This window comes from Anolis carolinensis, chromosome 4, assembly GCF_035594765.1.
Source record: "Anolis carolinensis isolate JA03-04 chromosome 4, rAnoCar3.1.pri, whole genome shotgun sequence".
NCBI lineage: Eukaryota > Metazoa > Chordata > Lepidosauria > Squamata > Dactyloidae > Anolis > Anolis carolinensis.
The window spans coordinates 212,854,645-212,983,567 of record NC_085844.1 but is presented as its reverse complement, the minus strand read 5'-3'; the positions used below and the strand labels follow the sequence as shown (position 1 = coordinate 212,983,567).

At 41.2% G+C, this 128,923-nt stretch overlaps 1 protein-coding gene across 3 annotated transcripts; it reads left to right on the top strand.

The window, feature by feature from the left end:
• The first annotated feature begins 23,077 nt into the window (after positions 1-23,077).
• Positions 23,078-109,626, top strand: LOC100567853 (adenosine receptor A1). 3 transcript variants are annotated; one of them, XM_062978739.1, is made up of 4 exons: positions 24,950-25,317; positions 31,197-31,381; positions 34,006-34,386; positions 108,674-109,626. In XM_062978739.1, the coding sequence occupies exons 3-4, from the start codon at positions 34,046-34,048 to the stop codon at positions 109,302-109,304; spliced, it is 972 nt and encodes a 323-aa protein (XP_062834809.1). In that variant the 5' UTR covers positions 24,950-25,317; positions 31,197-31,381; positions 34,006-34,045; the 3' UTR covers positions 109,305-109,626. The 3 variants fall into 3 exon arrangements, with proteins under 3 accessions (XP_003220627.2, XP_062834809.1, XP_062834808.1); XM_003220579.3 differs by lacking the exons at positions 24,950-25,317; positions 31,197-31,381 and adding an exon at positions 23,078-23,161; XM_062978738.1 differs by lacking the exon at positions 31,197-31,381 and having other exon boundaries at positions 24,953-25,317.
• Positions 109,627-128,923: the final 19,297 nt, after the last annotated feature.

Genomic DNA, 128,923 nt, shown 5'->3' with positions numbered 1-128,923 from the left:
GAGCACATAGTGTTCATCTGCCAGCAGACATGACGTAGCCTGTCTTTGCGACCTATTTTTATAGTCATAAGTACTCCTGTCCTAAAATGAGTGTTTCTGTGTGTTGCTCTTACTGCCTCTGAAAATAATAGTGCAAAGCCTAGTTCACCATTAGTACTCACAAACTCTGGTTGTTCTATGATTTGTCACAAGAGGGCAGCAGCAGCCTACAGAAATAATCTGAATGAATAATACTGGCCAACTCTCATTTTGGTGCCTCCAATGTTAGCACTGTTTCGGGGTATATTTGACCTGCTGATTCCAAAAATGGCACTAGCTTTCCTATTAGCTCAAACTTTTGAGATACAGAACATAATGCCATCTACCAGTCTTCATCTGCTCACCAATAGAAGATCATGACAAACATATCTAAGAAACTTGAGCTGATGCAGTCTATCCAATAGGCATGGGCGAATTCCTTGGGATTGTCATAAATCGGAATAAAATAGGATCTATTCCGATTTTCGAACGGGGTTCCAACACGCTGATGCGCTTTGGAATTAACCCTCAATCGGATATATGAGAAAGCGTTTTTGAAGCAACCAAACTTGTTTGCAGGAAGGAGCAGCCTAGCCTGGGCTTGCCTCCCTGCCCAATCGGTGTGGACGTTCATGTAAGGGGAGGGGTTTGGACGTCTTCCTTTAAAAGCGTCTGCTGCATGCCACGAGGCTCATTCTGGCTTGGAAGTTGAAGCGAGGAGGGTGGTTGTTTGTTTGTTTGGCTTCCTCAAAGCACTGCAAGTCCCATCATTCCATGGGGGAGGCAGAGAGGATCTTTTAAAAAAGCAAATTTAAAAAGCTGTAATAATTCCCTAAATTTTTTGTGGATAAGTGAAACATTATGAATTTTATTATGAGTTTCAGCCACAAAAACAAAGTTCCTGGAGTAGAACAATGACTTTCAAAGTAAAGGCAACCCAATGAAACAGGAAATAACACTTTCAAACCAGGAACAGATTTCCTTATTCTGAGGCTGATGGGCATCTTTCGGGAGTAGTTTGATGGTGTGCTATGATTTCTGTTCCTGGTTTATAAATGTCATTTCCTAATTGGTTCTGTCACAAAAACATGGAAAAACTGCAAAACCTTTTTCTTTGCGCAAGGGACATCGTCCCATAGATAGCACATTATGGTTTGCTGAGTTTTCTGTCCACCAATTTAGCAGTTTCAGCCACAAAAACAAAGTTTCTGAAGTAGAACAATGGCTTTCAAAGTAAAGGCAACCCAGTGAAACAGGAAATAAGACTTTCAAACCAGGAACAGATTTCTGTAATAATTTAAAATGTTCTTTAATAAAAGCTATGAAATTTCTCCAAAAATCAGAGGATAAGGGAAATGTTCTGAAATTTGGTGAGCTACCAGTGGTAAATATGTTCTTCCACTGTAGCAAGTTTGTAGTTTTGATTGTTCTGTGTTTGACCTGGATTCATCATCTTACTGATAGCTCAGAAATGAGGATGGGGGAATCCCCTAAATCCCCCCCCCCCAGTGCTGTTTTTCGCTATTGTACATGCATGTCCACCATTAACGAATTAATTATGAATATTCAGAAGTTTTGGAAAGTTTCAATTTTTCTGCTTCAAAATTCGGAAATAACTTTAGAAACGAAGCACCAGAGCCCCCTACTTTTGAAGAGAGTTTAGAACCATTTTTCCTGGATCTCACATGCCTACTATTCAATGTAAATTTCTGAATCAACACCCCAAAGAACCTCAGGAACAAGCCATGATAGTTTTTGGTTGGGCTGTGTGATGGTTTGCCTACATTCAGTTCTTGTAGGCTAGATCTAGAGACTACTCACTCAAACGTTTTGCTGCTTGATAGCTGTCACATCACCATATTGACACTGAAAGTTCAGTGTTAGCATCTTAAGAGGAAAGGGATATAGTCTGAAGAAAGAATACTTGCTTAGTGGGTGAGCCATGTCATATATAGTAGATTTGCCCAGTTCCAGAGCACCAGATTAAGACTCTCAAGGTGTTATCTCTTCATCAAGATCTCCTGTCACAGAGATCATTCCTAGGGAAAGCAGTTTGGGAGGAGGAGAAAATCTCTAACTTTTTTCTAAATGCAAAATAGCTTTAAAATTTCCATCTCCAGCCATTCCCAATTGGGAGCATCTCGGTGTGTGTTTGGTATTTGTGTTTGTTCTGTACGTGTGTAATATTGATGCAGTAAAAGGAAAGAGACTTGGGAGGTCTAGATAATGGATCCCATTGTTAATTTTGGCACAAAGCAGGGAATGGGAAGCCAGTGGAAATGAACCATGTACTTTCTTAATGGACAGCCCCAGGGAGCCGTAGTGCAAGGCCTGGAAATAAACACTGCAAGAGCTGGTGGTAAGCCATGTGGAATGTGAGACCCAGCAGGAATAGTGGCAACTGTTGTGGGTGATAGGCACATTTTGCTCCCTTCCCAGCTCCCCGTCTCATGTTTTTTCTTGGCTCAGTAGTTATATTACTTGGTTAATAATTACTTGGATGATCATGATTTAATCAGAGTAACAAATTCCACCTTAAATTACAGTTTTACGTAATGTGTTCAAATTGTCATTCCTGAACATTGTTGATGCATATAGTTGCAAAACACACTTAAACCTTCTCTTGTAATTTCATGATTCTTCTCTACTATTGGAATGTTTAATCCTGTTAATGGTTCATATATCTTTTTTGGGAGAAAATCAGAATTATAAGCTCTTAAAGGTATATACGTTTTGAGACACCATGTATATACACACACACACACACACACACACACACACACACAGTCGGGTATTGCTATCAGAGTCCTCGTGGACAACAAGTTAAACATGAGCCAACAATGTGATGCGGCAGCTAAAAAAGCCAACGGGATTTTGGCCTGCATCAATAGGGGAATAGCGTCTAGAGCCAGGGAAGTCATGCTCCCCCTCTATTCTGCCTTGGTCAGACCACACCTGGAATACTGTGTCCAATTTTGGGCACTGCAATTGAAGGGAGATGTTGACAAGCTGGAAAGCGTCCAGAGGAGGGCGACTAAAATGATCAAGGGTCTGGAGAACAAGCCCTATGAGGAGCGGCTTAAAGAACTGGGCATGTTTAGCCTGCAGAAGAGAAGGCTGAGAGGAGACATGATAGCCATGTACAAATATGTGAGGGGAAGTCATAGGGAGGAGGGGGCAAGCTTGTGTTCTGCTGCCCTGCAGACTAGGACGCAGAACAATGGCTTCAAACTACAGGAAAGGAGATTCCACCTGAACATCAGGAAGAACTTCCTCACTGTGAGAGCTGTTCGGCAGTGGAACTCTCTTCCCCGGACTGTGGTGGAAGCTCCTTCTTTGGAGGCTTTTAAGCAGAGGCTGGATGGCCATATGTCGGGGATGCTTTGAATGCAATTTCCTGCTTCTTGGCAAGGGGTTGGATTGGATGGCCCATGAGGTCTCTTCCAACTCTACTATTCTATGATTGTAGTTGAAGTTTAGTCCCAGGTTATGCCCATAAGGGATGCTGAAGTCCTCTTTTGCAGTGGACTTCAATACAGTGGCATTGTAAATTGGTGTCCCTCATATAAAACAGCAAAATCAAGGCTTGCCTTTTGAATTTTGAAAAAATATTTCCAAACTATGGAGAGTTGAATATGTAGATGCAATATCTTTGGATATGGAGGGCAGACTGTGTCCTGTAAAATTGGTTCAGATGGATTTGGTATCTTTTGAAAACAAATTTCACACAGTCAGACAGATATAGACATCTATCTAATACTTGGCATTAAGTTACACAGTCTGAGGTAACATTGCTTTGTTTTTTCAAAAATTGGTAGACACAAGTAGGGGTTACTCTACCAAGACATGCTAGTAAGATCTCTTGGTACCATTTCATTATCCAGGCGGTGGCCACTAGGGGGCACTAAAGAGAGAAGAATAGCCCATTTTATGGGGATGAAGGGTGGGTTGAAGGAAGAAACCATTTCCCCCTGTTTTCTTCTTATCCCCCCCATCCCCGTTGTTTTGAAATGGGGAGTGGGGAAGGGGAATAACCACCAAAAAGGGGGGAAATGGTTTTCCTCCTTCAACTCCCCCACATAAAATTGACTATCCTTCTCTCTCTAGCACCCCCTAGTAGCCTCTGCCCAGATAATGGAACAGTACCAATCTCATGTTGCATTTCGTTCTTTTCTGTTCCCTATCTTTCCTGATTCCAAGGATCCTACTGTTGCAATTACTCCTCTATTTACGTCCTGCACAGATGGGGTCCAGGAAACTGCAATCCCCACCTTCCAGATTATTTGCTGCAGACTCCCCAGGATCTTTCTGCCCAGTGCCCCTGTCATAATTGGTCACTTCTGATCCATTTGGTTAATTGCTTCTTGGAAGAAACTGCTGATGGAGGCAGACATTTTTGGCAAGGAAAAATATCTCTTGAGGTGTTTTAAATTGTGCTGGGAAATTTGTATTCACTTTGTTCCAGGAAATTTTATTTGACTCCTCTTTATCCCCACGTCTACAGAAGGTGAGGATTTAACTAAAATAGAAAAGTTTCCATTTGCGTCTCCCTTGCTCCATATCAAACGTCATCCTACTCTTTCTAGTAGGACAAAACTTCTTAGTTGCCTTATTTAATTCACAAAGTTTCCTAAATATTGCGTCAGGCCAATTTGAAGCTCCTAGAAATTTGTATTTAGGATCAGGTTCCTAGAGAGAAAGGGTAGCTTTAATAAATGTGAGATAGCTTCTACAGAAGTTTTGCCTTGGTCTAGTACAGTGGTTCTCAACCTGTGGGTCCCCAGGTGTTTTGGCTTACAACTCCCAGAAATCCCAGTCATTTTACTATGGGCTAGAAAATTTGAGAAAGGATTAATTTCTTGATTATATGAGCCTGACGTGTGTTCTGTGACTTGATGTATAGTTTATTGGTGAGGCTGTGTCTGAAGTATAGACTCCTGCTTTGCTCTGGTGGCACACTGTGCTAGCCTGGATTATGATAGATTTACCCGGGGCAGATGATATGAAGCCACTATTTGCCACTGCAGTGGTGAATCCACTCTGGCCTTTAGGTACTAAATGTATTTGAAAAATGGGTTCAGCATCTTTGATTGCTTACTTGAAATTCAGATTAAAACCCAGAAGAGATGTGCTGTCCTACTGGCATTGAAGCCAAAAGGGATGGGAGCTTCATATCTCTGAGAGCCTACCTTTTTTTAAAGTCAGAATTCCACCACTTATTGAAATGGATTACCTGCACAATGAAGTTTAGCTGAGCTCTCAGGGCAAAATTTATAAGATACCTTCTACATTTTTGCCTTGTGATAAGTATATTTTGTCTCCTATGTGAGTCCTTCTTCATATGACTGAACTGTGACATGAGCGTTGCTGTTGTTGTCAAGTTTTATCTGATGCATGTTTTTTTTTCAGAAGAAAGCTCTACATGTGTTCCCCTGTAATTGAGCATACAAGTTTGCAGCATTTTCAAAAACAATGTTTCCCTGCCTCTCTTTCTTCCAGTACATATAGGGTATACTTTCAATAAAGCTAAAGCTCCCACAGAACCTCATTTGCTTGTGTGCAGAAAATGGGAGTCAGAACATGATGAAGACACCAGGACTTCAAGGTCAAATCACTTCCCACCTCCTGTCTCCTCTTTCTTATCTTTTGTAACAGTTTGATCAATAAAAACATCTGCAAATCTCAAGGGCACATAGACATTTCAGCACCAACATGCTTGGCCTTACTCTTGAGCTTTTCTTATACCCCCACTCCTTTCCTTTTGTAAGCCTTAGAGCTGTTGCATGTTTTCATTTTTTCCTGACTAATAGCAGCCTTAAAGTGAACCTATCATGGGGTTCTCTTTGCATGATTGTTCAAGCCAACTTTGCCAACGATTTCCCCAAATTCTGAAAACGTGTGCCTTGCTTTAAGCTACCCACTGGATTTATACAGTTGTATAAGGATCTGAACCATTGTTTTTCAGAGTCATAGTTCAACACAGATCAGTACACCATGCTTAGATTCCAGGAAAGTTTAGTAAGTTTTGTCTGGTAACTTCCTGAAGTTTGGGAGACATGTTTTGAAATGTATCGTGTGCTCTGGCTGAGCAGTCAAACAAATGGTCTGTTTTATCAGAATACATGAGGACCAAAGTAAAGTTTCTATGGCAACATTATGTCCATTTGTGCAGTGTGTAATTTATCCTGGGGCTGTAAAGAAACAGGTGTACAATTATATGTGTGTTTATGTGAGTTGCAGTAGCCTGTTGAGGCCAGATCTGACTTATGGAGACACTTAATAGAATATGGAGAGAGGGGGGGAATTTAAATTCTCCAGTCCACATGAGTATAACTTCACTCTGAAGTATCAGTTCTGAGTATCCTCCAGAAATACTGCTCGTTGTTAGAGAAGCAGGAGTTCTGGAGTGCGGCATCATGCCCATGCCCCCTTTTCAGCACATCCTGGTTCCCTTTCCAAAAAGATGAAACCCACTCTTTCTTCTCTAAACTTGAAAGACCTTGCCAGCTCCATTCAAGCAGTACTAGTTCTAAACAAAACCGTCTTTGACGAGTCCCCAGAAAAAGCAGTTTGGCTTCCACCACATAGCTGCTACTTCTCACGTCTCCCCAAATAATCCCACCAGTCAATATTTCATTCCCTTTGGGTATACTGTCAAGTGTGCATTGAATCTAGGGCAATTCCCCACCCCTGACCCCACCCTTAATTGTCCTCCAAATAACAATATTTTTTTATGTTTTACCTGTCTTTCTTCACAGCTCGAGGTGGGACACAGCATAGTTAAAACACATCATCATAACAAAATCAATAAAATGCATATGTTAAGACATATTTCTGTAAAATACACAGAACATTTTAAAAGTTATAGTTAAAATTCACTGGGAAAGCCTGCCAGAAGGGATAGGTTTTCAGTTGTCCCTTAAATTCTGACAGCTGATTTAATCTCTCAGTTCTCCAGAGAATGTCTATATAAAATGCTGTCCCTGTGCATCCCTGCGTCCAAAAAATGCAGCATTTGAAACAGGAGGCATAAGTCTTACTACCCAATAATGTTATTACAGCATCTGTCTAGCTGGCAATGGTTATCAGATTGGTTAGGTTAAATTATCTCAGTGGCCATTCTGACCTTGGAAATTTTGACTGGAGAGTACTTTGAGAGAATTTCAATGTGTGTCCCAGTATGTAGCTTTCCTTCTATGTTTTTCAAAGAAGAATTGGACATAAGAGATTTCTCTATGCTCTTTTTTGATCAAATTCTCTTCCACCTTTCTAGATTTATTGAACCCTAGAAAGCCAGCAAGGTATGGATCCCTAAGTACTTTCATGTCCTATTGACATATAACCACATTAAGTATAGTTATTTTTCTTCAGAAAAATAGCCCTGTATTCAGTAAGTTTACAAAATTGTGCAGAGTTAGTTTTCCCAAGATGACTTTTCAATTCCTTTCTGACAAAATCAGGAATTCAACCCAGGGCTCGCCAGTCATAATCCGACACTGTACACACCATTTCATATTGGTGCTTTCCTGTGTCTTATGCCCAGATATATACTGGAGTATTTTAAGCTGAACATTTTTTGCATGAAAAAGTATTTCCTGGTACCCTTATACATCTTTCCTGATTGTATACAAAGCCATGAATTGCCACTGAAAAGATTCATAATCCATACTTTCCCTCCCACCCTAAATTCTGTCTTTTTTCAGGCTTACATCTAGAGAGTTTTCAGACCATCTACTGCATCTAAACCTCCAAGTTACCAGCTGACAGTTTTGCCTTTTGGCATTATTCGGTGTGTTTACGCACTTGCAGGGAAGGGGCGGAGGGATATGCCCTGAAGTTGTCTTACTGAGGGAATTGATCTGATTTATTCTATAAATTGCAACATGCTGCTGCTATGGATGGAAATTTTTGGCCTTCTCCTACCCTGCACCAAACATTAAATTGTTATAAATGGTATTAGGATCTACTCTTGGAATTATTCCCAGGTGGATAAAAAAGAATCATGTGAACTCTTTCCAGTGATGACTGAGATTAAGAAAAGACTCTGTTAGTGGAGGCATTTCAGTGAATTAAAAGCAGAAGCATGCTTCTATATAAATTGATTTTGGGCATGGGTAAAATGCTGACTTCTACAGGAATATTGTTCCTGTCAAATACACTCATCTTGTTCAGGACTTTGGAGGTCACTTTTGAAGGATTGTGGGGGATGGGTAATGAGGAGAAAAGAAGGAATTGTTTTGCTGCAGGCAAATCAAACAAAGAGAACCTGCTTCCAACCGGAATGAATTACTGATTATGGAAAGGGCAAGGGGACTGATTGTGCCAAGGACAGCACTCAGAGCAAGGCCCTGCGGCTTCCGAGAGAGAAACTCACCTGTTTTGAACAAATCTGACAGATATTTCTGCCTGTATAACTAAGAGCACTGAGAACATTTATTTAACTAATTTATTTTATTTTATCTATATCCCATCCACTAGAGGATTTCAAGATAACACAAAAAATAGTAAACAATATAAAACTGTTTACCAGTTTAATGATCTTGATCATCCTTTGCACAATATTTTCTATAACATTGTCAATATCAGTGCTGCCTGACTGTTTAACAAAGCCATCTTAGCCTTTTGATTTTCCCTGTAGACGCTGATATTTGACTTACTGACGTCAGAATTTCTGTCGTTGAAATAGAATTGCCATCTTTTCCTTGGCAGAAAGAAATGAAACAAGGGGAGTACCTACATCTGTTCAATTTTTGCAGCTCAGGCAGCTGTGAAATATCTTGGCATTCTCTATCCATTCATATCCCTCTGCTGCCTTTTAGCATTTGTGATGCAGCCTCTATTGTGTGAATGCATTTCCCCCATTATGAATTTCAACTGGATATGTATAAGAAGAGCAAAAAAAAAGTACAATAGAATCATGTATAAATTTGCTGCTGTTATACCGAGAATTAAGATAGCATCATTGCTAATCCTTTATCCTTTCCTCATGGAACAGCAACAGCCATAATCAGTATTCAAGGTGATGCATTATTTTTGAATTCATAATAGCTCTGCTGCAATGGAATACTCTTGGCTCAAAGACCCATTCATATGCCTTCCTTGTTGCACTTTGTTTTTGTTCAGCACCATGTAGATTTCACATCAATCATTGCAATTATTTTTTTCTAAATGATAAACAGCATCCAACAAAATACCTATTACACCAGCCTACTCCACATTTTAATTAAGTGTTTCAATCATAGTCTGAAATATTTAATTAAGATGATTCAATCATGGGGCATTTCCAGGCAGAAGCATTAATGTTTTGCATGCACATGTGTGGAAGGTCGGCTTCCTTCTCTACTAGTATCAATTGTCTTCATACCAGTCATTCCTTCTGGAGTTTAAGATACAGAACTTTTCCTCTTAAGGTATGCTTGCAATTCATATGAGTCACAGTTTTGAAAGTTACAGTGTTGGACTACAAATCTCTGAATTTAGTGACTGAGTGATTCTGGGACTTGGAGGTAAAAAGACAAACTTTCCATACTCTGGTGTGGGTGAATTTATATCCCGTGATCAGTCTTTGGGCTGCTGCATTACTGTTTTTATCTAACTTGACACAAATCCATATGTTATGACATCATTTATTGTGAGCTGTTGAAAAATTTACTTCCATTCTCATGGACTACATGGCTGAGAAGAAATAATATATTCAAGTTCAGCTTTCCATAGATGTGATGAATGAGATTTGTCCTGGGAATTGACTGCAAATTTGAATGCCCTTTCAATTGTGCTGCATAACCAGCTTCATCTGCAGCCACCGATGGCACACTGCATCAGCCTGAGCTGTTGGGAATAGAGACAGAGAGAATCTGTCCGCTTTGAATGCACACAATGTCAACAACAGCTCTGAGCAGGCAGAATGCAAAATGCAAACGGTTTGGATTAGACAACTGGAAAAGGGTGTGTGTGTGTCACAATTCGCCAAAGAAGCAGTTCTCATTGCCCCTTCCCCATATATATTCCTGACTGCAGGTAAAGATCCGGAGAAGTCAACTGAGTTCATTTTATAATATGATGAACTCATCTGCCTTTGGACAAATGACCCTATACCTGAAATCACTGAAATTTGCAAATCTCAAATTATAGAATTGTAGAATTCAAAGGTTAAAAGGGAAAGGTTTTCCCCTGATGTTAAGTCCAATGACCAACTCTGGGGGTTAGTGCTCATCTCCATTTCTAAGCCAAAGAGCCGGCGTTGTCCGTAGACACCTCCAAGGTCCTTGATAGGTATCTCCAACAAAGGAGAGTCTTCTACCTTCTAGCATATTTCTTTGAGCTACTACTAACCACCAGGAAGGTCTTACTAAGCTTTAGTTGTAATCCAGTGTTTGTAATTTGAATCTAATGGTTTGGTTCCTATCTTCTGCAGCAACTGAAAACAAGCCCGCTCTATCTTCTGTGTGACAGCACTTCAAATATGTAAAGACTGGTGCCATTTCATCTCTCAGTCTTCTCAGCTTTCTCAAGTGTTCTCATCCTTTACCATGTTCCTGCTTGTCAGTATCCTTTTTAGGTTGGAAATGCAACAACACTTTGCACTGAAGAGTGAAGATGCCTCGCAGTGGGCAGTAGACATAGGGTTAGATAGTTTTAGTGACCTGAAGTGTCTCACTCTCTGTCAACATATCTTGACCTTTCTGTGATATAGATTGATACTCTTAGGGATATTTCTCCACCTCTTCTCCTTCCCATGAGTCCTTTCCTGACCTTCTAAGATGTAGTTAGCTTGGATTACCTCTTTGACTAACTTTTCGATTCTGGATTGGAGTTTCTAGCATAAAATTTAGCTTCCTTTCTCCAGGCTAGTGCCATATTTGCTCCTTGAATCAAGAACTCTGATTACTTAACAAGTGAATGCACTCTAACATTTTTGAAGTATAGCACCTAAAACACAGTACTGGACCTGTCAGAATACAGTAGTATTGTTATTTTCTTTTATCTTGACACTATACTTCTATGAATTAGTTTAACCATAGTACAGTGTTCATTCGATGTATTACATTCCCTAGGTAACTTTTGTAGATACTGCCGTCAGGCTAGGTAACACCCATATTTGTACATTTGATTTATCTTGCCTAAATGTGGAACCTTATATTCTCCTTAGCTAAAACTCATTTTGTTAGTTTTATCCCAGTTCTTCAGTTTGTTGAAGTCATCCTGAATGCAGATTCCATTGCATTAACTTCCTATTTGAATTTCGTGTCATGTGCCCATTTGATGAGCATCTCCTGTATCCTTTGCTCATTTATAAAGATGTTGTACAAAACTGGACTGAACTTTACAACACTCTACTTGTCTTTGCTGTCAAAATGACAAGGAGGCATCAACCAGCTACAGAACTGCCTCAAAACAGTATTGCCTTGTCACACTTTACCAGCTTGTCTACAAAAATATCATGAGAAATTTGCTGAAAGACATGTCAAAATCAAGAGACACTCCATCTGCAGCATTCTCGAATTTACCAAGCTTGTAACTTTCTCTGTAAAATGCCTATAGTAAGGAAGAAAAGCACACAAATGTGTTATACAGTAAAACTTATGTTACAGGTGCGGACGGATACATCTATCTATATCAGTGGTTCTCAACCTGTGCGTCCCCAGATGTTTTGGACTTCAACTCCCAGAAATCCTAACAGCTGGAAAACTAGTTGGGATTTCTGGGAGTTGTAGGCCAAAGACCTAGGGACCCACAGAATTGAGAACCATTGACCTATATGTTGGAGAACCCAGAAAATTCTTGGAGATGCCACCTCTCTAGGAGTTTTCTCAGTCCTCCAGGGCATCACTATGGAAACTTCTGGAAGAAGTAAGTCATTTCAATAGGGTTCACCATTATCCACATTTTCTTATTTCCATGGTAAAATCAGGAACATATCTCTCATGGATATTGTATTGATCAAAAATAATATTGAAAATGGATTGTGTTAGGAAAATTACTTGCAAAATTGCATAAGGAGAGATGCGCACAATTTTTTAAAATTACTGAAGTTTAGGTCAGTCGGATGTTAAAACTGGAAGAAAAGGAACAAAAACTGCAACTGATCGTTTCACTGATTCCTAATATTGGGACATTCTCCTGTTAGAAGATCTCCTCATCTTTTCTCCTGAGAGTCAGTTCCTGAGTGGTTCTGTCCCTTTGATGTACATCAGCCTCCTCTATGGAGATTATAGAAAAGTATTGGGAATAAACACTATTGAAGGGCATAACACAACTTCAGAAGTACCAGGGAATCGAAAGGAATATGGATTAGATAATTTGGCCAACCTTTCTACCACAAAAAGCCCACTCACATAGGCCTTCTTCACACTACAATGAGACCTCTGTATATACGTACTTATAGCACATTATTTAGTTGATAAGTCATCTTTCTATGCAATTCTGGGATTGTAGTTCCACAAAGTATTTATAATGCTTGGTCATGGAACAAGTGTTTTGCCAACCTACAAATCATGTGTAATCAAAATGTCATAAATATATAATGTGAAAGAGACTTTTGAAGGGCAGCGCTGCATAAGACTGGCACTCTTAGAAATTCCATAGAAGTTTTTTATATTTCAGGGTGGGAAGTGTATTCTGATTCAAATTGTAGGAAAAAATATACATTCCACTTAAATATTAGGAAGAACATTATTGTGTTAAGAGCTGCCCAGCTCTTAATTATAATGCCTTGGAGGGTGGGGCAGTTTGAATGGCCATCTCTTGGGAGTGTTTTCACTGAATTTTCCTGCATGGGGTTTCCTTCAACTCTATGATTCTATACACAAAGGGTTTTTTTTTAAGATGAGAGAATTAGATTCTTTAGGTGTACAAAATGCCTTCACAGACTTTGGAGGCTCGCTTTCTTCAGAAATCCCTCCAGGACTATAAAGAAATTGAGACTGTTTAATTCCAATCTGTGGTTAACTCGGTTGAAACCTATAGGAAATCCTCCCATAACTGAGGAGGCTTGTATATCTACTTGTTTGTTTTGACATACTTAGATAAATGATATTTTGTTGTTAATCCTATATGATTTCAGAGGACATGGTTATGTTTTAGATAACGTGAAATGTATATGGTGCTCTAATATACATATTGTGTATAACTCGCATATTGGACCATTATTGTTTACCACATTCTGATACAGTGCTAGTATGTTTTCCTGCAAAATCAATGATCAGGCTTGACCAAGATTTAGAGTGGGAAAATTGCTCTAATTTTTTTTGCTTTTTGAGAACATCAACGAAGTTACAGTAATTTCCTCATTCATTATTTGCAAAAGTACCCCAATTCATTCAGCTTGGAGATTTATTTCTGATACCACCATATCTTTTCTCGCCAGTGACCTAATCCCCATCATGCACACCACTGACAATATAAGATTGCTTTTCCAGGATACCTATATTTTAAAGAATTATCTTTTAAAGCAATAAGTTTGATTCTAATGATGCAGTTCTACCCGTATCTACTTGGAAATATGTTCCATAATGGAACTTTCTCCCAGATATTTGTGTACAGATTGAAGTCTTTGTACATGTGAGAACATTCAAGGAAAGTTTCCCCTCCTCTCTTCCCAAATTCTCTCCCTCCCCCAAACTCTCCAGAGGGTTGGAAAGTGTGTGTGTATTGGGAGGGGGGGGTGTATGTGAAAGAAATGGGAGAATTGGCTCATATTTGGAGAACTCCACACAATTTTAGCCATTCTCCTTTCCCCCAGCAGCTTGAGATCTAAGTTCATGTGACCTTGAAAGGATTTCTGTATAAAAATATTTGTTAATAGCTGTGGCCTTTATATTCCCTACTGAGGTACTGGTCTTTAATCAACTCAAAACAAACCTTTCAACTAGAAAGTCCGCTCTTTGCTTTTCCATTGTTTTTATATTTTTCTGCTCAATGGGCAGAATTTTCTTCATCTGTTGTCTCTTTCAGAGATCTCTTTTCACAAGACCATACTTTTGTATTTTTTTTGTACACACTTCAAAAAAAAATTTTTTTAAAGAAATTGTATACTTTTTAAGGTACCGAATTTTATCTGGTTCTTTATCCATTTTGAACTGACTTTTTACGTGGTTTTATATATAGTGTGCTATACATTCTGACTGTTTGGGATAGTTTATATTTTATGTATGTTTCATCTTCTTGATATATATTGTGTGTCTTTGACATTCTGTATATCTAGTTTTTATATTCGTTATAGATATTGAATTTATTTCATTATTACATCTTATTGTTAATGTTTTGAGTTTATGTAACTGTTACATTTTATGTATTTAAGATTAAGACCCATCTCTTTTCTTTTTAGTTGCTTTTCTAAAGATGTCATTTTTCCAAGCTATACAATGTGCAGCTTTTTTGCACCCAGTGTTTCAAATGTATACATTTTGTATGCTCATGAGATACACCTTTATTTGTTTATTTGGTTATTTACTTATACCAACTTTTCCCTAAACCATGGGAATCAAAGTGGCTAAGGTGAATGAAAAGAGATGCAGATAAAAGCTCATACAAAGATGTAAGCAGTAATATAAAAAGGTATTGTTACAATACAATGAAACAATCTGTAGAATTGGAACAATTTGATATGCATCCAATAAGAACACAAAAGATACAAATAAATCAATCAGCAATCCGTGCTGTCAGGTCTCCAAAGGTTGTTCGAACAGAAAGGTTTTCAGCTGCCAAATGGAAAGACAACAAGGGGGAAGCTGCCTTCTTAAGGTAAAGGTAAAGGTAAAGGTTTCCCCTGACGTTAAGTCCAGTCATGTCTGACTCTGGGGGTTGGTGCTCATCTCCATTTCTAAGCCGAAGAGCTGGCGTTGTCCATAGACACCTCCAAGGTCATGTGGCCGGCATGACTGCATGGAGCGCCTTCTTAAGAGAAGGGATTTAAGAGCAGCCATGAAAAGGCCCTGTCCGTTATTCCTACAAAACATACCTGGGAAGGTGGTGGCCTCAAGCTTTCCCCAAAGACCTTACAGCCCAGGCAGCCTCATGCAAGAACTGATGGGCCTTTAGCTGTCTGGGGGCCCTTCCACACAGCCCTATATTCCATAATATCAAGGCAGAAAATCCCACATTATCTGCTTTGAACTTGAATATATGGCAGTGTGGACTCAGATAACCCAGTTCAAAGCAGATATTGTGAGATTTTCGGCCTTGATATTATGGAATATGTGGAAGGGCCCTGGGATTCTAGGCATTCAGGGTCATAACCAGTACTTTGAATTATCTCCAAAGCAAACTGGTAATCAATTGAGTGTTGTAAAAAAAAGATAGGCTGTTAGGAATTGTGTGAGTTGAAGTCCAAAACACCTGGAGGGCCGAAGTTTCTGCTACAGAAAAATTAATCCATCAGATCCATTTTCCCTCAATGGGAAAGCAAGACACACTCTGTATATGTAGTAAGGAAAAGATATCTTTTATTATACAAATTAGACCTAGAACATAAAAGCACAAGTAAAAGTCTGAATCTGAATGCAAAAAGATCTAAACCAGAACTGGACTGAAGTAAGATATAGACACTGGATCCAGGAAAGCAAAATGGATTATATATCTGCTGTGATCTTCTAAACTCTGAAGTGAAGGAAGGAAAACAAGGACCAATGATCATTTGTGCAATAATATGGAAACAAAATTATCTCTCTCTCTTTCTCTTGCAATTGTACTGAACACTATTTCATGTGAGTCATAAATGCTAATAAAATAGTGCGTATCATTTGTTCCAGCTGCTGATTTAAGTTCTGTCAGACTCACTCATTCTTCAACATTCATCCAGTCATTCATCGTCATCATTATTTTCTGACCTTTCCAACCAGCAAAGAACTCCCTGGTGTAGAATGCTGCGCCATTGGATTCTAATGCACTTATGAAAATACCACATGGACATGTGTGATATTATGGTCTCAATCTTATCGTTAGTAAATAGATCCTTTATTAGATCAATTGAATAAATGGAAGTTACACAAATGTCAATCTACCAATGTTTTATTGATTCAGTGGGTCTACTTTTGCTAGGTTATTGTATCTGCAGTCAAGGCAGGGCAGATGTTACACCGATTGATATAGTGTAGCCACATTGCCTTTTCAAGTGCAACCAATTATTTAGACGATTCCCTAAAATGGTTGCACATGTATTAATCCAAATTAACAAACCAATTCTAGTACTTCTCTCATAGAGCAGGTCTTTTGTAAAGATAATGTTTCTAAATTACCCTTTCAAGAGCAAGTATATTGGTATTATATTGGTATATTGTTATTGGTATTATAACAAAGATTATATTGTTGCTAAGTAAACCCAATTTCCACTCCAGCTACTGTGAGAATTACAGCTAAATGTATTTATAATATCAACTCTTTCCTCAAAGGAGGATATAAAGCTAAAACAGGTAGAGCTACAATTCCACATACAGAAGTTAGGATATAGAGAAGTTAAAATGTAATTAAATTCTTAATATAATCAGAAGCAGTTTAAAAACACAATGACAAAAAACAGCACTAACAGCAGCAAATAGAGATAATAGAGTGTTTACTTACTGTAATTACACCTCTGAAATGTTTGTGTGTGTGTGTGTGTATATATATATATATATATGCCATATTATTAAACAGAAATATAATCTGACCCATTTGAATACATGTACCACCAACCTTGTTGTATACGTCATTGAGTGTAAATGCAAAAGATATTGTGGGATACACATCAAGACCCCTTAAAAGATATATAGAGGATCATTTGTCTAATATGAAGAATGGAAGAATGGGGGCACCATTAGTAAGTCATTTTGTAGAATTTCAATACCCTGCCACTGACATTAAGTTCTGGGTGCCAGAAAAAGTGGCAAATTGCAACAAAAAAAACTTTGCTGAGAAAGGAAGCAGATTGGATCTTGAAATTAAAATCTTTGGCACCAGAAGTTTTTAATGAAAACCCGGATTACCCTCCCTGAATATAATAAGAACATCCTGCTTTATAAACGGTGTAACTTTCCCTTCTATTACATCAGATGTCCTTGAAAGTTTTTTCACCATGATCTCTACATCCTCCCTCCTCCGTTTTCTGACCATCTGCTGAAATGTATAAATAAATAAAAGTTGTAAGCCTTGTTCCCTTTTTTAATAGTATAAAAGGCCAGTATGTTAAGTGAGAAGTTGTGGCTGTTGTTAGATTGAACAGTATGTATACCGTATATACTTGAGTATAAACCGAGTGCTTCAGCTCCTTTTAAGGGCTGAAAAAGCCCCCCTTGGCTTATACTAGAGTGAGGGTCCTGGTCGGCTTATACTCAAGTATATACAGTAATCAGAGTTGGACCGTATTATCTTAAATTACAGTTTTATGTAGACAATAACATTTAACCTACTGGTGCTTCAATTAATGTAATTTTATTGGTATCTATCTTATTTTTATTTTTGAAATTTACCAGTAGCTGCTGCATTTCTCACCCTCATCTTATACTTGAATTAACAAGTTTTCCCAGTTTTTTGTAGTAAAATTAGGTGCCTTGGCTTATATTCGGGTCGGCTTATACTCGAGTATATACAGTAATTTTGTTCCTATTTAATAGAATTAAGATGAACCAGTAGGATTTTATATGTATGTAACTAGAAATATGTGTTGTCCTTTCCTAAACTTGAATTTAAATTGATTATTGTATTTTAATGTGGCCCCTAAGACAGCTAATCAATAATATAAGGGATGAAATGAGTTGGACTTTTTATAAAACAAAATGATGACAAAAACACTAAAATACATTCATCAATTAGCACTTGTAGTTTTATTTTTTCCTTTGCTTTAGAATTCTAAAGACCACTCCCATTGGGTGGGATCAATCCAGTTAAAGTGGAATAATAGTGTTATAATTCTGTAGTGTGAATGGGCCCATATAGTAGCCAAATTGCAATCCACTAGCTATCTCAGGCTCCAAGGCTGTTTTTGTTGGGTTCAACACTTCATTAATTTGCCAAATATTGCATTGTTTCCCTAAAGTATCCCGCTTGTCCTCTATTAGGCACAAAGAACAATGACTCTTCTTGCCAATTTTTACGTCCAGTAGGGGATTTAAAAAACAAACAAACAAAAAAAAACCCTGGATGTAAACTAGAGATTTTCTTGCATGCTTAGAGTAAACCCAGAAATCGAGGTGTTGCAAGTCCTTCAAAGTCTCATGAAGGACCAGTGCAAATCCCTTCCTTCCCAAATCCTGGCAGTTGCCTAAGCCTGCAGCACAACACTGGCATCTGTACAAAAATTCAAAGACCCTCAGTTCAAACTTTGATATTTGGACACATTCATTCTCCTAACCCATTCACAGTCATGCATTTTTCTGGTATGGTGACAAGAATGAAAGATGACTTGGATTTTGTAGCATGCGTAGCTTTTTCCTATCTGCAATTTCCATACAGAAACACATTATGCAAGAAGGGGTATACTGCACTACTTCTTACATGAATCTCAGAATAGCAAGCAGTTTTCAGACTCCTCCTAGTATTGATGGAATGTTTAAGATTAATCTTGACATGATCTGATTTTTAACATTTCTCCACTGCTGTCATCTGGTTATGATAATGAACATTTCATTTCCAATTCCAATTCTGTCCATTATTAAAGTTCATACAACAATAATTTGATGCAATTGGCGTGATGATGACATAGGTCTCAAGACGTCAGTTTAAGATGTTCTTTCTCTGATTTCTTTGGGGTTCTGTTTTTCAATTTTAACAAGCTTCAGCTAGCCTTAAGTGCTGCCATTTCTTACTAAATTGTATTTTCGTGTCTTTCCTACCATAAGCACCATGATCCCATGTATGAGTTGACTTGCTACCTTCTAAAATTTTATTTTGAGGATTTGAGATAGTTAACAATGGCAGTTCACATCACCTCACTCATATGTTAAGGTTGTGAGTTTTTGTATCAGTGGCATTTTGTATGCTACCAAAAGGATATGCCATAGCTATACAGCAGATCATGCAGGGGTAGCTGGCTTGTGGCTTCCATATCAATGATGAATCCATTCTGGGTTTAATGCAAAATGTAAAGGAGAAATCCAAGTGCTGCATCTACGTTGGAGACAGGGTTCATTTTGAGCTTTTCTTCATTATCTTAACCCCTGCTTCACATTTCTCTTGGCATTCTTGCTTATTTTTCTCCAATATGTGCAGTTGTTTTAGTGCCTCTACAAGTTCTTACAAGGTTGAATATCATTATCCATCTTCTTCCATATCCTTCTGGTTACACCACCTGGGGCTGGGAGGGGAAGAATCATCCTTTTTCTACCTCTCCATCTCTGGCTGGAGGTCTTTTTAGCCCAGGTAGGGGCAAACTTCAGCCCTGCAGGTGTTTTGGACTTCAACTCCCACAAGCTGGTAGCCTGTTAGGAATTGTGGGAGTTGAAGTCTAAAACACCTGAAGGGCTGAAGTTTGTCCATGCCTGCTCTAGCCGCTTCTACACTGCTATATAGTCCAGATTATCAAATCAAATAATCTACACTATCTGCTTTGAACTGGATTATGAGTCTACACTGCCATATAATCCAGTTCAGAATGGATAATCTGGATTTTATATGGCAGTCTAGAAGGGGTCTCTGTCTGCCTTGCCTTCAGCTGTGGAGCAAACAAGTCCTGATCCAATGCGTTCTTCTGGGTCCTCAAAAAAAAAGGTAAAGGTTTCCCCTGATGTTAAGTCCAGTTGTGTCCGATTCTGGGGGTTGGTGCTCATCTCCATTTCTAAGCCGAAGAGCCGGCATTGTCCATAGACACCTCCAAGGTCATGTGGCCGGCATGACTGTATGGAGCGCTGTTACCTTCCTGCTGGAGCGGTACCTATTGATCTACTCACATTTGCATGTTTTTGAACTGCTAGGTTGGCAGAAGCTGGGGCTAACAGCGGGAGCTCATTCTGCTTTCCGGATTCGAACCTGTGACCTTTTGGTCTGCAAGTTCAGCAGCTCAACGCTTTAACATGCTGCGCCACTGGAGGCCCCCAAAGATACTGTCAAGAGTCAGACGCCAATTAACAAACAAAACAGAGTTTATTCAGGAGATAGGCCAAAAAGTAAACAAACACAGAAGATAGCTTTAAACACTTAACTATCAGTGTTTAAAAAGCAGTCCAAACAAAAATATATATCAAAAGTATGTTTTAGCAAGCCAACTGGATTATCCACGCAAGTATTTAGATAAAACTAAAAAGATGCTTCAATTCAGCTTCAAAAACAAATTGAGTTGGCTTATAAAAATAGACAAAACAAACAAGGACTTGGAACCTTCCAAAAACCTTCCAAGAGCTACAATTAGTAGCTTAAATCCAGAACAGGAAAATAAAGCCAAGGAAAAACAAACTTAGAGCTGGTGCAAAAGGCACTTTGGGTCCAAGCCCTTACTGTTGCAGCCAGCCGGTGGAATTAAAGAGACAGTTCTCAAAAGAATCACCAAACTGGTCTGAAAACAAATAAACTAGAACTGCAGCAAACTGCTTCTACGATGCAGATAATGCCAGGAGCTCCAAAGGAAAGGCGAAGAGTGATCAGTGATCAGGGTGATCCAGGGTCAGGGCAGGAGACAGCAGCAGGGTCAGGAGGGCAAGCCAGTGGTCAAGAGCCGTGAGTAGTCATCCATCAAAGGGCGAAGACAGAAGCAAGGTCGAGTTACAGTCCAGGGTCCAAAAGGGTGCAGTCATCAAAACCAGGTCCACGAAATGGCACAAAGAGCCAAGGCAACGATGGTAACAGCAGCTAGAAATAGTAATCAGAGTGCAGTCCAGGGAAACCCACACAGTTCCAGCCCTCCATTGCAGAGCAATCCCAGATAACTTACATCAGAAGCAAAGTCCCAGTCCAGTCTTCTTGAATGAACAGAAATCCCAATGGCGCTTCAGCAACACCTTGCCACACGCAAAGTGAAGTGACCAAACATTCCCAATTTATTCCCCTTCCTCTTGGGTGACCAAACACTCACACCCAAACAACAGGTGTCCCAGACCTTACTCAGAATCAGAACTCCACACAGCTAGATCTCGTGGATCAGGCGTGCCTAATTGCTCGTCGGAGTTCCAATCATCCTGCCCACACTCAACCCCATGCACACTTAAAGAACCATCCTCCCTTCTCCAAGCAGCCCAAGTGGGATCTGCTCCTGAAGATACCCCAGGTTCAGTAGTATCCATAGGCCCCAATTCCCCAGACATCTCCGGTGGCTGTGCCCATTCAGTGCCCACTTCCCCAGCCACCACCTGTTCACCAGCATCCATTTCTTCCTCAAACTCCCCATCTGAATCTTCCTCAGAAGATTCCCCATTGAGCTCTCTAATCTGTTTCCTGCGCAACTCCTCCAATGAGCCCTCCTCGTGAGGGTTTTTCCTTCCTCTTCTAATCCCACCACCATCATCCATAATCCCCGAAGGCGCAGTCACAACAGATACTCTCAATAATTTCACATCATCACCACAAATGTAGTCACCTTATGGCTCATCCCTAATATCTTAAGCATATTTATGAACAAGTTTAAAGGTACCAAGCCACAATACAACTCTTTGGAGGGCTGTATGTTTTTACATCCTTCCAGGATGAGAGCTGTCCATTTAGTCCTTCTCTGCAGCCAGCTACCAGTCCACAAGAGGGCCTCTCCTCTTCCTCCGTATTTCACTCTGTCTTTCAGGTTCCCATTTATAAAGGGAACTGTAATAGTGGATTTCCTGCACTAAAAAGAGATTTACATGTGTGCATGTTTTTTTTTGTGGTGTCAGGCTGGATTAGATTATTGATCTTTCAGGTGTTTTTTTGCTCCTATAATTCTGTTGCACAATTTTGATTTTTTTTAAAAAAAGAAAAGAAAGAAATTTAAAACGTTTCTATTTGTCTTTTGAGAAGCAGTATGGGGAAGTTTATAAAATTGAAAATGAAAACTAAATATTTTAAAATGTCCTCAGAAAGCAGTAAAGTCAGCAAATAAAAACCTGCCCAAAAAACAAACTCAACAATTTTCTTGCAAAATGATTAACAGCATGGGTGCTAAGGGGCTGTGCTGACTGGGGGGAGATTTTTGTAGGTGGGCCATCTGAGTTCAAAATGGTCTCATTAGTTGCCAGCCATCACATCTCTAATGGTGAGAGAAGTCATTTACAAAGGTTGACACAATATGGTGATGCAAAAATAGGTGTTCCTCCAAATGCCTTTCCAAGTCCAATTTTCAAACCTAGGCAGACCATTGGGTTGAATCTTGGGATGAGAAAAACACTAACAAATAAAAACATCTTTGCATGTGTGGAAACTGGAAACTCCATTTTCCTAAGAGCATAACAGCCCTTCCACACAGCCATATAATCCAGAATATCAAGGCAGATCATCCACAGTATCTGATTTGAACTGGGTTATTTGAGCCCACACTGCCATATAACCCAGTTCAATGTGGATTTTATACAGCTGTGTGGAAGGGGCCTACATCGACAGCTGACTTGAATACATGTACATACTTCTGAGAAGTTGCTACAGTTGATCATTATACACAGAGACAGGTATAGTCTTCTCTCCACATTCATGGTTTTGACTTTTGCGGATTTGATTAAAAAGTTCTCTCTAGGAATCTTTATGGCCAACTCTTGAGTCATGCTGGAAGGGATTTCTAGAAAATCTCTAAGTCTTCCAGTATGATTCTATGGTCAGCTTTCAGCAAAAGTCAACCATGGAAAACCAAGACGTTCCGAGAGAGGTGTTCCCTCAAGTAAAATTATAGCAGTTACTTTATTCATTGTTTTTTGCTTCCATGGGGGCCTTGTGCCTTCAATCCTAGTGAAGGTGGAAGGCACACACCAAAGGCACCATTCTGGAACAATGTCCAAACAATCCAGAGTCAGTCCTGTTTACCATTTGTATGGGAGGTTGCCAATGTAATGTAGGCTATATTTCAGAGAATGGAACTGGCAAAACCACCTCTGAATTCCCTTTCCTATGAAAACTTTATAACATGAATGGGGTTGACAGGTATCTTGAAGGCCACATATAGGTGGTACACACTTGAGTAGTTGCTGCAGCTGATTCTGATCCACAGATGAGTTAAGGAAAAGTGTTTATTGGGAGCCAATCCCTCCCTTTCAGAAGTTAATGGAAAAACAGTGCAGAGAAGCAGGTGAGCTGGCTTGCTAAGAGGGGATTTCAGCTCTTTGGGAAAGGGGGTGGGGAGAGAATTCCTTTGAGCGAGGTTCCAGTGCCATGCCTGCCCCTAGATTTGCCTTCCGAACTCTCGAATGCCCTCCATTCTATACTGTAGAATGAATGCAGTTTGACACCACTTTAACAGCTATGGCTCAATGCTATGGAATCCTGGGAGCTATAGTTTGATGGAGCTCCAGACCTTTGGGCAGAGGGCTAAAGAGCTTGTAGAATTACAAATCCCTGGATTACATAGCATTGAGCCAGGGCAGTTAAAGTGCTGTCTAATCACATTCATTCTACAGTGAGTAGACGCACCCCAGGCAGGTGAAAAAGGATCTCTGCCATCAGGGGTTAGGGAACAATGAGAGGCAGGAAGCTGGAGATGGTTTAATTTTGAGGCGACTGTGTAGTTTTTAATGTTTTGTAATATTTTTCATGATTAATTATTGAATATTGAATGAGAAGAAAGATTTGTGTGCCTGGTGGCACAGTGTGTTAAAGCGCTGAGCTGCTGAACTTGCGGACCATAAGGTGCCAGGTTCAAATCCCGGGAGCAGAATGAGCGCCCGCTGTTAGCCCCAGCTCCTGTCAACCTAGCAGTTCTAAAACATGCCAATGTGAGTAGATCAATAGGTACCACTCCGGCGGGAAGGTAACGGCGCTCCATGCAGTCATGCCGGCCACATGACCTTGGAGGTGTCTATGGACAACGCCGGCTGTTCAGCTGAGAAATGGAGATGAACAGGACTGGACTTAATGTCAGGGGAAATCTTTACCTTTATATACATAAGTAAAGGTTTTCCCCTGACGTTAAGTCCAGTCATGTCTGACTCTGGGCGTTGGTGCTCATCTCCATTTTTAAGCCGAAGAGCCGGCATTGTCCATAGACACCTCCAAGGTCATGTGGCCGACATGACTGCATGGAGCGCCGGTATTATTTATTTATTTATTTATTTACAGCATTTATATTCCGCCCTTCTCACCCCGAAGGGGACTCAGGGCGGATCACATTACACATACAGTAGAGTCTCACTTATCCAACATAAACGGGCCAGCAGAATGTTGGATAAGTGAATATGTTGGATAATAAGGAGGGATTAAGGAAAAGCCTATTACACATCAAATTAGGTTATGATTTTACAAATTAAGCACCAAAACATCATGTTTAACTACAAATTTGACAGAAAAAGTAGTTCAATACGCAGCGTGATATGTAGTAATTACTGTATTTACGAATTTAGCACCAAAATATCATGATATATTGAAAACATTGGCTACAAAAATGTGTTGGATAATCCAGAATGTTGGATAAGTGAGACTCTACAGTATAAGGCAAACATTCAATGCCTTGACATAGAACAAAGACAAGACAAACATAGGCTCCGAGCTGGCCTCGAACTCATGACCTCTTGGTCAGAGTGATTGGTCTCACTTGGCTACTCACCAGCTTGCTCCACATACATACACACATACACATATTTTAATGCATTAACGTTGTTTTAATTTAATTTATTGATCTCCTCATATTTGCATATAATCAAAGTGCTAGGTTGGTAGAAGCTGGGGCTAACAGCGGGAGCTCGCCCCCGCTCCCCGGATTCGAACCGCTCACCTTTCGGTTAGCAAGTTCAGCGCTTTAAATTTACAGTGTTTAAATGTGCACCGTGTCCTATTTCTTGTTATCCGCCTCGATTCCTTCCGTCGGGAGACGGAGGCGGGATCAAGATACATTCCAAGGAGCCCCAAATCCTCAGGAAACAGGTGACTACCTCTTTAAACCATTGGCGGGTGCAGGCTGTCTGCCGGACCATGTGACCGCTGGCAAGGCAGCCGGAGAAGCTGCAAGAGAGGCATGAGAGAGAGAGAGAGAGAGAGGCGCCCGCCCCGCATCAGAGCCCCCTTCGCCGCAGTCCGGCGCGACTCCGCGTTGCCAGCCCAGGAGCAGCAGGCAAAGTTGAGGGCGGAGGCGACAGTGGCAGTGCGCGGCCGGGATGCCCGAGGACGCCCAGGTCTGAGCGGGCTTCCCGGGAGCAGAATGGTCCCTTGGCCGCCCTTGACGGCGGGTCCTGGGTGCGAGGTCTTCGCCTGGAGGAGAACCTTGTAGCCCCGCGGGACCCCGAGCGGGAGGAGGTGAGTTTCCTGGCATGAGAGGGTGGAGGGTCTCTTGTTTGTGGGCATTGTTTCCCGCGAGGAGAGCAGAGGGGTGGGAATGACAGTCAGGGGCGACAGGCTTAATTGGAGAGATCAGAGCGGAGCGTGACAAGAATGTGCTCTGTCTGTGTGTAGTCTAGTGAAGGCGCAAGGTAAGCAGAGCCAGTCCTGGGACCTTCTTGGATAAGGGAACGCCAAGGAATACTATGTCCTATAGCAGGCATGGCAAACTTGGGCCCTCCAGGTGTTTTGGACTTCAGCTCCCGCCATTCCTAACAGCCTCATGCCCCTTCCTTTTCCCCCTCAGCCGCTTAAGCGGCTGAGGGGGAAAAGGAAAGGGCCTGAGGCTGTTAGGAATGGCGGGAGCTGAAGTCCAAAACACCTGGAGGGCCCAAGTTGGCCCATATCTATGTAGGCAACACCTGAGAGAGATTGGAACGGGCAAAACCACCTCTGCCTCATCTATGAAAACCCTATACAATGCATGGGGTCTGCAGGTGCCGTGAAGGGCCACATCATACATTTCTGAGTAGCTGCTGCACCCAGTTGTTACAAACAGAGGAGTTAGTGACAAGAGTTTCTCCGGAACCAGTCCTCCCATTTCAGAGATTAATGGAAATACTGCTCAGAGAAGGATTTCAGCTCTCTGGGACACCCAGTAAGAATCCCCTTGCATGGGGTTGCAGGGCAATGTATGGGATTGTGGTGCAGTGGCTTGTCCGAGAGCCTGGGTCTCCTCTAGAGAAGCAAAAGGCTTTTCCACGCAGCCATATAACCCCAAATATCAAGGCAGAAGATCCCACAATATCTGCTTTGAACTGGGTTATCTGAGCCCCCTGCCACACAGCTGTATCAAATCCACACTGAACTGGATTATATATCGGTGTGGACTCAGATAATCAATTTCAAAGCAGATATTGTGGATTATCTGCCTTGATAAGGTAAAAGGTCCAGTTTTCCCCTGACATTAAGTCTAGTTGTGTCCAACTCTGTGGGTTGGTGCTCAACTCCATTTCTTAGTTGAAGATCTGGCATTGTCAGTAGACACCTTCAAGGTCATGTAGCTGGCATGACTGCATGGAGTGTCGTTACCTTCCCGCTGGAGTGGTACCTATTGATCTACTCACATTGGCATGTTTTCAAACTACTAGGTTGGCAGGAGGTGGGGCTAACAGTGGGAGCTCATCCCCACTCCCTGGATGCAAACCCTCAACCTTTCGATGAACAAGTTCAGCAGCTTGGCAGTTTAACCTGCTGCTCCACCAGTGGCTCTATCTGCCTTGATATTCTGGGTTATATGGCTGTGTGGAAGGGCCCATGGTTATCTGGGGCCCCTTCAACATAGATGAATAAAACCCCACATTTTCTTCTTTGAACTGGAATATATGGCAGTGTGGACTCAGATAACCCAGTTCAAAGCAGATATTGTGGGATTTTTACTGTTTACTGTTGCTATTGTTCATTATCCTGTATTATTTTTCATATGTTTGTACTCATTTGAGGTATAGAATGTTTGCCTTTTGTGTGTGTCTACTTCTACCCTAAATCCTTTTGGGGAGAGAGCACGGTTTAGAAACAAAGTTTTATTATTATTATTATTATTATTATTATTATTATTATTATTATTATTATTATTTCCTGCCTTGATATACTGGGGCCCCTTCCACACAGCTGAATAAAATCCCCTGTGTGGAAGGGCTCTGAGTCCACACTGCCATATATTCTAGTTCAAAGCAGATAATGTGAGATTTTATTCAGCTGTGTGGAAGGGGCCCAGGACCCCCCTTGCCTTTTGATGACAGGTGAAAAATACCTCTTCCACCAGGTAGAAGAGCCTGCCCCAGATCCACCTGATCTTGTAACCTAAGCAGGGTTAATACAAGGAAGGGAGATCATCGATGAATACCAGATGCTGTAGGCTGTATTTCAGGCAAACCACACCTGAATACCCCTAAGAAAACCCTAAAAAATGTGTAGGTCAAAAGGAGAGTGTGTGGAGGTGGCCACAGATCAACTAGGCAGAATTTTAGGAGAAAAACAAAGGAAGAACTCTTGGATGGTCAGCATTGTCCCTCAGGTGTGTCCTCTCAGACCTGCAGAGAGCCACGTGATCATTTCCCTTCCAAACGGAAAGGTATTAGGAAAGAAAGAAAAATATCCAGTGGTGAGCATTGCTCAGGTCCATGCATAAATAAAGAGTAGTTTCACAGGAACAATAGGAATGCAGACGCACTGATGTTACACTAATCCTGACCCAGCACTGATAGCTTTGTTAAAATAGAGAAGGGGAGAGTGAGGGCAAACTCCTTGCAGAGGGAAGGGGGGGCACCCCCTAAAGCAGGCATGGGCAAACTTCAGCCCTCTGGGTGTTTTGGACTTCAACTCCTACAATTCCTAACAGCCGATAGGCTGTTAGGAATTGTAGGAGCTGAAGTCCAAAACACCCAGAGGGCCGAAGTTTGCCCATACCTGCCCTAAGGTGTTCCAGAGATGGGTGGAAGTGGGTGATGTTCATTACTGCATTATCCAACGGGATCTACTATTTCTCATTCACCTGAAAGGCTTGTTTCTGAATGCAGGTTTTCTGGGGGCAACTTGAAGTACTGTGAAAATGTGCAAAACGTATTGGAGTCAAGATGGGACATCGTAAATGAGCCATGCACCCCAGACAATAACAGTTCTGCTCTGCATTGTTTGCCCTATAAATCCACCCATTTGTTACGCCCTAATTACTAGTTATCTCTCCAGGTAGCAATTGTATTGCAGAGGTGTCATGGTATTTTGCACTTGGGGAAATGTGGGCATTCCCTTGGGTTACGTTCATTGATGCTGTGACTGATGTATGAAATGTGATTGTACTAGTCTGCCTATTGAATATAGCTTCTGATTTGATGATCCAGTCTACCTGACTCTATCCATGGTTTATGAATATTTTATTTTTTAATTTATTTGGATGACACATGTTGACTTGTTATATCATTTAATAATAAAACATATATAGTAACATTTATTTGTAAGTGGCAGAGCAGATAACAACTTGTACTTATTATATGTGAATGTGGACAGGATATTGACTTATTGTCTCACACACAGCTTGGAAAAGTTACCTCTTTTGAATACAATTTCTAGAAATCTCCAGTCATAATGTAATCCAAGAAAGTAATTTTCTCAAGCCTTGGTCCCTTAGCTGTTAATTGCAGAAAGCATTATCCCCAGTGCCCCTGTGGTATGTTTTCTGAAGGGTATGGAGAAAGATTCTACAGCACAGAAAAAAGGGAAAAGATTCAATACAGTACTGTGCATGTAGTGCAATACTATGCATGCAGAAGGTCCAAGATTCAATTCCTGGCAAATAACTTATGTTAGAAAAAGCATCAGGGAGTAGATGATGTGAAAGATCTATTCTCTGTCCCTGCAAAGGTTGAGCCAGTTCACATCCAATTCAACCCTAGAACCAAAGACTTCGAAGGGATCTTGGAGGTCATATAGTCTAACCTCCTGCTCAACAGAGTCTCTGCAATGCAGAGTGAAACTACAGCAGCCTTGACAGATGTCTCTTTAGCCTTTGCTTAAATACTTCCAGGGAAGGGAGGAGGAGTCTTAAAGTGGTGCTTTCACAGTCAGAACAGCTCTTAGTCTTAGGAAACTTTTCCAAATATATGATCACAACAGAACACCATAGAGGCACTGTTCTGGGGTATGGCAAGTGTAAAAGCAATGTGAACAAATGATGCAGACCTGTTACTAGGGAGGAGGAATGAACTGGATCCTTTTTTTAAAAAAAAATTATTTATTCAACCATAGTAAAAAAAGGTAAAGATTTTCCCTGACATTAAGTCCAGTCATGCCTGACTCTGGGGGTTGATGCTCATCTCCATTTCTAAGCCGAAGAGCCGGCGTTGTCCATAGACACCTCCAATGTCATGTGGCCGGCATGACTGCATGGAGCGCCGTTACCTTCTCGCCTGAGCGGTACCTATTGATCTACTCACATTGGCACGTTTTCGAACTGCTAGGTTGGCAGGAGCTGGAACTAACAGTGGCCACTCACGCCCCTCCCGGGGATTGAACCTGGGACCTTTTGGTCTCCAGCTCAGTGCTTTAATGCACTTCGTCACTGGAACTCCCTTATTTAACCATATTGCAAAATTATACATTCTATTGAATGGTGCTATCTAATGGTGGCTGAGGGCTTCCATCTCTGAGTTTCAGTCTACATTTTGAAAGGACTGTCCAAGGTTCTTAACCCCAAGTGAGCTCATCAACTTGGATAGCATCTTGAAACCAGGAGCAAAATCACTTCCCCACTAATCTAGGAGAAACCCTGCTCCTGTTTGCCATTCTTTTTCATTCCCAAGCCTTTTGAAATAAGCCCCATTGATTTTGGTGGGTCTGATATACTTACAAATATAACAAATATTGATTTGTTTATTCCTGTATCTTTTTAAAAAAAAAAATGGAGAGCTCAACTGCAAGGGTTTTAGGCTGTAGCTACAGGAGAAGGTCAAAATGACTTCTTTCCTTCACTGTGAAATTTGCCTTCAGTTAAATAAAGTTATTATTATTCAGTTTCTAAATTTCTGGTATTGCAATAATTTAAAACTTCCGTTGAGTTTTTAGAAATACAATTTAGGCTTCCAAAGACGATGACATATATAAGGGTAAAGAGAATAAAGCAAATAGAAGAATTCTGTGTATGAATAATTTTCCTTGCTTCATGCTCTGCAATGATAGAAACTTCATGGAGGGGCAAAATTCATTTCTCCCAGAGGTTTCCCCCCAGAACTCTTGCAATTGTGCTGGCTAAACATTTTTAAAAACCTATATGAATAAACAAAGCTTTATTATATTTGAAAATATGTGAGACCCATTAAAATCAGCAGTGCATATGCCTCTACTCCTCTCTGTCCCTACATCATAGCTGCATACATTTGATACACTAAAAAATAAAGAATACAAATGACTAGAGGCAGCATATATTACAATGAATAATAAAACCAGCATATATATAAACTAATATCAATATAGTTGCTGAGCCATTTAAAATATTATTTCTGTGCCTTCAGAGAGTAGATGAAGCCCAACATCAAATCCATTACAATGAGTCTCCAACTGGTCTATTCATACTGGGAGGTTAGTTCAAAGCCCCAAGGTCTGCACAGAAAAGAATGCAGAGAAATAAAAGAGCATTTCATATTCATTAACCTACCACCTTGATAATATAAAAATCTGGCCTAATTTCATGGGCTATTTGAAGCGGTTTTGCTACATCAGTTCATGTACTACTTTCTTTGGTAGTGATAGCAGGGAGTACTTCCATGATGGTGTGGGGGACTTATATTACATGTGTTTTAGTGTTGGATGGTCAATGCCATCTTTTTCATCTTCTAGTGAGTGCAAAATCTACTTACGATTTTTTCCCCCTGCAGTTGCCTTTAGAGTGTTTCTACCCCTTACGGTTGCTCTGATACCTCCACAAAGGACAAGAGAGATACTGTTCTATAAATCTATATCTTTCACTGAATAGGACATTCCTACGAATATGTAAGGGTCTTAGAAATATGTATGCAGCTGGTTTCCTTTTTTGTTTTATTATGTGCAGTACCAGTCATATTTTATTGTTTTCAATGGCTCCCAGATGAACTAGAATCTCTTTGTGCCACATCAGAAAAATCCCAAATAATTCCAACCATTAATTGTCCTAGGAACAGATTTTTTGTAAACCTGACAGATTTTAACTGCCCTTTCAATAATTTACATTACAGTAGGTATAGCATAGAATTTATGACCCAGAATATGTACTTCTTAAGAAAATCCCTCCAATCTTGGCTACAATGAAGATTTCTGCTTAAATACAGACCAGACAAGAAGTCTGAGAGGTCCATTGGCTGATGCCATTGTTCCTGCTAATCAAAAAGTCCTGGTGCATCAACCTTGCAAGACCTAGTTCCATTCAACTCTGCCAACAACACAAAGTTTGAAGGACTACAAGCTAATGAAGTGGACTGGGATCTTGTGACTGATGTTCACCAGCATAACACTGGTATATGCTTTTTAAATAGTCTTTGCAGAGGGTTATGTGCTACCTCCATTGTGAAATGTACAGTTTATCCATTTCTGACAAATCATACATTTTTAGCAACCAATCTTGTGATGGAATAGCTATGTCTTTCTATTTCTGTGCATAAAATAGTCTGGCAGCTGTAATCATGTATGTTAATGTGGGATTTGTGTATTGATAGTGTTTAAATGAAATTTTTGTCTTGCCTGTATTGCATACTGATTGCATCATCCAGAGTGTACTATAGTCTGGAAAGAGTTAATTACTAAGAAGCTGTGATGACCTTGATGTGTGGCTGGAACTGGGGAGTGTCCAGACACAAGTGTTTGTGCATTATTGAGTGCATTAGTTCTGTTCTGAGTTGAGTCAAGTCCTGTGTTCGTCCATTGTCTGCAAGCCTATTTGTCTTGATTATTACTGAAGTCAGTAAAACTTTGTATATAGTTTTACTAACGTGTCTGGGTGTCACTTCGTTCTGCGTTCCACTGACTCCAGCCAACTACTGCTGCGCTGCAATTACTCTGACAATGTACTGCATTATTATTCTGTATTTCAGTCCAAAACATTCTTGCTTTATCCTATACTTGATCCCCAGGAGGTTCTCTAGGATACCTTTGTTGTTGCTCATCCAGTTATAGAGAGATAGTCAGATTCTTTTATTTATTTATTTATTTATTTATTTCCAGAATTTATACCCCGCCCTTCTCACCCGGGGGGACTCAGGGCGGCTTACACAGTTGGCAACATTTAATGCCAAGAACATAATAATAAAACAAAAAACAGTACATATAATCAATTAAAACTATAAAAATACATCATTAAAATACATTATAAAAATTAAAACATAAGTAAATTAGATCCATTTGTCTAAAAACCTCATGCTTTTTGGCCACTGTCAACCTCCCGTGGCTGTGAGTGAGGGTGCAGGGGTGAGTGAGGGTTCAGGAGGAAGAGGAGCCCGATTGAGGGGGAGAACGTACATGGAGCAAAGTTCCTCCTGGACAGAACTCTTAGATTATCCACGCTGCAGAATTATAGCAGTTTAACATCAATTTAACTGCCATGGCTCCATCCTATAGGACCTTGGGATTTGTAATTTCTTGTGGCACCAGAATGCTCTCTCAGAGAAGGATAGATCACTCACAAAACTTCATTATCCAGAATTTCGTAGAGTTCAGTCTTGATAATTAATGTGGAGTTAAACTGCTATAATTTTGCATTGTGGATATATATAGGACCTCAGCTATATATGATACCTTACTGGAGGGCCCTTTCTTTGTCCTGTTATATACTTGAATGTGTTTCATTGCTGTTTCTTTATCAATCCACCATAAAATTGCTTGTCTTTTACAAATTTCTGCGACATGGTTAGTGAGCTGGCTGTCGGAGTTTACTGTGTCACAACAAAGGGATGCTTATTCTGGTAATCAATTTGTTTGCAACTGTTGCCTAGAATTAATGTAACTCAGTCCCATGTGGCCAGTTCATGCTCAGACTCTGGACAAAAGTTGCTTAATTGACTTAATGAAATGTAAATTGCAACAAATCCCTTTGCAATTAGTCTTCTGGGAGTAATCTCTGGTAAAACAATGGAGAGAGAAAAATGATATAGAAAATCTGTTTGTAATGAGTGCTGCCCTGTTTTGGAACTTCAACAATTGAGAAGCTTGCTAAAACTTGGCTATCTAATAGAAAAGATGCAAAATAAATTAATTAAGACTCAGTTGCATTATATGACTTTAATGTGGCAGGTCATTTGGCATGCAGAGGCACACACCTGGGAGTATAGCGAAAGGTAATGATATGGGAAGAATAATAGAGGCTTTGCTAGAACTGGGAAATAATTAGTGTAATTTTCCCAAGAGGACCTTATTAAAACACAATGAACCTTAGAATCGTAAAAAGAATGAGGACTGGTAACACCTAATAGAGGGGAGACAAATTTTCAGGGTGTTGAAATTTTTATTTTTTCTAATTAACCCAATACATTTCAGCCTAATAATGATTAATGGCCTTCAGGAGTTGATAAAATCTAAAAGAAAGAAAAGAAGACAACATATAAATGACTAAAATAATAAAAAAGAGACAAGCTACAGTTTATCAGTTATATGTATTTTCATCAAAATGCATGTAAAATGTCTCCATGCTAAAATACTTCTTATCCCAGATAGACTTATGCCAGAAGAAAATATAACTTACACTGCAACTATAAAATTATTTGCAGGGATTCCAAAAAGAGTGTTTCTATTTAAACTGTGTCAAGTTTAAGATGCACAATAACATTACATCTTTCCATACAGGTTATATGAAATGTGAATTCGGGAAATTAAAGAGTGATTTTTTTTGGCATAAAATCACTTTATTTACATGCTTGTTCATTATACTTTGATGTCTTTGATAATATGGGACTCACTCAATGTATGTATAAATCTGGCACTGTTTGTTAGACCTGTAGAGAATAATATGGAATGCATGAAACTCTGTTATCTTGCAAGTGCTGCTAAATATAGATACATGGAGGAGGGGGCTGTATGAGAAACTGATTGGGATTCAGGACTTGCAGACTCTTCTGTTCCTTAAATCCATGAATCCTTTATTCATTTCAGGCAACAGAAGGGTCCTGAAGATTGTGGGCTCTCTTCCACCATGCCGCAGAACATATCTGGCTTCCAAGCTGCCTACATCACCATCGAAGTGCTGATTGCCCTTGTGTCCATCCCTGGGAATATCCTGGTGATCTGGGCTGTCAAAGTCAACCAGGCCTTACGAGATGCCACCTTCTACTTTATTGTCTCTCTGGCGGTTGCAGACGTTGCAGTGGGAGCGCTGGTCATCCCACTTGCCATCATCATCAACATTGGACCACGGATACATTTCTACAGCTGCCTGATGGTGGCCTGCCCAGTTCTCATCCTCACTGAGAGCTCCATCTTGGCACTCTTGGCCATTGCTGTAGATCGCTACCTCAGAGTGAAGATTCCTACACGGTAAGATAGAATCGCAGGCTTGACAGAGAAAATATTGCTGGGCTGAAGGCGGCAGATGAAACAATGTCATGCTGACTGGGATTTTAATGGCTGCAGTTCATTTTTTTTTTTTTTTTACAAAAATCCAATAAACCCACCTTGATTTTACCATTTTATATAAGGAACACTCTTTTCCCTGCCATTTATCACCAGATATGGAAAAAAATTCACCAGTACATCTGTTCATTTTCCATTGGGTACTTTTGTGCTGTGGCAAAAATGTTCTATGCCCCATTTTGCAATTGAAACCTGATGCAGTTGTTGGTGGGAGCATTTTGCTTAGAACCAACTCCTCACCTTCCTCCAGTATACAGTAGTATCAAATGCAAATATACTTGATCTTTTCCATGTAGGATAAAGTGGAGATACTGATATCACAGGATACAGGGATGGAACAACCTGGCAATAAACTCATAGATAGTTCACATTACAGCAGTCAGGAACATCATTTAGGAACATCCAAGGGCCAGAAAGCTGCAGAAAAAGCAGTGATAGAACCCTTTGAATTATTCCTTACAGAATGTATTCTTTACTCTTAATTTTTTATTCATGTAAGAATTAAGCACAGTATATATTCAGGACATGGAATGTGAGGAACTGCATAATAGGACTTTATCACACCAACCTGCTATTCTGCCAGTTACATTAGCATCGACAGTGGATACATACTGCATTGCGCATGTCTTGTGATTCTACTTTCGTATATCTTTGCAGTAACACCACTTGTCTGTAATACTGCAGTTCCTTCCTTTTATTTTTATTGCAGTTGTATAATTTCAGCATTAAAAGCAAAAAAAGGAGAGGCAAAGATAGGTATAAAATAAAAGGAAAATGGCCAGCTTGGGAATAGCGAGAGGAAGGAGGGAAAAGGGGGGGGGGGAGGAGGAGGAGAGTCCCATCCTCTGACATCATGTTACTGCTGGCACTGAAGGGGAAAGGACCAGTTTCACCAGGGGAGGTAATGGGAATGTTGTGAGATTGGAAGCTATTGATGGGTAAGCTAGGGATGGGAGACTCGTGGGGCAAGGGAATCTCATAGTGGGATGCACACAACGTTGTGTGATAGTGAGACAAACTTGTAGTGGGATGTACATGGCATTTTGTGGGAGCTGCAAAATCTTTTTGCCTGCCTCATGTGATAGAGTCCATAGTACCTTGGCCTACTACTTCTGACAGGGTTGCATTATCGGCAGCATGAAGCCTTGGAGGAACTGTGTCATTAAGTCTCATGAGACACCCAGTTCAGAGCAATAAGGAGCATAAAGAGATTCTGTGCACTCAAAGGGTACTTGAAATTCAGCAACAGAGAAACAAGAGCAATGCATATATTGGTTACCTTTCAGTACAAATGTGTTGTGTTTCTTGAGTATCTTCATGTGTGGTACAAAGGAACTGGGAAGAATCTAACCATTGATGAATAAGTGGCTAAATTTAGAGGTAAATATCAGTTTTGGAATATTTATCAAGGAAACTGTGAAAACAATGAAGTGTGGTGATGTTGAATTAGTAAGCCATCATGAAAGGAGAATTCTCAAAAAAGAGACATTTACTTGGGCAGCTGCCAAAGCCTTTTCTCCTTATAGTGCGGTGACACTTGTAGCAGCTTCAAGTTGCTTCCAACTTGGGCGGCTGAAGCTATAAGCTAAGTAAGCAATTGCGGGTGGTGCCAAATTGCTAGTGGTGCTGTTGAGGCGCCGGCATCCTGGATCAGGTCTCTCAGTAGCCCACAAAGGGAGACTCCTCTGAAACTTTCCTGAAACTTTCTCTCTCTCTGAAATCGGATCTCAAGGGGGGCGGGGGGAGGAAGGTGCTCAGAAGGCCTCGCGTGAGACAGGGAGTCAGGAAGGGCTGAAGGAAGGAAGGATCGACTGACCGACCAACAGACGGATGATATCCCAAGGAGGCATGAGCCCTCTTTTGCGTGTGCGTGCTCCCTCCCTCTCTCTCTCTGCCTTATGGCCCTGCTGGAAACACAGCGCATGGCCTGGAAGGAAAGGAATTAGTAATCATGAGGGTCAAAACCTGAGACCTAGGAACAACTTCTTGTGATGTCAAAGGAGATTGACCCTGGTGATGTTACAAGGAGCATCCTCATTTGTTGTCATTAAGTTTGGTGATACATTAAGCCTTAGTTACACAGGATGTGCCAACATCTAAAAAAGAGAGCTGTATGTACACATACACACAAAATGTTTTCTCAACACTGCTCTCACCCTGAAATTCCTCTCCCTTGGCCTGATGACTATAAAAGAGGAATCAAATTCTGAGATTCAGGGCTTGACACTAAGATGTGGAAAGCTTAGTTATCATTATAGGTAAGAGTGTAAAGTTCTTTATTGATTGTTCAACTTTTAGGGCTAAACAAATAGAAATGCTACTATCACACATTTTACTAAACATTTCTGTCTATCATGTTACAAGGCTACTGATATATCCCCTCACCATAGAAGGCTTAAGGGCCCCACCAACATAAAATCTCTCTCTATAGTCCTGGGATTTAGGGTATCTGCCTCTTTGGAGGCAGAATTAGGCAACATTGGAAGCTTTGCCAGGTGACTGCATATAGGACAGAGTGGAAATCTGCTAACTGGGCTGTTTTTCCACCCACACACTCCAGCTCATTTTAGCATCAGAATATATAGAGGGAGAGGGAAAGGGAGAGGGTTAATTAAGCCATTGGGTTGAAGGAGGTTTCTAATCATATGCTGGTGGTTTGCTACTCTTTTGACAGAGATAAGAGAAATCTACACACTTGGGAAAGTGACCTCAGGTGTCCAGCTTGAGGCTTTGGCTGATAAGGATGTGAAAACAACTTGACAAACAAGGACACTAGATGAGAATCATTTCTCTCATATGAGACTCAAAATCAGCTTAATGCTAGATGTTAAAAAAAATCACGAAAACAATTTGGAAACAAAAATTAAAGAAGCATTAAACAGCAATCTACTTTGAAATTTTAATTTAGGATCATTTTTATTGTTGTTATAATTATATCCAGCTTTCCTTCTCAAATGGGAACTCAAAGCAGTTCACAGAACAATAGAATGAAAACATACCAAAAATGAACATAAAATGGAATTAAACTGTTTGCAATATGAAGTGAATTCCAGAGTCTAAGGACAACCACCAAGAAGGCCTTGTCTTGTGTCTCCACCAATTGTACTTGTGATGTTGGTGAGACTGAGAGAAAGTCCACTCCAGATCATCTCAGGCCCAGGGCAGACTCATAGAGAAAGAAAGTATGGCTGATCCAAGATTGCCCAGTGAATATTATGGTTGGGTGAGGATTTGAACTTGAATATCTCCTTTCCATAAATGTGGCACTTAGCAGGTGCCTTATTTACAGTTCCCAGAAAATCTTTTCCTTTGTTTCATTTGGGACCCAATCACCCAAAACGTGTTATTGAGACGCTCCCAGTTATTTTCAAGTGGATACTGTGAGAAACCAGATCAGTATGGAGCCATCTCCTCTTCAGAAGGACATTTTCGGTGTACTTTGCCTTCAAGTACTTTTTGATTGACAATAATCTTAAGGTAAACCTATCACAGGGGTTGTCTTAGGGATATCTGTTCTCAAGGGGCTTGCCATTGCCTTCTTATGAAGCTGACACAGTGTGACTTGCCCAAGGTCACCCAGCAGACTTCCATGGCCAAGTGGGGATTTGAACCCTCATCTCCTGGAGGCTTAATTCGGCATCCAAACCACAACTTACTGGCTCAAAAAGGAAACTTCACTTGAGCACTAATGCATAAATGATGAGCAAATGAACTTTGTGTGAACTCCGCATCTCTGATAGCTTATCTCCATTGCTGTAAACCTCACTTCTCAACTGCCAGGCTTAAGTAGGAAGAGACCATAGTTTCAAAGAAGGTAAAAACAACTTTGCTTCTGGTGGTAACACACACACTTCTTTCATTCCATTGTATTTTATATGCAGTAAGCCTATAATGCACAAATTTTGTACTACAGATGTGTTGGACCACAAGTTCTCAATCTAAAACCAGCACAGCCTCAGACATGGTGGTTGTTGGTGGTGAGATTTATCACCCAGTATTTCTGGGACTGGAATGGTGAAGGCTCAGGATAGGCAGAGGCCTGCATCCCTCCATATATTTTTTTGGTCACTACTTCCATCATCCCTCTCCATTGGCCATGATTAGTTGGGGCTGATGGGAGTTGGAATCTAGCTAGAAAGCCTCAGATTACTTACTACTTCTATAGAATCTGAAAGATTTAATCCTAAAAAGTACTATTTCCCAGATCTGGATATGGTTGCTGGAGTTACGGAACAAGCTGTGAGTATAGATTTGTTTCCCTTTGCACCCAGCCTAAAAAAAGAGCTGTTTGAATGGATGAACTGCTGTAAAGTAAGTCCAAAAGAGTTGTTTGCCTTCTGAATATCTCTGCTGTGAATTTGCATTAGTAGTACAGAGGCAATTAACTCCTCAGCCAGTAGCCACATGATGAATATGCTCCCCAGCCCGTAGAAAGGTTGCCAGCAGCATGGGAGCATTCTGTGAGATAATTTATTACCATTCTCCCTTGGTTCTCAAATGTGTAACTGAGTGCCCTGTACAACAGTGCTCTTGGCTCCAGGCCTATTCCATTCTAATACTTTATGCTTAGGGTGTAAATTGAATTGTTATTTTTCACACAAAGCCTGAGAAACATGGTCTAGTATTATGCATTTATCATGATAAATAGCATGGCATTGTAGGCTTCTCCGGTTGCTTTAGCATCTTCTCAAAGGGTCTGTGGTACAACCATGGTAAGAAGGCCTCTGTGCCAAATAGACCTTTCTGAAGTTGTCATATTAACCCCAATGGTGTTATTAAGCTGGTTCATACCAATTCACCCAAACTGTTCACCCAAGTTCACAGTTGTTAAAATGGTCCACTGGTTGACTCTATAAAGTGGACACATCATTTTAAACAAATAAGTCTCCAACTAAAGAAGATCTGGCTCAAGTTGGGTAAGCAGACATGTATGTTAATGTGGTGGCATCCTAATGATTGTATGTTCCTGATTGGCACAGGGTTGGACTGGATGGCCCTTGTGGGTCTCTTCGAACTCTATAGTTTCGCTGCTCTAGAGACAAAGAAAAATGGAGTAAATTGCAGAAAAAGAGATTCCACCTAAACTTTAGGAAGAATTTTCTGATACTAAGAACTGTTCAACAGTAGAAAATACTGCCTCTGAGTGTGGTGGAAGCTCCTTCTTTGGAGGTTTCTAAGCAGAAATTGGGTGGCTATCTGTCAGGAGTGTTTCTTTGTGCATTCTTGCATGGCAATGAATTTGAAAATTATATAATTTTGAATTATTCCCTTTATAAAATAAATGATTCTGAGATTAATAGTCAGGAATTGTATTCAGTCGAGTCCTGAGGGAGGCAGAGCGAGGTAACAACCTCCTCTTAGGCAGCAAATAAAGAGAAGGCAGCAATAGGAGCCTTTTGCTCTTCTTTCTGAGCTTCCTGGCCATTCTCTTTTGCTGGAGGACAGAGCTGTGAGTGCTATCATTTCCCTAAATTGTCCTATAGCCCTCAGGTGTGGTGGAAGAATTTGCACAATTCCCACCATAAAGTAACTTCAAACTGTGGGGTTGTGATTCTGATTTAGCAAATGTATTCAAGGGCAGCCCTGTTGACCATTAAGTAAAATACAACACAGCTCAAAATCCATGAATGAGCAGTATCTTTATTAGTCAATGGAAATGGACAAAACACATAATGTTACCTTTGAAGCTCCATTAGCTTATTCATAGTGTTATAAAATCATAAAGGAGAAGAAAGCTATTGGTGGTAGAGTAATAGGTCTAAATTTTGTATCAGATGTTTCTATTATAGTTCAGTGTTTCTGGAAGAATCTCAATGCAGGAAGAAACTATTCCCTTCTTGATCATGTGGAGACCAGAGACAAAGGGTAATAAAAGACAGGTAATACACTTTCAACTCCAAGTTAACTTTACTTAAGAATGGTTCCTTGTCAGAACCCTGCTACTAGAGCCTGGATGTGGCTCTGAGTTTCAGGGTCACTGACATTGATAAGACACCTGCGTCCCAGGACTCGGAGGAGAAACGGCTGATGGACTTGGCGGGGAATTTGCGCGGGGTTTTACTGAGCGGGAAGAGACTGTTCAAATGAGGGGGAGGGTATATAAAGGAGGGTTGGCCGGAGCCTCCCATTCTTGGCTTTTCTGATGTTCATGTTTCCTACAGTAAAAGTTCCTGGTGATACCACAGAGAGTCTCGTGTGTTCATTCAGGAGCGGCTGTGGTGAGCTGACACTAAGCCAAGAATACGGACACCATCCCGCTGTAGCGGTGAGGTGTAACATGCAAGTGGAGGATGAAGAGCTCTTGGGCGCCGGAGGAGGAAGGTCGGAAAGGGCCACTCCCGAGACGGACGCTGAGTTCCACCAGCTGGCGGCCCTGGCGTCATCCACCGCTTATGCCCAGCCAAATGGGGTAACCCAGAGGCGCGGAGTGGTGCGGGGAGATAGCACCGGAGGAGAGGAAGGTTCACCTTCCCCAGGCCCGCAAAAGATGGTGTTTCTGGAGGAGAGGATGTCGGCGATGGAGACCACCCTGGCAGTGATGTCGAGGGCGATGGAGCGCCTGGCGGTTTTGGCGGAGCCGGAGCGAGGAAGGGAACTCCGGGCTAGCTCAATGTGGGACGTGAGCATGGGAAGCAGCCAGGGCTTTGCAGACCTCCCAGCACCGAAGGGAAGGGAAATGCGAAAGGAGCCCGGTGCCCGGCCCAAGATCCAAACGAGCCTGACGCGGGTGGAGGAGAGTGACGACGAAGGGGAAAAGCCTCCGAGAATCCCGGCTACGCTCCCAACTGAGACCCTGGTGCCCCTGGCGAATGCCGGGCGTGGCACAGGACAAAGGGAAGCAGCAGCGGGGCCCACTGGCCCGCAAGGGGGCTTGCGACGGGCGGAGAATTGGGGATTGCCACCACAGGGACCCCTACCGAGACGAGAGGAACTAAGGATCGAGTTTGGGGGAGAGTCCTCTGAACTGGATTTTTTCCTGACCACGGTGAGGGGCTATATGGAGGACAATGCCCACACTTTTAGAACGGAATCCAGCCGGGTACGGGCCATTGGTGCAGTGTTGAAGAGGGGAGCGGCCAGCTGGTACGTTCAACTACACGCGCGGCGCGACCCATGTCTGGGGTCACTCCGACGCTTTATGGGGGCCCTGGAGACCCGTTTCCGAGATCCACTGGAGCAGATCCGGGCGAGGGAGGAGTTGAAGACCGTCTCCCAGGGGCAGAGGTCGGTATCTGAGTATGCGGAGGAGTTCCAATGCCTCGCTGAAAAGGTGCCGGAATGGTCTGCAGTGACAAAGATAGAACTCTTCAAAGAGGGGCTCAGGCGGGAGATCCTCTCCTGGGCGGTGCATCGTGATGAGCCTGACACACTGCGCGGATGGATTCAGCTGGCGGGGCGCATCGAGACATCGCTGGCCCAGGCGAGGAGGCACCGAGGAGGGCTACAGCAGCGGCCGCAGACGAAAGAGGGGAGCCGGAAGGAGGGATCAACCCCAGCCGGGAGGAGAACGGAGCCGACAGGGAACGTGAGCACCAGCAGGAGGGGCTGCTTCGTGTGCGGCCGTTTGGGCCACAGGGCTGCCGAGTGCTGGCAGAGAAAAGGGGAAGGCGGAGGCCCGCCCAAACCAAGAGCCGTGGCAGGGAAACGCGCCGAGGAAGAACCACCGATGAGGCACCACTCGGGGGGGTTGGTAAGTCAGGACAAAGCCATGATAGTGGTCCCCATTCAGCTGGAAAGTGGCAGCAAACAAGCAACCTGCAAAGCATTTGTGGATTGTGGATGTTCCAGGAACATCATCTCCCCTGAATTAGCCGAGGGATTGGGATGCGAAAGAACGAACCTAGAATCCCCAATAGCTTTTTCGCAGTTGGACGGATCCACAGCATCGGGATCATTAGCTAAGTACAGTGCCGAAGATGTAAAGTGTAAGATAGGGAGTTGGGAAGGAAAGGTGTCATTTGTGATATCACAAATAGCCAGCTATAATGTTATACTAGGCATGCCATGGCTGGGGCAGGCCAACCCGCAAATCAACTGGGAGGATAAGAGCATGATCTTCAGGATGAAGTTGGAAGGAGGGAGCCAGGAAGTGGAAAGGGAGCCGGGGAAAAGGGGGGAGGAAGACTCTATCAGGATAGCAGAACTGGCAGATAAATTACCCCCAGAGTATCGGGATTTTGTGGACGTATTTGATGAGAAGGAAGCAGACAGTTTCCCACCGAAGCGGAGAGTTGAAGTGAAGATAGAGCTAGTCCCAGGAGCAGAGCTTCCTAAGGCAAAAATATACCCAATGTCGGCTAGGGAAAAGGAGGAACTGAGAAAATACATTGATAAAAACCTAGCGAGGGGTTTCATAGAGCCTTCAAATTCCCCTCTAGGGGCGCCTGTGTTGTTCAGGCGCAAAAAGGACCAAACGCTGAGGCTCTGCATTGACTACAGGGGCCTGAATGCAATCAGTTCTGGAAATAAATACCCCCTACCTTTAGTGAAGGACTTGATCGCCCAGTTGTCGGAGGGACAGATATTCACTAAATTGGACTTAATTGAAGCGTACCATAAATTGCAGATTAAACCAGAGGACAGGTGGAAGACGGCCTTCTCCTGTGCATTCGGATTATTCAATTATCGTGTGCTCCCTTTCGGTTTGTGCGGCGGAGGCGCCGCGTTCATGCAATTAATCAACGAAGTGTTGCATCCATTGTTGTACAAGGGAGTCTTTGTTTTTTTAGATGACATATTGTTAGTATCTCGGACTAAGGAGCAACACATAGAACTAGTCAGGGAAGTCCTGCAAAAGTTGAGAGAAGCAAAACTGTATGCGAAGCTTGCCAAGTGCGAGTTCAATAAAGACCAGATAGACTTTCTGGGGTATAGGATTTCCTCCCAGGGAGTGGCGATGGACCCTGCGAAGGTAGAAGACGTGAGGGGGTGGGAAGCCCCCAAAACACGGAAGCAGCTGCAATCCTTCCTAGGGTTCGCAAACTTCTATAGAACATTTATCAAGGACTTTGCGCGCCTCACTTTGCCATTAACGGATTTGTTAAAGACTAAAGGTAGGGGAGAAACAGCCAAAGTGAAGGCCCCAGGGGCCAAACTGACCTGGACAATAGAATGCCAGGAAGCTTTCGAAGCCCTTAAAAAGCGTTTTACTGAGGAGCCTGTCCTACAGCACCCTGATATGTCTAAAGCCTTTGTATTACATTGCGATGCGTCAGACCGGGCATATGGGGCAGTTCTGCTACAGAAAGACGAGGGGGGGAACCTGAAGCCATGTGGCTATCTGTCAAAAAAGTTTAGCGATACAGAAAAAAACTGGCCGATTTGGGAGAGAGAAGCCTTAGCGATTCTAAAAGCACTAGAGTGCTGGAGACACTTTCTGGAAGGAAGTGGAACACCGTTTGAGGTGTGGACTGACCATAGAAATTTACAGTATCTAAGATCCCCTCGTAAACTATCAGCGAAGCAAATTAGATGGGCCCAATATTTCAGCCGTTTTGATTTCAGACTCAGATTCTTCCAGGGGAAACATAATATACTCGCTGACGCTCTCTCTCGGATGCCTCAGCACGGGGGAGGAATTCAGGAATCTGAAGGGAGTATTTTTCTTGATAAGCAATGGGGCCTGGCAGTACTAACTCGAGCACAAGCGGCCAAAGAAAACAAACGTACTGCCATTTCCACGGGGGGAGGAGAAATATGGGAGGAAGAGTTGAAGCGAGCGTATGGAATGGACAAATGGTTACAAACAAACAAAGAAAAGGGAGAATTGTGTGGGGATTTGGTGTTTGTAAATAAGAAATTGTATATTCCTGAATGTTTAAGACGAGAAATGTTAAGGAAGTACCATGATAACAAGGGTGCGGGTCATCTAGGCCCCACCAGGACTATTAAACTGTTGGCCAAACAATGCTGGTGGCCCGGAATGAGGAAAGACGCCAGGGAATACGTCACGCAGTGTGAATTATGTGCAGAGGGAAAAACACCACCGGGGAAGCCCCAGGGGCTATTGCAGAAGGTGGTGGAGCCCATGAGGCCATGGGAATGCGTAGCCATGGATTTTGTAGGCGAACTACCCCCCAGCAGAGGCCACAGATACATTTGGACAATATTGGACCTATTCTCGAAACAGGCACACTTTGTGGCTCTGCCAAAACTCCCTTCAGCTGAAAAACTTGCTGATTTGTATGTGAAGCATGTATATCGCCTACATGGGTGTCCCGACAAGATAATTAGTGACCGGGGAGTCCAATTTACTGCAAAATTTTGGGGAAAATTCTTACAGCTGTTAGGAGCAGAAAGGAACCTGAGCTCGGCCTTTCATCCCGCGACCAACGGGGGGGTCGAACGTACCCAACAGACACTGTGCCAATTCTTAAGGATGTACACCAATTATAGACAGGATGATTGGGCGGACCTTCTTCCGTTTGCTGAGATGGCTTTTAACGGGGCCGTACATTCGGCCACAGGTCGTGCCCCATTCGAAATAGTATACGGACAGGAGGTGGCACCTTTCCCCAGGCTACCCGAGTGGAAGGAAGGGGAGGGCCAGACCGACGAGGAATGGCCGGCCAAAATCAAGCAAGGGTGGCAAACCGTGGTAGAGGCATTGCGGGAAACACAAAAGAAGTACAAGCTCTTTGCGGATCGTAGGCGCCGAGAGGGGGACAAATTGGTCGAAGGAGATCTGGTTTGGCTGAGCACAAAAAACCTGAAATTGGGGTTCCCATCCAAGAAATTGGCTCCACGCTATATAGGGCCATTCAGGGTAGCAAAAAGAATAAACGAAGTGACCTATGAGCTGAGGCTACCAAAGGACCTAGGAAAGGTACACCCGGTATTCCATTGCAGCCTGTTAAAAAAGTATAAAGGAACTCTGGACAGCGGAGAACAATAGTTGTGTTTAATCTTTTCCTTCCAGGACGAAGGGGAGGAGGACGCCATGTCAGAACCCTGCTACTAGAGCCTGGATGTGGCTCTGAGTTTCAGGGTCACTGACATTGATAAGACACCTGCGTCCCAGGACTCGGAGGAGAAACGGCTGATGGACTTGGCGGGGAATTTGCGCGGGGTTTTACTGAGCGGGAAGAGACTGTTCAAATGAGGGGGAGGGTATATAAAGGAGGGTTGGCCGGAGCCTCCCATTCTTGGCTTTTCTGATGTTCATGTTTCCTACAGTAAAAGTTCCTGGTGATACCACAGAGAGTCTCGTGTGTTCATTCAGGAGCGGCTGTGGTGAGCTGACAGTTCCTTGTCCTGTGTGAAGCTAATTTGCTCCTTTCTTAGGCAGAGAACATTAAATGTTCACCACCGTTGTTGCCTTTCTTTTTTGTATGATTTTAAAAATATCTACCTGATAAAAAAGCCAATGGAACTTTGAAAGATTGCATGGTGTATTTTGTGTATTTCAGTTGGTCAGTAAAGGTCTCACCCTTTGGTGGATTTTGATTCTGATTTGTTTATCATTTTGCTCTTTATTTAAGGCAGCAAGATACCTTGGATATGGCTCTGCCTGCTCTTCCCTCACCGTGAAAATGCCAAATGCAGCAAAGACTAGATAGAGAGTAGCCAAGCAGCTGCAGGCAGAATTCCCACATGCATTCTGCAGCCAGAGGGATGCTGCTCCTCTGACAGGCACTGGCAGATAATCGATGCCTTGAATGATGAGTGGGAAGAAGGGGGCAGAATACATATAATCCCCAGATAGTGATGGACAGCAAGTTTCAAAAGGACAGGCATGCAGTGCTGTGCAAGCATGCTGTCCCCATGTCCATATATCCCAACTGATGATGTGCACAGACCAAACAGAATAACAGCTAGAAATGATGTCCCACTGCATTCCAGGCAGGAAAAAAAAGCCTGGAATGCAGTGAGACATTTTTTCTAGCTGTTACTCTGTTTGTTCCTTATGCATCATCAGCTGGGACAATATAACATGCAGTGGCTGTATATTAAGAGCCTGACCATGATTAAATTCTAGGATAGAGGAGCTGCAGCAAGAAAAATCAAACTGAGACATATTGGTCTCACACAGTACTTCTTCACAAGCACGTCAAATTCTGCTGCTCTGATGGGACCTCTGACTGACAGTATAGAGTAAAGCAGCAAGCTGCCAAATATCTCAGAAACACACACAACAGAGTGAAAGTGCAGGGGCACAACCCATGGTGGCTCACATGCCTACTACTTCCATGCCAAAATTTATATCTCATTAGGAGGGTGCAGGGAAGACAGGACAGGTGGTCTTCTTCCTTCACCATGGCATAGTCACTCCAAGGCAAGGTTGCTTCTCTAATTGGATTTGGAAGGGAATTTCTCCTATCCCAACTCTGAACAGCCACTGCCTGAATAGATCATCTAAAGGACAAGACCATCACATTTGCTTCTGATGTGCAACCTCTCCGACACTGTTGATGTCCCCTTTCTGATAATTTGGTCTGCTTATCTGCTGCAGACTGGGACGTGTTTGTGGCTGACCTGGATGCTGGCTGGATGCTCCTGGCACCAGTAATGTGCTGGCAGTAAGGGCTAGTGATTATGTGAGTCTGGTTGCTGCCAGTCAGTGGGACTGCTGCCAATCACTGAGCTGCACAAGGGACCGTGAGTCATTTGCAAACAGGTCTGTAGCCTAAGGCAATCCACTATGCCTGGGTTCTGGCATTTTACTGACTGAACCTGGCTTTGCATTTCATGACTCACAAAGGATGGGGGTCCCTTTGCTCTCACCGCTTTATTGGAATGTTTATTTGTTCTACATGCAATGACCTTTTTGTTCAGTCTGGAGATTAACATCTACCTCCCCCCCCCCATTGTCATGTTAAAGATGGAGAAGGCTTGTTTTCCGTTGCTCTAGATACTAGGACATGGGACAATAGTTTCGAATTGAACCTTAAGAAGAACCCCCTGAATGTAAATACTATTTGATAGTGAAATATGCTGCTTTGGAGTGTGGAGGAATCTCCTTCTTGGGAGGTTTTTCAAGAGAGGTTGGATGGCAATCTGTAAGGAGCACTTTTATATCTATTTCTGTAGGTCATGGGTGGTCCTTGTGGTTTCTTCAAACTCTTATGTTTCTGTGCCAGCAGCATCAGGAAGATCACAAACAGGGAAGATTCTTGAAGACAACCGGTACTCAAGCTTTTGGTGAATGGTTTTATCTAGCAGGGAAAGGGTTTCTCAACAGGCATACAAAAGATAAGGAGTACCTCTTAGCATATGCTTTTGCTATCAGAGAGATCCTCAAATATCTGAGTGGAGAGCAGAGTGGGTTATGCCAGTGGTTGCTGATCCAACACATTTTGCTACCTGAAGTAAAGGACAAGATGGTTCAACCTCCTGTCCCAACTGTTGCTGCCTCATTCCTGTTGAGAAATATGAGAGGCAGCAACTAATATTTGCAGGAGAGCAACAGCCAGTACCACTCCACCGCCACTGCCACCGCCACACAGGTGGGGTTAGTCTTCATTAAAGCATTCAAAGTTGGTTTGCATTAACAGGGGATAGTAAGGTTTCATCACCTTATATTAAGAGGCTCTGTAACATATGCTCTTTAAGCATGGACAATAAGAGCGAACTGTAGACTGTGAAGTCAGCAGGCTGGTGCGGGACAAGAGAGGTTCTATAGAAGACCACCAGTTATGTGTTGCAAGCTATATTTCAGAGGCAGGCACTGGCAAAAACCATCTCTGAGTATCCCTTGCCTAAGAAACCTCTATGAAATTTATGGGGTCCATGATAAGTTAAGTGGCAATTAAACACACATACAGCTAAAACCAATAAACAGGAAGTGACATGGGTGTACATTATGCATTAACTTGAGAGAGATACAAACTAGCTGCTACTGAGTATGCTAAGGCATGGTAAGATTGTCATCTCTAACAATTCTGCACATAGATGCTGGCCTAATTAGCAGTTTTAATTGGATTTCAGCAGTGGTAATGGGACATCACAGTATTTGAGATAAGCAGACTAAGGCTGGATCTACACTGCCCTACACTGCCCAGATTATCTGATTATCCCAGATTATATGGCATTGTAGACTCATATAATCCAGTCCAAAACAGATAATCTGGGATCAGATCATGGGATATAGGGCAGTGTAGATCTAGCTCTGTTCTCCATCATGGGGAAAATGAACAGTGAACTCAAGTGGGAGAGTTGAACTTACATATACACCCAGCATCTATCTCACTCTGCCTCATAATAGAATGATATACTAGCACGAAAGGAAATGCTTTTATCACTGTGTTAGTGACAGCTGTCAGCTTGTTTGTTTACACACTAGTAAAAACTGGTGTGGAAAGATGAACATGAAAAAGACAAAGGTGCTCCCAAACAACTTCAGATGGTGGTGCAGTGACGGTAGATGGCATTGACCTCAAAAATGTGGAAGAATATCTTGGAAGGTGGCTAACTTTAAGGAATGAACTAAAGCCGGAAAGCAGGATGTGCCACTTGTAATTATGTTAAAGCCTCTGCAAACTCAACCAGAAGTACATATCTATGAGTGAGTTAGGGCCTTTTACCCTAGCACTCAAGACCTGGCTCTTTACTAGAGCTTTTGATCTATGTTAATTTTATCAATATTTGTATGTATGTTTTTATCCTTTACAATGTTATCTTGTAAATCGCCTAGAGCAGGGATCCCCAAACTAAGGCCCTTGCCCTCAGTTTTAGACTTAGGCTCACAAGTACCCAGCCTGCCAAGCAGCAAACCTATTCCATTGTATTCCAGCTCACCAAACAAGGATTTGCATAAGAAGAAAGCAGCTAGGCTTTGAGGCTGCAAGGCTATTCACTGCTATTCCACCTGGCCAACAAATGATTACCATAAGCCACAGCAACACGTGGCCAGGCACAGCTAGTATAATGTATTGTGTATACATATAATATTGATAATATTATAATGTAATACAATACTAATAATAATAATACAATATAATAATATTAATTATATATTAAATGTAATATTACTAATAACATTACAGTATAGTGGTATAGTACAATACAGTAATATATAATGCTAATTTTTTGCTGAGCTAATAATATATATTGTATGTACATACAACTTGTAAGTCGCTCTAAGTCTCCTTTGGGGTGAGAGAGGGTGGGGGATAAATGTAGTAAATAAATAAATAAAATGTTGTTGGGGTTTTTTTGCACTACAAATAAAACATGTGCAGTGTGCATAGGAATTTGTTCATATTTATTTCAAATTATAATTCAGCCCCTCAACAGTTTGAGTGACCATGAACCGGCCCTCCACTTTAAAAGTTTGAGGACCTCTGGCCTAGAGCATCTTGGATGGAGGGCGATTAATAAGTAATTAAATGATGATGAGTTCAGTTGTTAAATTAAACTGAATGATGAGTTCAGTTGTTTTGATTCGACTATGCTACTTGTCCTATGCTATGATGCAAAGACATGGACAATGATAAAGTCTCTCTCAGAATAACTATGGGTCACGCATGCCTCCCTCGAAAGACAGCAGGGTTGGGATGTCTCTTCAAATGCAGAGAGAATGCGGACGGCACAATGAGGATGTTCAAAATATCAAAAGGGAAAGATCCTCTATGCCACGTTACCCAACTCAAACATTGCTTTGCAGGCCATGTGATGCACAGAACAGATGGGTGCTGGAGCAACATGGGACTCACGGGGATGGACGAGACCTCTTGGCTGTCCTCCCACCTGATGGTCTGATTAATTCCTTATGGCGTATAATGTGAGAGACGAACATGGTCATACAATTGTTCACTGGTCAGCTCATGCTCAAAATAGATATGAATGGAGGCGAATAGAGAAGATGATGTGATCCGTGTGAAACTGAGGAACGGATCGTCTAAGTGACTAAGTTAAGTGAGTTCTACATGCAGTTAATGTGTGTAGAATAGGGGCATTGGTTTCACCTCTTCTAGGAACATTTTTTAAAATAATCATGAATAGAGAAGAACTGGTGCCCCCGAAAGGAGAAATCTAGAGGCCAAAGAGGTAATGTAGAAAATGCTAAATCCTGTGCATGTATATTCATATATTAGATGTACACTGAAAAATAATTAGAGTAATTTCAGAGAAATGGGAGCCAGTAAAGTGTAGTGATTTGAGCATTGGATTATGGCTCTGGAGATTAGGCTTCAAATCCCTGTTTAGCTATGGAAACCCACCTTGGGTAAGTCACACACTCAGCCTCAGGGGTTAGCAAAAGCAAACACCCTCTGAACAAATCTTGGGAAGACAATTGTGTGAAAACCTGACTAATTGACTTAGGGTAAGTAGCTTGAAGGCACAAAACATTTTTGTGGATTTGATTTCCGATGTTCTCTCTGGGAGTCTCTAGATCATCCAGTGTTACTCTATTGTCAACTTCCTCCAGTCATACTGAAGGACTTAGAGATTCCTAGAGAGAACATCTCTTTAGGAATGTCTCGATCCTCTGATGCGACTCTGTGGCTTGTTTCCAATGGAAGCTGACCATAGAACTGTTCTGAAGACCTCGAAATTCCTAAAGAGGTGTTCTCTCAGGTAAAAAAAAATAGCAATTACTTTATTTGCAGTTTTCATTTTCATGGGGGTCTTGTGGCCCTAAGCCCAGCGAATTCGTAGGGCTGACTATATGCTTAAGTTGTTGTGATTGAGTAACTTGTGTGCTTACTTATGGGCATCTTCAAACTCTTTTTGATGGCTCTTTATTGTTAGCTCTATCTTAAAGATAATTGTCTGTCTTTCTATCTGTTTTTTTAGTCATTCAGTCTGGCATGTACTTATTCCTAATTTTATTCTTGAAGCAAACAGCAAATAATTAAAACAATTTTCTCTCTGTTGTAAGAAAGTCTCTACATTTGAGTAGTTTTTGAAGACTATTTGCAGTTTAGAATTTATTTTGCATAAAAACAGCATTTTATCCACAGAAAACATTTTTTGCACAGAGGTATTATTGTATGCATTAAAAAAGACAATTTTTTCACAGAGTAAGCCTTGAACTTTGAAGATTTCCATCAATCTAGCGTCTCCTCTCCACCTGACACTCGAGAGACATGTCTTTTGGCCATTTTTGAATGTGTTCAAATATTCATTCCTCAATTTGTCCTCAGTAAAGGGTGACTCATGGTCACTATTTTTAAAACAGAGAGGTGATATGGATCATGGCTGGAATCCTTAATGGTAGTTACAACTGCAATCACCTGCAGTTATACACTTAGTCTGTTACATAAACTTGATTACTATATAGCCCCTAGTTTAGGGGCTTTGTTGGGACCATTAAAACCCCCCAATCTGAGATGCTGGGCTGCTTTGGAATGCCCTTTGCTGCCTGACTGTAGGACTGCACATGTAACAAAAGAGACTTTGGTTAACAGATTTATTGCTTTTACACAACAGTACTAACAATCATTTTAAAGACCCATATAATCTCATACAGTTTGTTGAAAATTTATGGCTAGGATCATAAGATAACCAGCAAAAGTTCCTGTGTGCTGTAAAGACAGTGCTGGATTTGACTAAAATAGATCAATCTTTAAAATGCTATTAGATTTCTTTTCTCCTTTTATGCTGCAAGTGTTATTTTTTTGAAAACTGTATTCAAGGACTTTTCCTCACAAAAAAATGCAAGGAGAAAGGACATCAACAAAATTCTGCACTTTAATCTCAGTTTTTTCTACTGAAGGTCAATATATTTTATAGGTGATATAACTATTAGAGGAGCCAAGGTGGTATAGTGGTCTTAGTGTTGGACTACAACTCTGGAGACCAGGTCTCGAATCCCCATTCAGCCACATATTCCTTTGGCAAGTCACACTCTATTGACTTAGAGGAAATCAATGGCAAACATCTTCTGGACAGACCTTGCCAAGATCAAGTTGCATAGATCGGAAATGACTTGAAGGTACAGAAGAACAATAATAATGACAGCAGCTATTACGTCACCAACATTGAGATGACAGATGATTACACAGGTGATTAATGGTGTCATTAAAGCTGCTGATGGTGCCTTTATTTCTGTTGCTTGGAATCCAGTTGCCAGCATCCATGGCTGTGTGCTTGTTTCCATATACAGTGCCAATATATCAGTGTTTTTATGTCTACAAATGTAGCATCAGTAAATAACATTGCGCAGCAGTGTTTCAAGATAGTTGGTGTTGGAACAATGGCAGCAGGCACCAGAGCAGCTGGTACCATGGCAGCACTGACTGGGAATCCGTTTTTTTAGGGTAGGAAAGATTTTTATCTTCATTGACTATTGTCACAAATTTATTGAAGCATTCTGTGTTTTATTTTGAGTAACTTCCCCTTACAGGATTCTGTTTGTTAGGTAACTGTTATCTACATTCTCAGCTGTTGGGGATATAGCACCACAAAAAGTCAGATAACTGCAGCTATTTCATACCTTTAGTTATATGCAGGAAATGCACATTTGCTGAAAATGCTTGCTCTAAGGAAGACTGAGGTTCCTTAACATCTTGACTCCATATATCATTCAAGGACAGGTGGTGTTTGTTGATTTGTTTGCAGTTTCTCCGATAGATTTAAAGGTAGTTTACATGGCCTTTTTCCTTGGGATGTTGCCCTCACAACAATCATATGAAGCAGATAAAGCTGATGTAAAGTGATTGGCCCAAGGTCAACTTGTGAATTTCCCAATTTCCCTAATTCAACATCTAACCACTATATCACTGAATTATAGCAGTTATAGCAAACTTTTACTCTTCTGAGCAGATGGAATATTTTGCTTTAGCTTTCTATACATGACTATCATATAATGTTGAGAAAACAGGCCAAGGCAGAAATAAGAAGAGCTCAGAAAAATTACTTTTGCATTATAACAGCACTTGAGCATCTATGGATTTTGGTATCTATTTGTGTGGTGGTCATGGAATCAAACTGCAGTGGATACTGAGGACCCTCTGTACCTGTATTTCACTTTCACAGCTTCACCTGTCCTGGCTTGAGGGATTCTGGGATCTACAATCCCAAATAGAAATGCTTCTGAGCTCTGTTGGGTGTATTATGTGTGCCATTCTCATTCTCATGCAAGCAGTTAAATGCCTCACCAAAAGAAAAAAATGCTGTGCATACCTGCAGTCTCTAGTCCTCTGTGTCTTCAAACATAGCCCAAAGGATTGGCCCACTGACAGAGCAGAAAGAGGGACACCTTTCTTGTTTATCCATCTGTCTATCTCTCTTGTTTTCACCAATCTCAATTCTTTTTGCTATTGTTTCTGACTTGTTGAGAAAGTTATCTCCCTTTGCTCCAGTCCTTCTAGCCCAAATGTCATGTCTGTTTAGATTTGTCTGTTTGAAATGAAAGCAAGGGGGCAGAGGGTGAGATCAAGGTGGAACTATCTGTCTTCTAAACATTAAGCCCATAGTAAATAAATGCTTCAGCCGCATTCGAGGGAAAGGAGATAAATAATGCTGCCTCTAGCCTGTTTGGGTTTGATGTAAATAAAAAGGGAAAGAAGAGTAAAGCCACTAAATGCTGGATGGCCTTTGCTTGGCATTTTGGCAGATGGCAACATGCAGCTGGTAAGCAGCTGCTGGTCCAAGACGATGCGTTTCTTTTCCCAGAAGATAAGGAGTGAGTTTTTCCATTTGCAGCCATAAGGTCCAGCCAGTGGCCTTCGGTTCTGTCTATAACATGATAGCCCATATCGGTGGTATTTATCAACTGTTTTTTGCTGTGTATTTTCAAGTCAACTCCAGCTACTGTGACCCCTGGCAAGGTTTGTTCAGAGTGAGTTTATCATTGTCTTCTTTTGAGAGAGAGAGAGAGAGAGTGATGTGCCTGAGACCACCCAGTGGGTTTCCATGGCTAAGTGAGAACTTGAACCTTGATCTTCCTGAGTCCAACACTGAAACCACTGTTCTATACCGGCTCTTGTCTTTGTCAAGATAGTTCCGTTTTAACTCCATACTAGGAATCAGTGAAAATTTTGTTTCAGTTTTTAAATTGAGAACTAAAAAAAATCCACATATCTTTTCATATTTGGGAAATAATTAATTTTTAAAAATACCATATTTCATCAAATTTAAGGCATTTTTCACATTTCAAGAACTTCAAAAATGAGTTCTGCCTCATTTTGTGGATGCATCTTACACACATTGTTTTTAATGTCCCTGTGTTATGTTACTGGACCTTTTTTTCATTGTGATCTCTTATTGTACCTCAAAATGTCAATTAGATTGCACTACGAAGCTGCATTCAAATGAAAAGTTACCAACTATGCAGAAGAACATGAAAATAGAGCTGTGGGTCAACATTGTGACATCAAGAGGCAAAAGTTCGTCACTGGAGAAATGCTTGCAATTATAAATTTTTATGCAAAGCATCAACCAAGTGCTTCATAGGGCCGAAGAAAGGAAAATTTCCATAAGTTGATGAATCTGTCATACATATTATACTGCAAACACGTCCAAAACGATGGCCCATCTCTAGACAGTCCATTCAATTGGAGGCCATAGCAATCACCAAGTTCTTTAGAATAGATGAACCATTTTTTAAAGGCAGTCAGGGCTAGTGTGACAGAGTCATGCATTGTAGTGGGTTATCGTTAAGGCATTAAACGTCTATCTGCCAAAAAAATCCTGCAGACATTCAAGAGAAGCTGATTAACTTTTAACGATATGTGATTGAATTAAGGAAAAAAAGAAAAATGTGTTCAGTTAAACTGGAAATGCTGATGAAACTCTAGTCTTCGTTGATATCCCTTGACATTACACTGTCAACACTGAAGGTGCTAAACAAGTCAACATTGTAACTTTTGACCATGAAAAGCATTGCATCATTGTGATGCTGAGTATCACTGCTGATGGTCAAAAATTGAAAAAAACATACCAAAGAATGATATTTTTCCAAATACGTTATTGTATAAAAATGGGTGGAGGACATCTTATGGAAGACTGGCTAAGCGTTGTGTGGAATAGACGACCTGGAAGTCTTTGTAACCCACTTAGCATGCTAGTACTTGATGCATTTTGTGGACCTTTATCCGACCAGGTCAAAAATGAAATTAGACAAAAAGGTGATGACTTGGTTGTGAACTTGGCAAATGGGGGAGAGTTTAGTTTCACTTCATTTTCAAAACTTGTAGTTTTAAAAAGTTGAATGACAAAAGAAGCAAAATGAACAATGCTGTACATACGTATAAGATGAGAGGAGTCTATTCCTAATCTTTAGATACCTAATTTTAGGTATAGAGATAGACTTTATGTTAATCCAAAGAGTATAGTGGGAGAAAAATGTTGCTATAACAAAGAGTCCTACGTTGTCCTTTAGACTTGAAAGGGAATGCATATTCCTTATGACTACCATCGTTTTCCTCCCACAATGGGACTTCTTCAAAGATGCTTCAGCAATTAGATGTGCAAATTAAGTCCAGTAACCAATCCCAAAATTAATAATTCTCAGTGCAAGATCTGAAAGCCAAGAACTCCTGTTTTGACAGATATCTTTCACTGCTTTGTCAGGGTTTTTTTTAAAGCTTATCTTGGTTTTAGCCCTTGTAAACTTTCTTGGATTCCTTGTTAGGAATACTTGTGTGGATCCTAATCTTTGGGCATGCTAAGCTGAGGATGATGAGAGTTGCAGTGCAATGCTTCTGGAGGATACCACCACCAGATGGGGAAGGACTGCTGGGAATGGTCTTCCTACATGGACATAGTGCTGCTGCCTAAATACACAAGGAATATACAAGAGGTCTAATTTAAAAATGATTGAAGATGAAAGAAAAGTAACTATTTACTGTCACCTCTCCCTGATGGGAGCATGAATGGTCCCAATGGGACCTCTAGTTTTCCTGGAGAATTAGGATGTATTGTAATCACAAGGAAGTGTTGGCCCCTTTGTCTGCTTCCGTTTACCCACTAACCTCCAAGCCAGCCTGCAGGGAAACTACAGGTGGTCCCATTGTGCGAAAGGAAACCAAACAAGGGCTGCCACTTTAAAGATTGAATCTCTGGTTTGAGAAAGTGACTAATAAAGCACAAGACAAAGCTTTCCTGGAGATTAAATGGAAGCTAGAAATGGCTCTCCTAATGTAACCTTCCCCCCCACCCCCCAAACATGCAATTCATGAAGATCAAAGATACTGTTGGTGGTGTTAGAAAATAGACAACATTCCACCCATTCCAAAAATCACACTACTGGTATAGAAGACAGATAAATAGAAAGTAAAGGTAAAGGTTTCCCCCTGATATTAAGTCTAGTCATGTCTGACTCTGGTGGTTGGTGCTCATCTCCATTTCTAAGCCGAAGAGTCGACATTGTCCATAGACTTAAAACCCAGGTCATGTGGCCGGCATGACTGCATGGAGTGCCGTTGCTTTTCCACCGGAGCAGTACCTATTGATTTACTCACATTTGCATGTTTTTGAACTGCTAGGTTGGCAGAAGCTGGGGCTAATAGTGGGAGCTTACCTTGCTCCCCAGATTCGAACTGCCAACTTTTCAGTCAGCAAATTCAGCAGCTCAGAAGTTTAACCAACTGTGCTCTGGGGGCCTGTATATAAATAGATAAATACTGTTCTATTTAGATAAATAGATAAATAGAACTAAATATCAGAACAAGCAATCTAATAATAGGGGACTGAAGATTGAATCACAATTACGAACCTTTGTTGTTATGACATGGATTCCAGATTTGGGTCCTCGGTTACAGCAGGTTATGTTATATCGTTTGTTCTGTATGTGTCCATTACAGGTAGCTCTCCGGCCTCTTTTTAAAAATTATTGTACTTTAAACCTAATTCAATTTAAATTAAAATAAAACATTAAAAAGACAGCGGTAGTGGCCTCTCCCTCTTCCAAATCAAATAATAATGATCATATGACAGTATAATTATCATTTATGGTGGGCTCTTTAATCTTACTCTTACCTCTGGAAAACAGCGACTGCACGATATCTGTGCTGTTCCAAATCCCTGCAGAATCTGTTCAACTCAAGAGGCACAGGGCAATACTGCTGGGAATAACACATCAGTTGCATCACCTTCCTTTCCCCTAAAATCTATTTTCTTACTCTAGACTTGCTGTAATGTAGGGTAGCCAACTCCAGCAATACGTTTTGTATAAAATGGACACCTTGGTATTAATCATGCAAACAACATAATTTTAATTAGGTTGCTTAGTTTGTGCATTCTCATACAGATGCCTCTCATCACTGTTCCTTGTTACTGTATAATTTAACCATAGTCTGATAGAAATTGACTATAGAGTCACACTGCAGGGTCTCAGGATTCCTAGAGATAACATATTAATCAAATCCAGTAATAAGCAAATTTGCAAAGGTGAAGCCTGAAAATGTGGAGGGCTAACTGTATGATGGCCTGAACAATCCTAATGTTAGTATTTAATAATATATCTTTATACTTCTGGATCTTGTTGAGTTCTTTCATGGCTACCTTTGCTATTCCTAGTCTTGTTGGTGGCAGCCTGCATTCTGATTAATGACTGAACCAAGGTATGGAAAATCTTGAACTATTTCAATCTCTTCATCATCTACTTTGAAGTTATGTAAATAATTCGTGCTCATTATTTTTGTTTGCTTAAAGTTCAAGTTTTAACTTGCTTTTGCACTTTCATCCATGACTTCCTTCATCAGTTATTTCAAATCTGTTTTCTCAATTACCAATGTCAGATTTGACATATTTCAAACTATTGTTCTGAAAAAAACCTAGAATGCAGTATTTTGCCTTACAGCCTGAAGCTGCGTGAGACTTCCTATGTCATGTATCTATCACTAAAAAGTCTTAGTTACTAGTAACTAGTTACTAGCTACTGAATTAGCCTCTAGTATTTATCCTGACTTTGCCTAACTGAAAGTATAGAATAATAGTGTCTTAAAGTTAGATGAGACCTCAAGGGCCACCTAGTTCTTGACATGCAGGTTGCCCTTGCCATGCAGGAATACACAAATATAGTTGAAAGATGACCATCCAACAGCTGTGTATTTTACTATTCAACATGTCTTAAAGATAGGTAAAGGTTTTCCCCTGATATTAAGTCAAGTTGTGTCTGATTTTGGGGGTTGGTTCTGGCGTCGTCTATAAACACCTCCAAGGTCATGTGGCCGGCATGACTGCATGGAGTGCTGTTACCTTCCCGCAGGAGTGGTACCTATTATCTACTCATAGGTGCATGTTTTCAAATTGCTAGGTTGGCAGAAGGTGGGGCTAACAATGGGAGCTCACTCAGCTCCCCGGATTTGAACCACTGACCTTTTGGTCAGCAAGTTCAGCAGCTCAGTGGTTTAACCCACTGTGCCAATTATTTTATAATAACAAATTTCATAATGGTAAGATCTGATAAATAGTGAAAAATACACTGTGAAAGAAGGTAGTGGACTCTCAATATTTAGAATTCTTCAAACAGATGTCAGATGGTCATCTTTCAGGAGTACTAGTTGTGTATTCCTGCATGGCAAGAACGAGGTGGCCCTTGAGGTCTCTTCCAACTTTAAGACGCTATTATTCTATACCTTCAGTCAGCATAAATACTAGAGGCTAATTCAACCTAACTGCAACAAGAAGTAAGATTATCTTTCTAGTAACGAACACTTTTTAATGTTTAGGCAGAATCTAATTTTAATCCATTAATTCATGTTCTAATCTGTAATCTCTTAAATGTCTATCATGTCTCAGTCTTCTCTCTCCAAACTAAACACATCCAGCTCCTTAAGTTGTTTCTCATAATGCTTGCTCTCCAGATCTTTAATAATAATAATAATAATAATAATAATAATAATAATAATACAATAAAACTTTATTTCTAGGCCACACTCTCTCCCAGAAGGGACTCAGGGTAGTTTACACACAGAAAAAAAGCAAACATTCTATGTCCAAAATAATGCAAACACAACAAAAATAAAAGTAATACACAATAATAACAGTAAACTGATAGCAAAAGAATTAAAACAGTATAAAATAATCCAATAGATATCTATTATAACACTAATAACATAAATTAACATTAAAACATATACCTTGTAAGACAATTAAAATACATTAGAAATGGCTATCATAGGTGTTCACTTAAGCAGTGTAGTCAGCACCCTTTCCTTAACAAATTTCAACTTCTCAATATCCTTTTTGAACTGTAGTGTCCAGAACTGGACAGAGTGCACCAGGTGAAATCTGACCAAAGTAGAACAAGTTGCACAACTATTTCCCTTGATCTGGACACAATTGATCCAGTTTAAAATTGCACCTATTTATTTATTTATTTGCACATCACCACATCACCCTATTGCCTCATGTTTGACTTGTTCTTTACAAGTACCACTAGATCCTTTTCACTTCTTTCAATCCCAGCATCATCAAGCCTCTATTCTGAATTTCATTTTTCTTGCCCAGGTGTAGTACCTTAGCCTTGTCCTTGTTGAAGTTCATTATTTTAATTTTGGCTCAGTTCTTCAATCCGTCAAGAACATTTTGAACTCTTGTGCAGTCTTCTGGGGTAATCACTACCACCTCTAATTTGATCTCATCTGCAAATTCAATAAGCATGCCTTCTATTCGATGGTTCAAGTAATTTATGAAGAAACTGAACAACCCCGAGGTACCCCACTAATCTCTTCTTTCCACAATGAAGAGCAATCCTTGGTGAGCATTCTCTGAATTTGGTTTGTTAACAAATGAAGAATCTTCTTACGAACAGCACAGTCTAGGCCAGGGGTCCCCAAACTAAGGCCCGGGGGCCGGATGCGGCCCTCCAAGGTCATTTACCTGGCCCCCGCCCTCATTTTTATGATATAATATTTTTATATCAGTTTTAATAATATAATATATTGTATATATTTTGTAGTCAATGTTTTCAATATATCATGATATTTTGGTGCTAAATTCGTAAATATACATACAATATATTATACTAGCTGTGCCCCGCCACGCGTTGCTGTGGCAAAGTGGTGGTGGTATTGGTTAAAAATTGTTGTGTAATTTTTATATGATGTTATTTGCCTTTTTTTAATTAATTTTATTGTAAGTTATATTGTTATTTATTATATTTTATTATTTTCTTGTATTATTTTTAGTTATTTTCTGTTATTATAGTATTTTATTGTATTAATTTTTAGTGTTTTTTATTATTTTTTATTGGGTTGCTAGGAGACCAAGTTGGAGGAGCTTAGCCTTCTAACTGGCAGCAATTGGATAAAAGCAATTATTCCTCTCTCTCTAATTAGGACTTTATTTTTCTTTTCTTTTTGTTGTATCAACCTAGAGGCGTGGATGATGGGTTGTGTTGTCAAATTTCGAGGTTGGGGGGCCTGTAGTTTTGTTGTTTTTTGGGTCACCATGATGCCATTACTCTTTTATGTATATAGATTATATGACTAATATTGCAATATTATTAGTAACACTGCATGTAATATAAATATACAATTGTAATAGTGAATTATAATTATTACTACATTGTATTACATCATAATATTATGATTAATATGACATGTATATACAATATATTATAATATAAGTATAGTATAATATTATTATATATTATTATATCATTAAATTGATACAGGAGACATGGTGGAAAGAAGTTTTCTTCATTCTGGTCCAGAATGGCAGTTAGACCTTGGGGAGGGGGGGAATATTACATACAATATAATAATAATATTGATAAAAATATTATAATGTTATACAAAATAATACTAATAATACCATATAATAATATTAATTATATGTTATATATTACATATAATATTACAGTATAGTGGTATAGTTCAATATATTAATATATTGCTAATATTGTGCTATGCTAATAATATAATATATTGTATTGTACATATAATTTGTAAGCCACTCTGAGTTCCCTTTGGGGTGAGAAGGGTATGATACAAATGTAGTAAATAAATATAGTAAATAAATAAATAATAAATAAATAAATTTTAGACTTAGGCTCGCCCAAAGTCTGAAATGACTTGAAGGCACACAACAACAACAACAACAACAACAACAACAACAATCCTAATTAACTTGACTATCTCATTGGCCAGAAGCAGGCCCACACTTCCCATTGAAATCCTGATAAATGTATGTTGGTTAAAATTGTTTTTATTTTTAAATATTGTATTACTCTTTCATTGTTCTTGTTCTTGTTGTTTTTGCACTACAAATAAGACATGTACCGTGTGCATCGGAATTTGTTTGTATTTTTTTTTTCAAATGATAATTTGGCCCTTCAACAGTCTGAAGGATTGTGGACTGGCCCTCTGCTTAAAAAGTTTGGGGACCCCTGGTCTAGGCCATCATTCATTAACTTGTTTTTCCTTCAGAACAGGGGTAGGCAACTGAAAAAAGCAATTCCAAAAAAGGACTAAAACAAGGTAAATGTGATGACTCATGGGCCATGTAGTCCCGTTCCTAGTACTGTTGTGACAGATGAAGAGGAAAACTTGGGTTTCCCACCGTTTCAGCCAGAATTGGAGCCCTTGCACCTGCAGGATGTTTGCCCTCCAGAAGCCAGCCAAACAAGCCTTGGGCAGAAATCTCCCCCTTTTTCTCGCCGCCTTTATTATAATCAAGATAGAAGCTCTCGGGAGGCGACTCGCAGGAGCGCCAGGATCGCTGCCAGACAATTAGATGATTAAGTCTGTTTCCCTTGGGAAAGTTTAAGGAGTCCTGCATCTGGACACTGAATAGGTTTCGTTTCTTGTTCCCCAGAGAAAGTGTTCTCTGGCGGGAAAACAAGATCCTATATAGGTGTTTGGCCACTAGGATTCCTTGCGGAGTCAATTCGTCAACTTCGGGAGTAGATTGTGTGTGGACTACGCTACTCCAGTTTCCAGAACCTTGCTCTCGTCCCAGCCCTGCCTTGTTCCCCGGACCTCGCCACGGATTCGCCTCGGACCCTGTTCTTGTTCCTCGTTTCTTGTTGCCTTGAATCAAGCCTTATTTGCCAAGAATCCAGTTTGCTCTCCAGCCTTGCATCAAGTTCCATGGACTAAAGGACCTTGTTATTTCCCCTCACTTTGCTTGGCAAAGTGTGTGTTTCGGTTATTGGATTACAACTTTGGACTTTAATATCTCATATTGGACATTGTTTTCCTGGACTATATTTGACCTTTCCTGAAAGGTCTACTTCTGAACTATATTCTATACTTATTTTTATTGACTTTATATATTCCTTTAATAAAGATATTAGATAGATTCTGGCCTCTGTGTATGGTTATTGGTGCTCTGCAGCCTGGGTCCTGACAGTTTGACTCCGCCCCCTTAAGCACCAATTAACCTAGGCCAGAATGTCTACTGGAACTGGGGCGGAAGCCCAACCACTCAGCTATACCATCGCCAAGGATGAAGTGGACATAATCCGTGATATGCTCCATACGCAGGAGGGAGAAATACGGGGTTTGAAGGAACGCGGAACCCGTCTCCCTGCCCTGGCGTTACCAACCAAGTTTTCCGGAGAAGCTTCCAAGGTTCATGTTTTCCGTCGCCAATGCCAGGCATATCTAGAAGCCCGTCATGCCGAGTTTCCCCAAGAAGACATCAAGGTGGCGTGGATCTACAGTCTCCTTGACGGGCCAGCGGCCAATTGGGCGACGGCGCTATTTGATGAAGCCTCTCCACACCTAAGTTCCGCGCAAAACTTCCTGAATCACCTTAAGGCCACTTGGGGAATCGAGGACAATTTAGAGGCGGCCGGCCACAAACTCCGGCGCCTTTTCCAAGGGGACAGGCCTTTGTCCCAGTACATAGCCGAGTTCCGAGTGCTGGCCCAAAACACAGGCTGGAATGACGTAGCCCTCAGGGGACAGTTTCGGGAGGGTCTCAACATCGAGATGTTGGAAGAAATCTCCAAGGTGGATCCTCCAAACTCTCTTGAGAGACTTATTGACCAATGTTTACGAGCCGAAGTCATGCTTGCCAACAGAAAACAGTGGCTCCGAGGCCAGAGTGGAAAAGCAGGAGTAAAGCCTCCCGCTCCCGCCGGCATCCAACCACGTCCAATGTGGAGACCCCCGCCACCAGCCCCATACCCCAGAGGAAACGAGGAAGAGCCGATGCAGTTGGGCAATGTGCGTCCCAGATTAGATGTTGCCGAGAAGGCCCGCCGCCAACATTTAAACCTCTGTTGGTACTGCGGAAACGGGGGCCACTTTGCCAGAGAGTGTCCAGCCAAAAGAAAGCCCGCCACCCGTTTGGCGGCGGCGTCCTCCGTGGAGACGGAGACGGCCGAGGCGGCAGGCGCAAAGCCGGCAGGGGAAGCCAGCGACTGGGCGTAGAGAGGCTCGCCAACCCGGTCAGAAACACCACTCAAGAGCCGCCAACCGGGGTCCTATTTCTCCTAGTGGTCACTTTGTGGTCAGCGAAAAAAGGACCCGTCATGATCCATGCCATGATAGACTCAGGAGCAACAAACAATTTCATCGATAGAGAGTATCCCAACTGTCTGGGATTACAATATCACGATTTCAAGAACGCCCGGGTGGTGCAAGCCATAGATGGCCGCCCCCTAAAGACAGGTCCAGTAAGCCAATGGTCTGAGCCCACCAGAATGTGGATAAGGGAACACATGGAAGAGATTTCCTTCTTTGTTACCGAGGTTCCTCACTTCCCTGTGATTTTGGGAATTCCATGGCTGACACTCCACGACCCAAACATCTCCTGGACCAACAGAGAACTGCAGTTTGCTTCTAAATATTGCCAAAACCATTGTCTTGTAGCCAAGGTCTGCCATGCCACAGACGCTGAACCTATCATCACCTTGCCCAAGAAATACTCGGACTTTTGGGACGTTTTCAATGAAAAGGAAGCCGAGAAACTACCCCCGCATAGGCCCTATGATTGTGCCATTGACTTGGTTGAGGGGGCCCCGATTCCGCGAGGACACCTCTACTCCCTGACTGAACCAGAGCAAGAAGCTCTCAGGGAGTTCATAGAGTCAAACCTCCGCAAGGGGTTCATCAGACCCTCTCAATCCCCAGCCGCTTCCCCAGTGATGTTTGTGAAAAAGAAGTCAGGGGACCTACGCTTGGTTGTGGACTATAGAGCAATGAACAATATCACTAAGCGGAACCGCTATCCCCTGCCTTTGATCTTGGACCTATTAGACCGGCTTCGAGGGGCCAAGGTTTACACCAAGCTGGACCTTCGGGGGGCTTACAATCTAGTTCGCATCAGGGAGGGGGACGAGTGGAAAACCGCCTTCCAGACTAAATTCGGATTATTCGAGTCCCTAGTCATGAATTATGGTTTATGTGGAGCTCCCGCAACGTTCCAGCATTTTGTCAATGATATCTTTCAGGATTATCTAGATCGGTTCTTGATCATCTACTTGGACGATTTTTTGGTGTTTTCTAGATCACAATCAGAGCACGAGAACCACGTCAGAATGGTGTTACAACGATTGCGGGATCATGGACTATATGCCAAGTTGGAAAAATGCGCTTTTGATCTACAAGAGGTAGATTTCCTGGGATACCGTGTCTCGCCACTAGGGCTCTCCATGGACCCGGCAAAGGTTTCAGCAGTATTGGAATGGCGGGCGCCAACCAACAAGAAAGAGGTGCAGCGTTTCTTGGGGTTCGTGAACTACTACCGCAAGTTCATTCCAGACTTTGCCCGCTGGTCTGACCCAATCACCAGCTGCATCCGTGGAAAACAGCCCTTCCGCTGGACGGAGCAAGCAGAGGAAGGGTTCCAGCAACTAAAGAAGTTATTCACATCCCAGCCAATTCTACAGCACCCTGATCCTAAGACCCCTTTTGTTGTGCAGGCTGACGCCTCCGATGTGGCAATTGGGGCCGTACTCATGCAACCAGTGGGAGAACATCTTCACCCTTGTGCCTTTTACTCCCGTCAACTAACAGCCCCAGAGAGAAATTACACTATTTGGGAAAAGGAACTTTTGGCCATAAAGGCAGCCTTTGAAAATTGGAGGCATTGGTTAGAAGGGGCCAAATTTCCCATTGAGGTTCATACTGACCATCGTAATTTGGAACATCTAAGAACTGCCCGCAAGTTAAATCAAAGGCAGCAGCGCTGGGCTTTGTTTTTTGAGCGTTTTGACTTCCAGATCCATTATGTAACCCCTGCTCAGACCAAGCAAGCAGATGCTCTTTCACGGAAACCAGAGTATGCTGCAGGGCGCAGAGAGACCTTCAAATCCCAATTGCTACAGCCTGAAAACTTTGCCACGCTCACAGTGGGAAGCACCAAATCCACTGCAGTTGAACCAACTCCCTCTACTCTAGGACCCCTTTGTGCTCAAGAAATCAGAGCCAGTCAACAGGCGGATGCCTGGGCTCAGGACCAAATTCGCCAAGGACTACGTTTTCCTTTCTCACTTAAGGATGGGTTACTTTGCTACAGAAATCACGTCTACATCCCTCCAGGACCAGGTAGAGAAAAGGCACTTCGTCTGTGTCATGACTGCAAGCCAGCAGGGCATTTTGGACTATTTAAAACCATGCATTTGATCCTACGAGATTTCTGGTGGCCCAAGATCCGCAAGGATGTAGAGAAATATGTCAATACCTGCCCGGTATGCCAGCGTTCCAAGACAAGAAGGGAGAAGCCCTCAGGGCTACTGCATCCCCTCCCTACTCCATCTCGTCCATGGGAAATAATTTCTGCGGATTTTATCACTGACCTACCACCTTCCCTTGGATTCACCACGATCCTAGTGGTGGTGGACCTTTTTACCAAATTGGCCCATTTCATTCCCTGCGATGGCCTCCCCACGGCCAAAGAGACTGCAGATTTATTCCTTCAGCATATTTTCAGACTACATGGATTGCCCAAGAGTTTAGTCACAGACCGTGGATCTCAATTCACCTCTCGTTTCTGGAAGGCACTACAAAAACTATTGGGCATAGACTCTCGTTTATCTTCAGCTCACCATCCTCAAACAGATGGGCAAACTGAGCGCACCAATGCCACTCTGGAACAATACCTTCGCTGTTATATAAACTATCAGCAGGACAATTGGGCTTCCCTGTTACCACTGTCAGAGTTTGCCTACAACAATGGTGTCCAGGCTTCAACTAAAGAAACCCCGTTCTTTGCAAACTACGGATTCCATCCACGTTTCTTTCCTCCTGTCATTGAAACCTCAGAAGTCCCCGCAGCTGAGGACTGGCTGCAAGAACTCACAGCGGTGCAACAACTATTGCTCCAGCAACTGGACCAAGCCAAGGAGGACTATAAACGCCACGCTGACAGCCATCGCCAGCTGGGCCCCGAGATCAAGGTAGGAGACCGGGTTCTTCTGTCCACTCGCTTTCTGCCCTCCCACCGTCCATGCCGGAAGCTAGATGCCCGGTTCATTGGTCCCTATCCGGTGGTGGCGCAACTCAACCCCGTGACTTTCAAACTCCAACTTCCACGCTCTATGCGCATCCATCCAGTGTTTCATCGCTCCCTGCTCCTTCTGGCGGATGGTGTCCGCCCCGATGCAGACCGGGCGGCCCCCACTCCTGTTTTGGTGGATGGGGAGGAGGAATTCGAGGTTCAGGACATTTTGGATTCTCGCTTCCACCGCCGCCGCCTTCAGTATCTCATTGACTGGGTGGGTTTTGGCCCCGAGGAACGCTCTTGGGAAGACGCTTCCACAGTCCATGCCCCCGACTTAGCCCGCCGCTTCCATCAGGCCTACCCTGCCAAGCCGCGGCCCCGCACCTCGGGGAGAGGACCCATTTTGGAGAGGGGCCTTGAGGAGGGGGATAGTGTGATGACTCATGGGCCATGTAGTCCCGTTCCTAGTACTGTTGTGACAGATGAAGAGGAAAACTTGGGTTTCCCACCGTTTCAGCCAGAATTGGAGCCCTTGCACCTGCAGGATGTTTGCCCTCCAGAAGCCAGCCAAACAAGCCTTGGGCAGAAATCTCCCCCTTTTTCTCGCCGCCTTTATTATAATCAAGATAGAAGCTCTCGGGAGGCGACTCGCAGGAGCGCCAGGATCGCTGCCAGACAATTAGATGATTAAGTCTGTTTCCCTTGGGAAAGTTTAAGGAGTCCTGCATCTGGACACTGAATAGGTTTCGTTTCTTGTTCCCCAGAGAAAGTGTTCTCTGGCGGGAAAACAAGATCCTATATAGGTGTTTGGCCACTAGGATTCCTTGCGGAGTCAATTCGTCAACTTCGGGAGTAGATTGTGTGTGGACTACTCTACTCCAGTTTCCAGGACCTTGCTCTCGTCCCAGCCCTGCCTTGTTCCCCGGACCTTGCCACGGATTCGCCTCGGACCCTGTTCTTGTTCCTCGTTTCTTGTTGCCTTGAATCAAGCCTTATTTGCCAAGAATCCAGTTTGCTCTCCAGCCTTGCATCAAGTTCCATGGACTAAAGGACCTTGTTATTTCCCCTCACTTTGCTTGGCAAAGTGTGTGTTTCGGTTATTGGATTACAACTTTGGACTTTAATATCTCATATTGGACATTGTTTTCCTGGACTATATTTGACCTTTCCTGAAAGGTCTACTTCTGAACTATATTCTATACTTATTTTTATTGACTTTATATATTCCTTTAATAAAGATATTAGATAGATTCTGGCCTCTGTGTATGGTTATTGGTGCTCTGCAGCCTGGGTCCTGACAGTAAATTATTTGTGTGGATAGTTCAATCTCTCCTTGTTTATGCAGCCTTTTGTATTTTAAAAGCCCCCTTGTTTATTTCTCTCTCTCTCTTTGCAGATGACTAGAATCATTATATGTTTAAAAATATTCAGTTGCCACCTCAATGCCTAATTTAGTCTTCAAACACATAAGATTGCATTATGGAATAGGAAAGAATCAATTCTCTGTAAAACTATTTGTTATTTAGATTATTTCTGTGGTGTATTTCAGGGCAAATTCCTGTTAAAACAGCATAAATAAAACATTAACAAAATATAAATAAAACATTGAAATTAAAGCACCTCATTTTAGTAAAATTAATCCATTGGAAGCAGTAGCGCGGATAGGGTGGGGTGGGGCGGGGATGGGACACATTTCAGCTCAACAGTTACATAAAATTAATTTAGACAATTTAGAAGGAACAAATTAAAATCAGAAACAGTGTAACCCATAAGTCAAACTAGCATCTCAGGTAGAAACAAATTATATATATATATATATGCATGCATGTTAAAACCCATTTAAAAACCAAGCTCTTAGATGTAAATGCAATTTCTAGTCCCAGCTACAGTATGCTCGTTGAATAGATTTCTGAATGGTGACTCAACACTTATGTCAATTCAACTTATCCATTGGATCTACTGTAATCCAGAAGTGGGAATTTTACAGCCCTCAAGATGCTGCAGGATTACAATTCTCATCAGCCCTTGCTAGACTAGCCAAGTTTTAGGAATGCTAGGAGCTGCAATCCAACCATATCTCGAAAGCCACATGATATATATCCCAGATCTAGACCTAAATGCTTGTTTACAAATTGTTGCCTATTTGTAAAGCTGCTTTGAATCCTCTTCGGAGTGAGAAGGGTGGGGTATAAATGCAGTAAATAAACAAATAACAAATAATCCCTTTTAGGCAGCCTTTGTAAATGTAATTTTATAGACAAGAACAAATAATCTTACCATTTGCTTCCCCATTGCAAGAAAATATGTGAAAACTGTAATTTTTAATGAGCAATTATGATTTGGTATTTATTTGTAAAAGAAAAACTCATACAAGATGGTTTTTGTATGCAGAATACATGATTTTCTGTTGCAATGATGTTTTCTCTGCAGGAAACTTGGGCAGTAACTACACTGTAGAATTAATGCTGTTTGACACCACTTTACTGACAAAGCTCAATGCCATAGAACTATGGGAATTATAGTTTGTTGAGCACTATTTAGCAAAGAAGACAAAAACCTTGTAAAACCAAGACTCACATGATTCCATCGCGTTCAGCCTTGCCAGTTAAAGTAGTGTCAAACTGCCTTTCATCTACAGTGTAGATATACTTGCTTTATGTGCAGAAAAATGCCATTTTCTCTGCGCAAAAACTGAGAAAAAGACCAGAACTGCAAAGACATTTCTGTGCCCAGGATTATCCTTCAATGAGTTTCCCAACATTTCAGCAGCCTTTGAATATTGTTGAGTATTTCTTACCGTAGTTCATAAATACGGGATTTTAAGGAGTTGGATTGGATGGCTCATATGGCCTCTTCCAACGCTATTATTTTATGATCGTGAATTTCAAATCATTTTTTTTCTGAAAGATTCCATGTCATTGCTGTTATCTACTGCAAACCATGGAAGAAATGTGAGATATCCATTACCACCGGAAGACAGCAAATATAGCCCTCACCTTCATACTAGAGTGTCAGAAGGACACATTCTTTTCTTTGTGTAAAGATGTCAAAAGCATAAATAAAGCATAAACCTTTTAAAATAGTGACTGCATCAGATTGCAGTTGAGTGTTATGTTTTGTTAATGGCAAGAATGCTCATGGACACTAGACGAAAGAACTGTAAACTATCATTTACAGACATATTTGCCAGGGTTTGGTTCCATGGCCACCTATGGATACCAAAATCCTTGGATGCTCAAGTCCCATTATACACAGTGGCATAGTAAAATGGTATCCCTTATGTAAAATAACAAAATCAAGGTTTGCTTAATGGAAATTTTAATTTAGAGTGGTTAGAGCTGTTCTGAAACTAAATATGAAGGAAGGTCTGACTGTGTATTATTAAACTTTGTATGATGAGACATTTAATACTGGCATGGGAACTAGCTCTAAAATAAGCATACAAGCATGCCTATCCTTTCCCCTATAGTTCAAGGTCTTGTGCCTTTTTAGGTGTTTATTTAACCTGATTCAGTTACTACCCTCTGTACTTAGCAGAAACCTAATTTGTGGATGACCTTAATAGTGGTTTCTACATTTAAAATTGATGTCTCTATGAAAATGAGGCACAGGAAATGTAAATTTGATTATGAGAAATAATATATTCAGCACTATACTATAGAACAACTGCGAAGGTCACTGAGAATTAGATTGCTTCAAGGTTTCCAAAACTATGGAGCACTTTGATAAGAAAATTGGAATAAATAAACAAGGTAACAAAACACACACACACACACACACACACACACACACACAACAAAGCACCTGGCTTATACTAGCTAATAAGGGACTTCAGTTAGGTCCACACTAAACCATACTTTTTCACATTATTTATGCACGCTTTCTTTAATCAACTATGACTACTGGCTTCATTGTCTTATCAACATGGATTTCAGTGTGAACTGAAACTTCATGTTCTTTTTTTTTATAATATCTTCCTTTCAAATATTCATTTATTTATTTCTTCATTTTTCTTCATGAGACCCAAGATGACTGGCAACAAAATAATGACTTGAAGGCAGACAACAAGAACAATTCCAAAAAAAGGATTCTCCCAAGCAGGAAGCAGCCAGGCTTTGAAGCTGCAAGGCTATTCAATGCTAATCAAGCTAGCTAGTTGCAACATTCACACTTTCCTCAAACAGACAAGAGTTCTTTCTCCCACCCTGGACATTATTCCACAGATGATGATGATGGTAATAATAATAATAATAATAATAATAATAATAATAATAATAATAATAATAATAATAATTTGTATTCCACCATATCTCCCCAAGGGGACTCAGGGCGGATTCCAACATACAATGACAAACATTCAATGCCTCCGTATAAACAAACAATGACATAAAATCCCAGAGAAACCCCACATACAAAAATAACACTAAAACCTAACATCAAATTAAAGTCTAATATAAACCTCACTTGCCTAGATTCCAACAGACCTCACTTCCTCTGATGATGCCTGCCATAGATGTGGGCGAAACATCAGAAGAGACTGCTTCTGGAACATGGCCATATAGCTCGGAAAACTCACAGCAACCCAATTACAAAACAATTAAGGTAAAAACCCATATAAAATAGGGAGAAGGTATAGCATATCACTTTAATGCAGGGGTCCTCGTTTTTTTTTTTTTAGCGGAGGGCTGCTCTGCAGTCCCTCAGACTGTTGAGTGGCTGGGCTATAGTTTGAAAAAATGTGAACAAATTCCTGTGAACACTGCCTATATCTTATTTGTAGTGCAAAAAACCATGAAAGAACAATACAATGTTTAAAACGGATTACAATTTTAACCAACATAATCTCACCAGTATTTCAATGGGAAGTGTGGACCTGCTTTTGGCTGATTCAGTAGTCATGTTAATTAGGATTGTTGTTGTGTGCCTTCAAGTCGTTTCAGACTTAGGATGACCCTGAGTCTAAAGTTTAGGGCGGCAGAGAGGGGAGGCAGGGACATGACCTTGGAGGACCTCATCTGGCCTATGGGCCTTAGTTTGGGGACACCTGCTTTAAAACATCCTTCTGCCTCTTAAGAGCCAAAGGTGTGTTGAAATAAAAAGATTTTTGCCTAACAGCAGAAAGAATACAGGGAGGGGACAAATGCCCCCACCCTTACAAAATATGAGTACATTATCTCAGCGTTTTTTTTGGTTTAAAATCCTGCCACCAATGCATTTGAAGTCAGCATTTTTGATTTCTACATATACATGCCTGTAACAGCCAAAGTGGGACATGTGAAACTTGTATTTTCTATCATGGAAATGAGGGGGTTGCTTAAACAACAAAGTCATCACTGGGATGTCTCAGAAATAAATTCCAGTTAATTTGGTCAGACATGGCTGTAAATTTGGTAGGAAATGGACTCTGAAAATGCAATAATAGAAGACAGCTTGGTGAAAATCTCTTTAGTACACAAGCTCTCGGCGCTATAATGGATTATCAATAATGCAGTTGGAGCAAATGCTCCGGAGCCTCAGTAGCTAGAGGCACCACACTCTTAGTAGTAACATGCACCTATTTATAAGCATTTTGTATTGTGATGTTGTTGGGAGAGAAAAGCTCCTCTGGAGAGGAGTGGCCCTCTTTTCGTCCTTAGATTGGCAGTAATTCCAAAACAAATCCACCAAAGTGCAAAAGCTAACCAGCCAGTGGGCAAATTCACACATATATAGTAAGGGGAATGGGGAAAGCATAATATAGCCTTGGTCAATTGGATGTGGTGTGTATGTCTCTATATGAGTGTGTGAGAGAGATTAACCACAAAACATGTTTCCCAAAGCTAATGTCCACCTCAAGGTAGAACCCTTCAGAGATACGTTTGCATTAAGGAGGAAGAAGAGGAGGAAGAGGAGGAGGAGGAGGAGGAGGAGGAGGAGGAGGAGGAGGCAGCCGCAGCAGCTGAGGAGAAATTAGGCCAGTGTTATAAATCTCCCTAAATTCTTCTCTAGCCTTCACCAGAGATTTATTTTTTTTCCTGAAGAGAACTGCAGGGAGCCAGAAAAATTCAAACCAACATTGCAGCTAAATTATAGCAAGGGAAGGAGAGTAGCCAATACCATACTTTACCCTCCAGGCCTTCATTTCTTACTTGGCAGCCCCAGAAGAAAAAGGTTAATATGCTGCATGAATTTTTTTCCATAATGTAGAGGTTGCAGAACAGAGGCAGGGAATATTTCAGCTTTTTCTTCTGCCATAGTACTTAAGCTATCTGATGTCTGGGACTTGGAGGTTCCCCCCAATGTCAGAAAACCACACAATTTTTGTGCCCATTGATCATGTTTATTTCTTTTTCTTTTTTTTTGGAAACTCATTGTGGACCAGCAGCCAATAGGTTGGAGACTGATAGTGCGAAGTAGCACTATTCTTGGAATTCTTTCAAATCTTTGAATTTACCTAAGCAAGCATGGAGCATGGATCCAGACCCTGTTTGAAATCTTCCTCTCTGAATCCACCAAAAGAAGTGCATGATACAGTGTACTTGGCAAAAGAAGATACAACTAGTTTCTTTTTTTTATAAAAAAACCTATCTGTGGGAAAGTGGAAGTTGTCTTGTACTTTATCCTGGTTATAGCACAGAAAGTCAACTTGTCATATGAAATCTGACAAAGCTCAGATTTGCAGCTCCTGGACATTCCAGCCAAGCATCAAAGTCAGGCAGGTTTCCAAGAAAGAGATTTTTTCAAGCATCTCTTTTCAAGCATCTCTTTCTATTCCTCATTTTTTCTTATCTTGCTGGGAAGGCATCTTTTGAAAGGGAGATCTCAAAGTTATTCTTCAGGATCACAAGGTTTATACTGTAAGCCAGCTCCAAACTTTTGGGAACTGTCAAAATTGACTGGGGTGGGGCATATGAAGCCCATGACCCTTTCTCTATCCCTGCTTTGAAATGTGTATATAGTTAAATATCTAATAGGCTGGAAAGATATTGGTAGGTGACCAAGCTGTTGAAGAAGTGAAAAGTGGACAAGTAGCACTGCAGAGTCCCTCCCTCCTCCTGCCCAATATATGGCCACCAAAGTTGCCTCAGGAGGTGGTCTTGGCTGTTGTACAAGGGGATAGTGTTCAATCTAAAGTAAAATATACATGTGTGGCAGTCTTGAGTTATACATGTGAATTGCCTACAGGATTCCAGCCACATCTGTACTTCCAATCCCTCCCCTCCATAGTCTTCACCCCACCGTATCACTGCTGACATTGCTATAGCTGTGGATACAACTGATCTTCTCCTTTGGCTTTTAAACATGGCTCTCCTGATGGATGTTCTGCATTTCTGGGGTGGGGGTGGTGGCAAGATTTTACATCCTTGATGTAAGGCAGTCTACTAAGGTATTCCTCATCTACGCTGATTCCACATTATACCAATGTATATTTTATTCATGCCACTTTATAACTTATGATTCTATCATTTATATCTATATGCCTGAGAAGAAATGCAAGGACTTCCAAGAATCTGATTTGGAAATGTTTGCTGAAGGACTTGAATTGTGACTGGGCCAACAACAGTCTCGAAAACAAGACCCTTTTGTAGACCCATATTATATCAGAAGCTCACTGAGGAGCAGAGAACACAACATATCTGAATATGTACAAAAATAGGCAAATCCCCAATGTGTGTCCCTTTTCCTAAACAGATTAAGTGCAAACCAGAAACCTGTGTAAACTCAATATAAAGTTGGTGGTGACTGGTGACTCCTTTATGAGTGGGACAATGAATCCACTCTGGATTTTGGCCTGAATGTTAAAGTAGTTTTCTAAGATAATGAAAACCATCAGTCCTTCGGTTTTTCTGATCTTAGGAATCTAAGACCCCATGAAAGTAAAAAAGGCATCATGCTTTTTAAAAAGCCCAGAGAGAACACTTCTCTAGGAATCTTTAGGTCCTCTTTTACAGTCAACTTCTGCTGGAGTTGTTCTGGACCTAAAGATTATTAGAGACATCATATTAATCAAATCTGTGAAAAATCCAATACACAAAAGTTAAAGCTGCAAAAGTGTAGGACTTGCAGTACAGTGTTCCCTCACTTATTGTGGGGGTTATGTTCCAGGACCATCCGCAATAAGTGAAAATCCGTGAAGTAGGGATGCTATATTTATTTTGATATTTACACATTATATTAGTAGCTAGGTGGCCTTTCTCCCCTTCGCAAGCCTTCTTCCTACACTTCTTCTAGGCGGCCTCCTCTCCAGCACCTGTCAGTTTCCCTATTGCATATTCACCTTCCTCTCGTTGGCATCCAGAGTGGCCCAGCTGGACGCCAACGAGAGGGAGGGTGCATGTGCAAAAGGGAAATTGGCACCTTTTGCACATGTGCCACCGCTCAGAAAAAAAGTGAAGCAGTGAGGGAGCAAAAATCTAACCGCAAAGTAGGGAGGGAACACTGTACTTCCAAAGTATGTTCTCCATCTTGGTTAGCTCCTTTTAAAATCAAACTAAATCCTGGAACTGATTATTGGCTGGATCTACAGTGCCATATAATGCAGTTCAGTGCAGTTCAAACAGCTTTATATGGGTGTATACTGACAATATAATGCAGTTCAAATTGCATTACATGACACTGTAGATCCAGCCTTAGTTTACTGAAATGCCATTCCACTGTCATACATGTATGCATTAGAGTACTAAGATGAGACCCCCATTCATTTTGGCTTTCACCTCCTTTTCTATTGCAACTTGAAACTGACCAGAATGACTGCAACAGCACCAGCCTTTTAGCCTTCCCTGTCCTTCCTTTCCTCTCACCCCATTTACCTTTTTAACATCAATTGTTTTGTGAATTTGCTACCTATCTTCGTGAAGGTATTGCCTGACCTTTTGTATTTGCCCAAAGGCTTTCTTATTGCTTTGAAACTAGTTTTGGTTTCTCTGCAGCTGTTGACTTTTTAGCTCTGAGAAGACAGAGATTAACCAGGCTAACTCATTGTCTTTGAAAAGCTGATTGAAATTGAAGGTATTTTGCACAAAAGCGCTCATGAATGTGTGATCAGAGATTTTTATGCAATTGCTGAAAGTTATCCTGGGCTCTATATATGAGGCTGGACGAGCTCAACCTGAAGACACACTTTCCATCCCACTCAGCCTGCATCTCTTACGCAGTTTATAGGGTTGATATATGAGTGGAAGAGGAGCAGCCATTCATCAGTCTCTTTCCCTCCTTTTCCAAATGACCTCTGTGACTCTTCAGTCCTTTCTGCCCAGCATTTTTCTCATGTTTTCCATTACTTTTTGTGTCTTTGCCAAAAAGATATTCTGTAATAAAAGACTGCCTGAAATATTTACATTATGCAAGTATAAGCTGCATATTCATGCCTCTGTGCCTTTTCATTATTGAGTTTGTTTCTAAGGTGTTAAAGTTTCTAGAGTTTGATTGATTACTGATTGCCCAGATCACTAAAAAATGAACAAATGATGTTCAAAACCATTTGGCTCTATCATATGTACTTCACATGTGATCAAATCCACCCTCTTTATCATTGCATTCCCAATAAATACTAATGGAAATATTTTTTTTCCTGGAGTCAGATACAATCAGCCCTTATGTTTTTTCTCTAAGATCATGAAGTGAGCTTTAAACCCTTAGACTAGGTATGGGCAAACTTGGGTCCCCCCCCCCCCAAGTGTTTTGGACTTCAACTCCCACCATTCCTAACAGCCTCAGGCCCCTTCCTTTTCCCCCTCAGCCGCTTAAGCGGCTGAGGGGGGAAAGGAAAGGGCCTGAGGCTGTCAGGAATGGTGGGAGTTGAAGTCCAAAACACCTGGAAGGAGGGCCCAAGTTTGCCCATGGCTCCCTTAGACCATGCTCCATTTAAATGTTGTGTCCAATATTCTGATCCCACTTAACTAAACAGTCCTTTACTTGTTCATTCTCTATTTTTTTATTTTCAGCAACAGTTTTCATATCTTTGCAGTTAAATGTTCCTCATCTGCACATACCACAATTGAATTCTGATTTGTCTGATTTGATTTATTCAAAGCCATGCAATTTCTTGTCTATGACCTCTCCATTAGTAGCCTGTGTGAGTGGCTATATAAATGGTACCCTCCCATTTCTAATTCATCATTTGTTTCCATTCTATATTGCTCACCTTGCATCACCAACATGTCTTTCTTTGTTATCTATTTATCTTAATTTCTCTTTTAAAGAAAGCTTTGTGTAGTCATCTATCTAAAGGCAATTTAAACTTAAGACATGTGCTGATTTTAATAACCATTTCAACAGACGTTCTTGGTTAATGATATGAAATGTGCATAAAATGAGATTATGTCCTTGATCTTCAGAAACCTTAGATGGCCCAAAGGTGTCTGGAAAGATTTTTAGAGGTATACCGTGGCTTTAGACACTCCAATCCAAACCTTTGTTGACTCTTTCAAAGAATTCTAACATTTTGATGAGATGCAACTTGCTTTTTTTTGAAGCCAAAACTTGTTCTTCCATAGGCTCAATGCTTCTAACTTTAATATGGCTTGTGGGTTTGTCCAAGATTGAATTTGGTCAGTTGGCTTAAATTTTTCTGGGTCTTCCTGAATTTCTTTAAAAAGAAATGGTGTTACATTGGTTACTTTCAAGCTTCTGGTGGGGAGGCTCGTTTTAGTGACAAGGTGCATATTTCTTCCTATTTATTTATCATGTCAGAAGCGAATTGAGGGTACCGATAATGTATTTTAAAAAACACAAAGTTAAAAACATGACATTATATTAGATTTCCTTTGACCAGAAGCTGGCGACTTGGAGTGCCTCTGGTGTCGCTGTGAGAAGGTTCTCCATTGTTTTTATTATTGTTCTTTGATGTTTCATATTTTATTTTATCATTGTTTTGTATCTGATTTTGCTGTGAGCCGCCCCGAGTCCCCTTCGGGGGAGATGGAGGTGGGATATAAATAAACTTATTATTATTATTATTATTATTGACACAACGACGTTGTATGACACAGCAAACAAGATAGATATGCTGGATTTCGTTTCACAAAACCACAAGTCGAACACTTCCCAAGTGTCTAGGACTGTGTGATGTATTTTCGGATGATGCGTGCAGATCCCAGCAGGGTGGCCTTTTGCAGTTGGCAGATCGTAATTTTGTCAATGTCTATTGTTTCCAAATGCCGGCTGAGATCGTTTGGCACGGCACCCATTGTGCCCATCACCACCAGGACCACCTGCACTGGTTTCTGCCAGAGTCTTTGAAGTTCAATCTTGAGGTCCTGATAGCGGCTGAGTTTTTCCTGTTGTTTTTCGTCAATGTGACTGTCACCTGGGATGGCAACATCAATTATCCAAACCTTGTTCTTTTCCACAACTGTGATGTCTGGTGTGTTGTGTTCCAGAACTTTGTCAGTCTGGATTCGGAAGTCCCACAGTATCTTTGCGTGTTCATTTTCCACGACCTTTGCTGGTTTGTGATCCCACCAGTTCTTTGCTGCTGGGAGGTGGTACTTGAGGCATAAGTTCCAATGGATCATTTGGGCCACACAGTTGTGCCTCTGTTTGTAGTCTGTCTGTGCAATTTTCTTACAGCAGCTGAGGATATGGTCAATGGTTTCATCAGCTTCCTTGCACAGTCTGCATTTTGGGTCAACAGCTGATTTTTCGATCTTGGTCTTAATTGCATTTGTTCTGATGGCTTGCTCCTGGGCTGCAAGGATCAGGCCTTCTGTCTCCTTCTTCAGGGTCCCATTTGTGAGCCACAGCCAGGTCTTCTCCTTATCAGCTTTTCCTTCAATTTTGTCAAGGAACTTTCCATGCAGTGTTTTGTTGTGCCAGCTGTCAGCTCTAGTTTGTAGTGAAGTTTTCTTGTACTGGTTTTTTGTCTGTTGTGTTTTGAGGAGTTTCTGATTTTTGACTTCAATCAAAGCAGGTTCTTCACTTTGCTTTACATATTCTGCCAGGGCATGTTCTTCTTCTTTGACTGCTTGTTTTACTTGTAAGAGTCCTCTGCTCCCTGATCTTCTAGGCAGATATAGCCGGTCAACATCACTTCGAGGGTGCAGTGGATGATGAATGGTCATGAGTTTTCTTGTTTTTCTGTCCAAATTGTCCAGTTCCGCCTGTGTCCAATTTATAATGCCAGCAGTATATCTTATGACAGGTATGGCCCAGGTGTTTATGGCCTTGATGGTGTTGCCTCCATTGAGCTTGCTTTTGAGAATTTTTCTGACCCTTTGTGTGTATTCTTTGCTGACCACAGTTTTCACATGTTCATGCTTGATGTTGTCCAGCTGTAATATGCCCAGATATTTATAGGCCTCTGGCTGGTGACACTTTATTGTTTGGCCATTGGGCATATTTATGCCATCATTTTCAATGATTTTTCCCTTCTTCAATGCCACTGTCGAACATTTGTCCAAACCAAACTCCATGTTGATATCAGTGCTAAAAATTCAGACAGTGTTGGTCAGAGACTGGATTTCAGTTTGCGTTTTCCCATATAGCTTCAGGTCATCCATGTACATCAAATGCGAAATTTTATGAGAATTCTTAGATGTTTGGTAGCCGAGATTTGTTTTTTGTAAGATTGTTGACAGAGGGATCATGGCAATAATGAAAAGCAGGGGGGACAATGAATCTCCCTGGAAAATTCCTCTTCTGATGTTGACAAGTCCATAGCTTTCATTTCCAACAAACAGTTCAGTTTTCCAGTGCTCCATCATGTTTTCAATGAAGGTGCCAACGTTTTTACTAATCCCGATGGCGTCCAGGCACTTGATGATCCAGCTGTGTGGGAGTGAGTCAAAGGCCTTTTTGTAGTCAATCCACGTCATGTGGATTGTTATTATTATTATTGTTGTTGTTGTTGTTGTTGTTGTTGTTATTATTATTATTATTATTATTATTATTATTATTATTATTATTATTATTATGCTTGTGGCAGGGCTCAGGCTGCATTGTAATAGGTGATCTGTGGTTTCTCTTCTCCAAACTCAAATGTTATGGACTCCACTTTGTAGCCCCATTTCTTAAGATAATCTCTGCATCTTGTGGTCCCAGAACACAGTCTGTTCAGCACCTTCCAAGTGGCCCAGTCTTCTGTGTGTCCAGAAGGGAGTGAGTTTCTCATCTGGTATCAGCCACGGATTGAGGTTCCGGGTTTTAACTTGCCACTTTTGTACTCTTCCTTGCTGAGATGTTCCTGCAAGTATCTCTGTAGATCTTAGAAAACTATTTCTTGATTTAAGGCTTTGGCGTGCTGGCTGATATCCGAACAGGGGATGGGCTGGAGATGTCAGTGCCTTGGTCCTTCCTTTGCTGGCTGCTACTTCCTGATGGATGTCAGGTGGTGCAATGCCAGCTAAACGGTATAATTTATTCAGTAGTATAGGGCATAGACATCCTGTGATAATGCGGCATGTCTCATTGAGAGCCACATCCACTGTTTTAACTTGGTGGGATGTATTCCATACTGGGCATGCATATTCAGCAGCAAAGCACAATGGCAGATGTCTTCACTGTGATCCCCAGGTTGTGTTAGTCAGCTTTCGTATGATATTATTTCTAGCACCCACTTTTTGCTTGATATTCGAGCTGTGTTTCTTATATGTCTCAGCATGGTCCAGCGTAACTCCCAGGTATTTTGATGTGCTGCAATGCTACAATGGGTTTCCTTCCCAGATAATCCTCAGGGGACATGAGAGAAGCCTCCTTGCAGGATTGTACCCCATCCTGACATCCCCTGGGCAATGTCTTTGTAGTCGAATGATTCTCTTACAGAAGCGATTTGCCATATATATTTTTTCCTGAAGGCCAGCAAATCCGTATTTAAGCTGCTTAGACCAATGAGATGTACTGATCAAACTTAATGATCTGTAATTTTATAAATCATCAGTGGAATGTCATCTCTTTTTATTTTTGTTTGACTTACTTTCCAGGTACCTTCTCAGAGAACACTGGTTCCTAAATAGTTATCTGCCCGATCTGTTCTAAACAAACACTGATGCAAATAATTCATTTAACTCCTCTGCCATTTCCCTTCCCTCCTTAAGCAATTCTTCACTCTTTTCCTGCCTAAGAGTCCAACCGTCTCCTCAGCTGCCTTCCTGCATATATATATATATTTAATTACCAATTTTAATATCTTAAAAAATCCTCATTTTAACTAGCCATATCAATTTATATTTATTGTGACATAATCTATTTTCTCTTTTTTTCCCCCTGGGCAAGATTCCCACTTTTCCAATGAGATTTCCTTGCCTTTTATAGGTTCCTTGAGTGTTTGTTAACTGTATAAACCTCTTTCTCTTAGGTTTGTTTTAGTTCTTTAATCTCTGTTGACATTCTAGCTGAGTTTCTATTACACTGGTTTTAAATAGTCCAAGTCTCCATTTCACCTTCCTCTTAAGAAGTTTCTTAAGAGAATGTAACCATGTTGGACTTTCTCAGCAACCTTCCACTTATATATATATCAACTTTGATAGATCTATCTCTAGCCACACTTCCTGTTTGACAAAGGCTAACAGTTCTTTTTCCTGATAGACGAGGTTGGTATCAGATTTGCAAAGCCCTTGTGATCACATTCAGAAGGTTTTCCTTACCGTTTCTCAGTTCTAATTAGCGATGTGACTGTCTGTCAATCTTTCTTTTTCCTGCATCTGTACATTTTAAAACCTGAAGACTTTTCCATCTTAAAATGAATACTGATGGCATATTGAGAAAACAATCAAAATAAGCCTGATGAATTTTCACATCTCTAGCATTTACTGGAAACATATAAAGATTTATTTTTTGGCAGTGAGACTTAAAGCTATGAACGGAATGTGACATGAATCCTGGTGAGGAGGAACTGCTAAACCCTTCGTCTGCAAGGAATTGTGGCCTTATTTCTGTTTGACTTTAGTTGGAATTGGGTGAATAATTTTCCCTGCATTTAAGCCTAACAAGGCTTTCATATCAAATTTTGCAAAGAGAACAATCTTCACCCCTTCACTTATATTTGAAAAGTTATATGTCAGTTACAGTGCCCATTTGGCTTTAAGCTATGAGGTGGTGCTGAATGAGGAAACCAGTCAGTGCTCATAAGATTGCAATTTGCTTTGGAGGCATTGCCCATTCTGTTTATGCATCTAATTGCAGTAGTTGCAGTAATTTCTGTCAGCGTTGATTAAATTGCAACCCACTTTTAATATCGTTCGATCCAAGCTTTTAGAAATCATGACTCAGGAGGGACTTGTGAACGTAATTTCTTCCCAGATACATCAAGCCTGGCTAAATTGCATTTGGGTAAATTTATCACTCTTAGACAAGCTCTCTTGATTTGAAGACCTAGGTATATCTCCCCACTTACTTCATGTGATAGTGTGTCTTCCAACTTACTTCTCAACTGCTTCCAATGGCAAATCGATTTCTCTTGAAGAATAAATAGCTTTTCTCTTCCTCCCCCCCCCCCCCTCCCCGTCCAACTAATTTTCTTCTACTCCTTTACCTTCTAGGCATTCGAGTTGTCTACATGGTTTGCTTTCACAGATTTATGAAGTTGCAAATGTTAATGAATTTATGGTGTTCTTGTGACTCTTTATTGCACTGTGGATAGTTTCCCAATATTTCATCAGTAGTGCTTTTGCAGCTGTCTGTTGTAGCCTCTTGCATACATAAGCAAAAACACTGCTTCGTGCTGCTACTCTCTCTTTGAGCTTGGTAAAATTCAAATACAACTTCCAGAAATCCACAGTGAACATGGCCAATATCTCACCCCTCTCCCAATATGGAACCTCATGTATGGAACCTCCCAATATGGAACCCCCCTCCAACCTTCATTTGACAGTAAAGACCATGAGAAATGGTCAGAGCAATACCATAGTCATCCAAGTGGTTAGCAAATGAGAAAGCAGCCAGTGAAGATTTCAGTCAAATATAATCTGTAAAACTTGATAATTTTAAAATGGTCAGGGCAAGAATGAATAATTTTGTGCTGTTATTTCAGTGGTGCAATGAGTTAAACACTTGTGCTGGCAGGACTAGTGACTTTAAGGTTGGGTTGTTGTCTGAAGGTTGCCAGTTCGAACCCAACCCAGCTCCCTCTGTCAGCTCCAGCTCCACGAGGGGACATGAGTGAAGCCTCCCACAAGGATGGTAGAATATCAAACATGCGGGTGTCCCCTGGGCAATGTCCTTGCAGATGGCCAATTCTCTCACACCAGAAGTGACTTGCAGTTTCTCAAGTCACTCCTGACATGAAAAAAGCCTCTGAATCTCAAGCCAGGCCCTGCCCTGCTCTGATAGCTGTGGTCTGAGCAATATGATAGTCATTCAAAACCTGGCACTCTTGAGGCTTTTATTGTTCTCTCAGCATGCTTTCTAGATTCTCCAGCCAATGGGATGGGATGACCATAGTCTATGAGGCAGTTGGTGGGGCTGACTTTCAGGGAGATCAGGAGAGATTGGTCTCTGCCTCTCTAGACTGTCCTTCTCCAGACCAAGCAACAGACAAGCCTTCTGTTCTATATCTGTGGCATGTCCTACTTTTTCTTTTCATACTTTTGGTCTGGCTTGCCAACTGGGGCCATCACAATTTGAACATAGGGCTCATCTGCAGTGGGCAGGTTAGTCCAGTGTAAATGTGTCCTGGAGCAGCCACTGATCTGGCACATTCATGCTGAATCTGGATCTATTATTCAGGCAGCCCAGGAATTCACCCAGTCCACAGGAATGACCCACACCTCACCTCTCCATGTTAGTACTGCTGCCACCACTCCTACCCAGCCATAAAGCACCATCTGGATTTCTAGTAGTTATATCAGCCTCATCAGTATCAGTGCAGAGGAAAATGATAGATCATGTCTGTATCACCGCCACTCCCAGCCAGCCACAGAACTCCATTGGCTGGAATTTAAAAATAGCTTAAAATTATTAGAAATTTTTATGGAGCAATGGAAGCGTGGCAGGGTGAAGTTTGGGGTTTATGTGGAAGTAAACCATGGGACCACAGATCAGTGAATCGGTGCAGTGAATACAGAGAGACATGATAGTGAAGGTGGTCATCCTGGCATGTTGCAATTGTTGGTGATCATGTGACTGCTGTAGGATAGCAGCTTTGTGTGATGAAATCCTCAGTCTGTGTAATTTTACTGTTAATCTGTGTAAGGCATTTACAGACTCAGGTGGCATACCTGAGTCCACCTTCAATGCCAGCTGCCGGACTGGTTGAAGGAAGCTAAACAATTAGAAGGAAGATTCTTGTTGCACCTCTGAGGAGTTAGAGGGGGTTGAATATGTCTTCCTTGTGCCTGGATCAAAAACTAAACAGATCTCTTATGTCCGTTCTGTGGATAGTGATTAAGGTGGGCTATAAGAGTCAGGCTAGGATTTACAAATGTAACTGGCTAGCCAATCTAGGATTTAAGTAAATGCCTTTTGACTTAGAAAGACTATTGATTATTCTTGCCTTTAATGGCCTACTCATTTATTAGCTCATATGAACAACTACAAGTGGAATTCCAGCTAATGAAATTTTACATGTTTTATTCCAATTTGAAATAAGTTATATTTTTCTGGCTGAGGAATTCTGCAACACTTCCAAGTTCAATCATGTATGAACCATGCAGGCACAGGGTCTTGCTATTGGATAGTAGGTGGGGTCTTGTTATTACTTTTTGAGAAATGTAGCACAAAAGGCCTCTCCCAGATCCAACTGGAAGGAATTTGGATGATGAAATAATGAAAAATAGTCAGAAACACAGATAATCTCTGTGTCTGGGAAATTGTTGTGTATTTTAATTCCTGATAGTAACTGAGCAGCAAATCCTTGTGCAGACAAGTATATTTAGACTCTAATTGAGTGATGACCTTTAGAGATTAACTTTTAGATGATAATTTAAATAGAAATTCACTTAATATGAACATACTCGTTTTTAAAAAGAAAATTAAAGAATGTTTTTATTTATTTTTTTAGACAGGCACAAGCATACATGGACGGTTATTCAAATTTCAAAGTCCAGTAAAAGCTCTACCATGTCTACCATTGTATCCAAAACATATAAAATGAGTTTTGTTTCCTAATGCTTGATGTCATATTCTTTGCAGGCTCTTCAAATTTATCCCTGTTTATCCTAACCTTTCCTATTCATAACAGTGCACTAACTTTCTTTTGTCTCCTCAAATGAATGTACACATGTTCCTTAAGTTCATATATGAAAGCCAAACAAATCAAATGTAGGAAAGCTCAGAGTGAACCAGATGAGAAGGAATGTATGGACTGAGAAAGGGAACAGAGATCTGTCTGTGAAAAGTAGATATCTCCAGTCTCAAGTTCAGGGGGATATATCACCAAAAACAGAGCTAGTTGCCACAAATTCAAGTCGTGCCTGTATAATAGTCAGTCTGCCTTTTCTTTATCAGTATCTCCACCCAGTTGTTGCCAGTCTTTCTATTTGTAATTTTCCCTCTGTCTATGTATTATGGAATCTGCCCCTCCTTACTGCTAACCTTACGCAAATGAAGAAAACAATCCAGTGGTTTTTTTTAATCTATGAGAATACTAGACCAAAAAGAAAAAGAAAAAAGAACAGAACAGAACAGAACAATATAGGCACATTTGCATTCCATTAACAAAAACTTTCTTGATGTAACTTGTAACCTCATTGTTATATTGCAATTTTTATGATATGTTAAGGGCGCCAAGAAAATGCTTTCTTCTCATTTCAGGGGGCAACTGTATTGTCTGTCACTTTGTGTGACAGCCATTAAAAATGATCACAGTGGTGTGTGGGGCATCCCAAAGCAGTTCTTCATCCTGAAGCATCCAATCCAGCAATCTCAATAGGGCTACTTGACACATATTAGTTCTGAGGCTTATGGAGCATGGCAAATTTGTCCAGCACTAAATTCAGCATTTCACTTTTCTAACTCTTTAATATCAGTGAAGCCTTTAGAGCAAGCCTTGGAAATTTCAGTTCTGTGGTAGTTTTCCACAAGGTCCACCATATTTTCTTCCAGCTGCTGTGATTGTATTGAATGTTCTTGAGCATTTGAACCCCTGGATGAGACTGAAAGCAGAATCCTGGCAAGTATTGACAAGTGTGATGAAGAACTTAGGTTCTTGGGATGATACTTAAAGGGTCACCTGAGGCCAGTTACACTTTCTCTCCCCCCTCCCTCTCCCTCTCCCTCTCCCTCTCCCTCTGTCTAAATGGTGATTCACATCTCCATTTGCTCAATTTTTGCATGCAATAATGAATATTTTGCACAAAACACTCTGTTCCTTTCACAAACAAGGTTAGGTTCATCTAAAAAGAAAAAACTTTTTTGTGCAAAACTCCCCATTCTAATACAATCAAATTTTACATTTTAGCAAACACATCTCTTTTTTGCCAAAAAAATTGTGACAATTGGCCATTTTCTTAATATCTTGGGACACTCTTTCTTCTTATGGAAAACAAAATTTGTGAGTACTCTTTACCTCCCTATGCTGGGCTTACAACATAGAGTTGTTATGTGGTTAAAACAGAGAGGTGGAAAATCATGTTTGCTGCCTTGAGCTCATTTTAAAAAAGACAGGATATAAATGTAACAAACATATTTTATTTATTTATTTATTACATCACTTCTACCCCGCCCTTCTCACCCATCAGGGGACTCAGGACGGCTTACAATATAAACATATATCCATATATTAAAAATTGCAATAAAATTAAGAATATACATTAAAAATATACATAATTATACATTTAAATATACATTTACGGTGCTTTCCATGTCCAGGTGAGGTCTGTCAGTAGGTCATATATTCTTATCTCATTTTTGCTGCTACTCATGCTCAAATGCCTGGTCCCATAACCACGTTTTTGTTCTCTTTCGGAAAGACAGGAGGGAGGGAGCCTGCCTGACTTCACTGGGGAGGGCGTTCCATAGGCGGGGAGCCACTACTGAAAAGGTCCTGTCTCTCGTCCCCGCCAGCCACACCTGTGAGGCTGACGGGACCGTGAGCAGGGCCTCACCTGACGATCTTAAGCTTCGAGGTGGGTCATAGCAGGAGACACGTTCGGACAGATAAGCACGTTCGGAAAGATAAGCTTTATAGGCTAAAGTCAGCACCTTGAATTGTTCTTGGTAGCTCATCAGCAGCCAGTGGAGCTGGCGTAACAGAGGAGTGGTACGCTCCCTGTACGCCGCTCCAGTTATTAACCTGGCAGCCTCCCGTTGGACTAATTGAAGTTTCAAATAGTTTCAGAGACATAAGGAAAGACCAGTTTGTTGTGTAGGAGAGGAGTGGCATGGCAATTTTAATTACTCATTTAATTAATAGTAAATTACTAAGCATCTGAGGTTGTGTCTACTGTTTTAATGCTCTGAACTTGAACTTGTGTAAAGTGGTGTCATCGTAAAGCTTTTTTCCTTGTGTATTACTCATAAAGTGGGCATTCAATATCTAAGGTGGTTGAGCTTGGGTCAAGATGTGTCATAAATGTTCCTTGCTTGTTAAGAAATACCTTAACAGTGAAAGTTCTTCAGGATGGAAAAACCCTTCCACGCAATTTCATGTAAGATATTGTGGCATTCTCAGACCGCTGCACAAGGCTATTGTTAAGCTCTTATCTCTGACATTCACTGGGGTTGTGAGATAATTTTTTTGCTGCTGTAACTTTGCCCTCTTCTTGTGACCAGGCAATAGCTCCACTTCACTGATCATGATGATAGTGAAGTAGTTCTCATGACTGAGACAGAAAGGGAGAAGAGAAGGGGGAGAGAAAGGACCAGGAGGTGGAAAACAAATCCTGAGTCCTCTGGATTCCCTGCTCTCTATATTTCCTCTTTTGCATTCTACTAGTTTGCTTGTTACTCTTTCACGTATTAATATATGTGTGTGTGCCTTCAAGCTGCTTGTTGACTTATATCAATATCATGAATTTTATAGGGTTTTTTTAGACAAAAAAAAATACTCAAAGGGGTTTTGCCAGTTTCATTTTCTGAAATATAGCCTACAGCAGATGGATCTGGTGCCTTTAGAGTACTGGGGTGTATTAATGGTAAAGAGCTATCAAAAGGGAGAGCGCGTGCTCTGCGAAAACTCTTATCCATAATATGAAGATAGCAGGCAAAGCAAATGCACAGTTTTACAAGATCATAGTTGTATTTCTGTTTCAGTTACTGTGTGTAACTATTGTATTTCTGTTTAAATGTTAGGGGACTGAGTGCTGGTTTCCTGTCTGGCTGTCTTAGAATATATCATAGGATATTTTTAAGAAAAAAATACTCAGAGGTTTTCCAGTTCCATCATCTGAAGCAGAGCCTGAATCACCTGGTATTCTCTAACGGGCTCCCATTAAAGTACTGACTAGGTTTGACCCTGCTTGGCTTCCAAGATCAGACAGGCTCTGATGCCATTAGGGCAAATGAATATAAAATAATTCAGGTGTTTTACCCAGCACAAAGTGGCTTTTTGCCAGTAATGGTATGGCACAGGCAGTGACAGATGATGGATTCTGTGTCAGCAAGGTGTTCAGTGCATACTTGATTTTAGTCTGAAGTCTAAAAGCATTATCCAGAATTATGAGGGCATAGTATTCAGCACCTTGGATAGCTTCCTTAAATTTATTATCCCCCTCCCCAAACATTTGTATTTCCTTCTTGACATGGAAATTACCATTAATAACTGGACTGTTATATCTTGGGTTTTAAGACCCTTTTCAAGGTCGGTTTCACTCATAAACCCTACCTTAGAGTCCTTTAAAATTTATAGGCTGAACACATCTTGACCATAATGAATGTGGACTATTGGGCATTAATTTCAAGACTCCTCTCCCCAGTTATTGCATAGTGAGACATGTTAACTGGCATATTGTCAGTGACTGACACATGTGCAAATTTCACTACAAAAGTAATTTGAGATTTTTGTTCAGTGCATTCAGACAAAGCAAGCAGTGCTCAGATAGAATGATGACCAAACTTACTCAACCATCACAGGAACAACAACAGCCACAATCCTATAATATCATTGAACTTTATAAATTATAATTTGCTGAGGTAATTTGCATGCCTTCAAGCTCATGAAACCAATGCAACTTGGTATGGCTATTTAGCAATCCATGAGCAGGTTCAAATGAACAAATGTTGCTACAACAGAGAGGACCACATGGGCAGCTCAAGAAGAAGTGTAATTGCTACCTCCCAGCATCTCCTGCCTAAATCAGTTGCCCCCTTTGTGTAATACTAGGGTTAGCCTATTAGATAGTAATCATCCCATGCAGTCTTGCACGGAGCCGCCTTCTTTTTGCTGGATCACTGATTTTCTTAGTGAAGCTGCGTGAGTCTATACTGCAGCTCCAGATTTCATTGCTGACAGAATCAGGGCACTGAGAACTTTACATTACTTGTGATGAGAAATGCTTTAACAGCAATGGGCCCTTCCTTTGATTTTCACATAATTATTATGCACACACACAAAAGGAATCCTGCAAAGAATATCAATGATCATTCAGATCAGAGTCATACACTCCCATTAGAACTTGTTATATTCAAGACTATAAAGAAATATAGATCTCTCCCAACCTAAAATGAATTAAAGGCACCTCTGCTTCACACTTTGGTTGGAGGGGAAGAGACATTATAGCTCCCTGCAGTCTTTCAGGGCAGGAAGTAATCTTGGATTTTGTTTTGTTTTTTTCATGGCTGAATGTTGCGTTGCCTGTAGTAATAGACAAGATGACTCTAACTGGATTCTGACTTGGCCATGAATCCTGAACACTGGCAGCTGTGCAGTGTCCTCTACTGCATCTGAAGACAGCAAGCTGATATCTCCGAAGAAAGTAAAGGCAACCCCCCTCTGAACAAATCTTGCTAAGAAAATCTCATTATAAGTCTGCCATAAGTTGGAAATTATTTAAAAGCACACAGCAACAACAAATTCTCTTTCTTCTCCAAGAAAGTCCCGTCATCTTCCTTCATTGCTTTACACGGGGTTCTGACTCCATGGTAGCTGCCAGCTCACCAACATTCATTACAGCCTGTTTTAGTGACATCTGTTGATCATTCAATTTCTCTTCTATATCTTAAAATAGATTTCATAGAACAATACAAACAATTTTTTTATTTGACCTTACTACAAAAATTTAGAGTTGTTGTTCCTGGTTTTAGCCATGAGCTCAGAGCCTGATGTACCCTATGAACATAAATATCAAATGTTTCCACATAGGTTAGTATAGGATGAACAGTGCAAACCAAATGACACATACCTCTGCCTTCTAACAAAGAGGGAAAAGCAGGATGGACTCAAGAGGAATGGCTTCTGCTGTTCTGCCATACTCCTAGGACACACACCCATAGATGATCTCCATAACTCTACCTAATTGTGGGGTCAGACCTTTCTGCCACATTAAATACTAAAATTTATCTCAGTGCTTCCAGTTTTATTATCCCCTCCCTATTGTCTCTTCAACCCTAAATTTGAGTCAAAGTGCTGCCTCAGCATCTAGAGATAATTTCTAATATCAGATGTATCTGTCATTCATCTGCCTGATTTGTAGTACTTCATTTACTCTCTTCTCCATCAGAACTCATCAGAGTGCTCTTTAGCAGTGGGGGTCATTCATCTTCCCCGGTTGTTAAATGAATCTTAACTGTATGGCCTTTCCCGTCATTAATGATTCATGTTTTAGTGGCTTCAGCATCCCATAAATAAAACACTTTTAAATTGCTATGATTTATTGAAGGGAATGAGTGCGGATAGAACAATTCCAAAGTGAAAGTGAAATGTTCTTCCAGAAAACAGCTTGAGATGCATCACAGGGTGTAGATCTGTTCTGGCCTGAACAATGAACCAAATCTGACATTGCCAGTTGTCTTTGGTGTGATACTGCTGCTCACTGGTCTGCGACTGCATGCCTTGTCTTACTAATTCATGACTAATGAGTGGCTAATAAATGCACAGTGTACGGGAAAAGACGTGGAAGTGCAAAATTTGCCATTTCTCATCCAAGCCTCTCTTGCAGTATTGTAGCAAAAGCAAAAGCCAAAACTCTGTATGGGAGATGAAGCTACAATGATGTGACTGTGATCCATTCCTGATCCAACCCTCATCTTTAAAAGACACCTGCACTAGCTGAAGGAGCTCTGTGATGCTGGGGAGGAAGGTGCTAAAGGATGTTGCCTCCAACTCCTTCCCATCAGTGAGTCATGATACAACAACAATGGATACCCCTGTTGAGCCCAGTCATAACTGATTCTTGCATAGTGGTTCACTGACTGGCCGGATTGGGCGTGTGCTCTACTTGCCAATACCATGTAACTTTGCAATCATGGCAATAGTGTCACCAGAATTTATAAGTTCATAAGTTCAGTTTGCAATGGTGTAAATATTGAACAAATGTTGCAGACTTTCTCAGTACTGATCTCAGTGGGCTGGAGAATGGAACGACAGCTTGAACTAAATCGAGTCCAAACAAATGTGGGTGGTGTGAATTGGTTCCCCTATCCACAAAGTAGTAAGGAACAGACTGAAGCCAGCTTTTCCACACTAAACCCCTCTTAGTGACGTCTGCAGTCTCCCTCCAGATGTCTGCGGCAGAGACAGAAATAGCAGCCAACAAGTGAGCAGATGCCTGGCCTTGAGATTTAACAGCCAGCTTCTTTCCTCACTCTCTCTTTTACTTCTCTCTGAGGAATTTGCTGGCCTCCACTCAGTACGTTTCCAAGGATTTCCCCACTTATTGAATATCTCTGCAGAGAGCAAGCAGCCAGGCAGCAGGAGTTACAGAGATTATAATTGAAAGATGCCTAACTGTGCTTTAGATATACATGCTTCCTTGCCAGGGAGCTGAAGTGCAGATAAGATTCCCCAGAAATGTTGGGCAAACACATAGTATGGAGACAAACTGGTTGAATAACTTCTTTTTTCATATCAGGAGTGACTTGAGAAACTGCAAGTCGCTTCTGTATGTGAGAATTGGCCATCTGCAAGGACATTGCTCAGGGGATGTCCAGATGTTTTTCCATCTTATGGGAGGCTTCTTTCATGTCCCTGCATGGGAAGCTGGAGCCAATGGATGGGAGCTCACCCTGCTCCCTGGATTCGAATCACCGATCTTTCGGTCAGCAGTCCTACCAGCATAAAGGTTTAACTCATTGCACTGCTGGGGTCTCCACTTCGTTAGGGTGATTTTGTGGCTTTCTTTTTGTAGTGTTACATAATTGGGGTATCTTGGGATATTTAACAGATATAGTTTAAAACACCTAGTGTATTCTATTAAGTTTAGCAGATTGATAGGGGATAAAAAACAACATAAAGTCATCAACATAAAGTCATCATGTTCTTAAGCAGGGAATTCAAAACCAGAAGGTTGTTTCTTTCTTGGTCTTGCTTGCTTCTTTGCCTGAAGGATGTTCAAGGGCAGAACTGGAAAACTGGATGCTACATTAGATGGATCACTGTTGTGACTTAGCAATGGGAGTTCTTGTGGCATGTGTGAAAAATGCCATGCCCACCATCAAAATGAAGTAAGAAATTTGAAAGCTGAAATTAAAGTTGGAATGCTGCTCACTTAATTTGTGATGCTTGTGGCAGAATAAAAATTGGCAATGTTGTCTCTGAGTCCCCCAACAAAACTGCTTTGATCTTCATGCATTCCTTATTTCTTTGCTTTTGATCTTAACACTTGCTGAATACACAGCACAGGCTCAAGAAGAAGACTGCAAAAACCCAGCAATTGCTTAAAATTGTACCATTTTGTACATATAGCCAGTAACTTCTGTTAGAATTGGACATTCATTTGCAGATTAATAACCAAATCTGCTAGTTTACATACCACCTTTGTGGCAAGAAAATCCCGTCTCTAATTTAAATAAAAAAATAAATAAAATATATTGTTGTTACAAATATATGTTGGGATTGTGTTTACAATATTTGATTTTGATTGTGTTTGTAATATTTAATTATTGTTGCCCCCCACAAAACTTAGAAAGTGGTACACTAGCACAGAAGGACCAGCTGATTGACCAACTCTTTGCTTGTAATTTTTAAAACTTGGGTAATATATTTAGTCTTTACAATTTGTGCAAGACCAACAAGGATTTGCATTGCTAGCCTGACCATAATAGACAGAGTGTGAAGTGAGTCCTTTAGACAGCCAATGTTAGATTACATCAGTGGCATATGGCTTCTTGGCTGTTCCTCATTACATCTCCAGCTGTCCTCTCCAAACACTATGCAACCTGTCCTGCTCCCCCTTCAATTGCCTTGCAACTTGTATATGTTATGAAGGATGCTGTCTCTTTGCCACTAATGAAGTGAGATGCAGCTAGCAGTCTATTCAATGGCAGCACATGGATGAGTGTGTGTGTGTGTGTGTGTGTCGTGGGGAGGAGATATTGGTTCATTTGTCTTCATATCAGTTTACTGGTTCATTTTCAGTTGAAGTCCCCTCCAACTAGTGGCTCTGCTGTGACAAACCTCTTGGCTGGTGGAGAGCATAGGGGATTGGTCAACAGTCTGGCTATGTCTCTGTAGAGCAGTGGTTCTCAACCTGTGGGTCCCCAGATGTTTTGACCTTCAACTCCCAGAAATCCTAACAGCTGGTAAATTGGCTGGGATTTCTGAGAGTTGTAGGCCAAAACACCTGGGGACCAACAGACTGAGAACCACTGCAGTAGAGAGATGCAGAATGATTACATATGGAAGATAGAATTCTGTATTTGACTGTGGAGCATAGCCAGATGTCTTCCCTGTTCCCCAAGCCATAGGATTGCTTTTCTGGAGGTACTCTCAGAGTGAAAGTTCATGTTTTGGGGGGAATGGTGAGCAGGGAGCTGTTGTGGATTTTCACCTGAGGAACTCCATGGTATAAACAAACTGTCACTTATTCATGATACTAAGCTCCCACAATCCTACAACAGTGAGAGATATGCCATAACCCAGGCCTTCTATTTGTGAGTTACATGTGAGTGTGGAGAAGAGCAAACCACAGACCACTTACTACAATGCAGTCTGAGTCCTCCACATGCATAATGGAGGATCTTCTTACAGCAACACCAGAGGACTTGAAGTGGCCAGCTTCTGGTCAAAGGAAATTTAGCATAATGCCAAGTTTTTAACTTTGTGGTTTTTAACTACATTATAATTATATTCTCAATTTGCTTCTGACATGATAAATAAATAACATGAGGAACTGCTAGGTTACACTGGGTAATCCCAACCATTGTGTGGTAGTTTTAGACACAAGCAGTAACTTTGAGCAGTCTATTCTTTTTCATTTGGGCAGAGTGCACTCCAGTGTCAACTTCCAGCAGAGTTATCCTGCCTTTATACTGAAAGTAGAGCCTATACAATTAATTGAGCTGGTGACACGTTTGTCAACTTTCCCTAGAGGCTGCTTTCATTTCTTCTAGCTCTAGACTCTGGAGCATAAAGAGCGAGTTGCAAGTTCCTATCCTCATAAACATTTTGCGATTTTTTGAGAATCAATTATTTTGCCAATTTATCTGCAGTGCCCAGAGGAGAACTTTTGACATGAATCCAAGAGAAGCCCTGCTGAAATCTCTTCCCTAACATCTCTAATATCTACAATTACAAGTATGCGGCATGAGGCATAATATCAGTATCAGCCATTTCTTAGCACAGGATAGACTTTTAACTGATACTGTGGAAAACTAAATGCCCGTGAGTATTAAGAATTGCATATGTATGCATGTACCTCTAAAAAGCCTGTCAATTTATAGTAATCTCATGAAATTCATAAGGTTTTCTTAGGCTAGAAATAATCAGAGATGATTCCATCTTGCCCTTGGTCGATCCCTCTTACTTTTTCCTTCCATTTTCCCCAGAATCATTGTCTTCTCCAAGCTTTTCTATCTTCTCATTATGTGGCCAAAGTACTTCATATTTGCCTCTAATATCCTTCCCTCTAGTGAGAAGCCGGACATTATTTCCTGGAATATGGACTGGTTGGATCTTCTTGTGACGCCAGTCTTGAAGCATTGCCAGGTGAGGTAACCGAGGCATCTGTCTGTTCGATCTTGTGGGATTCGTTTCAGTTTGTACAACCTGATGATGTGGACAAGATTCTTGGAGCGGTGAGGGCGACTACCTGTGCCCTAGATCCCTGCCCATCTTGGCTTTTAAAACAGGCCAGTGGTGGGTTAGTTGATTGGTTTGTGGCAATAATTAATGCCTCTTTGGGGCAGGGCAAATTTCCATCCAGCCTAAAACAAGCCGTGGTAAGGCCTATTTTGAAGAAGGCCTCATTAGATCCGACCAATCCTTGTAACTACAGGCCAATCTCTAACCTACCATTCTTGGGCAAGGTCTTGGAGCGGGTGGTTGCCTCTCAGCTCCAGGGATTCTTGGAAGATACGGATTTTCTGGACCAATCACAGTCTGGCTTCAGGCCTGGGTTCAGTACCGAGACGGCTTTGGTCGCCTTGGTGGATGACCTCCGCAGGGAGCTGGACAGGGGGAGTGTGACCCTGCTGGTTCTCTTGGACATCTCAGCGGCTTTCGATACCATCGACCATGGTATCCTTCTGGGGCAGCTCTCTGGGATGGGCCTTGGGGCTACTGCACTCCAGTGGCTCCAGTCCTTTCTGGAGGGTCGTTCCCAATTGGTGAAGCTGGGGGACACCTGCTCGAACCCCTGGCCATTGACCTGTGGGGTCCCACAAGGTTCTATTTTGTCCCCCATGCTTTTTAACATCTACATGAAACCGCTGGGAGAGGTCATCCGGAGTTTTGGAGTACGGTGCCATCTCTACGCGGATGACACCCAACTCTACTACTCTTTTCCACCTAAATCCAAGGAAGCCCCTCGGATTCTGGACCAGTGTCTGGCCGCTGTGTTGGCCTGGATGAGGGTGAACAAACTGAGACTTAATCCCGACAAGACAGAGGTCCTCCAGGTCAGTCGTACGTCTGATCGGGGTATTGGGTGGCAACCTGTGCTTGACGGGGTCGCACTCCCCCTGAGGGCGCAGGTCCGCAGCTTGGGGGTCCTCCTGGATTTGGGGCTGATTCTTGAGGCTCAGGTGTCGGCCGTGGCCGGGAGGGCCTTTGCACAACTAAAACTTGTGCGCCAGCTGCGACCGTACCTCGAGAAGTCTGATCTGACCATGGTGGTCCATGCCTTAGTTACCTCTAGACTGGACTATTGCAATGCGCTCTACGTGGGGCTGCCTTTGAAGACAGCCCGGAAATTACAACTAGTACAGCGTTCGGCAGCCAGGCTTCTAACCGGAGCGAATTACAGGGCGCGTTCAACGCCTCTGTTTAAGGAGCTTCACTGGCTGCCATTTACTTTCCGGGCCCAATTCAAGGTGCAGGTTATCACCTACAAAGCCCTAAACGGTTTGGGACCCACCTACCTTAGAGACCGCATCTCCCTCTATGAACCCACACGTTCTCTTCGCTCGTCGGGGGAGGCCCTTCTCTCGCTCCCACCACCCTCACAGTCACGGGTGGTGGGGACGAGAGAGAGGTCCTTCTCCGTCGTGGCCCCCCAACTTTGGAACTCTCTTCCTAGAGAGATCAGGCAGGCCCCTACCCTCCTCTCCTTCCGTAGGAGCTTAAAAACCTGGCTCTTTCAAAAGGCATTCGATGTGTAGTTGTTGCTGGATTGATCTATCTGTCCATTCCATAATAGTCCCATTGTTGTTGTCTTGCCATTTTATACCGCACTTTATTGTCCATTCAACTTGAGATTTCCTTTCCCCATTTCGTAACACTCTGCATTTCGCCTGGGATCTACAAATTAGTCTCCTGTTTTTAACACTGTATCCTGCGTGTTGATTTTAATGATTGTTTTTATTGATGTTGATGTTTTTTACTGGGATAATTGTTTTATTGCTTTGTTACTGTTATTTGTTTGTTTTATCGGGCCTGGCCTCATGTAAGCCACCCCGAGTCCCTTTGGGGAGATGGGACGGGGTATAAAAATAAAGTTATTATTATTATTATTGTGGTCCAAGGCACTCTCAAAATTTTCCTCCAAGACCACAGTTCAAAAGCGTCTATCTTCCTTCACTCAGCCTTCCTTATGGTCCAGCTCTCGCATCCATAGGTTACTACGGGGAATACCATTGCTTTAACTATGCGGACCTTAATTGCCAGTTATGTCTCTACTCTTCCCTATTTTATCGAGGTTGGTCATTGCTCTCCTCCCAAGAAGTAAATGTCTTCTGATTTCCTGGCTGAAGTCTGCGTCTGCAAAAACCTTTGTGCCTAGAAATACAAAGTCTGACACTGCCTTCATGTTTTCTCCCTCTATTTGCCAGTTTTCAATCAGTCTGGTTGCCATAATCATGGTTTTCTTGATGTTTAACTGCAACCCAGCTTTTACACTTTCTTCTTTCACCTTGGTTATAAGGCTCCTCAGCTCCTGTTCGCTTTCAGGCATCAAAATGGTATCATCTGCATATCTAAGGTTAATGTTTCTTTCAGCAATTTTAACTCCTGCTGTGGATTCATCAAGCCCCACACGTTGTGATATGTTCTGAATACAAGTTGAATAGGTATGGTGAGAGTATACAGGCCAGCCATACTCCTTTCCCAATTTTGAACCATTCTGTTGTTCTTTGGTCTGTTCTTACTGTTGCTACTTGGTCATTACACAGATTCCTCAGGAGACAGACAAGGTGACTTGGTATTCTCATACCACCAAGAACTTGCCACAATTTATTATGATCCACACAGTCAAAGGTTGGTTTTGCTGAATAACAAGGAACTTGTAGCTTTGTTGTTGTTATGCACCTTCAAGTAATTTCTGACTTAAGGTCACCCAGTAGGTCTCCAAGGCTGAGCTGAGAATTGTAACTTCATCTCCAGATGCATACTCCATATTCAAACCACTACAACATTCTGGTTACCATCTATTGTGGAATAAGGAATCATTCTGGGATTCATATCTCTTTCCAGAACTTTCTAAGGTTTGTTTTGGTGCAGAACACTAACATACATTAGTGTCGTACTATAAGCTTTAAATGGTGCAGAAGATGATATTTAGCTACATAAGAAACATTCCAGCCCTTCACTAATAGTGTTCCCATCTCCTCTCAACCATTACTAGAATTGGATCCCCAAACAAATTCCACCCAGACTCATTTTTCATCTGGCAATCAAGTGACTTTTGTTGCTGAACCCCCAGGTCAGACCAATGGAACATGGATCCCAAGAGTTTAAAAGTGTAGCAACAAGCAAAGAAAATCAATGTGGACAAGTATGACCTTCTTCCCAATACCAATGAGACTTAAACAAGCAGATTAGTAACAGAGAAAATTAATGTTTTCAGTTCCTTCTTAGCCTTCATACTTTGCAACCTCAAACTTCAAAGCCATTACAAAAAATGTCCAACATGCCACTATTACACCACTGGACAACTGCTAACAATTGGACACAATGATAACAAAAACTCTAAAACTCATCTGCCTAATGTCAGAGACCCCGTTTGTTATCCCTAGCCCCTTGCTAAGCTAATGTCATACGTGTGGTTCCTCTTGCCCTCCTGTCTATAGCATTTAGTGGCATTTGTAGGCAAAGGGGGAGAATTTTTCATGCTGTATGCTATTTTCTTGTCTATTTTCTTATCTCCTAAAAGGAAGAAAACAAGAAAATGTAATAAAAACTAATGAACAATTTAACTATTTCCTTTTTTAACATGACACTTAGTTGTGGCAAAAGCTCAGTTATGTAACGCATAATTAGAACTAATTATTTTATTTTGTAAAGCTCGGAGCAAAAATTAGAAAGAGGGGGGGGGGGGAGAGAGAAGCTACATCATAAAAGATTTTATATTTCTACTAAGAGCTTGATACCAGAAGGGAGGCAACTCTTGGATGAATTCAGTCAGGTAACACTGTCTTGCAGCAACTTCAAAAGGTTGGGGATGCAATTGTCATAAAGAAGCAGCCTCCTTGTTTAGCAAAAGCACACCTCATGCAAGTATCCGATCTTCCAAAATGCCATGGCAACCATTTTGCACTTCCAAAGGTGAAATTATTTCTGTGGGTGATACAAGTCCAGCTTTATGTTTTCTAACATAACATCATGAGGTAATCTCCAAAATGGGAGACAAATAATTGTTTTGCTTTGCTTTGGATTTTGATTTAAGCTTTGTGTTTGGCTGCTCTGAATATGGTTAAATATCCAGGAGATACTTCTAAATACTAATATTATCTGATATCTATAAATATTTTGGATTTTGTTGCAACTGGGAAAATAGCCGTCACTGTATAAAAGCTTATGTTCCATTAATAGTGCTAGGCAGCAAATCAGCCCCCAGTGGATGAGGGACCCAAGGTGGAGTGGAGGGAGAAGTTGTGTGTTGCAAATACAGAAGGCAAACCGTCATTTAAGCATGTGTCAGAGGTGGCCCTAGGTACTTTCGCCTTGTAGGCGAACCTAGTGGCTGCACCCCCCCGAAATTGTGCCCCCCCCCCCAAGGCCCCGCACATACTTTCGGCGGCGGTAGCAGTGGCGGCGGCGGGGACCATCGGCTCCCTCCTCGCGAGAACAGCTAGGCCTCAGACTGAGGCCTAGCTCTTCTCGTGAGGAGGGAGCTGATGGTCCCCGCCGCCACTGCCACCTCTGTGGGGGGGGGGGGGGCTCAACAGCGCCCCGGGAACAATGCACCACAAGCGGGCACTTACATTGGCCGCTATGTTGGGCCGGCACTGGCATATGTGCACTGGCATGTGTGCATGTGTGCGGCCCTCAAAGTTGCTTTTGCTTCAATTCCTGTAGACTTGTAAGGGCCTCTCCTCCTCCTCCCCCCCTTCATCCTCCTCCTCCTCTTATTCTTATTCTGGTGGAATCTCCTTCTCTGGAACTTTTTAAGCAGAGGTTGGATGGCCATCTGTAAGGGCCTCTTTGATTGTGTAGTCCTGCATGGCAGGGGGTTGAACTGAGTGGCCCTGTAGTCTCTTCCAACTCTATGTGTGTGTGCATGTGTGCACAGTGAAGCTTCTTTTAGAGAGTAAATTTTATTTTTAAAAACTCATTTTAAACTAATTACTGGGTTCCTCATTTTTGCTCTAAATAATTATGACAGCATGCAATCATCCCTCCATATTGGCTGGAGTTAGGGGCACAAAACCTCTAGGAAAGTGAAAAATCGCAATTAACAACTTTTGCTGTCTTGAGCATTCTCTGATATTACTTCACCTCATATGGCCTGGTTTTCATCTGTAAAATGCTGCAGGCAATAATACTTATATTGGTTTTTTATTTACTGAATTTTGCTGTGGAGAACATTTTGGTACCTATTATTACCCATAACAGAAAAAAACTCATTTTCTGCCAGTGGCGTTTCTGCCAGCCATAGGCCTCCAGGTGAGCAATTCCAGAAATGGATCAGAATGGCTTTGCAAGTGTTAGATTCCCTTGATATACCAGCCTATCATTAATCTGTTCTCCAATCTTGAGCAGGATTCAAACTGTACGAAGCATTTCCTGTTCTTTGAGCTTCAAAAGAAGGGAATATATTTACAAACCAGAGGAAGAGGAAGGAAGATGAGGGTTCCCCAACTTCCACTGTATCTGTTGAGAGTTATCGGGGCATTGGATGCAACAATGTCTCTGTAGCAGATTTCTCCCTTAGGTTTGTTCAGTCTGCTGCTTCCATTGCCAAAGGATGTGTGCATCTGTTACACAGTTTAAAAAGTAAGGAGATTCTACTTAACTTTCGACTGGCATCCTGTCAATAATATATGCAAGTATATATCCAACATATAGTGGCTTATGTTCATTTTTTTCTGGTTGTTGTGGAGATTAGTATTCTCTTTCTCCCTACCCAGGCTCCCTACCCAGATGCATTAGTTTATTATGATAGCCCTCCTCCATGGCAATTCAATAGCTAACCAGGAGAAACTGGAGAAGCATCTGACTGCATCCTTGGAATCAGACAATGAACAATTATACCATCTTGAGACACCTCCTGAGGATCCCTGAGAAGGAAGCTGTTACACACATAACTTTTATAGGGCAGCATGTATCCCCTTCTGCTCTACTCCAAGTATAGAATAAAAGGCAATTCTTCCTTCTCATTGTTTTTTTTAAAAAATGCTCTACATTTAAGAAAACAAATGTGATGATGCACATTTGCAGCCAGGCTGTCTGTGGCACATGACATTTTCTTGGTGGCATATCTTTCTGACTGGGATAATCAGTATAAAAGGAGAAACAGGTGCCTCATTTTTTCAGATGTTGATGTGACATAAAGGCACATTCACCCCAGCTGAGCACAGTAAGCAATAGGCTTGAGTGCACTTGATGTTGGGCGGCATTGTGGACAGCTTTTGCTGTTTGCTGTTCTGTCTGGTGTAGGAAAGCTCTTCTGTTTTAAGAGCGTCTCCACCTGACAGTCCTTTGTTTTTTGATAAGTTATCCTTTTTGGTACACTGTCATAAACAGATCATGTCTTTCCACCATCATTTCAAACAATTTTAAACAGTCCTCTTTTCTTCTCATATACGATTAACTTTTAAAAGATTTTAAATACGGAGTTGTTGTGTGTTTTTCGGGCTGTATGGCCATGTTCCAGAAATATTCTCTCCTGACATTTCACCCACATCTATGGCAGGCATCCTCAGAGGTTGTGAGGTACCTCACAACCTCTGAGGATGCCTGCCATAGATGTGGGTGAAACATCAGGAGAGAATACTTCTGGAACATGGCCATACAGCCCAAAAACACACACACAACAAACCTGTGATTCCGGCCATGAAAGCCTTCGACAACACATTTTAAATGTGCTTTCCAAGAAACCTGAAACCATAAAGTGAAGTAGTTGTAGCAGTGAATTGCATAATGAAAATCAGATAACTTCATATATCCCACGACACTTTGTAAAGCCCTCCATGGATGGTGAGGTAGTTCTGTAACAGTGGGTTTCAACTGGAAGAAGGAGAACCACTACCAGGAAGACTTTGCCCTTTGGAATTGCCAGTTTAGTTGTTTTGAGAGTCAACCATACCAATAAGACTTGCAATATTGATCTCAAAGTGTGGGCATGCTGGTATCAGTGTGAGTAACTGATACTGAAGGAGCTATCCAGGGTGCTGAACACATTCCGTGGACTAAGGTTCAGTACCTTTGCATATCTCCATTGAAATCTGTGCTAAAACCGAAAGTGGGATCTATCATACTTCTAACTATGGAAACCACCAGCAAACTTTAAGTAACCTAAATTCAAATGTCTTAGGGGCCAAAGGCCATACCACATTTTAAATTGATCCTGGATATACACTGATACCATATGGGTATCAGGACATGAGTATCTGGTGTAAAGGGTGAATGTCAGCTTGATAACTGCATGTGACTGTAACAATTTATGGCATCCACAATCCCGTGATTTCCCTCAACTCCCCAAATTATTTCTGATAAAAAATCCTTCACCTGTCACTACCCATAAGAACAACTTCTACTCCTGTAAGCCTCCAGGAGTGATAGATCAGCTCAAACACCACCCCAGCTTCCACCAAAGTGCCTAAAGTGCTATGGAAGTCCCTAAAGTTGTAATCAAGAATGACTTCTGACCAAATTTTGTCTGAACATCAACCTGATAAGAGATGGTGCAGTGGTAAACAACTGTAATTGTCCATCCCTGCTTTAGCATCTAATTCTACACTATGCAAGCCTCTATATTTTGTAAACCTGAGGTGTCGAACTCATTTCCATCGAGGGCCACATGAATGAATCCATGGATGGAGAATCGGTGGATACAGAGGTTCAACTATAATTTTTCAACATAGTGGTCTTTAGCTTTTACCCAGTTTGGGTCACCAGATGCTATTGAACAACAACTCCCATGCCTTTTGAAATCTCAGACTGGGGATAATGGGAGTTGCAACCCAAAAGCACTTGTGGCTCTGAGGTTTAAAAAACCATTTTAAAATCAGGAATCAGATCCACAACCCTTGTATCCAAATTCAAACTCCACTGTCTTAAGTACACAGAACAAACAGCAGCTTTCCAGATGTTACTGTATCACAACTCCTATCAGCTCTAGACATGATGTTTAATGGTGAGGAATACAGGAGTGGTAGTCTAGCATCTGGAGAGCCATATAAAATGAGATGGAGGGCCAATTCAGCCCATGGCCCTTGAGGTGACACATGTGTTGTAAAGCATTCCTTATTTATTGCTTCCCTGAAGGCATGCTTACTCGTTTACTTTTTCTTCCTTCTTAATGGTTATTAATCTTTAAACTGGATTTGAACCAAATTACTTTAAACAGAGGATGCCTTGAAATAGGACATCCCTCAAGGATACTGTGGTCAATAGTATCAAAAGCTGCCAGAAGGTCTACCAGACCCAACAGGGACATACTCCCCCTGCCTAATTCCCAACAGAGGTCATCCACCAAAGCCACCTCTGTCCTATTAGCAGCCCTGATAGTAATGGATTTAGATCTCATGAGACTACCACACAATCCAGAACCTTTTATTCAATCAATTCGTGGAAAATAGAGCTCTCAACAATGTCTAGTCATAAGATTATATGCTAATTACAACATTGTTGCTTTCAAATTTGAGAAAATTCATGCAATTAAAAAAAACCCTACCCTGCAAATAATAATGTATTGAAACAGATGAGAAGAAGAGATCTATCAGTTGTACTACTCTCTAACCACCCTTTACTATAGAGATTAAACCTAATTAAAGTATCGTGCATCAGTAACTGAATTTGCATTTATCATCTTGACGCTGAATGCTTAGGTTGTCTCTAATTTTTGCTCTTTTTGTGTTCACATAAAGTGATTGGAGTTCTTTAAACATTCATCATCATCCAAAAAAAAGAAAAGAAAAAAGGATCAACTTATATGTTGCCAAAAGGGAGAGAGAGTGCGCACAAGAGTTTATATAAAACATGCTAATTTATGTCTAGATTCTCATTTAATACTTGCTTTTAAAAACATAAATGCAGCATAGATGACCATAGTGGGGAAGACTATGGCCAGGTGGCCCATGTGTTTACCTGCTTTGTGGCCCATTCCCTCAGAGCGGAAAACATAGAGGTCTGTCCTTTGATTGTTCTTCCAGCAGGGGATTTTCCTTTGTGAAATGGGACACACATGCCTCTCCTAGGCACAGAACACACTCTGGTGTTCACTGCTTTGAGCCTGGCACTTTTGAAAATGAAATTTCCTTTGGCCCACCTTTCATTTGCCAGCATTAGAGGTGATTAATCTCCCACAAAGCGCTGAATGGAGGCTTTTTTGTTTCTTTTTTGTCGTGTTTTGCTGATTGCTTTGCTGTGCCAGAGTCCTTTTTTGCAGAATGTCCCCTGACTGCTTCCCTGTGAGGTCATCCTTTGCCTCAGTGAGATAAATTAGAGGACCCCTTGTATTAGCAACATTGAAGAGAGGAATGAAGTAATTGCTCCCTGTCGCCCTGTGATGGCGGCATTAGATTTGCCAGAGTATTGCATTGTGGGAATTCAATTTTCTGATAAAATTATATGGCACCACAACACAAACTTAATTCTGTAGGCTTCATCTATCTCTGAGCAGAACAATGGGCAAAGAAGTGAAATATTATCTTGAGGTGTCGAGCTGCTAGACACAAGATGCTAGCCTCTAGCATCTTGTGTGGCTTTGTCCCTCGCCGACATTTTTCAGGCTACGTGTAAAAGGTCTCCCATCTCCAAGATACCTCATTCTGTGTGTATTTGCAAATCCAGGTATTCCATAATAAAAAGAAATCCAAAACCCCTTCTGGAAACAAGCTTTTCAAATAAAGGTTAGGTAAAGGTAAAGATTTCCCCCTGACTTTAAGTATAGTTGTGTCTGACTCTGGGGGTTGGTGCTCATCTTCTTTTCTAAGCCGAAGAGCCAGCATTGTCCATAGACACCTCCGAGGTCATGTGACCGTCATGACTGCATGGATTGCCATTACCTTTGTGCCGGAGCAGTACCTATTGATCTTCTCACATTTACATGTTTTCAAACTGCTAGTTTGGCAGAAGCTGGGGCTAACAGTGGGAGCTCACCCCTCCCTGGATTTGAACCGCTGACCTTTTGGTCAGCAAGTTCAGCAGCTCAGTGATTTAACCCACTTCACCACCTCTGATAAGAGTTACTCAACCTATATTTGTGGTATGCTGGCGTGTGAATTGCACAAGCTGAATTGTGCAGAACTAGTATGTGATTTGTTTAGAAATTGTCTCTATTGTTATTAGCAAGAAAGACTTCTTGTTCAGAATTCAGGGGTGTTAATATTTTGGACTGTTGTTCCCAGAATTCCTCAGACAGCATTTCTCCATCCTTGCTCATGAGATTGAACAGTCGGCCCTCCACATTTGTGGGTTTGACTTTTGTGGATTTGATTACACTATGTAACAAAATTTGGAAAAAAAAATTGTTCCTGGTTTGAAATTGTTATTCCTGATTAATTGTGGAGTACTTACTTTGAAAGCAGCTGTTGTACTCCAGAAACTTCCTTTTTGTGGCTGCCACAAACTATGTTGAATTGGTTGAGACTCGAGGAGATATTCATTGAAAAACTATAGCAAAATGTGCTTCAGGATACCCTGTTAAAAACAAAGTTTTTGCATTTAAATAAACCTTTTCCATGTTTTTGTGAGAAAACTAATTAGGAAATGACATTTATAACCCAGGAACAAAAAAATTGTTACATAGTGTTATTCACTGATTTGATTGAAATCTTGGAATCTATAGGTCCTTTAGTGCAATTCTGCAGTAAACTTCCTCAAAAACACTTGAGAGAACATCTTTCTAACAATTTCTAGATTCTCTGGTGCAATTCTCTGGTCAGCTTCCAGCAGACATTGACCATTGAGTCAAGTTGGAGGACTTAGAAATTCCTAAAGAGGTGTCCCTCGAGTAAAAACAAAAAGCCCCCTTTTTATTTGCAATTTTTCAATTTCACCAGGGTCCTGTGCCCCTAAACCCTGTGAATGTGAACAGCTGACTGTACTCAGATAAGGCTAGCATCAAGACAATAGGAGGTTAGATTTATTTGTGTTTTGGTTTCCTGTGTATGCCCTTTCCCCAAGATGAAACAAACATCTCATTGCATGTTGATATCCTGACATTAGTATGGTGAAGGAAAACTGATTTCCGCATTTCCATCCCTGCTATTTCCCCAATTATCAGAAATGCATAATATTTTCAGCTCTATAACTATGTAAACTTCATTACCACCCACTACTTTGCAGAATTTTTCATGCTAAAAATGTAATGTCTATGCAGGAAAGTGTCAGATGGTGAGGCACTAAATCATGACTGATTGTGTTTGTGGCAAAATGAGCTTGCCTGATGCAAAGACTGCCAATTCTCAGACAGGCACTTTGCATCAGAGGCGGGTGAGTGATGTTTTTAGGTTATATAATATTGTACTGTTTGGATTTAGACCAAACCTCTCTTTTTGGCCTCTATTAAAACTATTTAAAAACAACAATTAAAAATTAAGATAAACAATCACATTGTGTTCTTACTGGGGTGCAGAAGAGAGAGACTTGGCTGTAAACAAATAGTAACCAACCATTTGCTGGAAAATGCCATGCTGTGCTAATGCATTTATACACATGTCTTAGGATAAGAAAAGGTCTGTGTAGACACTGGGAGGGCAAGCATTTATAGTGGTGATGTTTATTTTTCATGAACATCACTCAGGCAAAAAGAATGCTGGCACAAACACTGGCAATGCCAAAGTATTTTAATTATCCCATATAAGTTCAAAAGGGGACTAAGTATGCTAAAGGTACCGGATTCTATCCTATCTTGGAAGCTAAGGAAGGATCAGCCCTAGCTAGTACTTGGATGGGAGACTGCCAATAAATACCAGATGCTAGAAGTTATATTTCAGAAGGAGAACATAGAAAACCCATTTCTGAAATGCCCTTGGTTAAGAAAATCCTATTAAATTTGTGGGGTTGTCATAAGTTAACAGGCAACTTCAATTTATACACACACACATGCAAGTTAGAAGAATGTTAGAGCTTTCCCCCTTCTTGGTGCTATTTCCTGTATACCTTGAATCCAACAAGACTATTGTGCAATAATAATAATAATAATAATAATAATAATAATAATACACCAATTTATTTCTTACCCACCTCTCCTCGTGGCTCGAGGTGGGTTACAACATAGCTAAAAACACGCAGTCATCATAAACATTACAAAATTCACATATTAAAACGCATTTCTACAATTACATATACAGTGATAGCTTGACATACGAGCTTCTGTGACCCAGCTCGTAACTCAAGTTGCTCATATGTCAAAGCAAATTTGCCCCATTGAAATGCGCTGAAATTCAATTTATGTGTTCCAGCCCCCCACAAAACCACACCAATTCCTTCCTTTAAAAAAATATATATATTTATAATTTTCAAAAAAAACAATACAGTAAAAGTGGGGGAACAATACTTTGTATAGTAAAGTAGGAAAAGAAAGAGAAAGAGGGGGACGGGGGGGGGGGGAGTGAAAGAATGAAAAAAAGGGGGGGGAGGGTAATGTTTAGCTTCCATTCATCTTCTTCGTGAATATTTTCTCTTCTTTAAATCTATTTCTTCTATATTCCAAAAGGAATTCTTATGTTTGGTCTCCTTGATACCTTGACATACGAGCTTAATTGGTTCTGTGACCAAGCTTGTAACTCAAGTTGCTCATATGTCAAAGCAAATTTGCCCCATTGAAATGCACTGAAATTCAATGTATGTGTTCCAGCCCCCCACAAAACCACACCAATTCTCTCCTTTAAGAGCTCGATTACAAAACGAATTAAAACAATTTTAGCCTCCTCCCCTCCCTCCCCCATCAGAAGCCTCGCTGGCTGATACCTTTCAAAAGCCAAGCTGGAGGCCTCCCTGCAGCACCTGGCAGAGGAGGAAGTCCTGTGGGGCCTGGGGCAGCTCTTCTCCATCTGCCACCTCACCAAAGGAAGGCCACAAACAGGCCCTGCGCTGGGCCCAGGGTGAGTTGCCTGGCCACAGCTGAAGGAGGAGGCTGTGCTGCCCACAAGCAGGCCCTGCACAAGATAATAATAATAACTTTATTTTTATACCCTGCCAACTAACTCCCCAAAGGGACTCGGGGCAGCTTACAGTCAGGACCAAGCTCAGAACATACAGAAATACACTAAAACACAGTTAAAATCATAGTAACATATAAACAATCCAATTAAAATAATTTAAAAAACACAGCAGGGTATAAAAACGTAATTAAAAGTAAAACAAACAACTCAACCAGAATCAGGACTAGGGCATGGTCGATTAGAGAGGGCTGGGCATAGACTTGTGCAAAAGCAGAATATAAGACCAGGACTCGGTTAAAGTGCTGAGAAGAACCTTATCGGTAAATAGAGGTGGACATTCATTAACAAGGACTAACCATTTTCAAATCCCTATGGAAGGCAGACAGAGTGGGGGCTAGTCTAATTTACTTGGGGAGGGAGTTCCAGAGCCGGGGGGCCACCACCGAGAAGGCCCTCTCTCTCAGTCCCACCAACCATGCCTGTGATGGGAGGGAGAGGCGAGAGTCCGCACTGGTTCATAGGCAAAGATGTGGTCATGAAGATAGGTAGAATCTGAACCATTTAGGGCTTTGTAGGTGATAATCTGCACTTTGAACTGGGACTGGAAATTTATCGGCAGCTAGTGGAGCTGTTTTAGTAGGGATGATGTCCACTCCATACATTTAAAATTGATGGGTACTCTCTCACTAGCACCACCTCTCATGAGAGTACCATACTTTCCTCCTTCAGCCATGGCTCATAACTCAGATTGCCACTCGCAAGTCTGAAAAGAAAATTGTATTTTGGATTGCTCGTAAATTGGGACACTCATAAGTCGAGGTTCCACTATATGTCATTGTAATGACATTGCTACCTAGTAAATTCCAGCATGATACTTCCTACCATCTGACTTACTACTGGCAAGTAGATGAAGGAATTGACAGGGCTACCTTCCTGTCATGAGGTTTGGGTGTTTATTAGTATTGTAATATTACTAACGCTGTGATGTCTTTGACTTTGATGTATGTCATGTTTCTTCTTTCCACAGCTACAAGAGTGTGGTGACACCCAGACGTGCTGGGGCAGCTATTGCTTGCTGTTGGTTGGTTTCCTTCCTCGTAGGGCTGACCCCTATGTTTGGCTGGAACAACCTGAACAAAATGCGGAAGGCTCACAACTACAGCCAGTCGGAGTTCACTGTGAGCTGCCAGTTTGAGAACGTCATCAGCATGGAGTACATGGTCTACTTCAACTTCTTTGTCTGGGTGCTACCTCCATTGCTCCTCATGTTTGCCATCTACGTGGAGGTCTTCAAGATCATCCGCAAGCAGCTCAACAAAAAGGTTGCATCCAGCTCAACAGACCCAGACAAGTATTATGGGAAGGAGCTGCATATCGCCAAGTCCCTTGCCTTGGTTCTCTTCTTGTTTGCGGTGAGCTGGCTGCCTCTGCACACCCGTAACTGTGTCAGTTTCTTCTGCCCCTCATGCAAGACCCCCAGCATCCTCACCTACATTGCTATATTTCTGACACATGGGAACTCAGCCATGAACCCTATTGTTTATGCTTTCAGGATTAAAAAATTCAGGACCACATTCCTGCAAATCTGGAACCAGTATTTTTACTGCAAAGTAGACAAGAACATGAATAATATTGATAACACTGACATTGCCATCTAGAAATTAATCAGGTTTGGGCTGGCCCACAGTCTTCATGCCAAATCCAATGGTTTATAAGCATCGCTTTCCTTGTCCAAATGGCCTAGTTGGCTTCATCTTCATTGTAAGCAATGCCTACTCCTGGGCAGAGCAGGCAAAGCCCAGAGCCTGTCAAGGGCATTATTTATGACTATTAGTAATATTCATTGTGCCATTTCATATTCTAGGAGCTCTCCATCCCCCTCCTTTTTTAAAACGTGAATCTTACATTTATGAATTTAAAGGGGAACTATAACAACCGGAAGCTGTGACATCTCCTTCATTCCAATAAAGAAGAAATGCATCTCTGTGGTTTTCTTTGGTGGGGCTTTGCTTTTCAGCCTTCACGGTATAGTGTTGCTGGCTATAAGCTATTCAAATTAGGCACAGAACCAGTGTGTGTGTGAGAGAGGGGGGGGGGGGGAGAGAGAGAGAGATGGACAAAATTGAGATACACATGAAACTAGGGTTTCAATATATTTTATTATTGTGGGAGTAGAGAACTGCCAATTAGTGAGGTAGCAGGAGCAATCTGTTCTGAATTCTGGATTCAGGTAGTGCCTGGGTGACCATGCCCATTTTTTAAAAGCTGCACAAATTACTTAGCAATTGGGAGTGTTTATACTGCTGTAATTCTTCATAAGTTACTTCCATGGTTAAAGAAACAACAACAGAAGTTTAAATTCTGCCTTTAATGCTGCCTTCATTTTATTAGTTAGTAAAATTGGGTAAACTTTCAGCAAAAAGAACTTGGCCTGGGACTAAGTCAGCTCTTACTGACTTCACCATTGGACCAGTTGATAGATAGACAGATAAACAGACAGATAGATAGACACTGGAGGCATGGCAGGTAAGATTAGTGACACCAAAAGTAACACTAACTGCACCACAATCAAGATTTATCAGGACTTAACTGGATAAACTCTAGCTTAATTTCTTCTCTTTCTCCTTAATCATACTGTTTAATGTATTTATGAGCCCTACTGAAATCCATGAAAGTGAATTAGAAGGGGGCTAAGCAGCAGATTATCTTCCATATTTATCCAAAAGCATTGTTTTTATATCCCTACAACAATTGTATTCACCCAGTTTAGCTGTTCAGCTGCCAAGTGCAAATTAGTTTTACTGACCTACAGGCTGATATAAATTATTTCTACAAAATTGAAAGAACAATGGTCACAAGAGTGTAATGCCAGTGAAAGTTCGGTTGCATGTATTGAATTTTTCCTTGGTAAAAAATAAGTGCTCCTGGTTTCAAAGCACGGATTCAGTCTTTCCCTCTTGGCAGAGCCTAATTAAGATGAAAAGCATCTCCCTTCTTCTCCCTGAAAGCAGTATATGGCATGCCCTGCTGTGCCCCAGAAAACAGGAGAGACGTGCATGAAGGAAACTATGTAAATAGGTTATAAGTAAACAAAAATAACCCCACCCTGCACCCCCATCTCTAGAGTTTTCTACATAAACCATCAGCTTGGAAAATCTTCAGGGACACTGATGTGCTATGCAGCTGTAGGATAGCCTGGAGAATTAAGGGCCTTGAAGGTGAACATAACCAGATGCTAAAACTTTATAGCCATGGATGTACTAGGAGTCCAATTAGTAAGTAATTGCATTCTATGCACACCCGTATATTTTGCTGAAAGTGATCCTGCTGTATTCCAGAACCACTATTCTGACTCATTGCCCTGACTTAATGCATGTCTCTCCAGAGGATCCCTGGGTGTGTGTGGCATTTTTTTTCTCTTTCTCCCAGACACAGAAGCATTCCTGGCAATGCACTCACAGTGAAATTGCGCTGAAATGAAGAAAGGCTTCCTCAAAGGAATCGGCTCACAAGCTAAAAATAGCTTAACAGTACAAATGGAGTATTGCACCCTCTCTCCACATGTGTCCACAGTATATCCACTGATTATTGAAAGTAAGTATCAATTTTGAAAAATGGGAAAGGGACTATCTAAGAGCCTGATCCTTTTGGGCTGCTTGGGACGATCTCTTTGCCTTGCGTTTGTGCAAGCAGGTGAGCTGAGACAGAACTTGGAAAAGCTACATTTGAACTAGAAATGGTTGGGTACTTCTAAGGAAATTAGAACCATTGCTAATGTTTCTAGGCTCTTGGATTAGATTTTCTGGCTGTCAACTTTTTCCTGTACAGGAAAATGTGTAATACTTGCACAGTCAAGAGAGAAACATATGACAATAATGCATTGAGATGGTTCGTGATGCATCATCACAAAAAAAGGTGAAGGCAAAAGAGACAATTTGCATTAAATTAGATATGATAATATATGCAGAAATAGATTGTTCATATTTTGTTATATGTATAGGCTACTTTTTATTCATTGGATAGGTTAGAGAAATACTATGGATGTAGTATATACCTATTTTAGACAACTCTGTCAGTGTGATTGTGGAATGCAGCGGCATGCCCTTATTTCAGACTTTAAAGGCATTGCTATGCTAGTCTGGATCAGTATACAAAGTGTTATTATTTTAACAAGGCTTTTGACAAGGTCCGCCATAATATTTTTGGACCAAGCTGAATTCTTTTAAAATGTAGGCTAGGCCGTTCTACTGTTGGTAGAATTCTAATAGCTTGATGAGCCATATTCAAAGAGTTCACTACTAATTCCTCTTAGAAGTGACTAATGGGGTGCATTAGACTTCTATTCTGGGCTTGGAGTGGTTCAACACCATCATAAATGACTTGGATGATGGAATAGAGGTCATACTTATCAAATCTGCAGATGACTCCAAATTAGGAAAGGTTGGTAATACCCCAGAGGACGAAATGACCTTAACAGATTGGTGAGCTGGGCCAAAAGTGACAAGATAAATTTCAACAGAGACAACTTGGGAAGTAAATATTTAGGCAGGAAAAACTGAAATGCACAAATGTCAAATAGGAGAAATCTGATTTTCATATCTACATGTGAAAAAGTTCTAGGGAGCTTAATATGATTTTCATATCTACACATGAAAAAGTTCTAGGGAGCTTAACTTGGAAGTTAAATCTAAGTCAACAGTATGTTGCAGCAACCATTAAGAAAAAGACAGCTGGTGTGATCCTTCATTCACAACAAGAATATAGTGCCCAGAGCAAGAGAAGTCATAGTGCCACTCTCATTCAGAGATGTCATAATATAAAATTCAAGACAATGCCATAAATTAACATACAACATGAAGGCACACACAAACTCACACAAGGACCTATGTTGCTGAAAATGTTGCTGAACAGGCTTTCTTCCAAATATGAGTAGCTCTGGATACCCTGGGTTGTCCACCTCTAGCATGCACACAGCAGTATGATTTCTGTGTTTAATGAACAGCTTAAGATAATTATACTGTTCTTGATCTGCATGTGTGATGTATGTGGTGCATGTGTGATGTGTGTATAATGAACAGTTTAAGATATTCATACTGTTCTGGATCTGCATGTGGCAGTTGAAACCTTAGTATTTTAGAAATTTAGTGTGCTTTATTGATATCTACTATGCTTTCTGCATGCTAAATATAAAGTACATTGTACAACAAGCTGGCTCAATTCTTTTTAAAACTGCAGCGTAACACAGCAACTCCACTCCATCATCATTATTTTTCTTTTCAAAGAAACAGCTCTAGCACCTTAAAAAGGAGGAAGGAAGTGGAAGGAAAAAAAGGAAAGCTGAAGCATCTTTAAGACTAGCTGGTTTTTATTTTAGCACTAGCTTTCATGAATATAAACCCAGTTTTTCAGATATAGTACCAACTGGTACCAAGGCCTCAGGTACGAAGTGTATTTATATGGTTGACACTATTCTGAGTATCCAAAGTGCGGTAGGATGACTATTACCCTGCAAACAAATGAAGCAAGTTGCTCAGAATATTTTTGTGAAAATGTTTTACTCCCACCTTGCCTGATTTTCGAAGGACTTGAGAAGGACAGGGGATACTTATGTTAGAGAACCAAAGAAGGGAAGGCTGTACCAATACAAGCAAAGTGGAAGGAAGAGATGAGATGCTTACAGAGAAGGGGGGCTGGAGGAAGAAGAAAGGATTGTACAAGGGTGCTTGTTTTTCAGACTCAGAGGTAAACACTTCTCTCTGCGTATTCTGTTCTGGACAAGGAACATGCAAGACATGATTTGCACTGGCATTTCTCCCAGATGCAGGACCTTACAGGTGAGGCCCTTCTCATGCTCTAACGAGCTAAAAGGCAAGCAAGGGGGAAATTGGCACAGTGAGGAGCACAGAAAACACACCACAAATAGATCAGATCGTACATAGCTCGTGTTCTTGCTAATTCTGCCTGATGAATGACTTAACACCCAACCAAGTGGTGGGCAGAGGGAATAGAAGCACTGTAAAACAACTACCATTTTTAAACTGTAATAAAAAAAAGTGATGAGATGGGGTTTCGCTCCAGACAATGCACAAATCCTTCCTGGCACTAAGAGAAAACAAACTGAGCTGCATTCAGTGTGTGCAACAGGAATCACCAAAACAATTTATCCAAAGCAAGAGGACAACAGGTCTGGGAAAGGTGTAAATGCAACACCTACCCAGCTGTTTTAATTTTCAAGAGAGCACATAGCTTTCTGTCTTTTGTTCACCTACAGAAGATTAGAAAGTTGCTACCTTCTCTGCTCTGAAGTTGTCTTGGAGAATTGGAGCTTGGCATCGCTCCTTTAAAAGAAAAGAGTCAAAATGAAGAATGGGGTGTAGTCATAAAAATAGTTATGGTTGAATCTTCCCCACCTGTGTATGGTGACTCTGATCTGGATTGGGTTTTTCTGTGCTTACATACATTTTTTTAAAAAAAAATTCAGCTGCATTTCTATTTTATTTAAAGTTTTTATTGGTTAATAGAGAATGAGCAAGGTGGTTTGAGTGCTGGATGATGATTTTAGGAAACCAAGGTTCGAATCCCCAATCAGCCATGGAAACCCACTGGGCAACTTCAAGCAAGCCACATTCTCTTTGCCTCGGAGGAAGGCAATGACAAACCACTGAACAAATCTTGCTAAGGCAACCCTATAAGAGGGTCACAGCAACTCTGGATCAACTTGAAGTTACATGACAACAGAAGAAAATACAGAAAAGGAACACCAAACATTGCCCCCTTCCCCAACACAAGCATATAATCTACATATACCTCCTCCACCCTCTCTTAGGAATAACTCTATAACATGTAATTCAGCCAAAAATACTGATAAAAGCAAAAAAAAAAGTCTATTACATAAAGAGACAAAAAATAGGACTGGCAAAAATTTAAGAGCAGAAGAGAACAGAGAATGTAATTGCTGGTGAATAACCGATACAATCTTTACAGATCCAGTTTAGTCATCATGCAATTTTTAAAAATTGGACTACACATTTCATTTATTGCTTGCTTACCTGTTGAAGTGAAATGCTATTTTTTCTTTTATGTCTTCCTGTAGAATCCAAAGTCTTTGTCTGCTGCCAATTTCTCACTCTAATGTCAAACAGCCTAGCAGCAAATTATGTACAAAGAGGTCCAGAGATGTTACATTTAATTACCTTCTGCCAAAAAGGGCCGGTGGGCAAAACCAATACATGATCCCTTGTGTCTCTACAGTACCTCCAGATTTCACTGGCTGAACATACTGGAGCATAACCAAGGCTGGAGATACACACTATGCATTTAATGTGCAATTAAATTTTGAAGAGGCCTCTGGGCTCTTATTTTTCTTACACAGTTACCAGTTAAATAACGACAACACAAAGGAGGAAACAATTTGATTCAGTTCTGGACTAAACAGCTAACAGCCAGTCAGGTTACAGATGGGAATGAAGAAAGGATTTGTAATACAAAATAACATCTATAAGCCTCAAGTTTGCTCACCCCTGACCATGATCAACTTTGGCTGCCTTTTCAATTTTGTTTAGTCAAATTAATACCCAGAACACAAGAGGCATTGCCAGTTCGGATCGGCTGATGGAGACCACTAAAGAGTACAAAATGAGAAAAAGACAACGTAGAATCAGTCACGTGCTAAACTGCTTTAGGGTAAATGTAATATTTTGTGATAGTGGACAAAGCAATCTAACGACTGGAATATTTATTGCAACACAAGATTTTGTGGATTTCATCACATCAGGTATTTACACTCAGCTGATAAATACAAAGATAGAGACAGATAGGTGTATGGATATACCGGGGGCAGGTGTTTGAATTATGTCAGTTTAACAGCCATGAAATGCAAATGTCTATAACAGGCATGGGCAAACTTTGGTTCTCCAGGTGTTTTGGACTTCAACACCCACAATTCCTGGCCTCGGGCCCTTTCCTTTTCCCCCTCAGCCGCTTAAGGGGCCTGAGGCCAGGAATTGTGGGTGTTGAAGTCCAAAACACCTGGAGAACCAAAGTTTGCCCCTGCCTGGTCTATAACATTTCCATTCAAAGCTAACATTCCTATGCGATGTTTAGATGTTTTGAGTTTTTCACAGAAATGGTAAATTCTGTCTCTCACCATTCTGTGGCCTTTTAATGTTGATGCATACATCTTTCCTCCACATTAATTTGTATGTGTTTATGTGTGTTACACACAGAGAGCAATAGAACATAACACATTGCACATGTGATTGAGGGGGTTGTGGTCCGGAAAAAGAATCTGTAGTGCAGAAAGCAGGCTAGTTTTTAGATTTCCATGCTTCTTTTGTTTGGCTTTTAATGGAACAGATGGGCACCCCTCCGGAAAGATAGTCTATCTAGGCACTGTGAAAAAAGAGGATAAAATAGAACATGTCCAAATGGATTACTTAATTTGTAGGTATAAATGGGAATTAAAAATATTCTAATTTAAGTAGATATGCACCCCATCATCATACTGGAAAGCATATGACAAGGTGATATCTATGACCTAGTGCTCACTGTTAACTGTTTACCTGCAGATTCAAGAACTCACACTGGCATAGGCCTCAGACAGGTGGTCAGCTCAGGCGGCTGGGTATCAGGAGTGACAAATTTGCTACTCTGCAAGGCTTCTCTGCTTGGAAACACTTTCTGGTGACAGGGACTTGCTTAGGCCTTTTGCCTCTGGCCTTTTGCCAGCGAGGAGAGCAAAGGTAGTGGTGCTACAACCATCACTGTTCCTTCCCTCAAGTGGGGCTTCTTCTCATTTGGGATGTGTTGAGGCATGGAGCGGGGGCCAAGCAGAAGTGGATCTGTGCCTCAGTGTCATCCTTCTCACTTTATAATAAATCTTTATTCATATCCCGCTTTTCTCCCTCATGGGACCCAAAGCGGCTTACAACATATTAATGTCATACAAACAACTATCCAAACCAATAAGACAAAAAATAAACATAAAAGCATCTTAAAATGAGCAATTTAAAAACAACGGCAATATACATTCACATTCATGTGGCATCGTGCCGGGTTATATTGCAGTCTGCTCCAGTCAACAACATTATGTCATTTTCTGGCACTTCAGATCACTGAAGGCCTGTCTAAACAGGAAAGTTTTAAACTTCTTCTTAAAGGATGAAAGGGAGGGAGCTGTTTTGATTTCTTTGGAGAGGGTATTCCACAGGCTTGGAGCAGCCACCAAGAAGGCCTTCTCCCTTGTTGCTGCCAACCACATTTGAGACGGTGGCAGAAGCGAGAGCAGGGACCTCCCCCGAAGATCTTAAGGCGCAAGCAGGTTAGTATGAGGAGATGTGGTATGATAAGTAAGTTGGACCTGAACTGTTTAGGACTTTAAAGGTCAAAACCAGCATCTTGAATCAGGCTTGAAACAAATTGGCAGCCAGTGAAGGTGCTGTAACAGCAGAGTTGTATGCTCCCTCAGTCCAGCCCATATGAGTAACCTGGCTGCAGCTCTTTGGGCTAATTAAAGTTTCCGGGCACTTTTCAGGGGAGCCCCACGTAGAACCCATTACAGCAGTCTAAATGGGATGTAACCAAGGTGTGTATTACCATGGCCAAGTCTGGACCACTACCTCTGCCTCATTATCTTTTGGGGGGATGGAGCTGGCTGCTCCTTCAGTCACATCCTCTGTAGTAGAGAGATGTCACAGGGCCTGATGGGGACAGGATCAGAGCTTTGCTTCCCACCTAAGAGTTGGATCTACTTTTGGGCACCAGAATTCTGAAAAGATATTGGAAAGCTGAAATGTGTCCAGAAAAAGAAAAAGAAAAGAAAAGCAAACTAATAAAAGCTTGGAAGCCAGGCCCCAAAAGGAGCAGCTCAGAGGGTTGGATATGTTTAGTCTGGAGAAGAGGGAACATGAACTGAGGGGACATGATAGCTATGTTTAAATATTAGAAAGAATGTCATATTAGAGAGGGAACAACATGTTTTCTGTTGCTCTAGAGCAGACTTGCACTAGAGGATTTAGTGTGACCCGTAGAGGCCCTGAGCTTAAGCCTTAGAAAGAGAGATCATGCAGCACTACAGCAGAGTAGCAAATCAGAACCTGCTATTCCTTCTGCACAGTGTTTTATTCCTACACATTTCCTTTCTGTATGCATCAAAAGTAATCTGTGACAAAAGGGGCACCACTGACAAATCCAGTCAGAATGCTGAAAGTGCTGGTCTCAGTGGGAAACGTAGCTTGGGCAGATTGTTGCGCTCAGATTGGAGTAGTGAGGAGTGGGGATGAAATTCTAAGGGGTATTGGATCTTTATTCGGGGAGTTTGGAATATTGAGCTCCAGGTTATGTTAAAATTTGACAGTAGATTGGCCATCTTAGAGGAAGAAGGGAATCAGTAAGGAAGAAGGGCCTTAGTTCTTGTTACTGACACTCTTCCATTCTCTTTGCTTCTGTCATGTCCTCTTCATCCAGTAACAAACTGTCAACTCCACACCATTCATTTGTGAAAGAGAAACATGGTTATGCCTCCCTTCCTTTTTCTTTGCTTCTGGGTTGCCTCTTGCATCACCTCCTCCTCTGGTGGGAAAAACCACCAACTCTCCACAGCTCATTTCTGTCACTTGTGAGGGATAAGCATAGCTTCATCACTAAGTTATTGTGGGTCTTCATAGTGAAGCTAAGTTTCTCCTTCACAATTGAGGGAAATGAATGGTGCAGAGTTGGTGGCTTTTCCCGGACAAGGAGATGACAGAGGCAACTCAGAGGCAAAGAGAAAAGAAGAGCAGTGGAGGCAAGAGCTGAGGCACTTCTTCTTTCCCTCAGAAAAGGACGTCAACTCACCACTATGCTGAGAAGAGGTGGGGAAATTGAGGATAATCTGCTTTGCTGCTTGTTTTGAGGGTAAAGGTGCTCTCTCACAAACCTGGAGCAAAGATGTTTAGCCTATTGGCCCTTACTACTCCCAGGTTGTGCAGGCCTGCTGTAGAGACTAGAACACAGAGCAATGGATTAAAAACTACGGGAAAAGACATTCTGCCTAAACATTAGGAAAAACTTCCCAACTTTATTTATTTTCGTACCAAAAGCATTGCATAAATTAGTATAAAACTGATAAAAATAGAAAGAGCACAAGCAGCTAAATGTCTTTGGACCAAAAACGGGCAGCAGCAACCACACTGTCTGTAGCCTCAAACAAGTCTTCCTCTCTGCATGAGGCAGGACATTGCGGACAAGCATACAGATGCAGAGTTGTCTGTTCTGCTCCACAGTTGCACAAGGTGGGGGATTCTTTTAAGTAGTGCCATTTTGCCAGGTTGTCTTTTGATCTGCCCACCCCACTTCTGAATCTGTTCAGGGACTTCCAAGTTGCCCATTCTTGGTTTGCCCCTAACTGTAAGGTTGCCTTGGAGGATTGTATTACTGGACAATTTTCATGGCAAATGTTCCAGAGTTTGATTTGTCTGAGTATGTATATAGTTTTCTTTATTTTCCTGGATGTGCTGGAAACTGAACATTATGGATTAGACCTGCTTTTAGTAGCTTTTCCTAATAGTATAGAGTTATATCCTTCCTTCTTTTGATTGGCTACTTCATCATGCCAAAATGACTTGGAAAACTTGTCTCATGGTGTTCATCAAGAAAACAAACATTATTGTGTAAATCCGCTTTCTAAATCAGATAATAAGAAAACATGGTAAGGAAAACATAGAGAGGGAGGGGACATTGGGTGAAAAATCCTTGCTGAGCTGCCTCTAAACTGCAGGGGATTCAGTGTTAAGAAACATCACTGAACATGGAACAAGTCCTCAAATGATGACATAAATCTAAAAAGCAACCGCAAAGAGCCAAAATCTTGTGCTGTTTTATAATGCTTGTGCCCCATTTTTCTTGCAAAGATATCAAAGTAGTAGGCATGGTTTTTCTCATCCTCCTCCTTATATGTATATTTGATACCACCCAACTTGAAAAAGGCCTTAGGCAGATATAAAAACAGAGAGACATAAAGAAACATGAAATCATATCCAAAGTAAACAAGTCAGATGATACTGTATCAAAGTGTTGAAAAATATTAGGAGGTGAGAAGTCAGCAACCCTGGGAGGAAGATTATGCTGAAAGAAACTGTGTGACTGGCTTAAGGCCAACCGGTGGGTTTCACAACTGAGATCTGAAACCAAATCATATCCACCTTACTGTTGGGACTGCAACTCTTAGTCATGCTGGATTGGGGATTTTGAGATTTGTATCCTCAAAAATGCAATCTTCTCCTACTTTTCTTTATCTCCCTTATATTTGTTCCATTTACAAATGCTTTTACCATAGAGAGAAGGACCCCCTCCAAAGATGACAAAGTCCGAACAGGTTTATAGGCAGGGATGTGGGATGTCTAAATGCCTGGGCCTGAAACACTAAGGGCTTTATAGGTAATGACCAGCACTTTGTATATAGTCCAGAAGTGGACCAGCAGCCAGTGGAGCTGCCGCAACATGGGAGTAGTCCTCTCATGGTATGGTGCTCCAGATGGTAAACTGGCCACCAATCTCTGAACTAATTGCAGCTTCCGAACTATCTTCAAAGGCAGCCCCACGTAGAGAGCATTGCAGTAGTCCAAGCAAGATGTGACTAACGCATGGACTACCATGGCCAGATCTGGTGTGTCAAGGTATGGGTGCAGCTGGCGCACAAGCTTTAATTGTGCAAAGGCACTCCTGGCCACATTGACACCTGTGGTTCAAGTGTCAGAGCAGAGTCCAGGAGATCCCTCCAGACTGCGCACCTGGGTCTTCAGGAAGAGGGTGACTTATCTAGAAAAAATCATGTGGTTTCTTAGTTTTTAGGTTCAAAAGAATGTCAATGAAGACCACTGTTTTGTAGCATGGTTTGGGAGTGCAATGGAAGTTTGGATTTTATTTATTTCCATTATGCTGAGATGCATTCCTTCTCTCATCTGAACAATTTACAGCCAAATTAGCAGTAAAAGGAAAAAATCACCTTTTAGCTCTGCTGTGCAGATTAGCAAACTTTTTTTTTAAAAAAAAACAAAGCAAGATAGAAAATATATTTTTTAATTTAGTTATATTTCTAGGAAGCCAAAGGAATATGAGAGGTACATTTTAAAAACAGGTTTTTTGAATGCGGTAAATGATTGTGGATGGAGCCAGTATAGTGTAGTTAGTGGAAACGTGTCCAGGGTTCGAATACCATGGAAACCCACTGGGTGACCTTGGACAAGTCACACTCTCTCAGCTTCAGAAGAAGGCAAAGTCAAAAAAATCTTCCCAAGAAAACCCAGTGACAGGTTTGCTTTCGAGTTGCCCTAAGGCTGAAACAACTTGAATGCATGCAACAGAATGATTGTGGGCTCAGTCTTAAATTGAAAACTTATCCTGAACGTGTGCTAGCAATGATATCTGAAAACAGCAGTTAGGAATTGGTGAAAAAATACCTGTGTGGGGAAAATATAAACCAAGTATGGTGAACATGACCTCTGAGTTACATGCAATGACCCCAATCATTTTGAGAACATTTGCTGTACTGTTTCTAGTAGGGTATTTGGTAACTCAGGCATAAAATTTCCTTCTTGCTCCGGATCTTGTCTGAACATGGAAACTAAGCAGGGCCAGTCCTGGTTAGTACTTGGATAGGGGACCATCAATGAATACCAGGTGCTGTAGGCTATATTCAGAGGAAGGAACTGGCAAAACTACTTTTAAGTATTCTTTGCCTAAGAAAGCCCTGTGAAATTCATGGGATTGCTGTAAGTGGACAGGTGACTAGAAGGCACATGCACATTCCTCAGAAGGGCTGGCAAAGCTCTATGGAAACATTGGGTTGTTGTGGGTTTTCTGGGCTGTATGGCAATATTCCAGAAGCATTCTCTCCTGACGTTTCACCCACATCTATGGCAGGCATCTTCAGATGGAAACAGTTTTCAGAACTCCATATTGGAGGAAAGAACTCTAGCATCCTTCTGCGCCACCAAAACAGTACTGTTCCTATTGAATTTCAGCTGCAGCTTTGGGGGCTGATGATCTTTGGTAGCATCAGAAGTCAAATCCCTTTATTAGGGGCTGTGAGGAAGAGAATAAAATGTAGCCTCCCACTGGCTGTACGATGCACACCTTTTCTGTAATGCTGTTTCTTTCAGTACTACAGAATGTGTAGATAAATGATGAAGGAAAAACACTCGGGAAGTGCTCTGAGTCACGTTTGAAACTACTACTTTTCTTTTATTGCTATGCTGTGGATCCGCTGACTAATTCTGAGCTGGTGATGCACTGCATTGTCTCGGTGTTTTTTTTTTAGTTGTCAGTTGCAAAAGTGTTTGTGAATTGCAGAAATGCAAGAGTGTTTATGTGTGCATTAAATGTTCTTGACTTGTCATGCAAGATGAGTGTGTATTTTTTTCCTCCCACACTTGGATCTCCTCAGAGATGCAGGAGCAAAGAGAGTGGAAAATTAAGCTTGTATTTACTTTCCTGTGATCAATCATACAGCTAAGCATAGCTTATGTTTACTTTCCTGTGATCAATTACACAACAAACAAAGCAAGATACATAGGTAAGGGAAAACATGTACTAGTACAGACAGATACCTTTCAGCACTTGGGTGAGCACATTTTGCAAAAGTGTTGTACATAGTGTCTAATTTCCCTGTCTAGGCACTGGTCCCTTTCTATTTCCTGAATCCCAAATGTGTTTTTCCTGCTGTTGTCTTCCAAGTCACTTTAGTATATGGTTTCCATACTCTATCTCTTCACTCACACATTAATGCATTTATTTGTTTCCTTCTTTAAACCTGTCAAATGTGAAGGATATTAATATAGACACTTTTGATGTCTGTGGATCAGGGGCAGCCTATTAAGAAGGAGGCTTTTGTTGGGTTGGGAGTTTACATAATTTTCTGTTGTGACATTTTATACATTGCAACTGAATGAAGATGAATTGTGAGAATTTTTACTCATGCTACTGATTCACTGGCTTTTATTTAGTGGGTTCTTTCAGATGGATGGGCACCTAGCACTATCAAGCAAAGCTTGGAAATGTTACTTTGTGGAAATGTTACTTTTGAAAGTACAATTCTTGGTATTATTTGGGGAATTAAGAAGAATTTCCAAACTGTGATCAAGAGGTAAGCTGCAGTCATTCTATCCTCACCTACTTAAATGATAGTCATACACAATTGGGGGTATGTGTGAGGAAAGCAATGGAGAAACATGTGGTAGTTACATGTAGAAAATGATGCTGTCTGGATTCACCAATCCCTTTACATTCTGTGGATGTGGCAAGATTACTAAACAATGAAAGTCAGAAGTAGGCAAGCCCACTGACTTCTACCTGAGTCTACATGCCTTGGTATCTTATTCATAAACACTTATTGTTAATTTGGAATAGAATATGAAGTGAATTCAAATTTCTTACTTCCATTTGCCAAACATCTGCATCAGATGTTTTCATCTATGAAATCCCTGAAACATTTGAAAATAGTTCTCCCATCACTACCACCTGCCATTCTGCTCATTTCCAGTGCAACATGGTTAAGCATCTCCTGGTTTATCAAAGCAGAAAACATTTGGTGGTCATCCTGCATAGCAGACCTGAGTTTGCAACTCTTTTGGATTGTAAATCTGTATTGCATCTCCATCATTACATGAAACCAAACAGTTGGGGAAAGCCAGGTTGTGTTGTTATAATTCAGCTGTTGGGGCTCTAAATTATGTGCATACTCAAGGGAAGGATATTAATCATCCAGCTCTTGGGACGGGGTGATGGTGGTGGATGGTGGTGGATACATTTAAACATATTTTCCAATCTTATGCAATATTTTTCTTCTCTCTGAGAAGAGAGACAAAACCCAGGAACCAGATGATCCTGCCTTCCTCCAAGCTTTCATTTACTGGTATTAATTGTTTCTAAGAATTTTCAACACAGAAACAAGCTTCTCTACTATTCTATCCACAGTTTGAAAACAGCATTGGTGGCCATATTTACAGCTATATGTATGCAACTGGAAGCATAAGTCCACAAATATGTGCATGTTTAATATCACCCAGTCAAGACTCCTATCCTCTTTAGCCCTGCTCCGATGACCTGTACGTGGGTGTCAACAAGTAGACAAAGGGATGATTGTGCTTACTTGCTGTTTTTCCTATTTGTGCTATAACAGAATTTAAGGCTATAGATCAAGGAGGACAAAGTGCAGCCTTCCGGATGATTTTGGACCACGTCTCTTAACATTCCTTAACTTTGATCATACTTGGCCAATGGATGTCTCAGTCCAATAACACCCAGCTGGCTACATTTTTCTTGTTCTTTATATACTTGCTGTTCTCATGCAGTCTCTGTTAAGCGCAGTGTAGAACTGAAATAATTTTGTTGTCTACTAAAATTAGCACTCAGGGCAGCAAGCAATATCATCCTCATTTTAGCAATGCTGAAATTAAAGCATCAAATAAAAACCAAGCCCCACAAAAGCAAAGCAGGAAGAAAAAGAGGGTTGAAGCCACCAGATTAAAACCTCCTTCAGCACAACATCAAAGTATATGCCAAAAGCTGGAGGGAATAAAAATAAATATGCCTTTCAACAGAACAACAAAGATGGAATTATAATTAATATAGAAAAGCATTAAAACACATCAATTAACACACATGACCCATCAGTTAAAATTTTCCTCAGCAAATAAATCCACATAAAATCCACATATACTCGCATGGATATTGATAATAATAGTAAAAACACATCTTTGCGTGGTGTACTGTTAAACTGAGACACTAAACATCCTGGTTATAATCCCTTCTGAACCATGAGGCTCATTTGAGCAAGTCTATCTCTATCAACCTGATCTAACTGTAAGGATACATTGAGAAGGAAAATGGCTATATATGCTGCCCTGAAGTCTTTGGAGGAAATGTTGGACATACAGTTAAAAATAGATATTTTCCTGGTGGAATGGCATCAAAGGTGGAGCTGGCCTGGCATCCCTTGCCAAGGAGTTCAAGATTTAGAGAGCAGCCACTGAGAAGGCCCTCTCTTGCATGTCAATCAAATGTGATTGTGGAGAAATGGGAAGAATAGCCTCCTCAAAAACATAGGCAAGGGCATATGAGATAAGGTAAAAGTAAAGGTCTCCCCCTGAAATTAAGTCTAGTCGTGTCTGACTCTGGGGGTTGGTGCTCATCTGCATTTCTAAGCCAAAGAGCCGGCATTGTCCCTAGACACCTCCAAGGTCATGTGGCCGGCATGAGTGCATGGAGTGCCATTACCTTCCTGCCAGAGTGGTACCTATGATCTACTCACATGTGCATGTTTTCGAACTGCTAGGTTGGCAGAAGCTGGGGCTAACAGCGGGAGCTCACTCCGTTCACCAGATTCAAACTGCCGACCTCTCAGTCAGCAAGTCCAGCAGCTCAGTGGTTTAACCCATTGTGCCACCGGGGGCTCCCTTATGGGATACTGCAGTGTATTAAATAGCCTGGACTCAAGTTGGGTGCCAATGGGGACCACTAGAGAGGCTGTTGTATGATAGGATTCACATTCACCATGTGACTGGCCCAAATCAATAGAATGGCCCCAAGGCTGGACCAGCTGTACTTATGGGGGTGGTTCACAGCTTGAGACAAAAGTGTAGAGGGGGCTTGGATAATGTTTTATGGTCCATAAACAAGACAGATTAAAGACTGCTAAACAACCATGCATAGTAATCTTGGTCACCACTTTCCAAATGTATGCAGATCCCCAACTCCTCAATGCTTAGAAAGTGTAACCAAATTATTAAAATGTACATTTTTGACTGTTGGCTAGATTCTGTCCACCCTCCATATTTTGATATATGATCACAACGGTCACAGTGAGAAGGGAGGTTAGGGGTGTACAGTCTTGATTTAACAATGGCATTTCAGAAGAGCAAATATAGCTGCCACTGTTGCACTGTGTCACCAGAGTTTGCCTGGGAACACGGTGGAGAGTTCAAGGGGCAGTCCGTCCACATCCAAGAGGACACCCTTGGGAATGGGCTCCCCTCAGGGTGGACTGCAGGGCACTGACCTTCCACTAGGAATACTATTAATGGAAGGCAGCCTTTTGGTTGTGTAAACAGTATAGTGGCTGAAGTCTGCAAAGGTGTCCATAGACCTTGAAGGTGACCTGCCAATAAATGTAAGCTTGTTGTTCTCAGCAAGTTCTGCTGAATATTTCCCCTGGACTTTGCTTTGCAAAGGTAAAGTCCTGAGGGAATTCTTCTCTGGGAATTAGCAAGTCAGGGTCATTGCTTATTACTTCAGCATGTCTGCTGCACATTTGACTTCACAAAGAACCCAGGGTCAGATTACATGTTATGCTGAATATATATGTCTGTATGTGCCCTTCAGTTTCCTGTCGACTTATCGTGACCCTATTAATTTCACAGGGTTTCCTTAAGCAAGGAATAGACAGAGGTAGTTTTGCCAGTTCCTTCTTCTGAAATAAAGCCTATAGCACCTGGTATTCATTGGTGGCCTTCCACCCTGGACTGATCATTTTGCCTCCAAGATTAGATAGAATCTAGTGCCTTTCAGGTATGTAGGCAACTTTGTAGGTTTAGAATACAGAGTATTATATCGATTGGATGAAAGGATATTTGTTCACTTGCAAAAAAAATAGCAGAGTTTGCTTTTACAAAATACTTCCAAAGGGATAAGGTGACCCCCATTCCAAATTTAGGATAGTATGCCATATCGATACTAAGCAACCTCAGATGAAGAGGCTATGAAGAATGCTTGCCTTGGAAAGGAAAAGGCATTTTGGCATGACTTTTAGCAAAAAGACAGGGTTAAATGGAAACCTGTGTAAGTGGTTAATTGGCCAACTGGTTGGAGATTATAGGTAGTGTAGTGCTTAATGGGAAGGGAAGGCATCATTCCATAGGACTGTGTTAAATAGTGTGAGTGGAGTGGATTTGTTTTCCATGTGTTTCTCTGAAATAGAAAAGTCTTACTAACTTTTCTTAGCTGAGATTCTAGAATAGCTGTTTAGTTAAGTATACTAATTAATTTCTCCTGGCACAATCCACCTCAATCCTGTTTCAACTGAATTAATTTATATATTCTCGTAAATCCATTCTAACTCAAAGCTTATTATGTACTGAATATTAAGGTCTCAGAAAATAGCATTGTTTTCAAAAAAGCATTGTAATTGTCTGCAATTGTTTTGGTGTCTGATCCTTTCTGAAACCCAGGAGCTCTTTCTGCATCTTTCTGCATCCTCCCCTGCATGCAGATGGCATCAATGGGATCTCCCATTCAGGAAGGAAATTGGTGCTGTGGTGCCATCTGGTGACCACACTATGAGGGCTCACTATTCTGCAGAAGTCTGCTTTAAAGACCCGGTACCTGGTAAGAATATAGGAAAAATTGTGGGTGCAAAGCATCTTATGACAGGTCTGGTTCTAGCATTAGGCTACCACTAAGTGACTGATTCAGGCAGCAGATCTGCATATCCTGGAAAGATAGTGATTAGATTTGCATTTTTATTGCTGTAATTTTTCTGCAAGGTTTCGGGAAAGGCTTTTCTGTCTTATGGGTCAAAATAACCAAGTTGGCTCTAGGCACGACACCCTTTGGCTTGGTTGCGTGGGGAGGCACCATCTGTTGTGTAAGATAGCCAAATGTCTTCAGTCTCATTCAAGATGATCTGGAAGAGAATGATTGTGTACCCTCTGAAGGCAAAGCTCAGCCATCACTTAATTGCAATTCCTGGCACCGTCAGCCATGAGTGTGGATGTATCTTCTGTATTTAGCTTTCTGTTGCTATCCCAAAATGTTCAAGCATTGGGTTTAGGGTACTGAATACAAGGCATCAAGGAGTAGACACAAGTTTGTGTAATATCGAAATAGCCAAATGTTTATGCATCTGAGATAAAGAAGAAAGAAATTTCTAGAGAAAAGCAATGTAATCTCTTACAACAAAAAGATACTGATTCTAGGTTTTTTTTTAAATTAACAAAATGGATCATTGGATAAGTATTTGGGGATGCTGTTCATTCTTGTAGATGCATGAATTGTTATTCTGTGGCATGTTGTGATGTGGGAGAACTGTAAAGTGAGGTCAACACAAAATTTCACACACAAAGTACACATTCATCTTCACCAATTCACACTCATGACTGTCTATTGATTTTGATATTACAGTAATACAAGTATTTGATCATATGTTTACCTATGTCCTCCTACATATAGCCAGGTGTTGTCAGGGACATACCACAGCCATTTCCAGAGAATCCACACACTGAGCTCCTCAGAAACAAATTAAGATGGCACTCAGTTGTAAACTGTCAAAGGTTCAGCTGAGAAATACAAGCTGTGATTGTATCTGGACAACAACAGCCAGGCGTGATCATTACACTCTAATAACCTGTTGGACTCGCTACAACTGCAAATGAAGCTATATTTGAAAATGGTTTGGAAGCATCCATTCATTCAAAACAGAACTAATAGGCTACCAATCTGGGTTGAGATCACCTGACATTACTTTTTTCTTCAACTGGACTGGCTTCCATCTCTGAGTTCCATGCAATGGTAGTATTGGACCTTAGCTCTGAGGTTCAAATATCTAAAGAAAAGATCTTTCCCCATATATATGGCCTGTGCTATCAACGAAAAAAAGGTTTCAATACTCATTACTAAATTAGGGGATGGTGGCAAATCATTTCTAAAGTAAGGGGTCTGTATTGAAACTATAATGATACAACGAAATGTTTGTTATTTTTTTGTTATGTAATTGCGCAAGTGAGGAAGCTTCCGGGACTCCTTTCTCCCTCATTTTTAAAGCTATCAGGATGAAACTTGCTACAACGGTAGAACACATTTATCACTGTTATCCCTCCCCCCAGTTTCAGAACCTTTCACACATACACTGATTTTTTGATTTTTTGAAAGTTTTTATGAACATTTTTTAAAAAGATAAACCCTAAAAGAGCCATCTCCTTGAATTTTGAATTTCAATGGTACAACATAACTAGAGCATCATTCCCCCCAAGTGTCAGAAATATTTGCTCATCCACTGATTTTTAGGACATTTTAACTAGCATAAACTTAACAGTTCTATTTCACTGGAAGACCCAAGGGGCCTTCCAGTCCAGCCTCTTTCAAGCACAGTCAAAGCACCCTCAACAGATGACCATCTAGCCTTTGAACTAATAATAGGAAACCTACTAGGTAAACTTTGGAGTTACTGCCTCTCAACTTTGCCTACCTCTCAGGATTGATTCAACTCCCAACAATCTCCTTTTATCTCGAAATCCTTTTAGAGAAT

Excerpts from the sequence above, each read along its gene's own strand:
- LOC100567853 (XM_003220579.3), top strand. The coding sequence starts at position 34,046 with ATGCCGCAGAACATATCTGGCTTCCAAGCTGCCTACATCACCATCGAA. Across the intron at positions 34,387-108,673 it reads AGAGTGAAGATTCCTACACG|CTACAAGAGTGTGGTGACAC; the intron begins GTAAGATAGAAT and ends TTCTTTCCACAG.